Here is a 144179-nt window from a genome sequence, read left to right on the forward strand (position 1 = left end):
GTAAACATTTAGCAGTATTTCTTTTCTCATCCTGTTCAGTACTAATTCATATATTAATTTAAAATTACTTAATAACTGCCTCAGATATTTTGAACTTATTCAGACACATATTGTGCAGATTTATGTAATCAACTATTTTGCTTGCAGAGTCACTGTAACTTGTCCTAAAAGGATTCTCCTGACAACTTGCAGCTGGAAGAGGAAATTGTAGAAGCCCACATAATTGCTTAGGTGCATGCCTGGGGATCCTTGGATCTTGGCTGTTTTTGAACACTAATGCCACATAGAATTCTATCAGTTACTATTTTATCTGCACAATCCAAATGAATTTTAGGAACCAAAATGCTTTTTCTGAGCAGGATCAGTGAATAACATTATAGTTAAATGTTGTAGCTTGTCTTCGCTTACCCCACCCAACTGTGCTGCTCAGTTGTAAATACTCTTACATTCTGTGTCACCATTAAGAAAAAACAGGTAGGAATGGACCAATATATATGTGAACTGTCCCTGGATCAAGTGATTTTTCTTCTTTAAGGTCTCAAAGTTCATAACGCAGCTCAAGGTTGTCATCTGAACTAGCCAGATGTTTAACTGATAATCCATCACAGCCACTCCATGAAAAAGAAGACTTTAAAGCTGTCTTGCCCCAAAATGGCAACTAAGCATTCCGTTTTGGCAACTAATGCTGCCTGGAGGTCATTTATGACAAAGGGCAGTTTGGAAATTTATTATAGGGGTGGTGAATAGATCACAGTTGTCTTGTCTTCTTTATAACAGCCTGTTGTATGAAACACTTTTTTGGAAGATGCTACAAGGGCAAACCCCAAAGTCACACTTTAAAAAAACACACAAAAAACAGAGGCATATTGGGAAGTTAATCCTTATAATGGACCCACAAAGGGGAGGAGGGGAGGTTAGGAGATTTTTTGGAATTCTCTTTTTATGTTGGTTGTTGGATAATTGATTGTAAATTTGATCCAATAATAGATCTTATTCTAATTGCCCCTGCTGACTATATATATATATTCCTTTCTTGACAAAGTAATTATCACAAATAAGCAAGAATATAAAGGTGCACCCCACCACAGACCATTCCATTGTAACTATTCAACCTCCCAAAATTTCAACACCTCTTGCGATGGTTTGACCCCGTGGTTCCCAACGTGGGGCACACGCCCCACAAGGGGGCCGTTTGAAAAAAAAAATTTTTGGGGGGGGGGGACAACTTGAGAACGAGTTAGACCAAGTTAATGACCTTTCAAGGCTTCCTCCACGTGAATAGGAGTTCACTTTTTGAACAATAGGAATTATTATGTCACGGGGAAGGGGTGGCATCAGGATTTTTAGAGATGCTTAGGTGGGGCATGGCCAAAAAAAAGTTTGGGAACCACTGGTGTTTGACCCCTTTCTGTTTTAAGAGTACAAATTCTACAAAGACCTTCCATGATATCTCCTCGAAATCATTTCTCCTGCGTATTCCCCATCTTTATAAAGAGAGTGCTTTGTTATCGTGATCAATTGGGGCGGGAGGGGACAAAATGAACGTGGCGCGTGAAGGCGAGAGAAAGCGGGTCTTTCCCTCCTCTGACTCCCTCCCCAAACCCTCCTCGAGGCCAACTGAGGAAGCGGCAGCGAGGGCGAGGCTACCTCTTCCCTCTCGGACCCACCCATCCCATTCGCCTCGGCCCGTCAGGCGGGCGGGCGGGCGGAAGTATGTCCCGCTATTCTCCCGCTGGGTCCCTCCGTCCCAGCCACCCCGTTCCCCGCTTAGCCGCCGCCGCCGCCGCTCTCCCACCTCTCGAAGAGCTTCCTCAGCGCGAAGAGGCCCACCGCCACGGGGAAAGCGGCCCAAAGGTGGCGGGGTTGCGGGTACACCGCCCCGACGCCGGGGTCCTCGCGCTCCAGGTCGGCCCAGCTCACGTTGGCGGGGAACCAGAAGCGCTCGTTCCACAGACCGCTCCACAGCCACGCTGCCGCCGCCGCCGCTGCCGCCGCCATCTTCCTGCCTCCGCCGCCCTCGCCGCCGGACAGCGCTAACACTTCTTTCCCCCAGCAGCAGCCGCCAAGAAGAGAAGGGAGGGGGGGCGGTGCCGCCTGGAGTCCCCGCCCATCTTGCGGGAAGGGAACGCCCGTCCGTCAAGCCGCGCCACGCCCTACTTCGCCGCTGTAAGGGAGCATTAGGGGACGAGGCGCATGCGCCCTTCCGTAGGTTCCCCGACTTTCTCTTTTCATTCCGTCTCCTCCCCGCCCGAAGGGAAATGTTGTGGTGACGCCCGCATAAAGGGAAAAGGAAATTTGCGCCAGGTATCTTGGGAAGAGGAATTCAGCAGGGGCAGCAGTTGGCTGTTTAAAGCTGGGTATTTAGCTCCCTCCCCCCCTTTTTCTTCTTTTTTTAATTAAAGATTTTCTTGGTTTACAAAGTGTGTGTAATGTCTCTCGTATTTTTCCATAAAACATTTATACAGATCAATTTTAGTTGTTGAGACATTAGGGAGAGAGGGGGGAAGGAAGTGGGAGGGGTGGTGGGGAGATGATGTTTCTATTTTCCTTAATATATGTAGGATTTGGTATCAGCGTCGCTTGTGTTGGTTCTCTGTTGTTTGCTTGTGTTTCTGAAATATACTCGGAGTCCAGTGTGAATTTCATGCTCTTTATTCAGCTCATAGTAGTGAAGAATGCAGTTCCCCCAAAACATTTGCTTTATATACACTATTTACACAATGGGCCCCACGTGATTGGCTAATTCCGGGATACTCCTGTATGCCAATCAGAGTGCAGATTCACTTCCACCTGGAGCTGGATTGGGTGGCTCCTGCGGACCAATCAGACTGCTGCAATCTCAATCCTATTGTTCTGGGACCAATCAGACTGCTGCAATCTCAATCCTATTGTTCTGGGACCAGTCAGACTGCTGCAATCTCAATCCTATTGTTCTTGGACCAATCAGACAGCTGCAGTTTGGATCCTATTCAACTCAGTACATAACAGTTTCTTTGGCAGTGAGAGGTCGCAATCGGCGTAGGGTTTGATTGTTCATTTGTGGTTGGCTGTGGTGATATTTGGTTTCCTGTGTGAGTGGGGTGGGTGGGTGTTTTGGATCAGGTTAGCCATATTGCTTTGTATGCTGTCGGTAGATTTTTGTCATTGTCTTGTTGGGCTGCGTGTGCGATGAAGGGGGACCATACGGGGGTGAAGGTATCTTCCTCTGTTTGTCCCTGTGCTAGTTTTAGGTTGCTGGTTAATTTTTCTAGTAGGGCTGTTTCCCATACTGTTGTTGTTCAGTCGTATCCGACTCTTCGTGACCCCATGGACCAGAGCATGCCAGGCACGCCTATCCTTCACTGCCTCTCGCAGTTTCCCATACTACTTGGTACCATTGGTCCATGTTGACTCCTGACAGGTCTTTCCAGCTCCCTCCCCTTTTTTACAAATAAAATAATAATAACAATGCATTTTATAAATAAAATAATAAAATAATTCAATTGTGTGCTTAGTAAAAAAAAAAGGCACAAGGTTTTTCATCGCTCTAAAAGGAGGTGCAGCTTTATAAGAGTGGCTGGGGAAACCCAGCCAGATGGGTGGGGTATAATGATGATAATAATAATATTATAATATTATAATTACTATTATTATTATTATTATGCAACCAATGGCAATGCAGTACTATATATATATATATAGATATATAGATACAGATATAGATATAGATAGATAGATGGCCAGGAAGGAATCGCTGAAGGACAAAGCGCGGTCCTGTTAAAAATGTCAGTCGCTGCTATGCACTCGCGAATTTTATTTTGGAATAGGGCTGTCGTTATCTTTGCTGTATTTTGCAGAGGAGGAAATAATAATAAGGTGGGCTCCCCCCCCCTTCCATTGCTGCGACAATCACGGTTAAGAAGCTTGTGCAGAAACATTGTTTATAACAGGGGTCAGAAACCTTTTTCAACCGTGGGCCAGTCCACCGTCCCTCAGACCATGTGGTGGGCCGGTCTATATTTTTTTTTGGGGGGGGGGGAAATGAACAAATTCCTATGCCCCACAAATAACCCAGAGATGCATTTTAAATAAAAGGACACATTCTACTCATGTAAAAACACTCAGATTCCCGGATGCTCCGCAGGCCGGATTGAGAAGGGGATTGGGCCGCATCCTTAGGTTACTTACCCCTGGTTTATAACATCCCAGGACTGCTGGGCTAAAGGCATTTCCCATCTCAAGTCCTGTCTGCTGAATGATCGCAGACTCAGAGTTGGAAGGGACCACGTGGGTCATCTAGTCCAACCCCCAGCAATGCAGGAATATTTAGCCCAAGGTGGGGCTCAAACCCACATCCCCGAGTTTATATGATAATCTATTGAGAGACACAGGAAGGAGGCAGGAAGAGAAAATAACTTCTTTTTAAAGCGTAAAGGGAAATCAGGCCATTGCAACAAAGGAGGTCTTATTCCAATTTTGACATCAAGTTGGATTCCTCAACTGCTCTTGCCCCGCGTGTAGTGTGTGGGGGATTTTAACAGTGCAAAGTACAGCCGGAAAGAAAGCGCTGCTTGGAGCTCAGGTTGTTGTCGCTTTTACATCCATTCTCGAGAGAACCATGCAAGGGCATGGCAGAGCTCTTCCAACATGTTACACAGCCACAAGAAGGTCCCCAAAAAAACTGACTCAGTAGTTTAAATAGAATGACAGCTCCTCTGGCTTTCCTAAATTCCAGACTCCACGTAAACCCCAAGTGCTGAGATCATCATTTAAGTAGACTAGGCCTTTAAAACAGGCCCCAATAGTGATCCTTGGGGGGAAATTAACTAAATTAGCAGAAGAGAACAACATGGACCAGAAGCCATGAAGTATAATAAAAATTTGTGTTGGGGTAAACTTGATGCCAGGGACGCAGGTGGCGCTGTGGGTTAAACCACAGAGCCTAGGGCTTGCCAATCAGAAGGTCGGCGGTTCGAATCCCCGCAACGGGGTGAGCTCCCGTTGCTCGGTCCCTGCTCCTGCCAACCTAGCAGTTTGAAAGCACGTCAAAGTGCAAGTAGATAAATAGATACCACTCAAGGCGGGAAGGTAAACGGCGTTTCCATGCGCTGCTCTGGTTTGCCAGAAGTGACTTTGTCATGCTGGCCACATGACCCAGAAGCTGTACGCCGGCTCCCTCGGGCAATAAAGCGAGATGAGCGCTGCAACCCCAGAGTCGTCCGCGACTGGACCTAATGGTCAGGGGTCCCTTTACCTTTACCTTTAAACTTGATGCCAGAAGCCTGCTCAAAGAAGCTGGAGATATAGAGTAAGTAGAACAGGACATGCCCTGAGGGATTTCCCACAAGTTAACACACAAGCAGTAACAAAGAAAGAAAGAAAGCGATTCTCCGCCCCTCTTTTTCTCACACACAGTGTGACCAAGAGTATCAAATGCAAAGAATGCTTTGGAGGGGAAGAAACGGGCAATGTTGTTCTTTACAAATCAAAAGAAAATCAGCAATAGTAAAGCAAAATAGTCAAAGAAAGAAAAAGAATCCCAAAGTGAGCAGAAAAGCAGAAAAAACACAGCAGATTAAGACTGCAAACCCACTTATCATAAGAGTACCATTGAACTTAATGCTATCTATGTCTGAGTAGACATGTATAGGATTGCACTGTTAAGACTGAGAGAAATATCAAACTTAGAAAGAGAGAAAAAACAGGTAAAGGAGTAAGATCAAGAACACAAAAATCATCCATAAAAAGCATGAAAAAGGTAAGATTTCCTAAGGAACAGGAAAACGTTGATCAGGAGACAGCTGAGATTGCAGGGGTCAGCAACCTTTTTCATGTGGTGGGCCGGACTATATTTTTTTTGGGGGGGAATGAATGAATTTATATGCCCCACAAATAACCCAGAGATGCATTTTAAATAAAAGGACACATAAGATTGCCGGAAGAAATATCAACAACCTCAAATATGCTGATGACACAACCTTGATGGCAGAAAGTGAGGAGGAATTAAAGAACCTTTTAATGAGGGTGAAAGAGGAGAGTGCAAAATATGGCCTAAAGCTCAACATCAAAAAAACTAAGATCATGGCCACCTGTCCGCCCACCCCCACCCCCCGTCATCATCCCCCGTTCATTGAAGACATACAGGAGAAGAATGTGGAGTTAAAAATCGAAGACAGCTAAGAGTAAAGGTTAGGGTTTAACTGAGTACAAAACAAGTAAAATAAATAAAGGGGAAACAAATTGTTTTAAAGGGAGTCGACGGCTTCCAGGTACACAACAGTTCAAGGTTTGGGAAAGCAAGCATTTTGCAATCTGACCCACCCACTTTCCACAGGGAAAACTATGTCCAAAGCAAGTACAACAAGCCCTATTTTTCGACATACACTTGGGCTCCACCTTGCACTGCAGATAATTAGCAGGCTTCTTTACTAACTGCAGCACAATTAATGGTCGCTCAACATGGAAGAACCTAACTGAGACTTCCGGCGGCAACGCCATCGCGGGCGGTCGTGGGTTGCCTCGGCAGCGAGGCGACCCAGGCTGGCCCGGCGGTTGGAGCCCCGCTACCGCTAAGCGGGGCTCCGGTGGGGCCCTGGGCTCCCCGGCGGGCCCGCAAAAGCTCCGAACCCTTCCCTCGTTCCCCCTGTAAAGGGGGAGTGGGGGTGAAGGGACAACGGAGCTGGGCCATTAGGGGATATGCCCCAACCGGGTCAGCGAAGCGGCGGCCGCCGCTCGTGATGAGCGACATCGTTCTCCCTGCTAGGATTAGAAATAAGGAAGCCCGGTGGCTGTGAGTACTTGATTGGATTTACATTTTGCTGTTAACGATCCGGGAGGTTTCATGGAAAGGAAGCCTGCCTCCCTCCCTTCGGTGGATAGAAAATAACTGTTCTAAGAGACTGCTGTTACAGCGATGGTTACAAAGTACTTTTATTTTGACAAGTGAGACTATTTTGATCTCCCTTTGGGGGAGCAAGACGGTGGAGAATATCTCTTTTTAAAATTGTGGTCTTTGCGCCCTGGCTACAGGGAAAATGGCTGCGAAAGATTGTGACTCAGTGGAAATTTACTGGTACTAAGATGGAAAAGTTCTGAAATTGAAACTGAAATCTGATACCTATGCCCGCTTCTGCCATGCTGGGTTTCGTTTTTGAGTTGGTTATGAACCATGGATTGACTGATGAACAAAGGATTACTTTCTTGAGATTGGAACTGCTTAATCAAAAACTGGTGATATTGAACCGGGATATGGCAGAAAAGATATTTCCCACAGAGGAGACTTTTCAGGAAATGGCTGCACTGGAAGAGAGCCTTGGCAAAGAGCTGAAGGGGATGATTGAAGAACAGAGTAAAATGGCTTGGCGACTCCGGAAAAAAGAAACGTCCTTTGGGGGTGGCAGACCCTGGACGGGGATAAAAGAAGAATGGAATTTTGAATCGGAGAAGCTGGAAGAAGATGATGTGCGTACCCTGATGCTCTATGCAAGGACTGTTGAGGACTTTGTCTGGATCTGTGGACTTACAAGAAAAGAGGTCAACTTGAGGAGCGGCTCCGGAGTAAGACGGACAAAGAAAATGGACAGAAGGGGGATAGGGTGAATTGTACTAAGGGTAAAGTAAAAATGATTTATTACGGTACCCTGAAGCCGGTGTGTCAAGACTTTAAGTTTTTGAATTAGAAAAGGGATATTTCGAATTTTTTTATTTTTTTTAGCAGCAGTTTAAGGGAAAGAAGATGTTTGTTATGATTTGATTTAAGAATAATATGTTAAGATATGGAGTTCTGTGATTAATTAATACGAAGTTATAATATGATTTGATTTTAGTTAAGTTAAGAAGTGGAATAATATTGTAAATTAAGAAATAAGATTTTTTAAGAAGAATTGTTTAGTTTTGAACTTTTAAATGAATTTAATTTTTAGAATGTGAAGTTATTAAAGTAAAATTTGGAATTGGAACCGAAGGAGAGAAGGCAGGGGAAGTCTAAGGTAAAGATTTGAACAAGAAATTTTTTTTTCTGTATAAGAAGAATTGTTGGTATGTTTGTATTTGTTTAGTTTTAGTTAGGGTGGGTAAGTGTTGGGTTAATGTTGGTGATGGTGTTGGATTGTCTGTTTGTTATGGAAAAACTAATAAATTCTTATAAAAAAAAAGGAAGAACCTAACTGAAAGACACCGGAAGGCATGGGAGAATATTATCTGGGATGCAGCAGACACAAGAGGACAATTGAAGGTAGAACAAAAAGATACGTGGACCACTTTAACTAGGGCGGAGTGATATCCAGTTTTCAACATTGTGAGATTGTTGTTGTTGTTCAGTCGTTCAGTCATGGCCGACTCTTCGTGACCCCATGGACCAGAGCACGCCAGGCACCCCTACCCTCCACTGCCTCCCGCAGTTTGGCCAAACTCATGCCAGTCGCTTCGAGAACACTGTCCAACCATCTCATCCTCTGTCGTCCCCTTCTCCTTGTGCCCTCCATCTTTCCCAACACCAGGGTCTTTTCCAGGGAGGCTTCTCTTCTCATGAGGTGGCCAAAGTACTGGAGCCTCAACTTCAGGATCTGTGAACTTCAGGATCATTGTGAGATGTTGTTGTTGTTGTTCAGTCGTTCAGTCGTGTCCGACTCTTCGTGACCCCATGGACCAGAGCACGCCAGGCACGCCTATCCTTCACTGCCTCTCGTAGTTTGGCCAAACTCATGTTAGTAGCTTCGAGAACACTGTCCAACCATCTCATCCTCTGTCACCCCTTCTCCTTGTGCCCTCCATCTTTCCCAACATCAGGGTCTTTTCTAGGGAGTCTTCTCTTCTCATGAGGTGGCCAAAGTACTGGAGCCTCAACTTCAGGATCTGTCCTTCTAGTGAGCACTCAGGGCTGATTTCTTTGAGAATGGATAGGTTTGATCTTCTTGCAGTCCATGGGACTCTCAAGAGTCTCCTCCAGCACCATAATTCAAAAGCATCAATTCTCCAGCGATCAGCCTTCTTGATGGTCCAGCTCTCTTGATGATCCAGCTCTCATTGTGAGATACCAGCAGCTAAATATCGTGATGTACTGATAGATCACAATGTCTGAAATTGTCCGGCCCTACTCCATACTGCTCTTCCGTGTATGAGCCAGAGTGGTATGTGGTATGACAGTCATACCAGTTTCAGACAATTAATTGCAATGTTGCCCTACCTCTAACTTTGTTAATGGCCAAAATCAAGACCTTGTTATACCAACCACTCCATCTTTTTAGTGGAGAGGTTATGTTAAGTAATAGGTTTGAACACTGAATGTGTAAGCTTATGCCTAAAGTCAACAGATAGAACAAACACCGCTGAATGTACTACTGGGTAAATATTTAATAGTTCTTGTATCTCTATTTGTTTAAAATTCAAGAACTACTTGTTTAAAAAGAAGGAAGGGAGTAGGAAAGTATTAACGTTAAAGTGAAAAAGACCAGCAGGGCCTTATTTGAACTTGCAGCTTTCAACCTTTTTAGACCCAGGACCCAGCATTAACCTTGCATATGCATTTGGGGTCTCAGATCTTATTTTTTAAAAAACATATATTTGTATGGCGGTAGCGCTTCAGTTGTGACCCATTTTAGATCAAGCAGTGACCTACCAGCTGAAAGCAAATGATTTTAACCACAATTGCTAAGCAGCTCTCAAATCCCTGGAAAACAAGACTTTCTGGTTACGACTCTATGTGGAGTTGTCTGTGTGCTAGCTGTATAAGTACAACTCTTCAGCTGAACATATGGTTTCCAACCAGTGTGCCGTGGCACCCTGGGGTGCCTTGAATGATGGTCGGGGTGCCGTGGGCAACACAGGCCTCCATCCCTCTTCCCTTCCCTCCCTCCTCTGATGCTCTCTTGCGTCTCTGCCTCCCCAAGGCATGCACAGCTGTTTGTTGCAGCAGCCCTGGCTACGAGCTCCCCAGGCGAATGGTGCCTCTGGGGCTGGTCAGGGGGTGCTGGTTGCCAGGAACCTTGGAGTAAGCAAGCAAATGGGCGAGGGAGCCTAGCCAGCCAGTCTGCCAGCCCTTGCTGTTGGGAATGGATGGACAACTGGGAAGCCAGGCAGGCACCACACTGGCCTTTCTTGTGCTTGCTGTGTGCAAGGCCTGCCTGGGAGCTGAGTGCCCAGCGATGAATGCCCAGGTGAGCTTTTCCGCTGTGCAGGCCCGGCAGCGCCGGCTGCCGCCACCCAAGATAAGGTGCTGGCCTTAATTTCACCTTTGGCCAGGCTCTGTTGGGCCACTTAGCCTGGGGGCATCCTCTCTTCCCAGGCCCCTATGGGACAGTATGAGGAGGCACTTCTCTTTGGGGCAGGGAGGGGCATCTCAGAGACCGGGGGAGGGGGGGCAGGACACGGACTCCCAAGGAGATGGGAAAGGAGAGAAGGCAGAGGGAATACAGGTACTCCACAAGGGAAGTTGTTTGAGAAAGAGCGAGAGGCTTCCAGCTCTGCAGGCAAGGGGTGACATAACAGGGCTCCTGATCCACACAGGGGTGCCTTGGAAAGAATGTAGTTGGTCAAAAAAGTTGAAAACCTCTGGTATAGTGAATGGGAGCAAGGATACCACATGCTATTTTGTTTTCTCTTCATAGGAAGACGTCCACACTTAAAAGTGTCAAAAGAGTCAGAATGGAAATTTAAAGTGATCCATTGCACCAGTAAAAAGTACCAGGCAAAGCAGCCGAGGGACAGGCCCAGTGGAGTAGGAAGGTGGGGGTGATGGGGGCGGGGCACCCCGGGTTCCAGGGGAGGGGGGGTGACACTTGGCGGCCCCTCCCTCCACTCCCCAAGCCGAGCCCCGCCGCCCGCCACAGCACCCCGTCCGTGTCGCACATGCACACTCCGACCGGGCCGGCACTGCTGCTCCCGCAGCAACCTTGTGAACCGCCGAATGATCAGCGGCTTGTGGGGCCGTGCATGTGTGTCGAAGCGTCAGGACACCCCGCCCCCAGGGGGTGCCTCCGTTTGCCACCCCAGGCAGCCAAGCGGCTTACTCCGCCAATGGACAGGCCAGTTTTCAAAATTGGAAAGTGACCAGGTGTGCGGTGGGGAGGGAGACAGGTATCAGTAAGAGAAATATCATATAAATGCTACATTCCAAATCAGGAAGAGGAACCAGAACAGAAACAGAAAATGCCATCAAGGTGACAATAGGCCCACCCTTTCCCCACGCATCGAAGATGACTGCTTTTAACCTGGTAGAATTTTTACTCTCCGCTAACTCAGTCATGCAGCATAGCCACCATTGGATAACTTCATTTTGCAATGGCCACAGGTATGCTGCTATCATACAGCAACGAGTAAACAAACAAACAAACAAACAAACCCCTGTGTTGCAAAATGTGGCAGCAATATTGTGTTGCTTTTGATATTGCTGGCTATCATACAGCGGCAGATTCTTGTGGTTGTTTGCTTCAACTACATAAACCATCCTCCTACATCTGGGAGTAGCAATCGGGGATTAATAAAATCAGGTGTGGCTTTTTTTTCTTTTTACATACGCCTTCGTGGAGAAGCCTCCCAGGTTGGCTCAAGACCAATCTCTGTTTTTCCAACAGCAACATTTGAAGTCTCGATGAATTTACGGCTCAGCCCTAGCGTAGTTACAAAGGCTGAGCAGCAAACTAGGGAGCCCCCAGTTCAAATGTAAACTCAGCCATGAACTCAGAAACTAGCCTTTGGCAAACTATTCTATTGGCTTCCAACCCCACAGTCTGCTACATAGTACTGCCTACCTTATAGGGCTCATGGAAGGATTATGGAGTTACAGTGTGGGAATATGTTTTGAAAGGTGCTTTTGCACCTGTTTGTTTGGGTTTATTTTCGGTATCCTTCCGCTTTTGGGAGAAAGGGTAAAAGATCCTGCAGGGACTTTCACTGCATGGATCCCTCCGCATTTGGTTAAAGCGCGGTAATTAGCCAGTGTTAACGGTCAGCAGTTAGTTTTCCCGCCCAAAAGCTAGCACAGTAACAAGGTTGTGATTGGTTATTGTACTTGTTAGGACGTTGTTTGAGTATTCAATAAATAGCCTCCGCTCCCTGTTGCGTGTGTGGAGAACGCGCGAGACAAGCTAGAGAGAACATCGGTGCGTGGCAAGCCAAGAGAGAAACCAAAACCAAAACCAGCCGCACAGAGCAGTTGAGAGCTTCTTCACCAGACTGCAGCCTTCTTGTGTTTATTTCATTTTATTTTAAAACGTTCGTTTGGCCGTCTAAGTTTTGGCCGCTATTTAGTTTAGTTTAACTTCTTCTCCGAAGACCTCCGGAATCTTTGGAACCTACAGACCTCTGCAGAAAAACCTTCAGAACTCGAGGCAACCTTTAGAACTCACAGCAAACCTTCAGATCATAGCCAGCGGACCTTCTCACGACGTAGTGGGAGCAGGTTTCTCCAGGATTACTCGTCGACCCATCTGCTGGCTATCTCCACATTACAGTGTGCAGAAATCATGCTAAACCATGGTTTAACATTATGAGGATGTACCTAGCCAAACTCTGGGCTCATCCATTCTGCCATTTTTCAGCACAGCTGCAAGATTGGAAGGTTCTGTTCAAGTTTAGCAGCAGTTTAGCATGTCATCCAAAACCTAAATTTTGTTAATTATGGCTGGTGAAAATATGCCAGCTTCATAACCCTTGAGAGGTCCAGAGGGTGGCAACACGAGAATGGGCCTTCTCTGCAGTGGCTCCCTCCCCTCATTGTACACCTTTAGGCACCAGGCAAAAACCAGGCTATTGGGTTGTTGTTTTTATTTTTATTAGGTATTTTGTGGTTTTATATATTGATTTTATTCTGTGAGACCCCCGGGTATAGGGTGGTATATAAATTCAATTAATTACAATAATAACCCCAAATATTTATTATCGTATTTTGCTGAAGGCCATGTAATCTACAAAAAAAAAATTCTCAAAAGCATGATAAAAATAAGCACATCCAACCTTCCACATTTCAACAGTATGGATGAACATTGCAAAAGAAGTGAAATGCAACTACCATTTAAAATTCACCTCCATCTTTTAATCCAAGTGTAGCAACCACAGATATTGTTCTGAATTGTGCTGGCAATTGTCAACCATATTGGACTGAGTAAATTCCTTTTTTATGGACAAAACTACAGCTAGGAAGCTAACTAGGTCAAATATCCTATGGGTCTGGCTTTTCAGCACAGAGAGCACAGAGACCAATAAATCTCTCAAACTATGGTTTGAAGTGGGCTCGTTCCCACTAACTGTACAGTAGTCATAATGTAAGAGTTTTGCCTGAGCTTGGATGACACCGAAAGCTGTAGCTATTCCAGAATGGAAGCCAACGTTTCCCAACTCCCCATAGTGGCGCAGGAAGAAAACAGGCAAGACAAAATGTGAGTCCAGGAACAGCAAAGTTCATTCTCGTAATGCTAAACCAACGTGGCATTTGCATGTAGCCGCAAAGGCTTACCTTGGTGCCCACAGAATCCCAATTCCACTCCTGAAATTTAGAAGAGGCCTTTTTAAAAAGCCAGTATGTTGTCCTGAAGGGTTCATCTAGTTCGCACGTACAACAGGCCCATAAATAAACTAACTACAACTTAATGTTACATCTACCATAGTGCCAGGTGTTTAAAAGTAGAATTTCCATGATTCAAGAGGCAATTCAGCAAGCGGAATCTTTTAAGAGGAAATAGAATCATAGAGTTGGAAGGGTCCTCTAGTCCAACCCTCAGCAATGCAGGAATCTCAACTAAAGCATCCATGACAGATGGCCATCCAACCTCTGCTTGAAAACCTCCAAGGAAGGAGAGTTCACAACCTCCCGAGAGAGACTGTTCCATTGTCAAACAGCTCTTGTTGTCAGGTTTTTCCTGATGTTTAGTCAGAATCTCCTTTCTTGTGTCTTGGTTTCAATCATAACCTCCAGAGCAGGAGAGCACAAGCTGCTCCATCTTTCAGGTGACAGCCCTTAGATATTTGAAGATGGCTATCATAGCTCCTATCAGTCTCCTCTTTTCCATGCTAAATGAGCTCCTTCAACTGTTCCTCTTATACAGGCATAGGCAAACTCGGCCCTCCAGATGTTTTGGGACTACAAATCCCATCATCCCTAGCTAACAGGACCAGTGCTAACTAAATTAAACGTTTAGTGCTAACTAAATTAAACTCCCCCCCCCCAATCAAATGGAAGAACTTTTGAGGTGCTTGCATTTTGCACACGACAGAATTATTTCATGTGTGATTTTGTTTTGCTAAGGGAACCACTGTGTGTGCGTGCACACACATAAAGTCACTGTTTTTGCGCTTATGTGGGTGTTAAAGGTATTACCGTAGCTTTGGTCATAGCACAGAAGAGGTCAAGAATGGGTATCCATGTGAGAAGCAGTACAATATGTGTTGAGTTGACCTGTTACTAGCACTGTAATTCCAGGATTTAATTCCAACCCGTTCTTAGGGTTTTATAGAAGACTTTAGTAACTTGGGTTGGATTTAGAATAAAGAGAGAAGTCAGAAGAACTCCCATCGTGCCTCAAAAGGCTAAATCTGTTTAATGCTGGAGCAGCATGTCCGTCCCCCCCCCCAATAACCATCTGACCAAGCATACATTTAACAGAGTGCTTCGTTTTACCAGCGCTTTATTCCCATTGTTTTGCCGTTTTCTACTGCCTACCATACACAGAGACAAAACTTTTTAAAAACGCAAATGAATTTAATCACTGGGTAACCCCAATGACCTCCTTATATACCGTATTAGCTCGAGAGCTGTTCAGATGGAGAGTTCAGAGGAAACAACATGGGTGTGCCTACAAGCCTTGACATTTCTCTAGCAATTGGCATTTAAGTCACATTCCAGAATTAATTCCTTCTGTCGCCATCTGACACAAGTGGCCATTATCCCTGCTGTTAAACAAACCACATCTCCCCAATTCATTATCAAATCAATTCTGACATTGCAAATTTAGCACCCAGGTGATGTGCTCAGGTTCGGTGTGGTAGAAATATCGCTCCCTAACTCACTTGAAGCTGTTGTGATTAGAATTTTACACCCCCAATGCACATACTCCGCCCCAAATGTTATTAACATACGGTTGCTATTAGATAAGGGATAATGTTCGTTTGTGAATATTTTGCTGTAATGGGGAAAATACCTGTTAATTTTGAAACCCCATCTAGCAAAATAACTGGAACCAAACACGCTAAACGAAAATGGTCGTGGATGTCTGTTGTCTTCCGTTACACCTTTCGAACAGGTGCATCTCATGTTCTACAAAACTCAGAAGCACACTGTACATCATGCCTCTCTTTACCATATTACAAGCACGACAGTGCCACCTACTGGTTTTAAGCTAGATACTAAAATCTCAGTTACAGGTAGGTAGCCGTGTTGGTCTGGCATAGTCAAAATAAAATAAAAAATTAAAAAATCCTTCCAGTAGCACCTTAGAGACCAATGAAAGCTCACACCAAGAACAAACCTAGTCTCTAAGGTGCTACTGGAAGGACTCAGGTGGCGCTGTGGGTTAAACCACAGAGTCTAGGGCTTGCTGATCAGAAGGTCGGCGGTTCGAATCCCTGCCACGAGGTGAGCTCCCATTGCTTGGTCCCAGCTCCTGCCCACCTAGCAGTTCGAAAGCACGTCAAAGTGCAAGTAGATTAATAGGGACCGCTCCAGCGGGAAGGTAAACGGCGTTTCCGTGCGCTGCTCTGGTTCGCCAGAAAGTGGCTTTGTCATGCTGGCCACATGACCCGGAAGCTGTCTGCGGACAAACGGCGGCTCCCTCGGCCTATAGAGCGAGATGAGCGCCGCAACCCCAGAGTCGGACACGACTGGACCTGATGGTCAGGGGTCCCTTTACCTTTTCCTTTACTATTTTATTTTGACTAAAATCTCAGCCGTCTCTCTTGCCTTCCTGACCGTCCCATGGCAAAGAAAAGTCTGGATTAGAAACTTTCAACAATAAAAATGACCAGAGCCTTTATTGAATAAAAATGTTTCATACTTAGCAAGACTGGTAAGAAAGCAGAATATTTTACAACTCTAAAATATAGTTAGAGCTAATCTCAGTGAATACATTACAAAAAGATTAAAAACTATTTAGGTAAAACCCTTTTAACCCCCATCTCAAAATACTATGATTTATAAAATACCATGCAGTCAAGTCGAAAAGCACTAAAAGCACAATGCTAGGAATCAGTCCCAAGAAATTCCCACTGTTTCATCTATTTTGTCATCGCGGAGATTTCTGCGTGCAGCATCTTTCGGGTGGACTCTTCCATCTGGCAGTTTGGGTACACGTAGAATTGCTTAAAGCGTACACAGTTTTCGGGGAAAAAAGGAGAAGCAAAGTTTCAAGTAGAAAACATTATTCGGAAAGACAAACATGGAATGAAAGTAGCAATGCCCTGCAGACAGTAGCTTTGCCCTCTACACAATCCTTCCCTTAGCATTGCTCCAGTAGATTAAAATGCTGTGCTTCTAAGCCCAGGTATGAGACAGATCCTCTTTTTCACTGGCCAGCCAGCTGATTCGAGATTCACCTGGACCCTAATGCACAACAAGTCATATACAAAAAGAGCATAATGCAAAGACGGTTCTCTCCTGATGGCTGCCAAGTAAACACAGCCTCCCCCTAAAACCATGCTGCTGACTTTTATTTCAGATACTGTCATTATTGGACACCTATCTAGAAGAGACAGTGTTTTCACTATTTAAAAATGTATCTATTGTGCCTTTACACATACATTATTAAAGTGCAGTCATTGCCATTTAAACGGTTCCCCAAGTGCCCTTCAAAACTGGTCCCTAAGCACTGCAGTAACATTGTTAAGTGGTAATAGTCCTGTATTCTCAGAAAGCCCCATTCTCCTTCAAGCTCACCTTTGGGGAATATAGTGACATCCTGCAAAAAAAATGGCCGAAAACTACCAGAAGCAGAAGAGAATAAAGATGGCATTTAAGCTGACCAGGTTACAGAGCAGAATTCCGAAATGTACAGGGTTTTTGTTTATGTTTTTTGCTCAATTGAGGCAGCAGCTTTCCCCACATAACGATTTTATGCATACTATCCATTTTCACAAATTTGGTTAAAATTCTCACAGGTTCCCAACAAGCTTTCCTATAAGCAAGTCTTTATGGTTCCCTTTTGCATCAGCCTGCAGCACAGTATCTCTTTCACCATGGGAAGCCGCTCTAGGAAGAAACCAAAAACCCCAAACACTAAACACACCAATTTTAAGGCCCAGCACCCTGCAGTTAAGTTCTTTAGTGAAAGAGAGTCCAATTTATTCCTCGTCTTCTTCCTCTTCGCCGTAGTATCTGTTCCGCTTGATCTGCTCTTCCACAGTCAATTCTTCAAGGTCTTCACCTTCAAAAAACCCAACGTCTTGGGATTTGCGATTTGGGCTAGCGGATAATTCTTTCACAGCGGTTGAATTCAAGACAGAATGCTTAGGGGACATATGGAATGGTGCTTCCTTCTCCAGCGAGGCTAGCTCTCCTGCAGCATTTTCTTCTTCTTCTTCTTCCTCATCCGTGTCGCCACTCCTCTGGCCATTTTCAACCAAGATCTCTTCGCCACTTGCTTCTTCTCCTTTCCCCTCATCCAGCTCTTTATCCCCCTCACCCAGGTGTGGATCAGCTGCGTTGCTCTTTCTCTCTGGCTTGCTTTCCACTGCCAATTCCGGCGCCGGTTCCTCAGTTTGCCTGACCGTGCTCCTTTCAGCCTTGGGAGGAGGCGCGTTTTCAGTCCTATTGCTCTTTACGGATATGGTTCTAAATGAGGCAGCGACTGTAAACGGCCGGCTCCTTTCTTTTAGCGATGACGACCGTCGCAGCTTTTTAAGGTCTTGGTCCACATCTTCCTGATGATCCGGCCTAGCGATTATTTCATCTTCCGGGGGCCACTTTGGCTTCAGCACCTTGATGCCTTCTTCCAAAACGCTTCCTTGGCTGCCTTGTTCAGGAGGCGGCGGCCAGGCAATCTTCAGCTTCTTGGTTTCCGCTGGCCTCTCTTCCTTCTCAAGCAAACCAGCGGCTTTGGCTTCCATGGTAGCTGCCAGAATCCCAACTTTCGCAATCGGGGCATCTTCCACGCCGGGACTTTGGGGGCCTTCCTCAGCGTTTCCAACGCAGGCAGGTTTCTCCGGGGATTCTTCGCACTCCGTTTTGCTTGCCCACAGTTCCTTGTGTGGCTTATGCCCAAAGCCTTCGTCGTAGTTGCCTTTGGCCTTGAAGAGCTGGTTAAAATGAGGCTTGCAGTAAACGTTCCCATGCAGAGATGCATATGTTCCAATGCTGTATTGGGGAGGGGGGGAATGCACAGTTGTTAGCACCTTCAGTAACTTGCAAGAGAAGAAATAATAACCATCTCAGAATGTACTAATTCAGCAGCTCTGCAGGTACAAGTTGCTGGGAGCCACAGGTGCGAAGAGTGCTCTCGCACTCGGATCCTGCTTTCAGATCTCCCATAGTTGAAGTATGTAAAAACATCATGCCAGACTAAGGGGGGGGGGGTTGGCTTGATCTGGCAGGCTCTCCTTATGTTGTAAATGTACAAGATAGGGCCACTATACGGACTGGACTGGGGGGGTTGGGGTGAGGGCGACCCATTCCAGAAGAAATTACAATAATAACTCATATATGAGAGTTACAGGTAGGTAGCCGTGTTGGTCTGCCATAGTCAAAACAAAATAAAAAATAAAAAAAGCTTCCTTCCAGTAGCACCTTAAAGAACCAACTAAGTTTGTTCTTGGTATGAGCTTTCATGTGCATGCACACTTCTGCACACGAAAGCTCATACCAAGAACAAACTTAGTTGGTGCTACTTTTTTTTTTTTTTAATCATTGATTTTCATCCACCTTGGTTGATGCTAGAAACATGTGTGTGTGTATCTGGTACACTTTAGGAGCTGCTGTAAGTGTGCTTTTGTCTACCAGAAAAGAATGGCAGATCAAATTAATGGATTATGCTGAAATGGCTAAAATGACTGGAAGAATCAGAAATGAAGAAGACCAAAATTTTAATAAGGAACAGGGGGGAATTTATCTTAAAAACCATTCTAAACAGTTAAAATAGTTAGTAGGATTGGAATAACACTTGTAGTTTAATGGTGAATTTTGGACACAATGGAGATGTCAAAGATTTGGATTATCATAAAATATGCAGGAGGAAATGACTAACAATAGGACCCACAAAGGGGAGGAGGGAATTCCAAGAGATTCTTTGGAATCTTGTTTTTACGTTGGATGTTGGATATGTGATTGTAAAATTTTAATTTGAAAAACCAAATAAATATTTTTTTAAAAAAAGAAGTAAGTGCGCTTTTGTCAATAAAGAATTAACTATCGGCCCTTTCCCTTCCTCGGCTGGGTGTGCGCAGGACACTCTCCCTGCTTTATCGTGTGGTATGCAGAAGTACATCCTTGGGTTGTAGATTCATTTGGAACTCCTGAAAACCATTCCCACCTTGCTTTTCTCAGCACCCAAACATTGCCCTTCCCTAACCCACACTAGAGAATTAATCGTACAGTAGCCTTTTTTACATATAAAATAGAAGTGGACTCTCCCTGAAGGACTTACGTGAGTTTGCTGTTGCAGTAAGAACAACGGAAACAGCTGATATGGTATACTTGCTGGTTGGCAAAGAGACGCTCCATTGGGTAGACAGTCTTCTTACACGCAACACAACTTTCCTTAGCCGGCAACTGGAACTTCTGGCGGAAGAAAAGTTGGCAAGTAGTACAGTATTCAATGCAAGACTCCCAACAACGCTGACAGTCAAACCTAGCAGAGCCTCCTTCTGAAGCAGCGTTTCCCAAACTTGGGTCTCTAGCTGTTTTTGGACTACAACTCCCATCATCCCTAGCTAGCAAGGTCAGTGGTCAGGGGTGATGGGAATTGTAGTCCAAAAGCAGCTTGAGAGCCAAGCTTGAGAAGCACCGTTCTCAAGAAAATAAGGGGGACATGTGGCCTTCCAGATGTTGTTGCGTTCCAACACTTCCATCAGCCCCAATAGGATGGCTCGTGATTAGGAATGATGGGAGTTGTAGTGAAACGTTGTAGTGCAACATCTTGAGAGCCACGCATTTGACCGTCCCTATTCCGAAGCCAATACACCAGAGGTTGCCAGCACACCACCCAGGCTAAACCCAGATCTTGTGCTGATACTTCTGGAGCCAGCCCAAAATTAAAACACAAAAAATAGGTTTAGGAAACATGGACCTGGCTGTCTAAACAACCCCTCCAACCTAAAGCACCCATAATTTGGACCCATCTTCATTCGGTCTCTCTATAGGAGTTGGTGGGGGTTAGGAGATGCAGGAGGGAAGGCAAAGTCAAAGTTGGCAGCAGCACTCAAATCTGAAAGGAGAAAGACAGATCTAGCAAGTTCACGCTGTATTCATCAGCTGATGTGGAAGGTCAGATTCAAAACTGAAAAGACAAGGCATACCGGGGCATACCAGTGTCAAGTCCTGCACCCCTCCATGTGTCTCACAAGTTGGCTGTTCCCCTTTCTAAATGGCCGCAAAACTCTTTTACGGGCCTCGCCCACATCCTACATTCAAAACACTCATGCCACTTTCAACAGTGCTGGCTTCACCCAAAGAATCCTGGGAACTGTAGTTTGTTAAAGGGGCCCGAGAGTTGTCGGAAGATCCCTCCAAGAACTCCAACTTCTCAGTTCTTTGGGGGATGCCGTGGTAGAAGAGTGCATTAAATGTACAGCATACGGGTGGGACCACGTTTCCGTTCATTTCTCAGATTTAAAAGGGGAGCCGCTTTGCTTTGCTTTTCTTAAATGAAAAGCTGCTGAATGGCAATCGCAGGGAAGCTGATCCATTTGCATCTTTCAAAGCTGGCTTCTGCTTCGAGGAACTGTCCCCCCCCAGCCTGCCTTCTCCAGAGCTCACCCCCCCCCCCCCCGTGGAGGAAAAGTACGTTTGGATTGAATACAGGGCGGGTGCTAGATCTGCCTCCGCCCATAAAAACACAAAATGCATACAATCTGAGAGACTGAAAGAGCAGAAGTAGCAGAGAAGATGGCTCTTAGTTCAGGTGGGCAGGCTGAAACAGCCTTGATTACATGTTTTACCTTCCAACCAGGAGCTAATATAGTTAAATGCCTGGCATTAATTTTTTTTTAAAAAAAATACTTATGTTGAAAAATCTTTGAAGCCTGGAACTTCAAGTGTATTTTAAAAAGGTCGCAGGTGATGCAGATAATCCCATATGAAACGTTTAAGCATGCATTGTGCCTGGCAACTTTAATGTATTACCCAGGCAAATATATTGGGCAGCAGCTACAAACCTCACAGATTTATTGTGCTGCCATACAGACAGTACCTCCTAGGCTACGCTGCTGGTTTGATCAGCCCATGGCTGATTTTCCAAGCTTGCAAAGGCATACCTGTGTTTTTTCCCCTTTTAAAACAAAACAACCACCTTCTGTTGCATTGATAATCAAGTTAAATCTCAACGTAACAGGATAATTTAAGGCGCATGGAATATAGATCCCTCTAATGAAAGAAAGAATTCAGGCAATGTTGCTCGGCTGTCAAAAACTAGTTTTCCCCCAATCGCATCTGGGAACCAGACATTTGCAATGCGCGGCATTAGCATTTGCTGCAGCAGCATAAATTCCCCGTCCAACTTACATGCAAAAACCACGGAGGAAGGTTTTGGGGTGTGTAGAGACAAGTTTCTTTCCAAGCACGCTACGATTAGCAACTACTGTGGAAGGGTGTGGAGTCCGGTTAATAAAAAGAGGAGGAGAACAGGCAAGAAAGCCGAAAGTCGAGCTCACATTAAAAAGGGAGGCAGGAGTAGAGATTAGGAACCAGGAGCAGGAAACAGAAGCTGGAAAAGACAAATGGCTATTTATAAACACATCTCTGGGCTGGAATGAAAGCTCACTAAGAAGTTCCCTGGGACAAAAACACTCTCATATCTACACTACGAGAAACAAACTCAGCCAACAACTAAGTTGCCAAAGATCAAGGGGGAAAGGTCTATTTTAAGCAATAAAAAGTATAAAGATGATAAACATTCAGTTCTGAATAATCATGAACCAACCACTGGAGTTTTGCACACTTCATCTTCATTATGAAAAGGGAGGCAGAAGGCCTTAAGGACTGCTCACAAGTTGTACAGTGAATTAACAGTTCCTACTCAAAAAGCAAACACACTTTTTTGTCCTCCCACCGCCCGGCACAAAATTCAATCAAGTACTGTATATCAAGTATACTGTAATTAAAATCTGTGGGAAATATAGATCTGCACAAGATCAAGGTATTCTATCTATAGCATCATTTTACAGCTGCAAGGATGAGTAGCAATTTTGCAAAATGTGCGCACGGAAAAGTATATAGACAATCCAAATTTATTATCTCTTGATGGTATTAGGGCTAAACTGCTGGAATATTGACTACAACCCTCTTAATTGCCCAAACATTAAAAATAAAAAACCTACTGTAGTTACTAAAATGCATGTATTTGAGTTTGATGAATTATTAATGTACGGAAATTTAACAAGAACTGAAATTTTATTAACCATCAATATTCAAAGGAAAGATTTACTACCGGTACCAAAGATATAATGCAATGTTGGTTAATTTTGATCCACCCTGTTAGGAGCTGTGGCAGAGTTGGGAAAGTGAGCAAAACATACTATTAATTTTAAAAAAACTGGCAAGATTTTTGTAAGTATGTAACACACAAATCTATAAAATTACAATTAAAGAAAAAATGTAAAGCAGCATATTGGTGGTGATTTAAACCAGCAAGGATTAAGAAAATATCTGATTTCTGTAGTATGGACTTACAGAGATGAACAGCAAAATCAGTTACTTTCATGCATATCTGAATAAGTTATTTTTCAGAATATGTTATTTTTTTAGGGAAAGCTATTATTTATTGGATTTACACGCCACCTATTTGCCAAGGTACCCAAAGTAGTTTAAAATTTTAAATATGAACATATTGCTCAATAAATGCTTGGAAAGAACTACCGTAAGTCCTCTTCTCAAAGGTGGCTCTGTTAACTGGTATAAGAAATGTATCTGATAAATATGATTTTGGCAGCCAGAAAGACACCTTTGTAAAATGTGAGTAATGCTTATGGGAGGGAAAAAATTGTTCATAGTGCAATAGGAAATCTGAATACTACTGGCACCCTTTTATTACAAAATACAGACACGTAACAATGGTACTGAATGTCATAATAAGAGTTATTTTGTCCTCAAAATTATTTCAATTAATTGCACAACTGGGTTATTGGAATGATTATGGTTTTTCAAGACATTTGGTGGGGGATCTTTTATTTCTATTCTTACAAGTTTCTTTTTTTCCAAGTATATGTATATAACATTTATTTTTGTATCTACATATTTGTCTAAAATATATATATATTAAAGACCGCATAAACTTGAAATACCGTGCTTTTCCGTGTGTAAGACTAGGTATTTTTTTAAAAAAAATGTTTAAAAAGGGGGATAATCTTATACACAGGGCAATCTCCCCCCATTTTCTTAATTTAGAGTCCCCCAAAATAGGGGGCGTCTTATACCGGGGGGGTGTTATACAAGGAAAAATAAAAAAATCCTTCCAGTAGCACCTTAGAGACCAACTAAGTTTGTTCTTGGTATGAGCTTTCATGTGCATGCACACTTCTTCAGATACCATGCACACGAAAGCTCACACCAAGAACAAACTTAGTTGGTCTCTAAGGTGCTACTGGAAGGATTTTTTATTATTATTATTATTTTTTGACTATGGCAGACCAACACGGCTACCTACCTGTAACGGAAAAAATATGTTATGTCATTTTTTTAATGGCTCCTATCAGGAGATCTTCAGCTTGTAAGTTTTGAAGGGCTCACAAAACCATTGCACAGAATGCTTTGTTTTCCTTCTCTGAAGTTCCTTGCATATTCCAAACTGAGGGTAGTATCCAGGGCTCCCCCCCCCCAGCCGGAACTCAATACCAGCACTTCTCAGGTGGGCACCATTGCCATTCTAAGAGAACAAGGGAGGTGTCCCTGGTGAGTTCCAGCTCCTCTTTTTCTAGAAAAATAGCACTGGTAATATCAAATGCTGCGCATGCAGAGACCCACTCGCTTTTCTTCTGCGTTGACCACTGCTACCGAAAAAAGCTATCCACTGTTGTACCTACCTTCACAGCTTTTGGGGGAGAGGTGTCCGTCTGGCTAGATCCTCTAGAATCGGGACTTTGTTGTTTGGCATAGACAGACCTCGGGGCTTCAGTTTCTTTCTGGAACTTGAACCCAGCTAGAAGAGAGGAAGATAATCTTATTAGTATCCGCCACTTAAAACTCAAAGGATTTTGTTTACATCCTGAATCGAGGACAACACAACTAAAGGCAGTGCAGGATGGGCAACTGTTCTCACTTGGAACAAACGGAAAACCAAGCAATTCAAAGACAGTCTTCAGCTACTTCAGATGCTGCGTTTTCTTCACAAATGGAAACCTCTTTGAGATAAATGCTGGAGCATAATGGGCTTGAAACATTTTGGCCCAAAGGGAATTATTTTCTTAACACGTAAAAGGATGATGATACTTAGGTGAGGTGGGGCAGAGTTAAATGGCTGCAAAGTTAAATAAGGGGGTCAGAGGAATAATCTAGGTCTGAAAACCTGCCCACTGTCTGGAATTTGTCATCCAAAAGTTGTGTGAGAGATCCATCAGCATCCACACTTGGAACGAGTGTGGCTGGCTTGCATGTTTCTGTCATACAATGTGGCCAAAACTGATTTTCAGGAAAATAGGAAACTTTGTATGGAAGAGGGTGCAGAGAGAGAGGGGGGGAGGGAGGGGGGAGGGAGGGAGGGAGAGAGGCCTGAGGTGGGCATATGCAGAAGTACAGGCAGTGGAGGAAAAATATTAACACGATTTTTAAAAAAGAAATTGTCACTTCAACCAATTCTACAAAATTCTATAAAAGAATTTGATTTCCTCTCTTAGCAGCAGAAATGGGAAACCACTGCATACCAGAAGAATACCTTGTCTTCAGGGTGGCGAACTTGAATGAAATATTTGGGGAGGGGGAAGCAAGCCCTGCCCTGCATAATTGATCACATGATGTGATGCACAGACACTATTTGAATGCCAATGTTCATCAACCGGGGGGACAGCCCCCTCAAATATTTTAGGAGGGGGGCAAAGACCCTGCAGCCCCTAGGAAATCTATGGTTTCAGAAGACAAAGCAGCTATTTATCTACACCCAGATATCAAAAGCCAAGTGAAATATGAGTCGATTTCTTATTGCAGGGGAGGGATTAAAAAACTTACGAGTGCCATCTTCGCAGAGACTGGAATTCAGACCATCTACTATGGAAATCTGTAGGGGGAAAACATATAAATGATCAGTTCGTCAGTACATGAATATCTTCACTTGTCTGCTCTCAACACACCATTATTGTTTAATATATTTAAAAAAAGAGAAGAAACATTTAGACAAGGCACAACTGAAACAGGCCAATAAGTTGTGTACAGCTCAAGAAAGACAGTGGTCAGATTCGAAGAACACAGAAACTTTGCCACATCCAACTCAGAGATCTGTGTCGCCCAAAAGCCCTTAGATTCTACATTTCAGTTGCCTTAATGTAGGGTGGAAAGGGAAATGATTCATCCACTGAAGCTCCTAATTTGCAGAGACCATAGTTTCACCTGTCCTAAGTGCCTTCTCATTGCCATTTCATCTTGATACTATCACTGGTTGGACAGTGTTCTCGAAGCTACCAACACGAGTCTGACCAAATTGCGGGAAGCAGTGGAAGACAGGAGTGCCTGGCGTGCTCTGGTCCATGGGGTCATGAAGAGTCGGACACAACTAAACAACAACTATCACTGCTGGGGCAGAGCCAAATCCAGGTGGCTCAACAACCAATTCAGGACCATACCTGTCCCTCAGTGCTGACCTCAACAGCGTTTACAGGTGCTTAAAGATAACAGCACTGATTTAAATGTCTGTGTTGCCTACTTAGGTATAAAGTCACTGTTTCAGCTGAAAGAAACCCCTGAGGCTGCTGTACAACACTGTTTCCCAAACTTGGGTCTCCAGATGTTTTTGGACTACAACTCCCACAATCCCTAGCAACCAGGACCAGTGATCAGGGATGATGGAAATTGTAGTCCAAAAACAGCTGGAGGCTAAAGTTTAGGAAACACTGCTGTAAATAAAGGTGTATAGGATGCATTTCTTTACTATAGCATCTCGGAGAAAGCTTAACTGCTTAAATGAACAAGGAACTCAAGGCCATGTACCAAATTTTTTTTTTTTAAGCAAACTCTTGGCCCTTTGAAAATTAAAGATGCCCGTTTTTGTTTCTCACCGCTGTGGCGACGTGTTTTTAAAAGCCAGCTTTGTCCTATTTTCACCACCGAGACATCTTTGAAGACCTAAAAAGTGGTTTGCCTCAAAACAGTCTAACAGCAGTTGTAGCCATTTCTGCCTTGGAAGACTACTGAGAGGGCAGGAGACATGTGAAATACACAGATTTATGAACTGCAAAGAGATCTTCCTTGGATAAGGTTGACGACTCTGTTGAGATTATCCAATCTACAGACCCAGAGATGAAAAAAATTGCCTCAACTATACTAAGCGTTTGAGGTCAAGATAGATAATTGGAAATGCCCTCAATCCATCAGAAGGCCCAATAGCATGCCTCCCCCAGTGGGATATCCACTGCAGACACAGAGGCTGCTGCTGAGAGATGATTCTCAATGTACAAGGGCCTTCCCTACACCCCTAAACCTGGACTTTGGGATGCGGGTGGTGCTGTGGTCTAAACCACCAAGCCTCTTGGGCTTGCCGATCAGAAGGTCAGCGGTTCAAATCCCCATGACGGGGCGAGCTCCCGTTGCTCTGTCCCAGCTCCTGTCAACCTAGCAGTTCGAAAGCACGCCAGTGCAAGCAGAGAAACAGGTACCACTGCAGGTAAATGGCAGTTTCCGTGCGCTCTGGTTTCCGTCACAGTGTTCCATTGCACCAGAAGCGTTTTAGCCATGATGGCCACATGACCTGGAAAGCTGTCTGTGGACAAACGCCGGCTCCCTCGGCCTGAAAGCTAGATGAGCACTGCAATCACAAGTTGCCTTTGACTGGACTTAACTGTTCAGGGGTCCTTTACCTTCCTGAATCTGGAATCTTAGGCATATAGCCACTGGTTTGAATACTGGGCTAACTCAAAGCATCCCATGATGCTCTAATGAGAGAGAAAGAGAGAGAGAGCACAAACTAATCACTTTTAACCTCTAGCCAAGGTTACCATGCTACTGCAGCGCTCCAAAACCCAGAGGTATTGCTGTATCTTTACTACACAACTACAGGCTACTGCCTCTCCAAGCAGTTAACACAGAGAGTCATTGTAGAGTCTGAAGGGACCTTGACGGTCATCTAGACCAACCCCCCACACAATGCAGGAATCTTTTACCCAATGTGGGGCTTGAAGCCGCAACCCCCGAGATTCAGAGTTTCACGCTCTACCAATACAGCTATCTCCCAGGTAGGTGTAGGGTCAGTTGCATGAATAAAACCCTACATCGCGGCCCCCCCAACACTGCTAGAATCTCGATTCATATATACTATTGTTTTAGTTGTTACTGCTACTTGTATCCTGCCCATATGTGAACATTTTCCAAGCCACCACCCCCTCAGCAGGAGCTTCTGCTGCAGACGTTTGCTTTTCTAGCGAGGGTTCGAATTCACGGCAATTATAAGGGAGAAGGGGCTAGAGTCGTAACACAAGAGTGCCATTTCCCTCCTCTAGGATGTCTGCTCTATTAAATAAAATGCAGCTTATGGCTGCTCACACTAAGGAACTAAATACGCCATAATAAGCTTAGCGGTGTAAATTAGCTAGATGCTACTAACAACTGGAAGCCCCATTCCGAGCAACAGAAACTGTAAGAATTAGTTAGGAAGCACATAAGCTGGGATAAACACACTGTGCTCATTTGACTCGTTTTGGGAACAGATCACTAAGCATTCGGCAGTGTCAGGGAGCTCCCGGCAAAAGGGTGCTCGTGCCCCCCCCCCGCCCCCAACCCTCACTGTGATACCAGGCGAACCCAAACAACGCTTCTTTCTGCATGCAAACTAAAAGGTGTGTGCGCGCAAATAAGCACATGGGTTAGGATTATGAAATGTTTCCACTCATTTCCCATATCCAGATAGGACAGAAGGTCAACACGTTTTACATGGGTGTTTAAAAAGACAAGTGCCAACACATTCTCACACACACACCCCACCTCGCCCCAGTCTATTCAGCGTTCTTGCATGTGCTCATAATGCCCATCAAGCAAGTGATTAGTCACCATACGGTAGGGCTGCCATATGCCTGGATTTTCCCAGACGTTACCAGGATTTCAAAGGGGGAATTGACGTTCGAGGGGAATTTCTGAAAGGCAGCGCTTTGCCCTGGATCTTGGGCAAGTCAATCGAAAAATTGTGGGGGGGGGGGTTTTGGCATTCGTTTTTTTTTTTTTTTTAAGAAAATCTCAACCATTTTGGGGGTCTTCCTTTGGGGTGTCCTGGTTTCTGCTTTTCGAAATATGGCAACCCTACCACAGGGAGGAAATTTTGCCTATAAACGTAAGAGTTATTCACTCTTTCAAACCCGCAGGAAGAGGCCTTTCATTCAGACCATCCATTTAGCTGCAGAAAAGGGAACAAAGAAAGGAATTACTATGGAGTTCAATATGTGTGTTTTAAGTGAGCTCACCTTTTACTGCGGAAGAGGTTACCCAGCGGAGGATTTAAAAAGAGTTGCCTGAGAGGATCTGCCCAGTGAGGATCAGGAAGCTGCCAATAGCTCTCCAAAAGTCAAGCTAATACACACACCACCCCCAAATTGCTAGCATTTGAAACCGACTTGTACATACTCCCCAAACCTAATCATCGAAGATGCGCAAGAACTGGGCTTCAAGGCAATGTTTATTTTTGAAATGGTAGAAGCAAGCAGGGGCAGAATTGCGGGATGGGGAGAGATTTAATGCAGGGCTAGGGAGCTTCTCCCATTTTCTGCGGGAAGTTCTGCTGTGAAAAAGTGAAAATGGAGTTTGAATACCACAACTGACTGAACGGAAGAGGCACTGGTTCTGGGAATCCAAAGAACGTAAGGTGAGGGTGAAAACTGTACATGGTCGAGGGTTCGAACCTCAAACTGCGATCCTGTGCACAGTTACAGCACAATCCTAACCACGACTACTCAGAAGTAAACCCTACTGAATTCAATGGCGCTTACTCCCAGGTGCGTGGGGTTAGGATGACATTCGTTTCAATGGGTTTTAGGCAGCCTAAATGTACACAGGATTTCAATCATTGTGTTTTGCACACGTTGAATGACATAAGTAAATGGTGCTTCACACCATTTCCAGTAACTGACTGCTCTAAAATCTCTAGTGTTTTGCATCTGTGCTTAGAATTTTCCAACTGAGGATATCCACTTCTGATGAAACATCCACTTACAAAAGAGAGAGAGAGAGTTTCCACTCCCAATTTAACAAAAGGTGGGTGGGAATAGGAAGGAAAGACAGAGGTGTTGGTCTCAGTGACTTGCCCAAAGTTAGCAAAAGGAAACAGTCAGCCAGAAACATATCCTGCACAGAAAGCCCCCTTGCAAAAAGTGAATACTGTGCAAGATTTAGGTACCCAGCCACCCTGAAAAGTACCCAAGGCAAAACACACAGATAGGAATAAGGTTTTAATATTCCGATATGGAAGAACGCTGTAGCTCACATTTTGTTTCTATGGAGCAGTAAATTTTTCGGTGACAAAGACAGGATGCTACTCAGTATTAACCTAGCAACCTTTGGGTTATATCCAATACTATCTGTGTGCAAGCAGAACTGACTCCCATTCATGCAACAGGACTTTGCTTTCCTATCCTCCCTCCCACCCCTCAAAATTTGCTCCAGATGATTAAGGACCTATAAATGGATCAGGACCGCAATACCTTAAATACTGCCTCTTTCCATATGAACCTTCCCGAACCCTGAGATCATCTTCTGAGGCCCTCCTTCTTGTGCCTCCTCTATGAGAGGTCTGAAGGGTGGCAACGCAAGAACGGGGACTTCTCTGCAGTGGCTCTCCGTCTGTGGAATACTCTCCCCAGGGAAGTTCGCTGGGTGCCTTCATTATACACCTTTAGGCACCAGGCAAAAACGTTCCTTTTAAACCAGGCCTTTGGTCGATTCGATTTACATCCTATGCCCTTTTAAAATGTGTTTTTTTGAGGCGGTATTTGGTTGCTGTTTTTATTTTTATTAGGTATTTTGTGGTTTTATATCTTGATTTTATTCTGTGAACCGCCCTGAGACCCCCAGGTATAGGTACCCCTGACCGTTAGGTCCAGTCGCAGACAACTCTGGGGTTGCGGCGCTCATCTCGCTTTATTGGCAGAGGGAGTCGGCCTACAGCTTCTGGGTCATGCGGCCAGCATGACTAAGCCGCTTCTGGTGAACCAGAGCAGTGCAGGGGAACGCCGTCTACCTTCCCGCCGGAGCGGTACCTATTTATCTACTTGCACTTTGACGTGCTTTCGAACTGCTAGGTTGGCAGGAGCAGGGACCGAGCAACGGGAGCTCACCCTGTCGCGGGGATTTGAACTGCCGACCTTTTGATCAGCAAGCCCTAGGCTCTGTGGTTTAACCCACAGCGCTACCCGCGTCCCAGGTATAGGGCATTATATAAATTCAATAAATAATAATTATAATAATAAGGAACTCTTCCCAAGCAGATTGAAGGAGTACAGGGGTGGGAGGCAGAGAGGAAAGTTAAGTCCTGTTGCACTTGTACAACGCTGGAATGAAGTTTTAGGTAGCCAGTGCTAAGGGAAGAAGAAAAGGATATGAACCCTAGCAAGCTTTACAGATAGATTTTAGGCTTAGATTCAATGCTGTTTTCCATGATGTTATAGTCAGAACCTCAGCACAGCCTGCAATCAATTTACATCAGCAGATACAACTCGAGTTTCCAGATGCTGCGGTTTCACAGTGTTCCGGGTGTGCCTCTCCAAAGCAGTTCCACTCCCAAGCGAAGTTGTTCTGATCTTCATCCAACATGATCCATCTCTTACCTTCTCCCCATCCAGCTGGGGAAACGCATCTTCTGAGGACGGTGGCAAGTTCTCCTTCTGTTCACAACTGTAGCTCTTATCGTCGCTTTCGATGGCTTGAGTCTCACTCTACAGAATGACAAAGCACTTGAGCATTTGTACATTTTAGTCCTTAAGGGGTGGGTGGGTGGGTGGGGGAGCTCGCTCAAACCTTTTGAGAAAGTCGGATATGTTATAGGACAATGGAAACGGTTCCATCGTATCCCTAAAGTGGCTTTAAAACAACGACACTTGAAGCCCTGAATGTCAAGATACAGCAGTTTCTATCAACACATTAGAGTGTTTTTTACCAGAGAGGCCTTATTCCTTACCAAATGAAGCTCTTAGGTGGCCAGAGCTGTTATTTATCCTGCACAGCAACTGCTACTAATAGTCTTCACAAAATAAGACACTGAACTCTGACCCAAGCCAGCTGTCAGGCTTTACCACAAATTAGCAGAGAAGTCGCTAAATAAGCGTGCATCCCTTCAGATTCAAACAAAAGGATCCAAAAACCTTGGATCAAGCAAGGGGAAATGTTTAAGAAATATTGCCTTCCAGTCTCCTGAATGCTGTTAATACAGGTTCCATACAAAGCATGCTTTTATTTCATTTTATAGCGTTGTTTAAAAAAAAAAATAGTTTACCATCCAATTTAACTAGCTATTACATGTACAGTCGACTTACATCTTACATGGGTGTTACGTTCCGGGAATTATTTTTCTAGAAACTCGCCATGCCAGAGCTCACCGTGAACACCTCCCTTGTTCTCTTATAATGGCAATGGCACCAATCTGAGAGGTGCCGGAACTGAGTTCTTGTGAGTTCTGGCTGGAAAAAAGCCCCGATTCTGCAAACGGGCAAAATCACACAGCCAAAACAACTGCAGAAATGCTCCTGCAAAAGCAGCTCTGCCTTTCTAAAGCTGGTGTGCCAAACATTCGTTGCCTTCCACGCATGGTTGAGAGCTTTTAAGTAACAACCATTGGATACCAGCTGCAAATGCATTATTAGACAAGCTTGGCAGTTTCAAAATCTTTAGTTCTGTTTAGCATTTTTATTTTACTTTCATTTACTAAATTGGATCAGGTCATCAGCAGATTTTTCCAATTCAAATTGAGCGCCCCCCCCCCCCCCGGTACTAATTAGCCTAGGCAACTTGGCCTGATTTTTCTTCTTTCTTTTTCCTGGAAAGCCCACCACATTGATGCTCAGAAGCAAATCTCAGCTCCATCGCAAAGGCAAATGGACCTGGAGTCCCATGGAGTGGAAGATACAGCAGAAAAGCTGCTGGCAGGTAAAGGGTTAAGCACCCCACCACCACCACCACCATTCCAGTGGAGAAATAACACACACAACCCCCCCAAAAAAAAACCACACAAGCACAGTTTTCCTTTACAAGGGGCCCCTGTGATCCTGCTGTGCACATTTCTGGGTAATGAGTTCAGCCCCGAGATTGATTCTGATCTGGGATTCTCAGCCTCTTCTGCCATTGTTATTAAAAATCTGGACATACTCATGTGCTTAAGAGGCTCTGTCCACTGACCAATTCACCCCCTAGAAGCCAACAGACTGCTGACACCTGTTATTTGAGAAAGCAAGGCAAGAAACTGAAGGCAAAGCAGAGGGAAGCTGTTAGTAGTTAAGCAGATTTGTTAATCAAGGTGCAATTACCCATGCCATTAATTTTCTTTCAATTACTGAACTAGAGCATCAGAAATACGGCGCTGCATATGGCAGGAAGAAAACCCCTGTGTCAGAGAGGTGAACCTGTCCATTGCAAGGTGCAGCAAACTCGAGAAGATTAAAAAATTTCCAGAGAATTTCCTGCTGTTAGCGCAGGAGAGGCAGAAGGAAAGACCAGCTTCCCTAGTGCTTATGAAATCTAGATTGTGCTGTGTTTACATGCTTACGATGCTCAAATTGTGTGCAGGGTCACAACAGCGTACAACAAACAATGGATTTCATTATTAGAGGCTCTTGCATACACAGTGCACACCCAAAGGAGTCTGCCTGCTGTATCTCTGTATGATTTATTGTTCCAGCTTTGCCTCCTTTCCCATTAGCCTCTGCTGGGGGGGATAGACAGGAAGAGGCAGGGGGCGGGGACAATGACAGACTACTGACACTACATAACTCCTGTGTTTAAAATCAGGTTCAAGGCCATTGTTTTAATTTAGAAGGATCTTAACAACTTGGGTCCGGTATACTATCAGGACCATCCGATCCCTTATATCCCTGCATGATCGCAGAGGTTCTTTGGGGGAGTCACTGTTAGTGGCCCGCCACATGGCTTAGACACATCCACCAAGAGCCATGTGCTCAGTATTATCGGCCCAATTCTACGAAACAACCTCACCGCCAAGATCAAACAGGCCCCTCTCTTTGTGCTGAACTTCAGCCACCTAGTGAAGACCTTTTTTAAAAAAAAAAAAATCAGCAAAGCAAGCCTTTTTCTGATCTTGAAACTATGATGTTAAGCAGCATAGCAATTGCTTCAAACAAAGAAACATATGCTCTGTGCTGGAAGGCAACTGGACCCTTCCACCATCCCTGAAGCAGCAGGGTTCTTCGCAACCAGCAAGAGGAGGTTGCCAGCTACGGCTGGAATCGAACACAGAGCTTAATGGAACGTTTCCGCTTGCGCAACAAAACATTCTCCCCCGTTCCGCATCCCCCTCCCTAAATCTGTACTAGGGATTACCCCAACTCTCTGGAGCAGAACTGGGGAAGGTGCAGGGTACAACACAGTGGGAGGGAGGAAATCTTGTTGCGCAGGTGAAAATCCATGCCCTGGCAGGACACAGTAGCTGAATACGGCCCCACATCTCTGCTCAAGTTGCATCAGCAATCTGTGGAGGAGATGCAGAGGGTGCGGGCTCTTCTAAGCATGTCACTTTTCCTTTTATACACTTGCATACACTTTAAAAAAAAAAAGCCAAACCACCCAAGTTTTTTCAGCTCAAAGTGTGAAATGTGCTTCCCTTTTTAATCCAGAGAAAGAATAGCAGTGGCTAAGCTATCATGAGTCTGGGGAGATACTGGGTTGTGGACACAAAGCTACCACAAGTCACCAATTTTTTTGGGGGGGGGGGAAACAGTACCCCCACCCCCAAAACGGGAAACCTGGGACTCCTGCTAATTTTTCCCTTGCAGGGCAATTTGCTCTACAGCCGCTATTCCATCTCCTGTTCAAATATTTGTCTAGCCAAGTACAGATCAGCCACAGAAGCACAGCATGAACAAATAACATTGTTATGGAAGAATTGGAGCTTGGAGCCAGGGGTGGGTGTCGTGCAGGGAGAAGATGAATGCATTGATTACGTAAAACACCATACAATGACCCAGGAAAAAAGGAGAGAGAGAGAGAGAGAAGACAGCAAGGCTTTGGGCAAGTCACATCACCGTTTTGCACCTGGCTTCCCCCCATACACATGCTCCCAGCAAGATGGCAAGGCTGGTTTCCGATTGCATGCAGAGATCCTCAGAGGCAGAGCACTAGGCACATGCAAACCAAGAGACAGTAGCATTTCCAAAAGCGAGAGGAAGAGGGATGTCTGAAAACCCTTTCAGCAGCTTTAAAACAACCTATATGCACTGTATAAAATGCAGTGTACAAGTCACCAACGCCACTCCTCAAGGACCCAAGTATTGCACCTTCTTCCAAACAAGACCAGCCTTTCCTGGAGTCAACCCTCATGCAGTGGGCTCTGGTGAAGCAACAGCCGGCCAGTTATAGGAAAGGGAGGACCTACCACAAGACCACCAGAGCTGCCCTGCTTGGAGACAGCTGCCTGGTACTTAGCAAGCCTATCCTTGATGGATGTTTCCGACAAGCGAGGCATCTCCTGATTCTTCCTGCTCTCTGCTTTCTCCAGGCTCGATGTCGGAGAGGTGCACAGCGGATGACCTAGAACACGAGAGCAGACAGTTGTCATTGCCAGTAGGTAAGGTAAAAACGTGAAGGACCCCTGGACAGTTAAGTCCAGTCAAAGGTGACTATGGGGTTGCAGCGCTCATCTCACTTTCAGGCCGAGGGAGCAGGTGTTTGTCCACAGACAGCTTTTCCGGGTCATGTGGCTAGCATGACTAAACTGCTTCTGGCACAATGGAACACCGCGATGGAAACCAGAGTGCACAGAAACGCCATTTACCCTCCCGTTGCAGCAGTACCTATTTATCTACTTGCACTGGTGTGCTTTCAAATTGCTAGGTTGGCAGGAGCTGGGACAGAGCAATGGGCGCTCACCCCGTCACGGAGATTCGTACCACCAACAAAAACATGAGAATAATTATTATTATTATAATTATTATAATTATTATTGCTACTCTGCATAAAATGAGAGGCACATCAATTAGTTTATTGTTTGTATGCCCTTCACCAAGTGGTCCAAATACAGGTTACAAAATAAAGTAGAATCGGCAGAATACAATTTACATTAAAATAGCAAAACAGCCAACAACAGAATGACAAAACAGTAGTGTGCAGCAGCAGAGGAGGGAGGGAAAACATCCACTCAATCAATGGCGTGGGTAGATGCATCTTCGACAACTGTCCAAAAGCATGCAGTGATGGCACATATGCACCTCAGAAGGGAGGTAATTCCACAAACTGGGGGCCACCACAAAAAAAGTCCTGGCATGCTTTGCCACCCCTCAAACCATGGAGTACTGCAGCACTGCTGATCTGCAGTGTTGTCCTGAGACATCCCGTGTTTTGGAGATGGGTCCCTCTTCCACTTTGCCAAAATGATGGCTTAACCTGTGTACCATACCATTAGGGGGGGGAAGCCACCATAACACAAAGATCCATGCAACATTGAACGCTGCCCACCTGAGACATTGTGGCTTCTTTCTCCGGAACTGAAGTCAAGGTCTTCCGAGGAAAAGCTGTTCTCCGAGATTCTCCTACCACCAGCAGCCCTGCCTTGGTCACGAAAAACCTGCTTTAAAAACAAAAGAAAAAGAAAAGGCACAAACCCATCTGTTTACTGGCTCGTTCCGAAAGGGATTGTCTGAGCATCGTGCTTTTGAGTGCACAGGTTTCATCACCAATAAAATTATATTCATTAATATAAATAATATATATCCTTTACGTAACAACAAAAATCAGTTCTACATCTCCTCCGTTTCCCTGGCTGAAATGCTTGGCTGCCTCCTCTTCTGCAAGCCTTCTGTGTTTTCTTTTGCCACAACCTCAGTCCTTCCACAACTCTATCCAAAACTCTGCGGCAGAGTATTTGTTTATCCCTGTTGTTGCTTGTATCATGGATCTCCTCAAACGTCTACAGTAGCTTCCCTTCCAGCACAAATACCTTGTCCTTACTTCTCAGCTCTCTCCTCTCCTCTGTCCCATTAACTCACGTTTCTACTCCTCATGCTTATTTTAGCTCCTGTGCCCAAGACCTTCCATCTCCCTGATCTGTAGCCTTAAATCACCTGGAGATTTCCAGCTCGCTTAAAACTACTCTGCTCTTTCCTCCTTGCTACTCTCTGTGTCAGGATCTCCGAGCAGCTATGAAATGCTTCCCTTCTCTCTCCTCCTTCAGATGCGCTTCTCAGAATCTACTTCGTCCATGAAGACTTCCGTATAACTCTCCATCCCAGCTGGAACAAAGCATGCATGCTTAGCTAGCTGTCTTTCAGCCTCATCGTTCTCGCATCTCCCTCCCCCATCCTCCCTCTGTTGTCTTCCACCCATCAAACATTAAACTATAGGTAAAGGTAAAGGACCCCTGGTGGGTGGTTACGTCCAGTCAAAGGCGACTATGGAGTTGCAGCGCTCATCTAGCTTTCAGGCCGAGGGAGCCGGCGTTTGTCCACACAGCTTTTCTGGGTCATGTGGCCAGCATGACTAAACCGCTTCTCGAGCAACGGGACACCGTGACGGAAACCAGAGCGCACGGATATGCTGTTTACCTTCCCGCCACAGTGGTACCTATTTATCTACTTGCACTAGTATGCAAGTAGATAAATGGTATGCTTTTGAACTGCTAGGTTGGCAGGAGCTGGAACAAAGCAATGGGGGCTCACCACCGTTGCACAGATTCAAACTGCCAACCTTCTGATCAGCAAGCCCAAGAGGTTCAGTGGTTTAAATCACAGTGCCACCCACTTCTCTGGCCCAAAGGGGCAGAGATTTCTTTTTTAATGGTTACCCATCATTCCATGCAGTGGCTTTCTTGAGCAGGTTTTAGGGGAAACTGGCTTCCCCTTTTTAAAATTAAATATTTATTTTTTGTCTGTGGGAGCTAGAACAGATATACGTCCAATGCCTGAGCCAAAAATCCACCTATATCTGTAATCAATAAAGTTGTGGCCACTTATAATCCAGATCATTGTCTGCTTGAGTTTATTAACCACATCTTGCATTTAGCCACTTGCCTTGGGCAGAGGCTGGGGGTAGCACTGTGACTGGGCTCACAATAAACAAACAAACAAACTTTGTGGTGAGTTCCCCCACTGCCCCCCCCAGAAAAAAGCACTGATCCCATGCACACCGATACCACTGTACAAATCACAACCACTTCCTTTATAACCTAGGTTACCTAGCTGGAGGTGCGGTGGGAATCTTAAACTAAGTTAATATTAGTCTACAAAGCTGAATGTACAAGATAGACAAGCCCCACTGCCAAATGAGGCCCCAGGGCTTGCTCAAACCATTAATTTTGTTTTGTTTTGTTTAAAAAAAGAAGTTTATTGCTTTTAACTCCACCTTTCTACAGATTCCCAGGGAAGCTAACGAAAAGTTACAATGCCAATAAAAATGAAATCTCGTAAGACTGACAAATACTGGCCTGCATATAATTACTCAAAACTGACAATTACATGGGTCTTAAGACAGAAAGAACCTAAGAAGAACTTGCTGGATGGAGCAAATGGTACATTTGACTGGCATTCTGTTCTCACAGAGACCAGCCAGTGTTATGACTCATTTACGTACAATATAAGCTAAACGGCCGCTTCCCAGGTATGACTCAAGTTCTATTGTGTGTACTGCATAATCCCTCCTTCTACTTGGCCAATCCCCCTGGCAACACCTCCCCAGCCGGGATTGGGCGGCTGCTAGAGTAGGTGGAGTCCACAGGTATCCCAGCCTGGGAAGGTGAAGCCAGACCAACTGCCAGGAGCTGCCACCGTGATTCAACGGGCCTCCTCGCAACCTCGCAACATGCGCACCCCGTTTGATGTAGGGAACGCTCATTATCACTCATTTACGTACATTATAAGCTAAACAAGCTATAGCTTAGGGCTTCACTCTCTTGGGGTCCCCCAAAAAATTTAAAGGGGAAAAAACTGGATGTACATTTCCAAAATACAAGATAAAAAAACAAATAAAATAAAACCTACATAAAGCAACAGTGTTTTGTGTTGTGTAGGCTCCTATGATGTAAGTAATGGGCCCTGCCTGCTAGCTTGCTCCCTAAAATATCACTGGTTTGCTCATTTCTCTATATAGGGTGCCTACATTCTGCATGGACTTTTCAACAATTACTTTGATAAAATACATATTTTGTTATGTGCAAATGGCTTTAGGTACCTATTAGGTCCATAAATTACCATATCGCATGTATTCAACACAAAAAACAGCGACAATTTGTTGTTGACAAAGGGCACCTGGACCTTCAGTAACTTAGGGCCTCATCAAACCCAAATCCGGCCCTTGTTATGAGGGAGAAAAACTTTCCTCTACCAACCTTCTCCAGTGCCAGGTATAATTTAACCAACTTCTATCATGTCATCGTTATGATTATCAGGAGTTTTACTTTTTTGTAATTTTTTATTAATTGATTAATTTTGTTTAACAAAAAGAAAAGAAAAAAAAACATCATAATACAACTGTTATTGTGTGGTATTACAAAATAAAATTTAACATCCCACATTGTCGTATCTGTGTCTTATTTTTTTATCTAAAACAAAAACAAAAACAAAACCACCACAGCCAAATATATAAGTTTATCAGCAGTTTTACAATCCTTTCCTAATGATCCCTGGCATGGAATTTGGCTTCTTCACCCGTGCCGCACACTAGGTCGGCATATTCCTTGAGCTACCCACCACGACTCCCAACCTCTCATTCCTGGTCCATCACCGCCAGTTCGGACCAAAGCTCTCAAGATTTTCTGTTGATGGACAACTAGTGAAGCGATCTTCAGCAGGCTGCTTATTCACATAGAACATACCGTAGGTCTTCTTAAAAAGTCCACTCAAAAGTTATTTACAGTCTTCTATTTTGCATCAAGGCGGGGTGCTGCATTTTAGCACCAGAACCTACAATGGGCTGCAACTCACAGTGCAAAGGAGCGTCTCCACCCCTATTGTTCAGACACTGAGGTCCGGCTCCGAGGACCTTCTGGCGGTTCCCTCACTGCAAGAAGTGAGGTTACAGGGAACCAGGCAGAGGGCCTTCTCGGTGGTGGCGCCCATCCTGTGGAACGCCCTCCTGTCAGCTGTCAAGGAAGTAAACAACTATCTGACTTTTAGAAGACATCTGAAAGCAGCCCTGTTCAGGGAAGTTTTTAATGTTTGATGTTTTATCGTGTTTTTAATATTCTGTTGGGAGCTGCCCAGAGTGGCTGGGGAGACCCAGCCAGATCGGTGGGGTATAAATAATAAATTGTTATAAATTATTGTTGTTGTTGTTGTTGTTATTATTATTATTATTATTATTATTATTATTATTATTATTTATTATTAAGGGGCATAAATCAGGCATTCAAAAGAGTGGAAATAGAACTGTTCCCTCGTTGATTTCTATGTGCGTGAACATACTCTTTTCCTCAACTGTATCGCAATGCATGCACACAATGAGTATACAGTGGTACCTTGGTTCTTGAATGGCTTAGTTGTCAAACAAAACGGCTCCCGAACACTGCAAACCTGGAAGTAAGTGTTCCAGTTTGTGAACGTATTTTGGAAGCCGAACGTCCGACGCGGCTTCTGCTTGAGTGCAGGAAGCTCCTGCAGCCAATCAGAAGCCGTGCCTTGGTTTTAGAACTGTTTCGGGAGTCGGACTCCTGGAATGGATTAAGTTCGAGAACCAAGGTACCACTGTGTATATGGACATAAGCTCCCCACTGCTGTTTTCGCCACATCTAATGAAAGAGACTCCTATTTATGGAATACCGTGTCACAGGAAGTCTTTAAGAAGCGCCCGATCACTCTGTCAAACTGCATATCCAGAAGAAGTAATTGCTTAGGTACCTTGGGCTAGGGCTGAGCAATATGTCGATATATCGTCAAAAACCAGTTTGAAGTCCATATAGTGATGTTGGTTTCATAGTTTTTAACCTGGCAATGTATTTCAAACCATGATGTGTGTTAGGGCTAGCCGATATATTGTCCAAAACCGGTTTCAAGTCCATTTTCATGATATTGGTTTCATAGTTTTTGACCTATGCAAAAATCACAATGTGGGGGAAACTGTGAAGCCACCCAATGTCTCTGCATAGCTCCATCGCTATTTCAGACATCGTGATATATTGGTATATTGTGATATTTAGCTGGGTGATATCTTGCAATATTCAAAACCAGATTTATCACCCAGCCCTAACTTGGGCTGCTTTAAAAACCAGCAAAAGCTTCAAGCTGAATAATCAAGTGGAGGCTGCAAGTCAAAGGCACAAAAATTTTGGAAGCAATTTTGGGTTTTGGATGATTACTTTTATAGGAATATTGGGCCGCGGGGGATTAAATATGGTATTTCCTTTTACCAGTGGGTGGTAGCTCAAGGCTTGAGAAAATGCATTTTACAATTTAGCAGCACGCATAAACATTAAACAATTTGCAGCTGGCTAGAAAGCAGATCAGCTCAAACGCTTGTTAAAAGTAGAGGCTTTCAAATGAAAGCGAGAGGTTGCTCAAGTTTATTTGGAGCAACTTAACCCGCGTCTTCTTCCCCCAGCCCCCAGCTTGCCGTAAACAGACAGGAATTCATTTTGGTGAGGATTTTCCCAAACACTTAACATGAATAGTTTGTGTCAACAGAACTTTAGGTCAGCGTTCAAATTCCAGGAAGTCCCAAGCATCAGGAAGAAGCTGGAGTCATGATTTCAATGGAGGTGTCGTAATTAAAATACAAAAAAAAATCAAAACGTAATTGCTTTGGGGCATAAGCAGCCTGCACAAGCTGGCAAAGGAAATAAAACATGCCTGCTTGTAACGGCCACATATAATAAAGTTCACGGCAACCTAGCAATTTCTACTTTCCATGGAATGGAAACTTCTTAACAGGAAGTTTAGAACAGAAAGGGGGGGGAACACTTCATTCAGTCCAGTGCGTGTCGGACTGAATTGTCAGAGCAGCAAAATGTCGATTTGCAAAGCAATTCTAACCTCCGTCTACTCAGAATTAAGTCTCGTTGGAGTAAGTGAGGCTTGCTCCCAGATAAACCGGGTTGGGATCGAATATTTAGTCACCAAAGCTAGAATAAGGTAAAAGACCCCTGGGTGGTTAAATCCACTCAAAGGCGACTATGGGGTTGCGGCGCTCATCTCACTTTCAGGCCGAGGGAGCCGGCATTTGTCCACAGACAGCTTTCTGGGTCATGTGGCCAGCATGACTAAACAGCTTCTGGTGCTATGGAACACCATGACGGAAACCAGAGCGCACGGAAACGCTCTTTACTTTCCCGCCGCAGCAGTACCTATTTATCTACTTGCATTGGTGTGCTTTTGAACTGCTAGGTTGGCAGGAGCTGGGACAGAGCAACGGGAGCTCACTCCGTCGCGGGGATTCGAACTGCCAACCTTCTGATCAGCAAGCCCAAGAGACTCCGTGGTTTAGACCACAGCACCACCTGCTCCCTTCAAAAAGGAGACAAGGGAAGACAGCAAGACCTGGGGCTCTGACTACAAAGTTTAATCCAACTGAATGTTTGAGGGCCAAACTAGATACCTAACTGGGTTTCATCGACTGTATGCAACACCGCACAGGTAGAGTTCCCCTCACACAACAGGGCTCCCCCTTTCTATCCTTTGGCTGCACATCCCCATAATCTGCTCTTGGGACTCTTCCAACGTTCTGGAGCAGATTTTGAGAGCCTACCGGGGGTGCAGGGGAGGGGAGGAGATGTTCCATCATGCAAGCAGAAACTAGCAGACAGGAGTTTCTGATTTCTTTTGTTAGAAGAAGGCAAACTTAAGAAACCTGTCATGGGGAACGCAAGAACAACTGGGGTGGGTGCTTAACTAGGGGTGCAGGAGGAACCAGTTTTAAGTGGATTTATGCACATAATTTGGCAGTTCTGCTCCCATCAAACTTTGCTCGAATCAGACGACCTCTTGAAACGAGTGCCCATTCATGTCTGAGCCACTCAGGGTTGTGCTTTTTTAAAGCCCAACAAATTATATGCACAATTGTCCACAAACCTAGATGCAAAAATGCACATATGCATGTGCAGAATTTTAAAAGTTGCCAGTGCTATTGAAAGATCACCTGGTCTAAAGCCCCGTTGATAAAAAGTTACGTATGTGGGTTTCTGTCCTTCATTCAGCTACCAAAGTTACAGAAGCCTGGCCAGAAAGGGGGCATCCCTCCCTGAACCAGCCTACCATCCATCTCTACGTAGAGTCCGAGTTGTCACAGTTGCACCTCTCCCCTTTATAAGACCTCCCAGGTTCAATAGACTTAAGAGTTTATTACACTAAAAGTAATTAAGAATGTAAGAGCTGGATCAGACCAAAGGCCCGTCTAAGTCCAACACCCTGCTCTCACAGCAGCCAGTCAGATAGTTTTGGAAAGCCCATAAGCAAGACTCAAGTAGTGCCTTGGTAGAACATGATGGCAGAGCATGAGACTCTTTTAAATCTCAGGGTTGTGGGTTCGAGCCCTGTGTTAGGCAAAATATTCCTGCATTGATGGGGGTTGGAGTAGATGACCCTCATGGTCCCTTCCATCTCTACAATTCTGTGATTCAGCAGCCCTCTTTTTAGATGAAGTGCAAAAACCAAGGTCAATCAACCTCAAGGCACAAGCAGTTTTAACCTCAGAAAAAAAAAGAGAGAGAGAGAGAGAGAGAGAGAGAGAGAGAGAGAGAGAGAGAGAGATCAAGACCATTTCTCTGTTCCAAACAGAAGAATCCCTTGAAGCACTTAAAATTGTTTTCTTTGGTACTCTGCATCATAAGGAAGAACCAGATCAGTTTTTTAAAGGTACTGGTGAGTGTTTCATTCTACAAATCCTGATGGAAGGCAGGAATAATTAATCAAAGGGTGTGGCGCTTTCAGAGAGTAATGGGGTCTCAATTTTTTCAGGGCTTGATTTCTAATTAAGAAGCCTCAAAGACAGAATCATTGGCCGCAGTCTTCAGAGACTTGTGTCCTTTTGGGCATAACGTTAGATTGGCGACTCAAGTTTCCCATCATCAAGGGGGGAAAGTCTCTTGCGATGCACTTGCACCAGCTCCAGGAAGTCTACTTGAGAACATCAGGAGTTGGAATTACAGTATGTCCTCTTCCGGAGCTCCCAGCATCTTGACAAAAATAAAGTCTACTTCTAATGAGGAGTCACCTCTTTGCCTAACTCACACATGGTACATGCTCAGAGAATCCCCATGAATTGGCATGTTAGTAGCATTTCTTTTGCAGAAAACCAGGGCTTTCTGCAAGTGACTGGAACCTAGGCATGGGCATAGCCAGGATTTATGTTGGGGCACTATTTATGTTTTTTGGGGGGGCAGAACAGAGCTATCTGCAACGCAATTGGTCAATTAGTTATTTTAATTTATTTACTTGATATGGGGCAGCCTCCCCTCTGCCCCCCCCCCCCCGGCTACACCCATGAACCCAGGTGGATTCAAAGGAAAAAAGTTTGGTAATAATATTTTATTCTCCCCCCCCCCCATATATAAAGTTACATTTGTTACTCAACAATTATATTCCAACTCAACAAAACTAGTGACTACCCGCCCACCCAACAGCGATGCTTATGACTCAGATTACACACATTGCGTTTTAAGGTTCTGCCTGATCTTATTTCATCCTCTCTAATGTGTTTCTTAATATTCAAACAATTAAGATTGCATTCCTGCCTGTGGCTAATTTAACCAGCTGGAAATGTTGTAATGTGGGGCTTTGTTTTAGAGAAAATTGATTTCATCTGAAAATGGGCAGGCTCCTTCCTACAAACTAGGATTTTTTTAAAAAAAATTTTAAAAAAGAAGTTTAATAAGCCATTTCCCCTAAATTTCAGCTCTCAAGTGCTCCAAGTTACACAGAGTCCTTCAGCGGTCTTCTAATCACTGTTCAAGATCTCCTGCACCTCATTCTGTACTCTTTGACAGCTATCCAACCTCAGCTAACTGTCTGAAATCCCTGCAGTCACTCAGTCCCTGGAAAGATAAATCATAGCTGGCAGCCCCTCCTGTACCTCTTGCTTCATCATCCCCGAGGATACGTCCACTCCATGACTCAAGCAAGCCAAAATGGATTTTGGCCAACTCCCAAAGCCCAAGGAATGAGGCACTCATTGCCTGGACTTGAACGCCCTTCCATTACCTTCTTCCCCCAGTGATGCTCTTTTATGGCACGCGGGTGCAAACATCACATGCACACAAGTCTTGGCGCTCGGAAACCTTTCCCAAGCAAGCCTTGCTCAGAGCTGAAGGCCCCATCGCCTTCTTAAATATCGGGCTTTTCTGCAATTTCGGTAGCCACCCTTGGAAGATCTTAAGGACGAAGAGGGAGGGAAGAAAGAGGCTTCAAATATTCGGGCTGCAACTCCTGAACGCCATGGGTGCAAGTATGCCTGGATGAAGTGCCGATTATTATGCTATCAGTTTACAAAAGAAAAAAAGTCTGTGTACCTCACAATCTAGTGTTTACAGCTGCTCCAAAGACATTTCCCACCCTAGTAGGATCACATAGTGTTGCGTGACTATCCGAGCACAACATCTCAAATGCAAATAATTTATAACAGTGTTGGTTAGCTGAACAAAAAAAGCCCTTCCTTTTCTTTCCATTCGACAAACTGTGACGGTAATAAATGTGCACTCATCCTGGAGGATACAGCTCGCAACGTATGCAACTCTGTCTCTCTGGAATTGCTGTGGCAGCCCAAATTATCCGGCTTGCTTCAAGAATATTCCTAGACAGCTAAGCTGCCATGTTACGGGGGGAACTTGATCGCTCACTAGGAGCAGTAAAATGACCTCTCATTCAGTCAGTTTCTGTTTAGAGTTTTAGGAAACACAACATTAAAATATTTCGTACAATGCGAAGGTTCGTACATGCACCAGAATGGTACAAGCTGGTCTGGTTCACGTATTAAGCTAAACCATAGTTCAAGATAAACTATAGCTGAAAGTACACACTGCTCAGACAATCTTGTTGTGTTCCTTCCACTGCTCCAATGCTGACTAAACAAGTTTCGCTTGTCATGTTGCCCAAACCCAGGCTAAAGGTTTGCTTCCTACAAAGGAACCACAAGAGCAAACCATGGTAGAAGAAGAGAAGAGAAGAGTTTGGATTTGATATCCCACTTTTCACTACCCGAAGGAGTCTCAAAGCGGCTCACATTCTCCTTTCCCTTCCTCCCCCACAACAAACACTCTGTGAGGTGAGTGGGGCTGAGAGACTTCAGAGAAGTGTGACTAGCCCAAGGTCACCCAGCAGCTGCATGTGGAGGAGAGGAGACGCGAACCCAGTTCACCAGATTACGAGTCCACCGCTCTTAACCACTACACCACCCTGGCTACTGCTTGTGCTTTATTCACAGGAAACAAACCACAAGCTAGGGTTCAGGCAGCCTGCAAAGCCAAAAACTGGCTTCTTTCATTTGTGGAGAAGCAGGAACTGAGGAAAGAGCATTCACATTAAACCATAATTTAAAACAAACCATGGTTTAACTTGAACAGGCCTTAATCTACTTACAATTTCCTGAGATCGACAGTAACAACACTTAGACTAAGTGGTCCAATCTCTTAGAAACAGTTCCTTTTGTTATGCTCAGGGCAACACAGTTATTATTCTCCAGAGAGCTGGTGTCAGTTTCTTGGAAGAGATCTGCAGAGTCACACCCTGCTATTTCTCCAGTGAACATCATTTTCAGAACTCATTGAACAGCTCAGTCGGCAAATTAAAACTGGTTACAACTGAGATAAAGCAAACCATTCCTTCCCGAAACAATTTTAAATACTAATTTTATTAAATTTACATCAACTGAAAACTATTTGGGCTTTCCTAAGCCTCCAACTATTTAAAGGCCTAAGCCATACCTGTTTATAGTCTAGCAAAAACTCAGCACACGTGCAAAGGGACGAAAGTGAAGGAAACTATGAGAAAACTGGAAAAAGTCGACCAGACTGTGTTTGAAGCCATTGGCATATGAAACTCATTTTCTAGTTACGCAATTTTCCCGGGGGTGGGGGGTGGGTGGGGGGGACACAGTCTGCAGTCCACATGCAGGATCAGGTTTCATGAGCAGTTGTAAGAAAATGCAAGGCCTGTGAAATTTGCAAGTCAAAACTAGCAAAAGCAGGCACTCTCAGCCTATGTTCACACATTTTTCCTGTGATAATTTCCCCTCCCCCCCCCCTTTTTAGCAGACAAGAAACATTTGCTGAGATGCACACATAGCAGAAGTTTATCTCCCACTTGAAAAAAAAGACTCTCTTCAGTTTGTGTCTGTCACAGCTGCAGAATGTGATGGCTTGCAATTGCAATCACACACAAACTTCTTTTTAAAAATATATATATATATAAGACGTGCCCGTCACAGTTATCTTTGGGGCTTGGCTGGAGCCAGCACGCTTGTTAATTCGATTTCCTGTTCCAGCAGTGTGTGTGTGTGTGGCATGTGGGAAAATTGCATTCTGCAGTGTGCATTCATCTCCTTTGGGCACCGAGTTATATTAGCGCTTCGCCCAGCTAGCCATGAAACGCATTTTACCACAGGAAGAATAAGGCCACCACTTGCACAGCTGGCAAGTCTTTTGAGAGCCACCCCCTTGTTTCCCCCCCCCCCCCCCGCCAAAAAAACCCCAGCCAATTCAATTCCTTACCTTTGTCTGGCTCGCATCCCCCCTCTCAAACATCATCTTTAGCCTGCTCAGAGGAACGCTACATTTCTCTATTTTCCCTGAAGAATCTGGGTTTTCATTGGCCTCAGGCTTTCCTACTTCTTGCCTGGATTCTCTAAGGCAATTTTCCATTTTCCCACTCTCGGGCGAATGGGCTTTCGCCTCCTCGCTGTCAACACTGGGATATCTGAACCGGCCAATCACTCCGGAAGAGGAACGGAGCCGCAAGCCGGGACCAATCCCCGGGCCTTTGTCAGTTTCGGCTAGGGAAGCGGCGCTGCCTTCAATTCCACCACCGGGGCTGAGAGACTTCTGCCTAACCTCAGCAAAGCTGCTTCGGAGAGCCTCCTTCCGAGCCTCCGTCCCCAGCGGCGGCGGGTTCTCCCACTTTTTCTTCAGGACGCTGAGGGTCCCCCTTTTGAAATGAGGGGGTAGGTTTTCCGTGTTCTGAGGAGAAGAAACAAGAAGAAGAAGCAAGCAAGCAAGAAGTTAATATGCCGGTTACTTAAAGGTCCCAGGATTATTATTTTTTTAAAGGAACAAAACAAAACAAAAAGCCAAGAAGCGCTTTGCTGCTCTCCCTCCTCTCCCCAAAGAAAGGAAGTCGAAAGCGCCGACCTTGAAGCCCTCTCTCTGCTGTTTCAGACAGCTGTGAACAGTTGCAACTTGTGCCACATGGAGAAAGCTTTGGATCCAGGGTGAGGAAGGGAGAGTTGGGAGGAGGGGGAGGGAAAGAAAAAGGGAGCTGAAGCAGGAAATGATAAAACAGGATGGCCTTATATGGAAGAAAGGGAGCTGCCTGACTAATGGCAGTGTTAGGACCTAGCCCTTTTGTCTCAGGAAATTCTGCTCAAAGCAAACAGTGGGAACAGAAATCCACCTACGGCTACCAGCAGGCAGAATCAAGGAAGGGCTTCAGGAAGGATGCCATGACATGAGAAGGCTATTGCCAAATGCTGCAGAATTTCTCCATCTGTTCCAGGGGACCAATTAGCAGGCACTTTAAGAAACAGGAGGATTATGTCTCCAGCCTGGCCACCTTTACAAGCCTTTGCCTGTAGTGGCACTCCAGCAAGTGTCTTCCTCACTTCCTCATGGGATTTAAATTTTATATATATATATTATCAGATTCGGCCACACGCTTTCAGGGATTCTTGTCCGAACTTGCGTTCGCCGTACACTATGCATTTAAACTGAAAAGTGCCAAGCCAAGCCTTTTACTTATTTAGCGGCAGACAGCAAGCTAGCCCCCCCCCCCGCTTTTCCAAACAAGGAACTCGGATGCGATATACCTGGCAACGCTGCATCTCCGCGGCGTGTTCCTTCCGTATCCTACCAAGTACGGTCTGAGACTAACCGCAAAGTGGAGCAGGTCTGCAGAGCTTTAGCGTATTAAGCAGGATTAGCAGCTATATTGGGATTTAAGTCCCTCACCCTATTACTCTTCTGGTCACATTTCGAACACCCCTCTGCACATTAACAAGAATCCCCAACTAAGCCGCAAAAAATATATTAGGCCCTTTGCTCGGTTTCAAGCTGGGCTCAAATTTGCAGAAGGCCAAATAGGTCAGGAAGGTGGGGGTGGGGAGGGGAGGGGAGGGGGGGAGAAAGAGCTGCACAATAGCAAGGTGTTCTTGAAGCTTTTGTCCCCAAAGCAGCCTCCTGCACCAGGTGTCCTGCTGCACAGGGAGGTCTGGCATGCAACTGGCTCCTCCTCTCGGCTGCCAGGGCTTCCTGGTTGCTCTCATGCCTCAGCTCAGGGAATTCAAAGTGCTGGTTTTAACCTTTAAAGCCCTTAATGGCTTGAGGCCAGGTTACCTGGAGGAACAAGTCTCTTGCCCCACATACACCTGTCTGAACTCTTGAGGTTATCTTCCAAGGCTCTCCTCCAGGTGTCCCGCCAACCTGTCACCAAATGGGATGAGACAGCCAGCGACTAAAGGGGGAGATTTTTCAGTGGTGTTGCTTTAATGTTTTATTTATATTAATTATTATTATTATTAATATTAAGGTTTAGATACTACCCTTCATCGCTGTGATCTAAATCACTGAGCCTCTTGGGCTTGCCGATTGGAAGGTTGGTGGTTCGAATCCCCGCAATGGGTTGAGCTCCCATTGCTCTGTCCCAGCTCTTGTCAACCTAGCAGTTCGAAAGCATACCACTGCAAGTAGATAAAAAGGTACCACTGCAGCGGGAAGGTAAACTGCGTTTCCATGCGCTCTGGCTTCCGTCACAGTGTCTTGTTGCACCAGAAGTGATTTAGTCATGCTGGCCAGATGACCTGGAAAGCTGTCTGTGGACAAACGGCGGCTCCCTCGGCCTGAAAAGCGAGATGAGCGCCACAACACCATAGTCACCTTTGATTACACTTAACCGTCCAGGGGTCCTTTACGGGTTTTTACCTTTTTTTTAACCACCCTTCATCATAAGATCTCAGGGCAGTTAACAGAATATAATTGTGGATTGCCTTCCATAAAAAGGCTTGTCCAGCATTGAAAAAGTGGTCTTTTTGGCACCAAGAAATGATGATGATGATGATTATCTGTACCCCACCCTTCTGACTGGGTTGCCCCAGCCACTCTGAGTGGCTTCCATCACATATAAAAACATAATAAAACATTAAAAACTCCCCTACACAGTGGTACCTCAGGTTACAGACACTTCAGGTTACAGACTCCGCTAACCCAGAAATAGTACCTCGGGTTAAGAACTTTGCTTCAGGATGAGAACAGAAATTGCACGGTGGCAGCACAGAGGCAGCAGGAGGCCCCATTAGCTAAAGTGGTACCTCAGGTTAAGAACAGACCTCCAGAACAAATTAAGTTCTTAACCCGAGGTACCACTGTATAGCTCTGCCTTCAGATGTCTTCTAAAGGTTCTTTAGTTACTTGTCTCCTTGGCATCTGATGGGAGGGTGTTCCCACAGGATATGGGAGCCATTCCAAGAAGACCCTCTCGCCTGCCCCTTTTATTCTCCTATACTCTTCAGAAATTGTTTTAGCGTTTCTTGTAAACTACCATTATTCTCCATTGCCGGTTTTATTCTTCTCTTGTATTGTGCTGTTCTCGTTCCATTTTAGATTTTATGTACTGCTCTCCTTTACGGCTTTAGCCTTGATGACTGTAAACTGTCCCAAAAAAAAAAAAAATCAAGATTGATCAGTGTAGAAGTGTAGTAAACCATTTGTCCAGAGTTTTGATTGACTGCTGCTATTGATATCCCTTTTCTGTTGCCTGAAAGATTTACCGGGATGCATGCTACAGTTTTTGCTGCCGCCTTAAATGCCCAGCTCCTAGCCGACTGTCTGCTCTTAAATCCAATGACTCAGACACAAGACAAGGAATGCTTCCTAAAGAAGCCAAATTTGATAACGATCAAAAGCGGGGACAGAATTTCCCAAGCCTGCCCAAACAAAACATTGTGTCCCCCAGAGGACAATTCAGTTCCAGTTCTCAAATATCCTTGATTAAACTGGAAGGTTATCTTGAGCAAGCAGGACACTAGCAGAAGCAAGAGGAAGAAAAAGGTTACAAGAAGCTGTGCCTTAGCAACTACCGGTACCTGAAATAACTCTTAAGGGAGGAGAACAAGCATTGTGATTGAAGGGACTGTATCAGATCACTGTCAGAATCGTTATCCAGGACTAGGTTTCGCTTCAGGCTGCTTGCTATGTTCAGAAAGAGTCCCCTCTTCACAAGTCACTTAGATGACCCAAACACCAAAGGTGTTAAAGGCAGATCTAATTTAAAAATAACAAAAAGAGGAATGCTCCTAGAACAACATCTTCCCCCAGAACTGGTTGCACTTCTTCCAAGTTTCCACCTGTTTCTATTGAATGCCTCAGCATAGTGTTGGGTCCAAAAGCTTTGTTGTATTTTCTTTGTACGCCAATGCAGTTTGGGGAGAACAGTACAGCATGGGCTGTGACAATGGAAGAACATTCCAAAAAGGCAGAACATCTTCTATGCATACAGATTGTGATCCCTGGCATCACCAGGGATCAGAGAGACCCCTGGGGAGAAACTGCCCATCAGTGTGGGCACCTCTGAGCTAGATGTACTAATTGTCTGAAGAGATACAAGGCTGCTTCGTGTTTCTTTAGGAACGGAACACTTTTCAAACACTCTTCTCATTCCTTGACGGGCATCAGCGGAGCATGTTTTCATGGCACCCGGGGGAACATGCGCCAGGCGAGGCGCAGGGAGCAAGCAGAGCCTGTCGCACACCAGTCCTTGGATCTGAACAGTCTCACATAGCGCCTTGTGGGCTTGTTAAAGGTATGTCTGATGATGGGAGTTTCTACAACAATAGGAGGGGTTTTGTGGTTGATGTGCGCTTCACACAGAACAAAAACACAACCACCACCTGTTGGGCTCCCTGAACCGGTATTCCGTTCAACAAAGATGACAAAGGAAAAAAGCATAAATAATAGACTCCAGTTGGTGAACTAGAGATTCAGGAGGGGGAAGAAGAGAAGGGGTCAAAAATATCCTAGTACAAAAGACAAGCAGAAGCAGCTCTGAGCCAGAAAAAAGGCAGCAGTAACTTAGAAACAGAAAGCCTCTTGGTGGCATGGATTTGGGGTGGTACAAAAATGTTATTTTGGAAAGCAGAGGCATACCAACTTCAGTCCCTTATTCCTGCAGGGTATGCTTTAGGTAGCTCAACATCCAGCAGCACAGGTAGAAATTCAGAAGACCTCTCCTCATTCCAGAGGGGAGGAGTTGCAGGCGGGGGCCGTTTCGCAAGCAGGCAGGGGGGCGTGTTCGGCCCCCTGCCTTGTCCCCTCCTTCCTCCTGCGCCAAGCCCCATAGCCTGCCAATAGGGCTGGTTGGGGGGGCGGGGTCTGGATTCAAACAGCCAGGGAAGTGCCATTTCTACCCATTCTTCCCCCTGCACGCATCGGATCTCCCTCCCTCCCTCCCTTTAGGTCTTGCTATACTTCTGACCTTGCTATGGACTTCGGTTGGTCGCCTTGGTTGCCCAGGGCGCCTGGTAGGAATTTTTATCCATTTGGCAAATTGGCACCGGCCTCTTGGTTTTTCGCCTACCTAGTAGCAACCCGTCACAACTTTATGGTATTGGCCGTTAGGCATTGGAATATTCAATAGGTGATGTAATGTGTGTTGTGTGTTGGAGGTCAGGTTGTGCCCATCACCTACCTCCTAGGGGTATCCCTTTAAAGGGATCCGGCGGTCGTGGATCCTGTCCGATGCCCTGCTAGTGGCTAGGGCCATGGCACGACCCCCAGTGACGTCAGGGGCGATGCTTCCAGTTGAATTTGCATCAACAAGCTCCTCCCACTGGTTGTTAACCCTCTTGTCCAATGCCTAAGCCAATACCACTCACACGCCGTAACCAATAAAGTTGTGGCCTTATTTTGCCCATTAACCTAAAATATTGTGTCCGTGTGTTTTATTTACCCCACACGGGTGGCGGGCCATCGACCCGCAACTAAATGAGAGCACCAAGCCTCAAAGCTAAGCAATGAACAAAAAGGTACATAAACTAACAGCTGCTTTTGCTTCAGAGCACAGAGGAGGCTATTCATGGAAGTTTTGAGGTTAGGACAAAGGACTTGGGAGCTAAGAGTGTCCTGCTTTTGAGAAGCTGATATAGAGGGAGTCAGTGCATGACCCCAGGGAAAGTCACTTGACTTCCTTGTGCTTCGGTCAACCCCTGAAAGTGGGTCAGAGGCTGAGCAAGGCCTGAAGCTCAGGAGCCAAAAAAAGCACCCAAAAAACAAGTTTCCAACTTTCCTAGTCAACACCAGATGAAGAGACAAGACAACTCTCGAGGACACTCAAGAATAGCTACTACAGGAAATGGAGAAAGTCCGATGCTGACGTGGTTTTCACGTGGCAATTCCATAAATATCTTTTCAATACTTACACTTCTTTTTTTCTCCGCAGTTGCTTCCTCGGCTGCTTTCTGGTACCTTTGTGGGGAAAGAGGTAGAGAGAAGGGTTCATGAGAGAAATAACTTTATTCTCAGTCCTAAACTTGCAAAGTGAAGCACGCACAAAGTTTGTACGTGTAGGTCATTCAAGAATCCGCTGAATGTTGGATGGCTGACAAGGCTTGCTTTGACAAAAAGAAGGAAGTTTGGGGAAGGAGAAAGAAGCCTCTACAAACCATATGATGTCATAAGCCCGTAACAAAATATTCAGCAGTAGCAATAAAAGTCTTAAGTGCCTCCATTAATTGTGGCATGAGCTTTCATGTATGACAAGCACCACCGTCTTGGTTGGTGGGTACAGATACAGATAAAGGTAAAGGTAAAGGTAAAGGGGCCCCTGACCATCAGGTCCAGTCGTGTCCGACTCTGGGGTTGCAGCGCTCATCTCGCTCTATAGGCCAAGGGAGCCGGCGTTTGTCCACAGACAGCTTCTGGGTCATGTGGCCAGCATGACAAAGCCGCTTCTGGCGAACCAGAGCAGCGCACGGAAACGCCGTTTACCTTCCCGCCAGAGCGGTCCCTATTTATCTACTTGCACTTTGACGTGCTTTCGAACTGCTAGGTGGGCAGGAGCAGGAACCGAGCAACGGGAGCTCACCCCGTCACAGGGATTCGAACCGCCGACCTTCTGATCGGCAAGCCCTAGACTCTGTGGTTTAACCCACAGCCCCACCTGGGTCCCAGATACAGATACATGCATGCAAATGGGTAGAGAGGGAGAAAAATGGTAAACTGACTGGAAACAAAACTTCACGCATCTCAGTAGCCCACAAAAAACCATCAATTCAGTCTTTAGGATTCCCACAAGACACACTGTCATTTACACTGCAGCAGCAAATTGTTTTAAACTGTGCTTTAAAAGTTCTTTAAAAGCCAATTATATGCCAGACTAGCAATTTGGGGGAGATTAAGCCCCCTGTGGCCTCCGACTGAGAATGGTTAAAAGCCCTTAACTCACAATGCAGTTTGAAGATGGGTTGCTCTGCATTTAAATGCTCAACTGTCCCCAAATCAAAACCAGTTGGAGGAGACACCAAAGTCAGCAGCTCTTGATAAGGCCTGGTTACCACACCCATGACTAATGTTCACCGGCTAGCCTTTCCCCTGAATTTCATAAGTACTCTTTCAGTAGCCTGCAGATATGCACTCAGTCCTTCTTGCAAGCCATTCTTGAACTGCATACTCCACACAATGGACCCACCAGACAAGCATCTCTCAGATGAATTATTGTTCTTCTTAACTTGGACCACCACCAATGTAGAACCCACCCACTTCCAAGGTCAGGGATCCCCAGCATGTGGGTCAGGCACACACACTGTGCTCCTGTGCATGAGGATACGGGGGGGGGGGGTACTGATCCTGCGGCATTAGGAAAGGAAGATCACAGGACATCTCTGGCCCCCTCCTAAAGTCCTACAAGGGAAGGTCAAAGGAATAAAACAGTATCTCTGAATCCATTTTTACCAAACCAGGTTAGGAATTTGAGGCAAAAGGAGCAGCGCCCTCCTGGTTCACAAAAATTCAGTGTACCTCAGCAAGGTTCTTGGATGCAGTGGGCAGGAAGCATTTCTTTATTTTATTCATAGTATATTTATACCCTTCATTAGCAGTATGTTCTAGGGGTGGTGCATGTTTAAACATGCCTGATTGTCGTCTCCCAAAGCAACTACTCTATTCCGAACTTAAAAATGGAAAGCGTAATGCTGGTGGTCAACAAAAGAGGTTTAAAGACTCTCTCAAGGCAAATCTTTAAAAAAAAAAATGCTGTATAAACACAGACACCTGGGAAACACTGGCCTGCGAGCGCTCCAATTTTGAGAGCAGCCTTGACCAAAGGTGTCATGGACCTTGAAGACGCTCAAACTCAGGACAAAAGGGAGAAACGTGCTAAGAGGAAGACATGCTTGGCACACTCTCACCATGATCAACTCCCGCCTAGAAACCTATGTTCCCACTGTGGAAGGATGTGTGGATTCAGAATTGGCCTCCACAGTCACTTACGGACTCACTGTTAAAACTGTGTTCATGGAAGGCAATCTTACTCGGCTATGATTGACCGCCAGAGAAGAAGAAATTTAAACAAACCTACAATATTAACATTCCACCTACCCAGGGCTTTCTTCAAGCCAGAACTCAGTTCTAGCACCTCTCAGGTGGGCGCCATTGCCATTCTCAGAGAACGAGGGATGCGTTCATGGTGAGTTCCGGCACCTCTTTTTCTAGAAAAATAGCAAAGCGGCCTACCCCTTTTCTGACTGGCGCAGAATATAAGGCGCCACCTGCCTCAGGATCCTACCCATCCCGCTTCAGCACCACAGCCACACAAACACATTTTCCCAGACACCCCAGGTGTGTGGAAGTGATGGAATTCCAAAGATGCAATTTTGGCCATTTGCCAGGAGGGCTTTGGAAGGGGAATAGGCAAATTCATGGAGAACAGGTCTACCAATGGCAGTTAGCCATCATGGAGGCTATAGGGAATTTCCTTGTTAAGCAGCAGCACGCCATGACTGGGAAGAAAGAGATGGGGAGTAATACTGTCATCATGTGGGCTTCTCAGAGGTATCTGGTTGACCACTGTAGGAAACAGAATGCTAGACTAGATCCATTGATATTTTCCTCCCCCAGTTTATATATTTTCCTTTCCTGTAAGGGGAATACATGGTAAGCAACGTTAGATATATAAGCTAGGTGCCAAATGGCTCCTTAAACCAGGGTCACTAAAATGGAATGCCTAGTTTCCATTTGGGGGGGGGGGCAGACAGCTCAAAAGTCATATTTTTAATTATGACTTTTTGGCTCCTGAAATCCACTCTGATTGTGCAGATAAAATACAATGGATGGAATTCTACAGTATGCCTTGCTAGTGTGTGAAAACAGTCAAGATCCAAGGATCCCCTGGCATGCACCTCCAGATGGTGAAGATGTCAGGCGCCATCCTGGCACCCAGGCATCTTCACTTGGTTGCCAGTGGCCAATAGCCAGGTGCAAAATGCGCCTGGGGAATTTCAAATGCTGATGGTAACAGCCCTTGCAATTTATAACTCTGTGCAGTAGATTAGGATGGGAGATAGTGACTGGCTCAAGGTCAACCACAAGGAGCTTCAGGGTTGAGCGTCAATGGTTGGGAGCAAGGTTTCTCGGGTGCTGGTCTAACACTCTTAAGCACCTCACTTCGCTGGCTCCCTTATGTGGCAGGGGGTTCATTCCCTGCCACTTTATCATTTTGCTAGGCTGGAGAAACAGTACGAATCAAAGCAGAAAGCTCCTACTTCTGCATCTCTCCCTGCACCCTGCACTCTAAAATGTTGAATTTTACACGGGACAAGAGGGTAAATGAAAGCATCTTCATCACGCTGGCCCAGCTCAACTCTTCTTGCCACTGGGTGGCATCTGACCACAGTAAATGTGCCAATGTGTTGAAGCATAATTGGAAGCAAATAAATGCAGGGCGTTTGTAGTTCTGAAATGCTAGAAGCAAAAAAAAATATGGATCTGCTGCACAGGGATTATGTGGCACTAGTATTCAGAGAAGCAGTGCTGGATCTGGGTATCAGGAACAATACTTCCAAAGAGGGAGATATAGATAGATAGACAGACAGACATTCCTTGTTTTAAACGTTCATTTTCGTAAGGGGCTTTGAGTTTCACTTTTTGGGAGAAGGAAACTAATAAATATAACTATATATATGGACAATCCATATATAGACATCCTTGCTGCTAGTTTTCCTGAGGACTCTGGATTGTTTGGGATTCTACTGCACTTTCTAAAAAGAGGCCAATAAAGTACTCACTGGAAGTGTTGCACAAGTACAGGATCAGGACATTATTAGTACAAAAATCAGGTGTCTGTAAACCTGCTGCTGCTGCATGCTGAACTGTTGGGGGTCTATTTTTCAGTGGGTAAGAAAATTACGCACTGGCAGGCCTCTTAATAAGCCACATTAGGCCTCTTAATAAGCCACATTTCGTAAGCAACAAGGTGTTTTAAAATATTCAGAGTGGCTAGCCTCCCGTGCCCCACATTGAATGCTCCCACATGCAGCCAGTTCCAATTTCTGTCAGCGGAGAAGGCGTTGTCATGTTCATACCAGCTAGGATTGCTGAAAGCATGGATTACAAAAGCCAACTCCTTTTGATTCTATTATTTCCTCCTTCAGAAACCTCAAACTGAGCTGCTATCTCTATCAGGAACCCAGTGGAAGCATTTCCTGAAAACACTTAAGGTAGATGATTTGGCAAGCTACACACCTTAGCTACCATGATGTTTGTTTTCCTAGTTCAACAAAAACATGGTGACATTCTGCAGTCCTCTGTTCAGTAATCTCTGCAAAGGAGAACAGCCCTAATACACAGGGGCTCAGTCCAGACATCACAGCAAACGCTGGTTTAGTGTGACATCTGAATGGAAAACCCATAATCACAAATGCACATCCAGAGGCCATTAAAATAAGAAATGCAGAGAAGACAGAGAACCAAAAGCAAACAAGTTGTTAAAGCATAACTCGTCTGTACATCTGGGAAAGTCAAGCCTAGTATGCCTGAAGGAGTGTCTCCACCCCCATCGTTCAGCCTGGACACTGTGGTCCAGCACCTTCTGGCAATTCCCTCACTGTGGGAAGTGAGGTTATAGGGAACCAGACAGAGGGCCTTCTTGGTAGTGGTGCCTGCCCTGTGGAACGCCCTCCCATCAGATGTCAAGGAAATAAACAACTAACTGACTTTTGGAAGACATCTGAAGGCAGCCCTGTTTAGGGAAGTTTTTAATGTTTGAAGTTTTATTCTGTTTTTAGTGTTTTGTTGGGAGCCGCCCAGAGTGGCTGGGGAAACCCAGCCAGGTGGGTGGGGCATAAATAATAAAATTTTGGATTTGATAGAAGAGTTTGGATTTGATAACCCGCTTTTCACTACCCGAAGGAGTCTCAAAGCGGCTAACATTCTCCTTTCCCTTCCTCCCCCACAACAAACACTCTGTGAGGTGAGTGGGGCTGAGAGATTACAAAGAGTGTGACTAGCCCAAGGTCACCCAGCAGCTGCATGTGGAGGAGCGGAGACACGAACCCGGTTCCCCAGATTACGAGTCTACCGCTCTTAACCACTACACCACACTGGCTCTCCACATTGTTGTTGTTGTTGTTGTTGTTGTTGTTGTGTTCTAATTTACAGGAATACGAAACCATGGTTTGGAGGGATGGGAATGTCCAGATTAAGTCAGAGGGAAGACCTATGTCAAGAATAATGTTCAGTTTCTCTAGCACAGGAGTAGAATTCTATGATTCCACTCCTGTGCTTGAGAAACTGAACATTATTCTTGACATAGAGTTAGAAGGGACCACGAGGGTCATCTAAGGACAACCCCCTGCAGGGCAGGAATATTCTGCCCAATATGGGGCTCAAACCCCAGATTAGGAGTCTCGTGCTCTTCAAAATACATACAAAAAGACAAATATGGTCAGCTGCCAGTTGTTACCACTGTTCTCATAGAAAGAACAGTCAGTACTCTTGGACAGGACAGTCGCAGAACTTACTTGGAGAACCTCTCCATGAGAGCCGATGACTTGTTCTTGTTGACAAAAGACAACTCCTTGGCAGTGATCCTCAGAGAATGCGAAGTCCATTGCCTTCTGTTAAAGGGAGATGGCTCCATCTTGAAATGCAGCAGTAACTAGAGAGCGAAGGGGGAAAAGATTTTACATTGAATACTTCTCTTGCTCCACGGCAGACTTCTACATTTCTCTTCAATCCACTGCCTGCTCTCAAGTTGTTGTTTTTTTTTTTTTTAAAAAAAAGGCTTAATTGGTTTCATGCTAGATTCCCTGAATTATGCCTGAAAAAATCTTAAGTTGAATTACTAAAAAATAAAAACATATCCACAGCAACAAAGACCCCCCACCATCTTATAGTTGCGTAATCTGCATTACAAGAAGAGGAGGTTACAGTTGAGGAGCCTCAGCAAGTGCAGTTCCCATGCAAACACATCTCAATGAGTTATGGATAAGTTCAACTGTAGTGGAAGCTTTAAATATTGCAATACTAGCTGATTATCTTGAAGGGGGGGGGAAGCAAAGCGCAGCAGAAATAATGGGTGGTAGCCAACTAAATTATTCTACCTCTTCCTCCCCTCTCCTCCCCCAAGACTGTTCGCAGGGCTCCCCAAACAATTTGGAAGATGTAGAGAAGAGGGGGTTGTTCTATTGCACAAGCATAAATCCTTGCGCTCACAAAATGAGTTGGTTGGTTGCCACCCCACGCATCCATGCTCAAACTATTTTAAACTACAATTTGATGTACCGTATTTTTCCGTCTATAAGACGCCCCCTATTTTGGGCGAGCCCAAATTAAGAAAACACCCCTCCCCCAGCACTACATGTGCATAAGACAAGCCCCAGTTTTAAACCTAATTTTTTGGTAAAAAAAACAACAACAACCTAGACTTATACATGGAAAAATACGGTAAATCAAAGGCAATGCAATAAGCTCAGCTCAACTCATTTATGGATTTAGTTACTGGACGCTGTACTACTGAAGCCTAGGGGTGGCATTTTGTTCATTGCAAAGGCTGCTTGAAATGAATGCTTTGAGGACTGGGGAAACCCAGCCAAATTATTATTATTATTATTATTATTATTAATGACACTAGAAGAAGAAATCTTGCCAATGTCCAAGCCCTACACTATGGCACAACACTGTCTAAGAACTAATCAATGCTACTGCAGGGAGCAGGAATGAATAACCTCCGAGGCATCTGAAAGGTAGACAAAAAAAATTAACCAATATCATCCTTTCCCAAGAAGGTGAGTGAGCACTTCCCCCAAGTTACCATGAACAGCACGAAAGTTAGCAACATTATTGTCATTTCTTTCCTCTGGATTCCATCATAGTGTTATGAGTCTGGGGGTTCTAGGCTCCCCTAAAATGCTGGATCCAGTAAAGAGCTAGAATTTAATCAAGCTCCCTGAACCTCTGGATCCAGCAATCGTTAAAATGTAAGTCAGGCCAGCTTCCTCAGGAGACAGCCTGAGAGATTATGCTTTCATTATTTATTAAATTTGTATACCGCCGTTCCTCCGAAGATCCCTGTTCACAAAATGAAAACACCCAAATACGTAAGAGATGGGCCATTAAAGGAGAACAAAAGGAGGGTCATTAAAGCGAGGATTATTACTATTACTACTACTGCCACTAAGGACGCAGGTGGCGCTGTGGGTTAAAGCATAAAGCCTAGGGCTTGCTGATCAGAAGGTTGGTGGTTCAAATCCCCGCGACGAGGTGAGCTCTGCTCCTGTCAACCTAGCAGTTCGAAAGCATGTCAAAGTGCAAGTGGATTACCGGTAAATAGGTACCGCTCTGGCGGGAAGGTAAACGGCGTTTCCATGCGCTGCTCAGGTTCGCCAGAAGCGGCTTAGTCATGCTGGCCACATGACCTGGAAGCTGTACGCCGGCTCCCTCGGCCAATAAAGCAAGATGAGCGCCACTGCCCCAGAGTCGTCCGCAACTGCACCTAATGGTCAGGGATCCCTTTACCTTTACCTTACTACCACCACAACTACACATGCATAAAGTGTTTTCCCCCGAGTATAACATTGGGCAGAGCTGAACAGGGGGAGAGGGATAGTGTAAACAGCAACATCAGAAGGAAATGCAAAAAAATAAAATAAACAGACAGCGGTAATTACATAGTTAAAAGTTATCTGGTAACACAAATTTCCCTGACCTTGGTATGCCAATCAACAGAGATAATGTGTTAAAAACCCTTTGTCTCTGTTCAATCCACAAGCAATAACATTGAAGTTCCTGGTGAACTGTAAGCCACACTGCAGTCTCCCTTTGAAGAATAATTCGCTCCGGGGATGCTCCCCTACTAGCTTTTGAATGTCATTTCTGATGTCAGATTTGTGGTCATTTAATTCTTCTGCATAGGGACTGGCCTGTGTTGTCCTATGAGGAATATAGAAGGGGCATTGCTGGCAGATGATGGCATATATCACACTGGATGAGTAAGGGATGAATGAACCCTTGATTTGTGGGTGACATTATTACGTCCTGCAACAGTGCTGCCAAAGGGGAGACAGGGACAGAGCAGGCATTGGAGTCTGCCAAAACAAACAACACGAAGCAGTCATTCAGCCAAGTTGACGGGCGAGGGAGGGCTGATTTTCCCCGTCTCTGCTCACTCTGAGATTTTAAGAAGGGGAAGAGGTCTACTGAGGGAGGTGAGGCCACACTACACCAAACATCTTAAATCCCATTTTCCAGGCAGCCCTCGGGTGAAGGAAAGCTAACCAGGAGACACTGCTCACTTAAATCCAGTTCCCAATGCAGAGGCCCAACAGCAGCAAGACCCTGTTCAAATTAAGCACGAGAACTGGTCTTTCTACTTTGCTAGCTTGGGAAAGTGACCTGACCACAGAAACCAATCTAGAGGAAGTTACATTCCCCTGGGTGGAGGCTGACCCGAGGGACAGAGTCTTTCTATTCTCTGGAATAATAAGAGGAGTAGCAGCAGCAGCAGAAAATGACAGGAAAAGGCCACAAGAGCAGGCCTTGATTAATTCAGTTAAAAGCACAGGTTCTCACGCACATATGCATTCATAAGTGGATGAGAAAGCATAGCAGTAACATGCAGCACCAAGCAGGGTAAATTGGGGAGGGTGGAGCACAGAGGAGGGACACAGACAATTTTTAAGCATTTGGCAGGTTCCCCAACTTGCTCCTGTGTAGCATCAGATCCAAAGCTGAAAATTTAAGCACGCAAGGGATGCGATCTGCTCAAAGACCGTATATGGACTCCCTGGGGTGTTTCCTAATATCACAACTGCACTGCATATTTGTCAGTTTGCCTGCATCAGTGGCTTCAGGTTAACGCACCTTCCAACATGTCGAAGCAGGTGATGAGCCATCACCATTCAACTATGGGACAAGAGGTTCCCCGTCCCTCATTTGCGCAATCCAGGAAAACACGTTTGGCCCTTAGACAAGCCAGTACAGACCAGGCTAGAACCCTTCCCTTGTTTGTAGCTACAGTACTTTCCCGTGTGCCAATTCCAGCACGCTAAGCTCCCAACCCCCCAAACCGGTCACAATGTCGTGTCTCTGCAGTTTGGGTGAACCTTGCCCCTAAGCTGCCAAGACAGAGACAGCCGTCGTGCGAACCAGTGCAGGGACGTAAGTTCATGTCACTTGTCCCTGGAATGGGCGCAAAAGTTCGGCGTTAAGTATAATGCCACACAGACGTTGCTCAAGTAAGTTGTCTGAAAGAAGGATGGAGCCATTGGCTGGCTTCATATTTTTTCCAACATTGTGGTTTTTTGCCAACCCCTGCCCTTGTGATTCGCTGCGCCCTGTAGGAGGCAGGGGAGAGCTGAGCCAACAGAGGTCACAGGGGGCTGCAGGAATCAAGAGAAGCATTGGCTGGCTTCACGGTTTCCCCCACACTGTGATTTTTGCATAGCGTGCGCACAAACGCACCATAATTCACAATATATTGCCAGGTCAAAAATAATGAAACTGATATCACGATATGGGCTTCAAACCGGTTTTGGACAATATATCGCGCCACCCTAGTGCCAACTGGCGGTAGGTAAGGGGAGGAGGAGGGGGAAACGCTGCACACTAAACATAGAATTGTAGAGCTGGACAGGGCCCCAAGGATCATCTAGTCCAACCCCCTGCAATACAGGAATATGCAGCCATCCCACACAGGGATCGAACCTGCAACCTTGGCATTATCAGCACCACCCTTGAACCAACTGAGCTCTACAGGCTGCTCTATACATTTTGGTCCTTATGGTATTTCATGTGCTTAAGAGGTCAGTAACAAACTTTGTGTTCTTAGAGGTCGGTAGCAAGAACACAACACAACAGTCTGCATCAAGACAAATGCACCAAGTTCTTCCTTAGGAGCCTCCAAGCAAACAAAAAGCCCGTCTTTTGCCTGGTAAAGCAACCAATTCAGGGGGTACATGGCACTGCCAGAGGGATCACAGAAAGCAATGCGGTAAGAATGATTTAGCCCCACTTGGAAAATAAGACTGAGAAGCACAGAACATCAACCACTGCCAGTGGCACTAAACACCACAGGTGTTGCATGAGCTCACGCATACAAAGGCTGCCAACCATTTAAACATGGATTAAGTTTAAATAAGTTTGCATTCCACCAAAACTTCGCTATGGACCCCTTTCTGAGATACTGCAGCATAAGGATTTAATATTAAAAGATGAGCTTTCTTACCAGCACTACTCGGTGTGTTGCAGAGACACACCAGCAACAAAAGAGCCTCAAACAATGAATAAGTGTGCCACTCAATCTCAGCCCCGAAGATTAATCCTGCAGATTAAACTGACTGCATATATTTCTCTTCTCATTACTCTCCTCCCTCCTGCTCTTTCTGGCATTACACTAATGTTTTGTGCCACTGTATCTCACTCCAATGGAGACTTTAGATAGGCACAGCCCCACAATTTCATATTACACATTCACTCGGTAATAATAGGATTGTGTTTGCTTACAAACCGATTGCGACCTTAATTTATATGCTCTTCTTTACCGCTTTAAAAAAAGGGTGTGTGTGTGTGAAGCTTCTGCGACTGCAAAATGCTATCTCGGGTGGTTGCGAAAGCGCCGTTTTAAGTGCCAATATGAGAGCCAATGTGGTCTAGTGGTTAAGAGCGGTAGACTCGTAATCTGGGGAACCGGGTTCGTGTCTCCACTCCTCTACATGCAGCTGCTGGGTGACCTTGGGCTAGTCACACTTCTTTGAAGTCTCTCAACCCCACTCACCTCACAGAGTGTTTGTTGTGGGGGAGGAAGGGAAAGGAGAATGTTAGCCGCTTTGAGACTCCTTCGGGTAGTGAAAAGCGGGATATCAAATCCAAACTCTTCTTTTTCTTCTTCTTTCAGGTCTACAGGTTTTAGCACTATTGATTTCGGCAGAACGCATCAGTTCTATTTAACTGTTCCAGACTCTGCCGAGTCAAATGCCAATAAAGGGTTTCCACATGGACTGAACTGCGCATTGTGGAAGACCCCCTACAGGGCATTGGCCTTACTCTTAGGCCTCCCCGTTGCCCGACCAACTGAGCATGCTCTGGAACATTTGTCTCCCTCCACCTGCAGTTTCAGGGCAGGACCGGCTCTCGCACCCAGCGCTTACTTGCCAGTATTGAGCATCTCACAGAGGGAGGGCTGATAAGCTTCCGAGGAAGTCCAGGGTTCCCTGTGAACAAAATTAGCGGAGGCCATCCAGGTCGATGGCCTTCACTCCACAGCTTTTTCTCATCCCGGCATGCGCAGCGCTGGTTCAGGACAGCTAAGTGGCTTTTGGTGTGTTTTTTTTTTTCCTGGTTAATGTTTACACATGAACACTCATCTGCAGAGCAAATATTGCCTAGGTAGGTGCTCTGGCCACTCCCCATGAAACAGACAAATGTGGACTTCGGGATCCCAAAGCAGCCCTGCATGGTTTATGGAGTACAGAAGCTGATCCATAGCTGGGAAACCAGTCAGCTTTGCTTAAGTCAAGAGTTCTGAAATTCAATACAAGCAGCGGGGAAGTGGGGGGGAGGTACAGAAAGCTTTAACACAGAGACTGCTAGGTGCCCCAGCCTCCTCAGCAACTACATACAGTACAAGTCAGAAGCAGAGAACAGCACGTTCTGAAGCAACAACAGAAAACCTGCAGGCTTTTGCTAAAGCTTTCAACAAGCTTCAGCTGTGACGTTCACTCTGCCCTACAAATTATTGCTAAGAAAAAACAGGGTAAGAAAGGTGAAACTCTGAAAGCGATTTGGAGAGCTCAGTGGCTTTATGGCTTTTTTCTCCTCGGCCTAGAGTCCACTTGCCCTCTAAACAAGTGCTTAGAGCGAAAGGTATTTGCTACTCACCTTAACGACGAAAACTGCCCTCCACAACAACCGAGTAAGAAGCTTACGGAGCTGCAAAAGCACCAGGGAATGTTTTGCCTTTTTGTGCATCTGTAGAAACATGCAAGGGCCCTGGCACACGCTTGTACTTTTGCCAAGAGTAGAAATATTTTCAGCTACATCTGGGAGCTAGGCATTTCACAAGAGTTTTGTTTTTTTTCAATTATTAGTGGGAATTAAGGGGAAAGTTTACGATAAACAGCTTATTTTGCGAACATTATGCTTTGGGAAGCTCAAGGATCGAGACAATACATCAGGCTGGTCTTAATAAAAGTATCTCTCAATTTTCAGGGACTGGTTAAAGCCCAATATTGTGATGCTACCAATACAAGGAAAGCATTGCCCCTTTCCAAAGCAGTTATGAAAGCTGAGGCTTCAGAGAAGCGATGATTCAGTAGACACAATTTCTGCATTAATCCCAGAGAATGCAATATCAAATGTCCTGGACCCTGCAGCCGGGGAGGCATGCATACATTTTATCATCATACCAGCAGCGTGGTTCACTGTGTAGCGACATGAGACAGGGCCTTCTCGGCTATGGCACGCCACATGTGGAAGAGGCAAGATGGCACCTAGGGTGGCAGAACCCCACCGCCAAGTCAAAACTCACTTTTTCTCCAGGGCCTTTGGAGGGACTTAACTGGCTGCCCATTCATTCATTCTGCGCCGCCGCGTTTTACCGAAGAGAGTTTTGATTTGTTGTATAACATAGAGATCCTGAAGTTGAGGCTCCAGTACTTTGGCCACCTCATGAGAAGAGAAGACTCCCTAGAAAATACCCTGATGTTGGGAAAGATGGAGGGGACAAGGAGAAGGGGACGACAGAGGATGAGATGGTTGGACAGTGTTCTCGAAGCTACTAACATGAGTTTGGCCAAACTGCGAGAGGCAGTGAAGGATAGGCGTGCCTGGCGTGCTCTGGTCCATGGGGTCACGAAGAGTCGGACACGACTGAACGACTGAACAACAACAACAACAACATAATTGTTTTATAATAACATGAAGCGCCTGCAGTCTCTTTATAGGATACGTTGGTCTAGAAATCTCATAAATAATATAATAAATATTTGCGCTATGCCTGTAAACCACGTCTGAAGCCATGATTGTCGTTAACATTGGCAGGTTTTATAATCGAGACAGCCAAGGGTGTTGTCTGTTTCAGAAGCGATAACATTACCAGCCTGTTCGTTTTCCCTATGAATTTCAGTCTGCATTCTCTTTACTCACATGGACGTCACTGAGTAAACACACGACGGGCATATCTAAGGTTTCTCATCCCTAGAAACCTTTGGGTGATTACCAAGCGCATTGTTAATCTTTAAAAGAGATAAAAAGTTTCTTAGCAAACACGAGATGGTCACGTCACCCCCCACTTCAAAGTTATTCATTCCGGGATAACGGGAGGAATTTTCACTGAGTGCACCAAGGCTACTCCAGAATGAGTGGACATTAAATGGCTGTCCACATCCTTCAGTTGTCCCCTCACCTGCTCTTCCGAGTTTCTTGAAGCGCTGCAATATTGATGTTAAAACATTGCAGTTCTCTTGCAATGATGGCGGTTCTACTTGGGACGCTCAACAAAGTCTGTATATTCCATGGTCCAAAGTTCAGTTGTCTTTTACGACCGCTGGGTGGTGACCCCACTTGGTGTGGTAATCCACTCAGGGAAAAGGGGAGGCAGACTATGTTTACAGCACCTTTTCTAGCCCCTCCCCTTTTGGGGGTGAGCAGAGTGGATCCTAAATAGGGCTGCTCAGTCATGGATACAGCTGCCGAGTTGCTCAACTGCCTCATTCCTTGAGTCAGAGCAACTGAATCTGTATCCACCGCCCATGTGCCAGTTCATGACTAGGGCCTACAATTTGCCGATCACCATGGGACTTTTAGGGTTTGGGTTTGGGATGGGTTTTTGGAAGACGCTTGTGTGTGAATTTATGTGTGTAGATCAGTGCACGCTGACCAACGCACTCTTCACAGTAAGGCTCTATTCCGATGGCATGAGTATCACGATGACCAGTAAGATTATTATCTGCTGCAGCCTTCATCCGCCTTCACAGATGTTGTAATTATACCGCTTCTTATCATCCACCTGTTCCGCCGTTGAGGACTTCTTGGGTCATGCTTGGGTCCAGCTCTTCCCCTTTGACCTTAATACCTTGGGTGACCCTGCTGGGAGTACAAGATTCCCAGCGGCTTTGCTCACAAGGGTCATAGGAACATGCAAGCTCACTCACCACGACAAGTTGAGTCACTTACAGACTCACTGTTAAAACAGTCAAAACAAAATAAAAAATAAAAAAATTCCTTCCAGTAGCACCTTAAGAGACCAACTAAGTTTGTTCTTGGTATGAGCTTTCGTGTGCATGCACACTTCTTCAGATACATACCAAGAACAAACTTAGTTGGTCTCCAAGGTGCTACTGGAAGGATTTTTTTAATTTTTTATTTTCTTTTGTCTATGGCAGACCAACACGGCTACCTACCTGTAACTGTTAAAACCGTGTTCATGGAAGACAATCTTACTTGGCTACGAGTGACCGCCCAAGGAAGAAGCAAAAGTCATCCACTTCCAGCCACGACTGAAGCATCACACCCAAATTCAGTAAGTATAGCAGCCTGATCAAGGCACAAGGCTAATAATAATTAATAATTACTCTAGGCTAGGAAGGAGGAGGACAACACATTTTCCAACTGCACTTCTTTATCGGAGCCTTTTCTGCCAATTGTATCTGCACATCAATCCACTACGGTTTATTGGCGGTTTATTTCGGTGGAACACTGTACGTACAATGTGTTACGGCAGGGATCAGCAAACTTTTTCAGCAGGGGGCCAGTCCACTGTCCCTCAGACCTTGTGGGGGGCCAGACTATATTTTGAGGGGGGAAATGAACGAATTCCTATGCCCCACAAATAACCCAGAGATGCATTTTAAATAAAAGCACACATTCTACTCATGTAAAAACACCAGGCAGGCCCCACAAATAACCCAGAGATGCATTTTAAATGAAAGGGCACATTCTACTCATATAAAAACATACCGATTTCCAGACCGTCCGCAGGCCGGATTTAGAAGGCGATTGGGCCAGATCCGGCCCCTGGACCTTAGTTTGCCTACCCATGTGTTACAGTGTACAGAACATCTCAGGGCTTTTCTCCCTTCCAGCCACGCTACAACTAATCTGAGTTGTTTGTGCAGGTTGGCAAACACGAAAACTCAGAACCGTTTTAAAAAGAAGTTGTTCTTTAAACAAATTTCACACAAAGTTCTAGTTTAGATTACTTTCAGAAAACCCAGGGAACTGGAACAAGACTACTGCTCACTCTTGGAGTTAAGGAAATGGGCAGCAAACTTTATGCAGTGATAAATGTAGCTTTAACACTGTTCTTTAACCTTTGATCCGTCATAATTATGCAATGTGGCAGATAAGAACTCCCTAACTTCAGATGCCACTCCTTAACCAACAGCTACATATATGGGGAAACTAATTAAAACTTCTAATGAGATAAGTCATGGTAGCAGTTGTTGCTCTTCTGGGCTTTATTTAAACCAGGGTTTTAGTTTTAGCAGCAACAAAATGGAACACACACACCAAGACCATAATGGCTTGATAACTACTGCAGACCCCCAAAGTGTCCCTATTTTCCAGGGACGTCCCTGATTTAGAGAAGCCACCCCGGTTTCTGATTCGACCCCGGAATGTCCTGCTTTTCCTTAGGATGTCTCGATTTTCATTGGAGAAATGTTGGAGGGTATGGAGTTATCTGACCCCTGAGCCGTCTGAAGGCAATCCTGTAGAGGGAAGCTTTTTTAAAAAAATGTTTAATGTTTTATTATGTTTTTATATACAGTGGTACCTTGGTAGTCGAACGCCTTAGTTATCAAACCAATCAGCTCCCGGACGTCGCAAACCTGGAAGTGAATGTTCTGGTTTGTGAACGTTTTTTGGAAGCCGAAAATCCAACGTGGCTTCCACAGCTTCTGATTGAGTGCAGGAAGCTCCTGCAGCCAATCAGAAGCTGCGCTTTTGTTTTCGAACCGTTCCAGGAATCGAACGGACTCCTGGAATGGATTAAATTTGAGAATCAAGGTACCGCTGTATGTGGGAAGCTGCCCAGAGAGGCTGGGGCAACCCAGTCTTGGTGGGTGGGGTATAAATAGTAAAATTATCATTGTGGAATGGGAGTCCCTATTTTCATCAGAGAAACATTGGAAGAGATGTGATTCATCCTCAGTCTCTTGAGTACTTTCCCCCCATCATTTCTAATTTTCTTGCCTCCTGCAGAACTATTTCCAGCAATAATTTACTACTCTTTTCCAATACATCGATTCGTTTAAACTTGCCTGTGCAGCAGAAAATACAGAACTGATTAGAATTTACTAATAAGAAACCATTTTTCCCAAATATGCTAGCGCCTGGAATCTACTCTAGAAGATGTCTTGAATCAAACAATTCTGTTAAATTGATAGCTGTAGAACTTGTAAACCGGCAGATAAGCATCAAATGCTGCTCCCCATATTACACCCAGCTCTTGCTCCCATAAAAGTAAACTCCCTTTCTAAACCTCTATCACATCCTCAACTTTATTACAGACGTGTTGCTGCCCTGGGCTCCTTCAGGAGGAAGAGCAGAAATACATACATACATTAAATTACTAGTTATTGAAAAGACGGAAGGAAAACCAACACCCGGATTGGCGCTTGTGAAACTAATTTTAACCTAATAAAGTTGTCATGGATTTTTAATCTTTAATTAAAAAAAACAACAAAAAACGACAACAACCCCTGGCATAGCAGACTTTGACCATGTCACTCCCTTTTCTATGGAGACCCGACAGTCTCCTCCTTCACAGCCAGTTCCTAATGGTTGTGCAGCAGTTTAAACTCCTATTTTAAAACTTTCTGCAGCAACCGCTAACCCAGGCAGAATGTTTGAAAGAAAAACTGAAGTTAACCCAGAGACAGTTGTAGCCATTTGCTAATAAGATCCGGCTGATAAGAGATCGCTACTGAATCGGGAAGCTCATATTCAAACACAAGGGGTCATTTAACGCCCCGTAGAAAGGGTCTCTTGTTTCCAGGGGTAACGTTTATGGCAGAAGAGATGGACATCTGCAATAGTACAATTACCTGCTTTTGCCATCAAAATGCTCAGACTCTTTGCTGGCTCTGTGCCACGGTACACATGAGCTCCCTCATTAAGCTTCTCCGCCATAATAGTTCAGCTTAACACTTCCTTTGGAAGCTCCCTTTGCCGGCACAATTTCAAGAATGATGACTTAAAGTCAACGTAGCTTTGGAAAGAAGTCTGCCATTCTAAAACGACAAGGGGCAAAGCATTGCAGAGGGCTTTGGGTTTGTTTGTGGCAGACCCAGATTTGGATCTCTGCTCCACAAGGGAACTTGGGGGGGGGGGGGTCCCAACTCAATGCACAAGGTGCAAACCAAGCGCACACACCTTAGCAGGCAGACCCACACCATGCTAGCTCTGCAACAAATGTTCCTTTGGAGTGCCTTGAGTGGTCATGCATTTGTTGTATACATTTGTGTGGCATGCACACAGAAAAATTCACCATTTCTAAAGACACCACTCTGTGACCTTGAGTAAGCAACAAGTTCTCAGTGTAGCCTAAACTATCGCAGAAGCCTTTTCTAGCAAAAAAATATTATGATATACGACATTTCCCGCATCCTTGTCCCTATTCCTTCTCCCAGCCTTGCCAGAGTTTCAGCTTTCATAATATCGACATCTTCAAAAGTTCAAGGCAGATAGTCTAATTAATACTAATTAATACTTCTACCTAATAGGCTATCATCACACTACAATATTAGAGGGCAGGAGAGAAGGGAAAAGAAATAGGGTGGTAGTTAGCAGCAGCATTACATTAAGGCAGGCTTCCTCAGCCTCGGCCCCCCAGATGTTTTTGGCCTACAACTCCCATGTTCCCTAGCTAGCAGGACCAGTGGTCAGGGATGATGGGAATTGTAGTCTCAAACATCTGGAGGGCCGAGGTTGAAGAAGCCTGCATTAAGGGCTTATCCACGCGGGAGCTTATTCTGAGTTTATTCTGCACTGGCAACTGTATGCGTTCTCATTTAATCTGCATAGTTGCCTTCAAACAATCCCAATCCCAATGTTTTTCCTCTGTAAACTTGGGTTTACCCGATAGGTGAATAATCTCCACTCAGGGTAGAGGACAATTTTTTCCGATGTTTTAGGTGGGTGGATCAATTGGCACTTTCTGCTATTCTCCTTTTCATGTGCTCCTAACTATTCTGGTGTCCTCGTGAATAGAGGATTCCCCGCCCCCCCCCCTTTGGGTTCCTCAGATTTGCACACAACCAGAACACTGCACAAGCAAATTTAATTTTACCTGCCTGGGCTCTTGCACACTTATTGAGTGGGGAACTAAAACAACAAGGTACGACATCAGTTCTTAATTGGCATAACAGAAGCAGTGAATTAAAAGGTAGGGACAGACACAAAAGGGAATGCCTACTGGTATGAACAGGAAAGACCAAAATTGCTTCTCTTAAAAAAAAATCAAATACATGACAGTATGAATAGGGGAAAAGCAGGTTAACAGCTAAATAATGCTCAAATGTGGACAGGTCCCAAGTCTGTTTGCCACCCATCCCTAGAAAAATGTGATTATGCTTTTTTGGGTTAACAGCTAAATAATGCTCAAATGTGGACAAGTCCCAAGTCTAGGTTTGCCACCCATCCCTAGAAAAATGTGATTGTGCTTTTTTGGGGGGAGAGAAAAGTGTCCCTGGTCCTGTTTGGACTTCAAACGGCCTTTTTCACGTATTCAAGCTCATCTTCCTTCTCATCCTGAAAACTGCATGACCAGAGGGTGAGTCCAGTGGCAGGAGGAGAGTGAGAGCCTGAGCGGGAATTTGTGTAGGCAGAGTATGGGTCCATGAGGAGGAGAGCCATTATCATGGGATGTGGGGTGGGCAGATCTGGGCGGGGAAGCTAAAGAGCGAGAAGGGGGAGATTGCACTTTGCATGGGCCTAATTCTATCCAGTCTGGTGGAGAGTTTGCACAGGCAACAAAGAGGAAGGGTGGCTGATCGAAAAGCAAGATCAGAAGAAAAAGAAATCACTAAGCACAGAGTAGCAACTAAAACATGAGGGCACTTGTTCCAAAATCTCCTTCCTTACAGAAGTGGTGGTGACTCAGCTCAAATTATTGCTCTCTGATTGTATTTATGGTATCTATTTCTGCACCAGGTAAAGTAATTTTTTTGGTTCCCCCACCCCATCCCCTGGACCTGTCTCGTATTTTGCCTGACCAAAGGTGGCAACCTTACCTAAGTCTAAGATGGTAACCATATCAGTAGCTATGAAGACGTCACCCACAGTGAAACCCATAATTAATCCGTATCCAATACTCCAGGCCAGGTTCAATATTGAAATGCTATTGCAGGGCATGTACACAATGCCTGATAACAGAGGAAAGCCATTCATTCTGCTGAAAATTGGGAAGGAGATGACTGATGCCCCAATTCTGCAGCTGTGCTCCAAATATTTATCACTGCACAGAAAGGAAGAAAAACACTACAGGTTTCACATTCCTTTCCCTCTCCACCCCACTCAAGAGCAAAGGTTTGTTAATACTGTATAATGAGTTGCAAAGCTTCCTTTCTTTGCCCACTACACTTCAAACATGTACAAGGGAAGAAATGAAAGTGTTGTACCTTGCCCCCGAGTGATTCGTGCGAGGTCTGTTTAATACGAAAACCAAACTGTTGCAAGTATATGTTGTCCCTGCACAGTCTGACCCTCCACTGAAGGAATCCATTAACTGATCTAAACAAAATCTAATAAACGCCATACACTTTTAACAGAATAAAAGTGGAAAGTGAGAGATACCCACTCTTTATGCAATAGAGCAACTGTTTAACTTCCAATACAGGTTCCTAAACACTTGTCTATCTACCGAAGAGACCCACTCTAGATATTCTCTCTCTCTTGCAGGTTAGAGTCAAGAATATCCAGCTTGGATTATAAAGAAGATTTTCACTCTGGGCATTAGTAACCACTTCCTCATTTGCACTATGAACCCAGGAGAGATTTCCAATGCTCAGGTAGAAAGGCAAGTCAAGGCCCTGAGCTGGCAGGAGGAGAATTTTTGGACAAACTTTGACAAATCTTTCCAGGCACACCCAGAGCTTTAACAAACCACCACGTTGGGCATATTTACAAGCATGTTATTAGGTTGTCTTACTTCCATCCTTTGTCCCAGGGCCCCTTGGTTAAAAGAGCCCAATTTAAGCTGGGAATACACAGTGATCTGCAATCACTTCCACAGTCTTCATTAGGAAGGTGTGGTGTGATCCTTCTGCAGGGAAGCAGACATCATGAGGACAAATCCCAGGTAATAGCTAGTTACCAAAGAAACCACAGTACTTTGCCAACTTCCCTTTTTGTAACTTCTACACAGACGAGTACTACACCGATCCAGCAAATTCATAGCCATTACCTGATTATGCTCACCCAAAAAAAAAGCAAACACTGCACCATTGAATGTGCAGAGTGAGAACACCATGTCAACAAGCACACAGCCCTGAGCTAGACCTAGAGAGAAAAATACCTGTGAAGTATTCACGGTCAGGCTTATTTTATTCTGCTCTACAGAAGCCCTTAGCTGCTTTCTATAATCAACCAAGCAGCCTGCAAAAGCCAATATGATCACCTCCCCCACCTCAACAAGCTAAAAGGTCCAAAAAGCTCAAGAACACCCCAACACAGCGGCCACAACATAAATAGTCCTAAGCCAGGGAAAGGCACCTGTGGCATCCAGGTGTTATTAGACTACAACTCCCATCATCCTTCATCATTGGCCATACTAGATGAGGCTAATGGGAGATGGCAGCACACCTGGAAGGCCACAGCCCCCACTCCTAGCCTTAGCAAAGGCAGCAGGTACAGTGAAAAAAATATTTTCAATAAATACAAGGAACAGTAGATCTCCAGGACCAGGTCTAGTCTCCGGAGAATAGCAGCGATCACAGATGCAAGAGAAAACTATGAAGGGAGGCTTTAATCTTGCAAAATATTTGGTGAATATACAGGTCGACCATTTCCTCCTCCTCACATCCCGAGAAGATCCAGCAAGGATCCCATATAGCTGGCCCAGTAGGATAAACCACATTGCACTTCCAGACCAGTTTACCGAACCACCAAGCACCGGGGACTGTGCAATCGATAAGACACTGGATAGTTTCACCCTCAAGTGACCCGTTGAGGAAAACGCAGCGCAAGAACTTTAGAGATCAGGAATCATAGCACCTTCGGGCCCAGCAGAAGTGCACAGTTCCTACTGGTGGAACAGGAAATTATGTCCAACACCCCAGATACACACACAAAAATTAAAATGCACCTGCCTGCAAATTAGGGTTGCCAGCCCTTGCAGTTTAGTCAAATTACAATCCACCCAAACGCTGTTTGTTCACAGCATCTGAGAAGCCACAGTCAGTAGCCTATCCTATACTTGGGTTAGCCATGAGTCACATATACCAGAGTACAGTGGTACCTCGGGTTAAGAACTTAATTTGTTCTGGAGGTCCGTTCTTAACCTGAAACTGTTCTTAACCTGAAGCACCACTTTAGCTAATGGGACCTCCCGCTGCTGCTGTGCCGCCAGTGCACAATTTCTGTTCTTATCCTAAAGCAAAGTTCTTAACCTGAAGTGTTATTTCTGGGTTAGCAGAGTATGTAACCTGAAGCGTATGTAACCCGAGGTACCACTGTATTTTAACCCTTTTTTACCGTTTTAAGCTTTATAACCAAAGTACCCAAATCCTCATTTTATTGTGGTGTTGTCATCCACTCCCCGCATAGGAGCCAACTCTTAGGGGCTGAGATCCCTTCGAGATCCCACTCAATAAAATATTTGAGGAAGCCACCCCCCAAAAAAAGTTGGTGGGGATTGACATTCAAATAGTGTACATCATGTGATCCATGATGCTGGGCGGGGCTTACCTGCCTCCAACCATTTTATTGAAGTGACCACCCCTGAAAAGCCCCCCTCGAAACACGACACATTTCAAAGAGGGCAGAGGGCCTTCTCTGCCATGGCGCAACGCCCTCCCATCAGGTTTCAAGGAGATAAAAGAACGACACCATTTTCAGATGACATCTGAAGGCAGCCCTGTATGGAGAAGTTTTTAACTCCTGGTGTTCTATTGTGTGCTTTATATACATATATATTCTGCTGGAAGCTGCCCAGAGTGTAAAGGAAACCCAGCCAGACAGGCAGGGTATAAATAGAATTATTATCATCATTATTATTAAGGGTTATCCCCCTGGGGAAAGGTGGGGAGAGAATAGAATTATTATTATTATTATTATTCTTTGTCGTCCCCCTGGGGAAAGGCGGGGGGGAGGGTTGCGCTGGGTATAAATAGGATAATAATAAAAACAAAATAAAAAATAAAAGAATTCCTTCCAGTAGCACCGTAGATATCTTAAGAAGTGTGCATGCACACGAAAGCTCATACCAAGAACAAACTTAGTTCTCTAAGGTGTTACTGGAAGGAATTTTTATTTTTTTATTTTGTTTTGACTATGGCAGACCAACACGGCTACCTACCTGTAACTAGAATAATAATAATAATGGGTCATTCCCCTGGGGAAAGGCTGGGAGGGGGCCGTGCTGGGTATAAATAATAAATAATCATCATCATCATCATTATTAAGGGTCCTCCCCCCGGGAAAGGGGCAATGGTGAAGGTTTTTCCGTTGCACCTGCCGACTCCGCCGCCTCGGGAATCGGGAAACGCCTCCTCGGGAATCGTAGAGACACCCGCCGCAGAAAAGCGAGCCCACCACCCCCACGGGGAGAAATCGTAAGCGCCGCTTCCCATGGCACCGCTGGACCGGTGCATCCCAGCGCCTAAGCCAGGGAGATCGGCGGGATGCCCTCGGCTCCCCTTCGCTACCTACCTCGTTCGACCTTCCGACGGCCGCTCCCCGCCAGCCGGACCTTCCTTCCTTCCTTCCTCTGCCGCGACTCGCACCTGTTGCTTTCGCTATAGCAGCAGCAGCAGCGCACCTTGGACGCCGGACGGGGGGAAAGAGCACGACGGTGGCCACGCCCCCTTCTGGAATCCGAGCCGCCTGCGCCCGCCCCCTCAGCCACGCCCCCTCGCCTCCCAACCCAGGCCGCTTTTGCGCATGCTCCATCCCGATGCGGCGCCCTCTCTGTCTCGCTCGCTCTGTCCCGTTTTTTTGTTTTTTTTTTCTCCTGGTTGCCACGCGCGCAAAAGGAAAGTTCGAGGAGCGCGCATGGGCGTTTCGTTCCGCAAGCGAAAGTAGCGAATCAAATGCTCTTTTTACACCCTTAAGAGATGTCAATGGTTTCCCTTCTTCTTTTTCCATGGTTCATTTTGCATATCATAAATCCCTGCATATTTTACAAAAACCATACCGATCGGTTTTCCATTATTACATCCTTCCGTCAAAACTTATTTACACTGTTGAATTTATCGCTGCCAGCGTTTTCAGCTGTCCCACAGTTTGGTCAAACTCACGTTAGTAGCTTCTTTCGAACACTGTCCAAGCATCTCGTCCTCTGTCGTCCCCTTCTCCTTATACCCTCAATCTTTCCCAACATCAGGGTCTTTTTCCAGAGGTCTTTTCCTCTCTTTATGAGGTGGCCAAAGTATTGGAGCCTAAGCTTCAATCTGTCCTTCCAGTCAGCACTCAGGGCTGATTTCCTTCAGAATGAATAGGTTTGATCTTTCCATGGTTCATCTTATATCCCTGCATATTTTACAAAAACCATACCAATCAGTTTTCCATTATTGCATCCATCAAGACATTTTTACACTGTTAAATTTATCTTAACGCTGCCAGCGTTTTCAGCTGTACACAATTATTTCCTGTACGTATATTCAGTAAACGTTTTCCAATCTTCTTTAAACGTATGTTCTTCTTGCTCTCTTATTCTATATGTTGTGTCTGCAGTTTGTACATATTCTGTCAACTTAAGTTGCCATTCTTCTTTAGTTGGGACCTCACTCGTTTTCCATTTGGGGGGGCTAACAAAACATGGGATGCCGTTGTTGCATACATAAATAACCTTTTTTGACATCTGAGGATTTCAGTCTGAATTATCCACAACAGAAAGGACTCTGTTTTTTGTGGGAAAGTACTTTTAAAACTATTTTTATTCTTAGGCTGGGGGTGGAGGAGTAGCTAGCTGAGCCAATATGCAAACGTACTTCCAAAAAAGTAGGCTTAGTGCAATAAGTCTTCTTACCAAGCAAGGTATTTAGAATAAATAAACATTGCTCAACCTGGCTCCTGAAACCTGATCACTTTCTTAAAACAACACTTAAGACTGCTATCTTTTATCCTTTTTTAAAAAAACAACAATAATAATTTATTGATACTTATTCGTAAATGCACAAAAATACATACCCATTACAAAGTATCTCTTGATAATATGCTAAGGCAGCTACTTAGTCTAAATAAAAAAAAAGTCAGGAAGAAGAAGAAGAAAAAACAAGGAATGGAGAGACCTAAAAAAAAGAGAGTGTTGAGGGAAAAGGGAAAGAAAGGAAAAACTACAGAAAGAGAGAAAAGACAAAAAGGACTTCTGGCTCTCTGTCCTGCAGCTGCATATAATATTCATTCCTTAAAAGCCAACCATTCTATCTTCTAGAAGCCAGATTTTTTTCAGTCTTCAAATCCTGATATTACAAGATCATTTTCTCTTTCATGCAAAAAGTCTGTAAGAAATGTCCAGTTCTTAACAAAGGTCAGTAATGATTTTTCTCTAAGCATGTTGACCTTGCCGTCTTGTCCAGATCCAATAATTTTATCAACCATTCCTCTATAGTAGGTAGGACTGTATCTTTCCATCTTTATGCATATAGCAGTCTCACCGTGGTAGTAATGTATTGGAGTAATCCTTCATGTTGTTGTTGTTTAGTCGTGTCTGACTCTTTGTGACCCCATGGACCAGAGCACGCCAGGCACTCCTGTCTTCCACTGCCTCCCGCAGATTGGTCAGATTCATGTTGGTAGCTTCAAGAACACTGTCCAGCCATCTTGTCCTCTGTCGTCCCCTTCTCCTTGTGCCCTCCATCTTTCCCAACATCAGGGTCTTTTCTTTCACAGGTAAAGGTAAAGGGACCCCTGACCATTAGGTCCAGTCGTGGCTGACTCTGGGGTTGTGACGCTCATCTTGCATTACTGGCCGAGGGAGCCGGCATACAGCTTCTGGGTCATGTGGCCAGCATGACTAAGCCGCTTCTGGTGAACCAGAGCAGCACACAGAAACGCCGTTTACCTTCCCACTGGAGTGGTACCTATTTATCTACTTGCACTTTGACGTGCTTTCAAAATGCTAGGTGGGCAGGAGCTGGGACCGAGCAACGGGAGCTCACCCTGTCATGGGGATTCGAACTGCCGACCTTCTGATCAGCAAGCCCTAGGCTCTGTGGTTTAACCCACAGCTCCACCCGCTGTACATGTACATACCCGCTGTAGTGCTGTACATATGGATGCACATGGAAGAAGCAGTGTTTGAAATTAGCCAGGCGCCAGGTGCATTTTGCTACTGGCGAGGGTCCAATTGCGACCATCTAGAGATCACTGGGTGCCAGGTTGGAGACTGACATCTCCATCTTTCTTAAGCAACTGAGCAGAAGAGCTTATTTACTGCATTTATATGCCAGTTTTTTCTCCAAGGAGTACATAGTTCACGTCTCTCCTCAGCTGGGACCGAGCAACGGGAGCTCACCCCATCGCGGGGATTTGAACCGCCGACCTTCTGATTAGCAAGCCCTAGTCTCTGTGTGGTTTAACCCACAGCGCCACCCACGTCCTTCATAGTCCTTTTCTAATTGTGTGTCCATTAGCCCTAAAAGAAAAAATTCTGGCTTCAATTGAATATTAAACTGTAATAGCTGCTGGATCCGTGTATGTATTTGTATCCAAAAAATTTCAGCCTTTTTACATGTGCACTATGCCTGACGGCTATACTTTATCCTTAGCCCCACTTAACTCAGTGGGGTTTGCTTCTCAATGGACATCTATAGGATTGCGTTGTGAATATACAATACTGCATGCACTTACCTAGGAATATCCCCTTGAACTCAATAGGACTTCCTTCTGAGTAGATCTCCATTGAATTATGCTGTAAAACACTAGGAATAACACCTCAGCAGTACAATATGCCTGTCTCTTACTCATTTGTAAGTCTTCTTGAATTAAACTTCCTGGTAAGGTGTTTCTGGAATGCAAAGAGCTGTTTTTTCCCCCTGCAGCTTAAAGAAAATCACAACATTTTAGAGGAAAACATATTTGAGGTGTCTTTTCCATTTGTTTTGAGCTTTACGGTGCATGGCTGTGTCATTCATGAGGTTTGCAAAAGCTGAAATCTCGAGAAGGAAATGTCATTTGCCCTTTAAATGCAGTAACAATCACAGTGCAATCTTGAAAAATGCAGTAACAATCACAGTGCAATCTTGAGATTTTACAAATTCCCTAAAGGCTGGCAATATGTTTTAAATCAGAGGTGGAGAATCAAACATGTATAGGATTGCTAGATTGGTTATCCAGAATTGCCAACTCTCATGCTTGACTGTAATTATTTCAGTCAAGTGCAAAGAACGAGAAACTGATACGGAAAGATTCAGAACTCCAGATTTGAATCCATGGCTGAGGTAAATGCTACTGTTTATGCAACAATACTTGATTTTAACATCCAAGACACTATTGTAAACTAATTGCTCTTATGGAGCAAGACTTCCTATTACCACTGCCTTTTATTTATTGGGTGAAATGTGGAAAGTATCTCTGCAACTGTATCTGAGAGGGAAGCCACATTTTTAGATATATAAAAGAGAAACTTAAAGAAAACATAGCAATATGGGTATCTGGGAAAAGACAACTTTCTAGCAGTAGAACCAGAAGTTCTACATTCCTCATAGCTTGCTAACAATACACAGTATCTGAGCTGTTGACCACTTTCATTGGTGTTATGGCAAGAAACATATTCTGCTTCATCCATCTGGAATTAGCTGCATCCTTGATTACTCTGCACCTGTTTTCCCTTACAGTAACATGTCTGTTCCCTCATTTTTCCTGGCACTTTCATACACTAGTAAAGAAGGGTCATAGCTCAGTGGCAGAGCACATTATTTGCATGCAAAACATCCCAAATTCAGTCCTTGGCATCCCTCCAGGTAAAGTTGGAAAGGACTTATTTCTGAAAGTCACTGCTTATAAGTGTAGACCAGGGGTGGGAGACATCTGGCCTTCTAGATGTTGCTGAACTACGACTCCCATCAGCCTCAGTAATAATAATAATAATAATAATAATAATAATAATAATAATAATAATAATAATTTATACCAGCCCATCTGGCTGGTTTTCCCCAGCCACTCTGGGCGGCTTCCAACAAAAATCAAAATACATTAAAATATCACACATTAAAAGCTTCCCTAAACAGGGCTGCCTTCAGATGTCCTCTAAATGTCTGGTAGTTGTCTATCTCCTTGACACCTGAAGGGAGAGAGTTCCACAGGGCGGGCGCCACTACCGAGAAGGCCTTCTGCCTGGTTCCCTGTAGTTTTGCTTCTTGCAGTGAGGGAACCGCCAGAAGGCCCTCGGCACTGGACCTCAGTGTCCGGGCAGAACGATGGGGGTGGGGACGCTCCTTCAGGTATACTGGACCGCGGCCATTTAGGGCTTTAAAGGTCAACACCAACACTTTGAATTGTGCTCGGAAACGTACTGGGAGCCAATGGAGATCTTTCGGGACCAGTGTTATATGGTCTCGGCGGCTGCCCCCAGTTACCAGTCTCACTGCCGCATTCTGGATTAGTTGTAGTTTCCGGGTCACCTTCAAAGGTAGCCCCACACAGAGCGCATTGCAGTAGTCCAAGCAGGAGATAACCAGAGCAAGCATGGCCAATGGCCAGGGATGATGGAAATTGTAGTTCAGTAACATCTGGAGGGCCAAAAGCTTACAACCCCTGGGGTAGACGCTTCTAAGCTAGATGAGTCAATGGTCCAACTCAGTATAAAGCAGATTGCTCTATTCATCGTGCCACAAAAATATCAAATCCGTATAAGGAATTAACTCCCAGTATAGTGAAGTGTTTCTAGAAATTAACTTTCTCAAGTCAGATAAAGTTTCTCAAGCCAAAGTCCCATGTGAAGTCCAGAAGAAGTGACCACAGATAATGGAAGGACTCGAGAGACCAAACTCACCCATAGAAATGATTCCTTATGAGGCGGCATAGGATCAATGCATTTTGATCAAACAAACCACAATTTGCTCACCTAAAGTCTAGTGAATTTAATGCAGCGATGCTATTGATTTTAATGGTACATCAGTGAGATTATTTGCAGCAACTGGGAAACAAATCAATATAAAACTGACCTCATCGGCAATATAGGCATTCTGACATTGAGCCACCTTACTAGGCAAGGACTGTTGTAGTAATGTATGTGCAGTGCTTTCAACATTAGAAGTGCTACTGTAAGTGCAAAAGGAAATAACACATATAACGGAATGAGAATTAGTTTGAATTATAAACAGTGCTCCCCCCCTCCCGGAGGTACTAAATGGTACGCAGTACAGGCACATTTTCCCCCCAAATGTTAAAAGTGTGCCACTTACTGCAACAACTTCATGGTGAGTACTGGCACCTTTTTTCTATATACACAGAAAAGGGTTAGAAAGAAGGATGGCATGGAAAGAAATGTTTTGTTCTTTTTATCTTAGGAAAATATAACTTTGATGTAGAGCTGTCATTCTCAGCTCTTTTATCCTCACACAAGTTCTGAGGGATATGTTATGAGGCCTTCCCTCAGAAACTTAGAGAACGTTATAGTTGAGTCATTCTTTGAACCTGAGTCTCCCGCTTGCAAATTATGGGTGAAATTCAGAATCGGTGCATGGTCCCTCCTCTCCTTTCCCTGTGTGCTGATCTGGGGCAGGGCTGTCTTAAGCATATGCGGCGCTGGGGTGCAAAGATCCACCTTGCCCAGTCCCAGGTGCACTGGAAGGCGGAGCTAGCTGGCCGCCTCAGCATATCGCTGACTTGGTCGCCCCCGAACTTGCAGCGCAGAGCCATCCGCAGCAGAAGAGCCCGCCACGGCACTCCGACCAATGGGCTGGCTCTTCCCTGGACTCAACTCTCAGGCCCCAGACTCTTGGCCTGGCGCCCCTGAGAGCCAGGCGCCCCGGTGCCCCACACCCCTTGCACCTATGGATAAGACGGCCCTGATCTGGGGGTCCTCCTGACCCAATTTCAGGGGGTGAAGCCCCGTTGTGCAAGTGGAAGTTCTCCGAGTTTCTGAGACTGAGGCGCCTTTGGTGAATTTCACCCAACACTTCAGTTGTCGTTCGTAATGAATGGATAGTTATTTGTGGGGGTTCAGAGGTTACCCTTATTTTGCCAGGGCTGCCGGATGCAAGAATGGGGCCACGAGAGAGATGCCAAAAGGCCGGACGGAAAGGTTGTGAAAGCCACCCTGATCCTTCCATGCAGGCAGTGGGCAGCCAGTTCCATCAACTGTTCTGGGTGGGATAATATTTTTTAAAATCTGGAGCAAGGCTTCTCATGAGCTGAGCCATGTTCGCTGCACCACAGTGGCGTTCTAGTGATTGAGACAAAGGAACTGGGAAACAGGTGTGGCTGAAACCTATGATTTCTGATCATCGTAGCTGGAGTTATGAAGGGGAAAGAACTGAGTGGCACAGTTACACCTTTCCTTCTGGCTGTGCTGAGCTCAAAAGTGCATTTCACCACAAAATAGGAAGTTTGTAAATACACCTTGCTGAGGCCATTTTTATGCTGTTTATTCAGTGTGTATATTCAGTGCAAGCAGGATGGCTTATGTTGCAGCCCAGAAATCCTGTCTGTATCTTTGTACCACAGAATCAGAAGACAAGGCAGCCATGGTTTCTCTTGCCCTTCTCCACCTTACTGTACAACATCTAAGGCCCCCTCCAGACTGTTTACTTGTTTTTTTTGGTGGGTGTATTCTGCAACATAAAATAATGCATTTATACTGGACAAGTCACACATCATTCCACCATTTGTGATCCCCAATTGATATCACATTGATGCTGTCCAGAGGGGCAGCAGCACGACAAAAGTGGGAAAAGTCCCAGAACATTTGTGGTATGAAAAGTTTCAGGATTACAGCCAGAACCTATAGTTAGTATATGCACGGATTGGAAATGACACAGTATGACTGTGCCCCGAACTTTCCCAGGTGCAAAATGTATGGAACGTGGGATATAGCCTAGGACTGCGCTCATAGTATCTAGAACAGGGCTCAGCAACCTTTTTCAGCCATGGGCCAGTCCACCACCATTCAGACTATGTGGTGGGCCAGACTATATTTTTTTTTGGGGGGGGGAATGAATGAATTCCTATGCCCCACAAATAACCCAGAGATGCATTTTAAATAAAAGCACACATTCTACTCATGTAAAAACACGCTGATTCCCAGACCGTCCGCAGGCCAGATGAGAAGGTGATTGGGCCGCATCTGGCCCACGGGCCTTAGGTTGCCTGCCCCTGAGCTAGAACAACAAACAATAAATAATACACAATAAAAAGGATATCTGGAGGGGCCCTGTTTTCATTTCCAAAAACAGCTATTTGAAATTTCATAGCCATCAGTCAAAGAACTAGAAAGTCTCTTCCTGTCTGGGAAACAATGTCTATAACATATGCACCAAGCGATTTCTTTTTTGTTCTTGTGTTCTTTTCCTACTTGTGTATGGGTTATATTTGGGGGACAAAAAACTTTTTTAAAAAAAACAAAACTCAGTAACAATATATCAGCTCCACCCAGCAGAGAGAGGCCTGCTTTGATCAGTGATCACACTGGAATTTACCTAACTTCCAAGAACCTGACTTCTGCTTTATGGGAAGAAACAGCAAAAAAACAAAAACAAATACAGGTGTGGCGAGGTCTGGACTTGGATTTATCACACAGTCTCTGTATCAAACTGGCGCTTTTAAATTCAGGGACCAAGTCGTGAAATATCAGGTGAAATAGGAAACGCTTTCCTCCAAAATTCATGCAATGGGAGCAAAACACATATCCAGCAGATGCTAGGTAGCCCTTGGCACTGTCCCAGGAGGGAACCTATTAAACTAGAAAGTGAGGTTATATTATCTGTAATGGTTTAATTCAACTGGCTTGTCTGTCATGCAACAATGCGACATCAAAGTACAAAAATAATAGGGCTTGGCATACAAGGGCCAGGTTAGCATTATGTACAATAATATTCTATCATTATCCATCTTTCCTGCTTCAAAACACACCAGTCTGCATTACAGTGAGGTTATTAGGGCAGCTTAATTGCAAACATTCCCTGTTACCTCATTCATAGACTGCAGCCAAAGGCAATATTATAATTACAAACCAGAATGTTTAGGTATATGTATGTGCTAGGTGCTGTCAGGAGTCCCCTGTGTTCTTAATCACTATAGTGATGATAATTTGTTCACTTAACTTGCTTCAGCACTGATTTGTTCCAGTGCCCAAGTTTTCTTTATATTAATTTTCTGTCTTACAGTTTCAAATATTCATTTTACATCCTTAGGATATCAGTGACTTCCCTTCTTCTCTTCCATGGTTCATTTTGCATATCATAAATCCCTGCATATTTTACAGAAACAATACCAATCAGTATTCCATTATTGCAGCCATCAGAACTTGTTTACACTGAACTTGTTTACACTGTTGAATTTATCTTATTGCTGCCAGCATATTCAGCTGCACACAATTATTTCCCATATATTCAATAAACGTTTTCCTGTCTTCTTTAAACATATGTCCTTCTTGTTCTCTTATTCTATATGTTAAGTCTGCAAGTTGTGCATATTCTGTCAATTTAAGTTGCCATTCCTGTTTGGTTGGGACCTTGCTCGTTTTCCATTTTTGGGCCACAGTTGTAGCATACATAAATAACCTTTTCTAACACCTGGGGATTTCAGTCTTAATTATCCCCAACAGAAAGGACTCTAGTTTTTTGGGGAAACTACTTTAAAACATTTTTTTCAATTCATTATAGATCATTTCCCAATACTCTTTTACCCTTTTACATGTCCACCACATATGAAAGAACGTTCCCTGTGCCCAATACACATGTATGTTTTCATACACGTTTTTATTAAATTGATTTCAGTTCATCTGTCTCCACAACACAGGGCCGAACTATGCTGGCAGACGTTGCAGGGCGAAAATGAAGAGCTTGTGGATTGAGACCCAGTTCCCTACTCCCTGAGCTACCAGGTGTGCTGAACAGCAAGCAATTCCAGCTTAGACACTTGCACAGCAGCCCTGAACTCTCTCTGATCCGGGGAGTTGGGTGGCACCTGAGGGCCAATCCTGACATCTGATATAAGCTTCCAGGTCTACAGGTTTCCTGCACACTAAGTAACTTAAGGAAAGTGTTTGTTCTTTCATGCCAAGTCACTGTTCTATAACCTGGCATGCATCCTCATTTTGTAAATAGTTAACAAAGTTTATATTTTATGGACATCCTGGATGTCCATAGTTGTTCACCTAAGAATAAGGTAGTGTTATTTTGTTGGGAATCACAAGTAGGGAGAGTGATGCTCTACTCAGGTCCTGCTTGCAGGCTTCCCACAGGTATTCCCTCCACCTTACCAAAGCCTGCATAATTGTGGATATGTGTAGTTATTCACTCTGAGCCTTAGGCAGAGGGTAGGATAAATATATATATATATAATAAATACACTAAAAGAGCAAAAGAAGCTTCAGGGAGAGGAGCACAACTTATTTTTTTGTACATTTAGTTTTCTGCCCTTCCTCTGAAGTCCTTGGAGGTGTGCCTTGAGGTGTGGAACCACCCTGTAAGGTAAGCTTAGGCTGAAAAGAAGTAGGTTGCACAACGCCACTCGGGGCCAAAGCAGACACTGCATGCAGACGCCTGCAGCATTGTCCCAGTGGCCTTTGGTGAACAGGAAAAGCTGCTTCCGAAGAGGCAATTGGAATCGGCAGAGGGAAATGTGCTACTACACACTGTTTCCCTGCCCACTTCCCAATCCGCATGTGCTCCCTTGCATATCTCTCAGGCCCCCAGTGGCGTTCCAGATGTGTGTTTGCCTATACTTGGAACTCCATGGAGTGGGGAAGGAATGCTAAGGAGCAAACCCTTAGTGGGGTCCCTGAGATGGTTGCATGGCCCCTTGTACGCTGCTTCCTGGCAACTCCTGCAGCCGGGTTTGGCTGGTGCCAAACGTATTGCTCTGCTCTCCTTTGGACCACATCAGTGTTAGGATTGTCCTACTCGTATGTAGGACCCTGGCAGAGACACATGCTCGACTGGCATGTTCTCTCCCACCTGGTCGGTCGTTTGGGAGCTTCAAAAGCTTTTTCCAGCCCCAACATCACAGCGACTGATACCAAAAGGCATTAGCATGCTTAGGGATCCTGCAGAGTATTTGCAGTTCACATAACAACCTCAGTAGCACAGCATTTTGGCTAATCTACGTTTATTTACACATAATACACTTGGAGCATTCTGACTTAGCTCCTTCCTCTTTCTCATCAGACAGCAAAGAGAAAGAACAAAGGACAATAGTCCCACATCACGGAAACAGAGTAATACCAAACATCCTCTCTCCGTCACTTCCCACTATGTGGAATGAAAACATACACCGTCATGTGATAGACAATAATCCCATGACTGCAAGCACGGGGCAAGAATCCTAACAGTCAGTGAAGCCAAGAGGTCTTGTCATTGTCATGGAATTCTACTCAATATTGATCCAGAGCAGAACTCCAACGTATAGTTAGCAGAGTAAAAACTTAAACACATTGCAGGATTCCCCAAAAATAGACCAGAGGCAATTGTATTTCATCCAACAGAGCTTTATTGCTACTGAAGGCAAATGAGCATAATGGTCACAAATCCAATACATTCAGGACTGGCACTGCCCATAAGAAATCCAGTTGCAGCAGACTTAACTTAAACATACAATAACTTACAGTAAGTCTAAACCTTAACACTATATACAGAACACCACACCAGAAAAAGAAAGATAGAAAGAGAAAGTGAAACCCAGGCTCCTTCTGGCTTATTATTTATAATTAGCATGACCTTGACAGAAAAAGATAACAGAACTAGTTTAAGCCAGGTGTACTCACAGCTGTGGCGAAGGGCTCTGTGGCACTGTGGTCTAAACCACTGAGTCTAGGGCTTGCTGATCGGAAGGTCGGCGGTTCGAATCCCCGCGACGGGGTGAGCTCCCGTTGCTCGGTCCCTGCTCCTGCCCACCTAGCAGTTCGAAAGCACGTCAAAGTGCAAGTAGATAAATAGGTACCGCTCCAGCAGGAAGGTAAACGGCATTTCCGTGCGTTGCTCTGGTTCGCCAGAAGCGGCTTTGTCATGCTGGCCACATGACCCAGAAGCTGTACACTGGCTCCCTCGGCCAGTAGAGCGAGATGAGCACCGCAACCCCACAGTCGTCCCTGACTGGACCTAACGGTCAGGGTTCCCTTTACCTTTACCTTTTACTCAGCTTCTCTGAAGGAATAACCCAAACATAATGAACCTGCTGCTTGTTTCTTTCACACAGAGAAGCTTCCAGAACCCTCTTGAATTAAATAGAATAGGGAAGATCTCTACACATCAGATCAATAATTTCTGTAATAAGAAATGCAAACTGACAGTCACCAGGGCACCCCAGGAGCTCCATTCGCACTGGCTAGGCTTGCGCCCCAGAGACATCACTTTGCTGCTGCTAATGCAGCAAAAACAACACAGGAGACTGCGGTTACGAGTTACCAGTCTCTGCAGCCTCTGTGGGTACTGTGATTATTTGGCAGTTCAGCTTCATCCCAGGAGGTGCAACAACACACACACAGAGACCATCGTGCCTGTTACACCTCTTAAGAGAACTGCAGTTATATACCGGTAGCTGGTGGAGGTGAAGTAGAAAATATTGCTGTGCTGAGGGGAATTAAACTTTGTGTCGGGCCTACACCACTAAAGATCCATCAAACTGAATATAGCCCACCAGTCAGATATGGCAGTCCACCCAACAAAGAGTTTGCTTCTGCCTCCTGCCAAATACAGCAAAGCAAGAGAGCTGCTAACCAGGCTACCTTTCACAATAATTTGCTCTTTATTTTTTTCTTGATATCTGTACCAGCAAAGGTAACTACTGCTTTCTTCCACTTGGCAAAAGCATTTGATTTATGAAGAGAGCTCCTCGAGTCCCATCTGTTTATTGCTCAAGGCCCAAGAGAGTGACAGCATCTGGCTTCAATCTGAACTTGCCAGATGTAAGCATTTGAACTGGATTGTCATTGTTTCTCAGCCATTAAACCTGCCTTCCCCAACATGGTGCCCCCCAGTTGTTGTGGGGCTACAACACCCATCAACCATGACCATTAGAGATGCTGCCTGGGGGTGATGTGAGTTGCAGTCCAAAACATCTGAAAGGTATTGGGTGGAGAAGACTGCATTAAATTCTACAGGTCAGAGACTTGTGTTAAGATTTGAGCTTTTCCCAGCTAACCCTCTATATACCATTAAAGTACATTTCCCTCCTCAGAGTCTGAGCACTGTAGTTTACCCCTCACAGAGCTACAATTCCTAGTACCCCTCAACCAACTACACTGCCCAGAATTCTTTGAGGGTGGAAATAGTCTTCAAATGTGCTTTAAAAGTATAGTGTGAATGAAGCCTAAACCTGCTAAAATACTTGTGTCCAGAAAATGGTCTAAAAGCATTATAGCCTCTGAATCAAAGCAGGTATCAATCTAAGCCATGCTAATAGCTAAAAGGGATATCTCATAGAAACCCCGTAACTACGGATAGATGATCCTCAGGGTCCCTTCTAACTCTATGATTCTATGAATTTGCTTCTCAGGCCTCCTGAGAGGATGGATAGAATTGCAAATATGACTGAGGATTATATACATGTGGTTATTTGAGCACCGAGTGGCTTTTTATTTCTGCAAAGGAAAGCATATGTTTGAAATATATGCACTGTTATGGGGACATCTCTGCATATCACCTGACAGGTAATATTTTGCAGCTGGATTAATAAGTCTCTGCCATGAGTGTCTCCTTTGTATTGTTTAAAAAATTATCTGCTATAATTTACTCTGTTTTAATTGTTTAAACAATTGGTTACTTGTTTTTAGCTGAGAGAGAGAGAGAGAGAGAGAGAGAGAGAGAGAGAGAGAGAGAGAGAGAGAGAGTGTTCCCACACTGACTGGACAAAATAGACCATCCATGTGATATGGCACAGGAATGAGCCTGAGAATTGTGGATTCTCTTTCCACGGCAAAGCTATTCACAATCTCAAAATATAGAGTAACATCTATGTCAGCCCAAAACTGGGACATAGGTTAGATTCAATGCTAGACAAACTCAGGGTAGACTAATTGAAAGTAATCGCCGGGACTGACATAGGTCCAAAATTTTTGATGGTTCTACTCTGGGCAGAATATAGTTACCTACATGCCTATATGTCAATCATTTTAGGTATAGGTGCCTATAATATATGTTGCACCATGTCCGATTCTGTCCTGCTTATTGTGCATTTTTATTTTTCAGACTCTCAAAACCTAAAAGTTCCTGCAATCCAGTTCAGCGTTGACTCGAGTCAGCATCTCATAAGAATCTGCCGCCAGAAATATAGAAAGCAGAGCAAACGGGAGTTGCGGCACTTTCTCGTTTTATTAAATCGGTATGTGTGAAGTGACCTTCTCAGTCTTGTAGAGCTTCCAGATCTTGAGGGTGGGGTGCAGCCATAGATGAGATAAGCAACCCTGTATAATCCACTTGTCATCGTTTGCACTCTCCAAGCAGCCTTGCCAAGGAGCAGGGCGTGTCTTGACATGAATGCAGGGGAAATGTCTCAATAATGCTGCCTGCTGAATATTTGGGGCTTTATGTGAGTTGGCTCACAGGCCAAAGGGTTGGCTCTTTTCCCCCAATTTAAGATTGCCTTTCTTTCGCCTGAGGGATTAATCATTCATTCCAGCAGAAGGTGGGAAAAGTACCGGTTGCCCTCTGAGAACACAGACATAAAATCAGGCCAATTGCTTGTGGTTTAATAAATCTGGAAGACCATATACTCTTTCAGTAAGCGGGTACATGACCACCGATTGACACAGACTGAAATAATTCTACACACCAAAACATGCAGTGAAAATTTGAATGAACACACACTTAAAAGGGGGGGGGGAGTTATCACCATCTCCATCGTGTGTGCAAAAGGATTTAAAAAGCGTAACTAATCCATGTTAAACAATCTTAAATATATACTCAGTGCTGCGGCTTCATTTATTCTCGACAAAAAGTAATCGCCAACGTGGTGTTGCCATGCTTTATCATTCATACATTTCAAAGATGTCACCACACCTCAGATGTCACATAAAACCCTCCCTCTTCTCATAGGAATTAGAAAACAAAGCAAAGCAAAGCGGTCAGGTATCTAACATGTGCACACATTGCCGTTGACTCTGCTTTCATTGCACTCTCACTATTCTGTAATGGGGTGTGCATGTAACATTATTCACAGTCCATATCTATCCTCAGGGCCGGCTTACCCATAAGTGCTAGGGCTGCCAGGCCAAGATTCGGAGTCCGGGGATTGAAGAGCCAGCCGATAGCCACTGCCGAGCGGAGCAGAGACCATCAAAGCGCCGCAGGCTTTTCTGCTGTGGGTGGTGAGGCAGCCAGCTGGCTCCGCCCTCCTGCACACCTGTGATTGACAGGCTACACACACGAAGTGCTCTCCTCCCTCCACCCGCAGTGGCACAGGAGAGAGTTGCGTGCCCCTCACAAAAAGCTCTAAAAAAGCTCAACAGTTTTGGCCTGCCCCCCCCCCCAATTGGGAGCAGTATGCAGTTTTTTGCACCCTGGCGCCACATATGCTAAAGATGGTCCTGCAGCAGCGTAGGAAGCCATTTCGCCACCCAGGGCAGTGGCGTGGAGGCACCCCCTGGGGGCGGGGTGTCATGACATGTGCACCGTGATGCCATGACGCATCGGATGCACTGCACATGCCCGGAATTTCCGGGCGTGCGTAGTGTATCCAGCCGGCGAGCGAGCGGCGGGTTGTGGGGCTGCCCCGTCCGGACGGGGTGGCGGGTGAGGGCCGGGGAGTGTCACCCCCTCCCCTGGAACCCGGGGCACAGCGCCCCCTACGCCCTGCCCTTCCTATGCCACTGTGGCCCTGTCTATCCTATTATTAAAACCATAAGAAGAGCCTGCAGGGTCAGGCCAAGGGCCCATCTAGTTCAGTATTCTCATAGAATCATGGAATTGTATAGTTGTAAGGGACCACAAGGGTCATCTTTTTGCTCAGCTGATGGTTCTACCGATTGAACCATTCCAGCACCTGTCCTCGTAGTGGTCATCCAGATGTTTCTTAAGAAATGCTACATTTTGATGCATTTCTCCCCAAACCTATCAAATATCAAATTATTAGACGTCTACATTTGGTAATCTTCTGACCCCAGCCTGTTAGTTCTGCAGCTGAATATAATAATAATAATAATAATAATAATAATAATAATAATAATAATAATAATAATTATATAGTAATTATTATTATTTATACCCGCCCATCTGGCTGGGTTTCCCCAGCCACTCTGGGTGGCTCCCAGCAGAATATTAATAAAGTGACAACATCAACATCCAATATTAAAAACTTCCCTAAACAGGGCTGCCTTCAGATGTTTTCTAAAGGTCAGATAGTTGTTTATTTCCTTGACATCTGATGGGAGGGTGTTCCAAAGGGCGGGCACCACTACCGAGAAAGCACTCTGCCTGATTCCCTGTAACCTCATTTCTCGCAGTGAGGAAACTGCCAGAAGGCCCTCGGAGCTGGACTTCTGTGGCCAGGCCGAACGATGGGGGTGGAGACGCTCCTTCAGGTATACTGGGCTTTAAAGGTCAGCACCAACACTTTGAATTGTGCTCAGAAACATACTGGGAGCCAATGTAGGTCTTTCAGGACTAGTGTTATGTGGTCTCGGAGGCCACTCACAGTCACCAGTCTAGCTGCTGCATTCTAGATTAGTTGTAGTTTCCGGGCCACCTTCAAAGGTAGCCCCACATAGAGCGCAATGCAGTAGTCCAAGCAGGAGATAGCCAGAGCATGTTAAAGGACTTGCTTCTAGTCTCTGCTCTTAGAGAATAAGCAAGGCATCCTTTCCTCAGCATCGTCACCATGATCAAGGATGGGTGAGGCGTTGGTATCAGCTGGCAGATGCTAGGGCGCATGGAGTGGAGGTGTTCTATTACGGATGGAGCAGGGTGTGCCTGCTGCCCTCAGGTGCTGTGGTTGCTTCTTTCTCATTAAACATGTTGAAATAAAGTTCAACTGTCGGTCTGTTTGGCTTCTTTATATGTCATTGGGAGGCAGAGGGAGATTCACTGTCTTGTCCTTCACCGTGACCGAAGACAGCAAAATGTTTTGGTTGGTCCCTGTCCACAATTCTGCTTTGCACCTGAAAAATATAAATATTAACTCACAATACAAGGTTAATCCACGCACAGCCCCATAGGACACACATTTGAAAACCACACGTACACATCATCCCTATATCAGCGCAGCAGTATTTCAGACACAGCCCCAATGTTGTCATTACATCACTTTGATATCCCCAGTGTTGTCGCTATGACCATACTCTGGTGCCCTGAGAGACTTGGTTGCCTTCCTTCCACGGGAGGAGATGGATTGCTGATGCGTACACTGACCATAAAGAGAGAAGCGTTGCAGCTTAAACTTTGGCACTGAAAGTAGGCCAAATCTAACAGCAATGGCATTGTGATATTATGGCTCTGAATGCCAGTGGCTTGGAATCAAAGGTAGGCAGAGACCTGATGCACTCATGTCCAGCTTTCAGGCTTCTCCTTTTGGGGGGGCTATACACACACACACACACACACACACACACACACACACACACTAGCTGACCCGGCCACGTGTTGCTGTGGTTTTTTATGTTTTTTATGATTGTATTGATTTAGTGAAATTGAAGAAGTCCCCCTGTTCAACTTCCATCTGCCCCTTCTCTCCTCCCTGTTTTCAATTACCCTCTTTTCTGTCCCCACCTTCAATGATTTTGTGAAATTGAAGAAGTTCCTCTGTTCAACTTCTGTCTGCCCCTTCTCTCTCCCCCCCTCCGTTTTCAATTACCCTCTTTTCCGTCACCCCTTTCAATTACCCTCTTTTCGGGCCCCCTTTTCAATTATCCTCTTTTCCGTTCCCCTATCCCCATTTTGAATTAATTTCTTTTCGCCCCCGCCCCCTTTTCAATTACCCTCTTTTTGGCCCACCCTTTTCAATTACCCTGTTTGCGGCACCTCCCCCCATTTTCAATTACCCTATTTTGGGGCCCCCACCTTTTCAATTACCGGTTTGCGATATTGCAAATGGCCGACGGAGCTCTGCCAGGGGGAAGCTGTATTAGCTGCAATACCAGTTGTGACATATAATAGCGGTGCCCATGTTAGCTTTTGTGGCTGCAGTACCAGTATAGCCGTCACTAGAGGGCACTGTTTTGCTGGTGATGTCTAGTGTGTGTGCCACTTTTTGCGTTTATTCTTTATTTTAGGTATATCAGGTGTGGTTTTTTTAATTTTTATGATGCCAGATCCTTCCTTGATGGTCATGTTACGCTTTGTCCTAATTTGATGCTGTTTGGTGCAGTGGTTACGGAGCAAGGTGGTGTCACGCGCACATGCAATGGGAACATTTATATATTATATATATAATTTTTATTTATGCTTTTCAGGTTTATACATTTCACTGATTTTACAATAATTTTGACATTTCAAAACTTGACTTCCGTCTCCCACTTTCTGCAGTTTCTTTATTTTTAATATCTTCTGTATATCCAGATTAACTTAATCTGCTCATTTATTCATCTAATTTATAATTTCATTTGTTATACATAATTTCCCAGTAAGCTTTAACCTTACTACAAGACCACAACATATAGTCAAAAGAACCTTCTTTCTCTTTACGTTTCCAACACTTATTTGATTTAGATTTATACATTTTTGCCAGTTTACTTGGTGTTAGATCCCATCGATATATCATTTTCATATAATTTTATGTTAGACCATAACATGCTGTAAATTTTATATTCATATTCCACAATCGTTCTCATGCTACCATATATATTTTATGACCAATATCTATTGTTTGGCCAAACTGTGCGAGACAATGAAAGATAGGCGTGCCTGGTGTGACCATGGGGTCATGAAGAGTCAGACACGACTGAACGACTAAACAACAATAATCTATTGTCCAGACTTCTCCGAGGTTTCTGGTCAGCCACTGTGCTGGACCCAAGTGGCTTGATCCAGCAGGTCCACCTTATGTTCTGAGGTTCGGCCCTGGCTTGCTCAGTTCACCTCGAGATTGTTCCTCTTGTGCTTATATCACAAAGTTATATTGACTCTGCTGTGACCTCTTCCCTGTGATGGAGACAAGCTTTTCCTAATTACCATTTGCCAGCTGCTGAGCTTCCAGGGAGAGGAAGGCAACTGCATTTGTTTCCAAGTTACTTTCAGCCTTTCCATCGAGAGCTTAGCAAATCCAGATGTTTCTAAGTGACTCATCGTGGAGCTGCCTTTCTTGGCTAGACAATGCAACACTTTGGGACTACCACCCATTGTGCATCATTTCATCGCATGTGTGGTGTCCAGCTTCTTAGGCCTTTGCAAGGCCCTAACTACTACTCAGTGACAACCACGAACAACAGGAGGCGAACAGCACTTCTTGTAAGGTGTTAATCTCTCCCAAAGCCTAAGGCTGGATGACGCATAACCAATTTGTCAGATATGCAGTAGAAGCAGGTTTGCTCAAAGGTAAATCCCACCGTATTAAGTGGGATCTCCTCAGAGGTAAGTATGCACTGTATTGCACTTAATTTGCTCTTGTCTTGTTACTAGACATGTGGAAACTTCAAAAGGACACATATGACTCATCCATACTGTTGAATTATTGCAGTCCCGTACTGCTCTGCAGCATAGAAACCACGGTATTCTGTATTTATACTGTTCAGAAATCTGGCAGCCCCAATGTTAACATGTCATGCACCATAGGTCACATCCACACCAAACATTTAAAGTACAGTCGTACCTTGGAAATCAAATGGAATCCGTTCCGGAAGTATGTTCGACATCCAAAACGCTTGGAAACAAAGGTGCTGCTTCTGATTGGCTGCAGGAAGCTCTTCATTCAGGTTCCAAAGAATGTTTGCAAACTAGAACACTCACTTCTGGGTTTGCGGCGTTCGGGAGCCAAAACGTTCAATTTGCAAGGCATTCAACTTCCGAGGTACGACTTACATGGTTTCCCCTCAAATCATCCTGGGAACTGTGATATCCCAGCACCTTTAATACACAACAGTTCCCATGATTCTTTGCGGGAAGCCATATGCTTTAAATCACAGAATTGTAGAAGTGGAAGTTACCCATGCAGTCATCTAGTCCAATCCCCTGCAATGCAAGAATCTGCAGCTGCCCCATACGGGGATCGAACTTGCAACCTTGGTGTCATCAGCACCATGCTCTCACCAACTGAGCTATCCGGGTCCAAGGGTAATCCAAGAGGCAAGGTCTGGGTCCGGTCCAAAGTCTAAGGATTCAACGAGGGGTCAGTCCGATGAAGCAGGGTGCAGGGCAGGAAACTAGGCGAGGGCATGCACAGGAACACAGGCAGGATCTGGCAAGCAGCAATGTTGCTCCCACAACCTGGGGTGGGATCTGACTGCCCTTTTATCTCTGCTGAGGTAATGGCCGGTCCCGATCCCCTGATGACTCACCACCCTGCCTCGCTTGAAGGCGAGCACTCCTCCTGCGAGTACTCAGGTCCCTCCTTCTCTCAGCCCTTAGTCTCTGCAGCTCAGAAGACGCCAGAGGGTTACTAGACCCAGGGGCCGCCTCGGCCTCTGATGGCCCAGCTGACTGGCTCAGGACAGGCTCAGGCCCCTGACTCGGCCCAGCTGGTGCTTGTTGCAGGGGAACCTGAGCAGACTGAGGCCCTTCAGGATCAGGCCCCAGACTAGGTTCAGCTGATGTCTGCGGCAGAGGATCCGATGCAGACTGAGCCTCCTCCGGTTCTGAGTCCAAGCCTGAGTCCCAGGCCATCACAGAGAGTAAGGATATGAAATAAGGATGCATCTAGACAGTATTTATCAATGGCAGGGGTTTTTGTTTCATTTTGTTGGGGAGTGTTGACTGGTTATCCCAGGTTAGCCCTGAGCAACACAAAATGTTATTAGTGAAGATACTCCAGATATGAACCAAGACATTTTCCCTACCCCAAGAAGCTGGATTACTGGGTTTTTACACAACAAGATCCTTCTCCCAGCATTGTAAGAGAGCCAGTTTGGTGTAGTGGTTAGGAGCGGCAGACTCGTAATCTGGGGAACCGGGTTCGTGTCTGTACTCCTCCACATGCAGCTGCTGGGTGACCTTGGGCTAGTCACACTTCTTTGAAGTCTCTCAGCCCCACTCACCTCACAGAGTGTTTGTTGTGGGGGAGGAAGGGAAAGGAGAATGTTAGCCGCTTTGAGACTCCTTCGGGTAGTAAAAAGCGGGATATCAAATCCAAACTCTTCTTCTTCTTATGTTTAAATTAAAGTGGGAGAGGTAGAGTTATCCCAGCCTCTTTATCCAGGGCCATCTTTACCTGGGGGTGCAAGGGGTGTGGGGTACCCGGGTGCCAAATTCTGGTAGGTGCCAAATGTATACCTACTGTATACCGGTTTCTCTCGATCGGCAGCAGTGAAAAGCAATGGAGTGAAAGTTCCCTTCAGGAAACAAAAGCAGGTTTTCTCCACCGTGTCGCTGTTACAGGTGAGCAATTCCCCCCAAAAAAGCTCAACAACTTTTAGTTGCCCCCCCCAAAAAAGGTCAACAACATTGGCTTCCCCCCTCCCCCCCAAAAAAGCTCAATAAAAGTTAAATAGGGTGCAGCTAAACTAAATGTGGGGGCGCTTGGCGGATCTTTGCACCCCGGCGGCGCATATGCTAAAGACTGCCCTGCCTTCACCTCTTGTAGCGCCCCCGCAAAAGGAGTCATTTAAAAACAGAGAATATTAGGAGGCTAAGATTGTATGGAGCGAGTGGGTGAAACTAATGGGTTTCATTAAAAACATAAGAGTCTGCTGGATCAAGCCAATGGCCTGAGTCATGTTTTCACAGTGACCAACCAGATGACTGGGGGAAACCAGCAAGCAACTCCTTCCTCTTTCCCAATAATTCAAACATTGGGGTACACCTCTCAGATTGCATGTTGCTTTGTTGACCTAACAAATATTATTATTGCCCTGAACGATGGCGTTGTTTGGGGAGGGAGACCGGCTGAATCCGCTTTGCAGTGGGTAAGTTGTTGGAGCGATTTGGTGTCACCTGGTGCCTTGTTGCTATGTGTAGGGCTTATAAAACTTCCTCTGTGTTCGAGGGCAAAACCGTAGTGGCATGTAGCAAGTGTAAACTCATTGCGATAATAGTGAAGGCACAGGCTTTACAGGGGGCAGTATTTTTGGCTTTTACTGGATTAAAGTCCTTTATCACAAATACCTTTGCAGCAGATACCGCAGACCAAAAAAGGGGTCAGAACCAGCTGTAATTAGGTTTTGTGTAGCTAGGCGTTTCAGTACTCTGCAGCAAAGCTGACAATTAGAAACCCTACAGTTCAAGAATATTGCATTTTGAGAGCTGGGTTGGTATAGGGGAGACTTTTTGAAATATGGCAACGTCATAATATGTTGAAATGGAGGCACGTCAAAACCTGAAAGCAGCTTGTAGACCTCATAGAGAGGAGTGGTATTTTTAGCACTTAAGAAGACAGCAAACCAGACTGGATAAACATCTCTAAACTATGGTTGCTTGTTACGTTTGGAAACTCAAACCACCTTTGGGTTCTAGTCTATGGTAGTTTGCCACGTCCGAAGAGAACAGGTATGAGGCTCTTCAGTAATAATATAAGTGAAATAAATTGTCGTATTTGGAGCTTCGGACATACCTCAGTTGATCTATGAACAGAATTGTCTACTTTTTTAAAAAGGTGTTAATACCATCTGCTTGGGACCTGAGGTGCTCTAAAGAACAAGTGCAGCTTGTGGAGAAGAAATTCACACATTTTTTTTCAAGCGGTTGTTGCATTTGAGCATAAATAGGTGTATGTTTAGCATGAGGAATTCTGAGTGACAAACCTGCTCATACCATGGCTTCCAGCTTTTGGCAGGGATGCAGGTTTGTCAATTCAGAAACTGTTTCCAGAGTAGCTTACAGAACAAAATGCTGAGGTTAGAGAGAAATTGAGTATGGCCAATATCCAACTACTAAGGCATACTCAGAGAAGACTCGCGGATATAATCAGAATTAAGTCCATTGATCTCATTAGGTCTACTTTGAAAACGATTCAGTTGGATATCACACTATGTTGATTCCGTGAAATGCTAAAACATGGATTCTCACATCACCCCCAAGAACTCGAATTTGTCCGATTCATTCCAATTCACCCTTGGGCAGTGAAAACCTCATGATTCACGGCGGCCCACAAAATGAACCTTCGGCACCCGAACCTGCGGGGTCAAAGTTTCATAGAATACATTTCATTCAATTCACTCCCAGGTGGCGCCAAAACCTCGCAAAAGGCCCCCTGCACCCTTTAGTGGTGAAAACCTGACGTTTCACAGTGCGCCATAAATTGAGCCCCTAGAGCCCTAACGGTGCCAAAGCGGTGCCAAATGCTAGGAAAATGGGCCCTGCAACATTTGACGGTGCAAACCCCACGTTTCATGGTAAGCCATAAAATGAGCCATCAGCGCCCTAACCTGTGAGGTCACGGTTTCACCAAAAACCCGACGTCGTCAGATTCACTCAAAAGTGGTGTCAAACCCCTGCAAATTAAACCCTGCAACATTTGGCGGTGCAAACCCCACGTTTTATGGTAGGCCATAAAACAAGCTCTTGATGCCCAATGGTTTTGCCAAAAACCCGACGTCGTCCGATTCACTCAAAAGCGACACCAGACACCTGCAAACGGCCCCCTCCAACGTTTGGTGGTCCAAACGCCACCTTTCATGGTAGGCCATAATTTGCCTAGGGGAACGGAAAACCTTCAGCCAGCCCTGACTAAAAGCTGAGAAATTCAAGTGACAAAAATATTCCCGACTTTATGAGACATGGACCTGGGAAAGCTGGACATTTCCCTTTTGGTGCTGAAAGCAGCTTCAACCTGAATGCGACTGGGCCTGTGGCTCCTTCTTCCTGCTGAGCTGAGCTCTGACTGTCCTACTATGTCAGAGCTACAATAGGGCTTAGTCACTCCATTTGTCAGCCTGCCATGACAGACAGAGCCTTTAACTTTTGGCCTCTTTAAGAAGCAAATTCCTTGTGCGCTGCCTCAGAGGTGGAGTTTCCTGTAGGTCGGGAAACAAAGCTCTTGCGAAACGAACGAAGTATGGCTTGCTGGAGGCAACGGGTCCTGTGTGAATCGTAGGTGAAGTCACACGGTTGCTCAGCAGACTCACAGATGGGGAGATAACAGGTTGAGGGTCGCTGTGGAGAGGCTGTTTGTTTATTATACCTTTTTAAATTTCACATGGAGGGTTGCATCCAAGGCACGTCATCCTATTGGTGCGTGACAGTCCATCTATTCCTCTGCCTGCTACACATGCCCACAAACCGGAATCTGCTCTAAAGACACTTTCCCAGCTGCATTTTCACAGGTAGAGGTGGATAGGTGAGCAACCTTGTGTGTGGGCGAATGAAATATATTAAGAAAAGTTATCTGAAGTCTTAAATGTTATTTTACTACCAAAAAAAGTGGATCTGACTGCAAGATGGCAGTTCCCAGAAAGCCAGTGTGATGCACTCTGGGTAAAATATTGGACCAGTGAAAGCCACAATAAAGATCCATGGATCGTCCAGCCTCAGCTTGCTCCTGCTTGCTGGCAGGGGGGAAACCTGTGAAAAGAGTTTCTGGATGGCAAGTGAGCTGGGATTGGGCACAAACCTCTGACACAGTTTCTTAGGGCTCTTGCGATTGGAGCGGGGGCGTGGGGAGAGAATGTGTGTGTGTGTGTTTGCTCCATGGGGTGGATTCACACGCTTATCATTTTTTTAAAAAATTAAGAGATCCCTTCCCCTTGCTCTCTGCTTATTAATTGAAAAGAACCTCTCTAACTGCTTTCAATGACTACCAAGTTTAGAGGACTCCCCCATTGCTTGTGTGAACCTTTTCCATGTGAATCTTGCCTTATGAATTTGGGATTCATGTCTCATCTTGGAAGTTCAACAGGGGAAATAGCTAAGCAAATTGCCACTATGCTTAGCAGCAATGCTTTTGTTTAAACCCTGAAAAAGAGGACATGTCCTGGAAAAAGAGGACACATGGCAACCCCACGAGTCCACTTACTACTTTCCCCCGAAAAATGCCACCCCCTGAAACACATTTTCTGTAACAGAAGCAGCCGCTGGAGTTTTGCTATATATGTTTCAAACGTGATGTTTTGCATGTAAAGTTTAGCTAGGTGTCCTGGCTCAAAATAGTCCTCTCTCTCACCAACAGTCTCACTTCTACCCAGAGTAAAGAATCAAGCATGACTTGTAGGACTCCCAATTTCACCCCTTTAGTGCCTAACAATACCAGATCACACATTAATACCTCAGATCTAGAATAAATGTACTCCCAGTCAACATGTATTATATATATATATTACACATTGGATTAAATTACACACTGACACTCTGAATGAATTACTATCTAAATTACAAATGCATAAAATTATATCCAGATAACTTCCACCTAGGAATGTTCTGAATCCTACAAGAGAGAAAAAACAGTTAATGGATAATATAAAATATTAACTATTTCATAACTATTAGATGCAGCTAACTTTGCACTGAAAACCAAGGAAATTCCTCTGTTTCAGAGGCAGCCTTAAAAATGTAGCAATGCCTTTAAGAAAAGGAATGAAACAGGTATCAATTTGAGCTAAGTTGAAAAACATTGAAAACACTGTAGGCCTTATTTATTCACATATCATTTTAAACCATGCCTAAATAAACTATGTCTGTCTAGTTTAGTTGTTTAGATGTTCATGGGACCCTGATTGTTTGAGATTAATATTTGCTGATTGTTTGGGACTGCTAGTTGCTGAATTGTAACATACTTCTAAAATTGTGGGTATTTCATTCCTCTCTTGCTACTTTTGCTCATATTGTTTGGTTTAGCATTACATCCGAACCTGGGTTTGTGGTTGATTTTATTTCAAACAGTAACCGGCATTTGTTCTTGGCTTACCTCACATGGTTTGTTTGGGGGAAATATATGTGGGAAAGCAAGAGTGCAGAATGGAGCTGAACACAGAAACAGAGTCATAACAACTTTGTGCTACTCAACAGTGACCTCTGTAGACTATTCTATGAAGTACCATAACTAGCTCAGACAGACATTTTATATGTTATCAAATACTGTACTCCTTTATTTTCAGGGCATGGTTGTCAAAAAATGATGTTATATATACCAGATCACCTCAAAAAGTGCTGGTAACTGAGAAAAGAGGGCTAAACCCCTCCTTGTTGTTGTTTAGACGTTTAGTCGTGTCCGACTCTTCATGACCCCATGGACCAGAGCACGCCAGGCACTCCTGTCTTCCACTGCCTCCTGCAGTTTGGTCAGACTCATGATGGTAGCTTCGATAACACTGTCCAACCATCTCGTCCTCTGTTGTCCCCTTCTCCTTGTGCCCTCCATCTTTCCCAACATCAGGGTCTTTTCCAGAGAGTCTACAGAGGTAGAATTAGACCTCCCTACAGGCAGAGTGGGACAGCTTGCCCCAGATGGCAGATTATTAAAGGATTTTTTTTTTTTACTAAACCTATTAAAAAGCAGCATAATGTCAGTAATTTAGTTTATTATTATATTTTTACCCAATAATATTTTAAACTTCTGTCTCAGGCACTAAAATGTCTCTCGCCTCAGTTGTACCTCTGACAGAGTGACAGGAAATGTGCATAAGATGCCCCCATGTATAAGACGACCCCTATTTTTGGGGACCAAAAATTAAGAAAACAATATATTAGGGTTGCCAAAACCTTAAAGTAGAAGTGAAAATACGCACAATCGGTGGCAGCGGCAAGCTGTGGACCCTTTTGGGGGACAATTGCTGCAACCCCCAATGGCCCCACCAAACGTGCACTCCAGTTTGCCCAAGCCAAAATCCTGGACATTACCTTAAAATAAAATAAAAATCTCCCTGGGTGCCCATGTTTCGTGTATAAGACAACCCCCCAATTTTTGACTATTTTTTAAAAGAGAAAATAACCTCATCTTATACAGTACATGGAAAAATATGGTAGTATCCTCTTGTGCCTCTTCATCTCCTAATTGTGTTTCCTAAAGATGTATTTCTCCTAATATGTGAACACACAGATTTCCCACAGGCATCTGGGTGGCCACTCTGAGAACAGGATGTTGAATTAGAGGAGCCATTGGCCTGATCCAGTCAGCTCTTCTTATGTTCTTAGATGCATGAAACTAAAGAAGTGACACTGACTCCTTTTACACTGTATGAAAACGCTAGAAAATAACAATGAATTATGCAGCTGGTCTTCTTTTATCATTCTGCTAGGTGGCAGAATAGAAATTCAAATAACGGAGGGTTACTTACCGAGTCTTGATATTTTGTAAGGGTTGCTTCCTAATGGAGGAAATGTCTAATTCCAAAAGTCTAGGGATATCCGGAAAGCCGCATGCCTCAGACCACATCAGAGACATAGGTTCTTTGGGTCCAAGGGGGATACTAAATTCCGTGATATCTGTCTTCCACAGTGATTCAATCTGTTCACCGCTTTGCTCCCTGTTAAGAGGAGGAATGCCATTATACATCAAAGAAAGAAAACACTTTGAAGTAAGCCACTATCTTAAAGAAAAGTGCAAATCCAGTCCTTATATTTCTAACATGCAACTAACACCCTGAAGAGAAGAAAAAACCAATGGGAAGTAATTTGAAATATAGTGATGATCAAGGGAGAGGGCATCTTCTGCTGTTTTTCTATCCTGGTTGTCCAACTTTTCCTGTCCTAAAATAGCTGTTGGGCTACCATTTCATGTGTGTGTAATGAGTATTTGGAAACTCACTAAACCGATCAGAAGGTCGGCGGTTCGAATCCCCGTGACAGGGTGAGCTCCCGTTGCTCGGTCCCAGCTCCTGCCAACCTCGCAGTTCGAAAGCACGTCAAAGTGCAAGTAGATAAATAGGTACCACTCCAGCGGGAAGGTAAACAGCGTTTCCGTGTGCTGCTCTGGTTTGCCAGAAGCGGCTTAGTCATGCTGGCCACATGACCCGGAAGCTGTACGCCAGCTCCCTCGGCCAGTAACGCGAGATGAGCGCCGCAACCCCAGAGTCGGACATGACTGGACCTAATGGTCAGGGGTCCCTTTACCTTTACCTTTAAACCCAAACAGTCCAATGGGCTAGCTGTTTCATCTAGATCTGAAGAAGCAGCTGATTGATGCTGAGGTTAGAAGACTCTCCTCTGTGAAGCTCTCTATTGCCTTCCAAAAATTGGTTTTGTTTTGTTTTTTTAAAGTACTGGTAAAAGATGTCATTTTTTTTAAAAAAGAGAGAGACTTCAGAGAGGAATTCTGGTTCTCTTTCTTTTGTAGCCATAGAACATTAGTTTTACATGGATCTGAATGGTCATTATCTGTTGGATATTTTGCCATTGAGTAGAGTGTAATTTTAAAAATACTCCTTTTCCTAAGAAGTAGTAGTTAGGTTTCCTGACATAGGGAGGAATACCGTGGAGTGGTATATTAAAATCCCCTAGCAGTATAGTAGCTGCACTGGAGGAATGGCTTGGGCATGAGAAGGTTCAGGAAGAAACCATGCTTTCTGTGGCTGGTCGCGCAACACATTGCTGTAGCCCCGATACTTCATGTTGCACCACCAGTTTCCTGCTAGAGCAATAGTTGTTCGGATTCTCATATTCAGTTTTCGGTTTTCATCTTCAATCTTTGTTCTTGCCCTTACACTAGCGCAACATTGAATCAGGCCACAGAGACTGCAGCCTCATGGGAGCTCCCTCCAAGAACCTATTATACTGTACCTGATTGTAGCTGAAAATGTTAAATCTTGTTGTTTCTTTGCACAAACCAGGGGGCTTGGCATGGTTCTGGGCTTCAGGAAGACAGGTCCAATGTTGGGCACGTGTATGCTGTGCTTCTTTGTTCTATCTCCTGCTTTGATCAACAAGGGGCATGGGTTGGTAAGTTGGAGTTTGGCGCTCAAGCGGAGCTGGAAGAAGGGCAGAGAGAAAGAGCAGTCAGTTGCCTGATGCAGACAATGGTTCAGGGAAGGATCTACCACCATGGAGCCGGAGGAATGGGGCAAAGGGAGGATTGAGCGACAGAACCCATCTTACTAATGTTGCTCAAAATACGAGACCGCCAAACAAAGCTCTGCTATTTTCTTGCCCCTGGTTTTCAACATCGTGATATATCACCAGCTAAACATCATGATATATGACGGTGCCTGAAATAAGGATAGAGCTAATGCAGAGGCATTGACTGGCCTCATGGTTTTTCTTGCATCATGATTTTTGCCGGCACTGGCACTTGTGATTCACTGCCCACTGCAGGAGGCAGGGGAGAGTTAAGCTGGCAGACTTAACAGGGGCTGCAGGAATCGAGAGAAGCATTAGCTGGCTTCACGGTTTCCCCCACATTGTGATTTTTGCATAACACACCCACACCCACACACCCCATGATTTGTGATATATTACCAAGTTGAAAACTATGAAACCAATATCATGATATGAATATATGGACAATATATCAATATATCACTCAGCCCTACCCTTCTCCCTATATGTGGGATAGAGAATAAAATTTGTTTCAGACCAAAGACTGAACTGTGGGCTCAAGCATTCACCAAGGAGGTATACTTTCCCCTCTGTGACTTCATTGGAGAGTTGGTGTGCAAAGAAGAAGAAGAAGAAGAAGAAGAAGAGGAGGAGGAGGAGGAGGAGTTTGGATTTGATATCCCGCTTTATCACTACCCGAAGGAGTCTCAAAGCGGCTAACATTCTCCTTTCCCTTCCTCCCCCACAACAAACACCCTGTGAGGTGAGTGGGGCTGAGAGACTTCAGAGAAGTGTGACTAGCCCAAGGTCACCCAGCAGCTGCATGTGGAGGAGCGGAGACGCGAACCCGGTTCACCAGATGATGAGTCTATCGCTCTTAACCACTACACCACACTGGCAGTCCCCCATGCCAAAATTATACACTCTGATTTTCCGACATATACATAGTGAGTTTCCCAAGCCCACTGTGACTGCATCACAAAGCAGAAACTCCCCCCCCCCCATGTGAGTGGGAGCCATCATCACACAGTGCGTGTCCTTACCCCTACTGCCACCGTCCGCTACTGATGCAGATTGGGTGGCGAAACTCACTATTCTTGCAGTGAGTTGCTCACAAGGGATAGGAAATTTGCTACGGGGGTCATCATCCCCAGGGTGCCTAGGCAGAGGAGGAATGGTGGAGACCGCCCTCCCAACCTGACCCTTCCAGAGAAGAGGAAGACAGTATAGATTTACAACAAGGGTTTGAGGGAGGTTGCAGCTCAGAGGCAGATGAGGGGTAAAGCTGGAAAATCATGGGAGAGCCAGAACAATACCCAGCTGACACATTGTCATTAGGAGAGCAAAGAGGTCAAAGACAGAGGGTACATAGCAGCACCCATAGAGGAGGTGATGATGATGACAAATGACGAAGTGGGAGAGACGGAGTGTGTGTGTGGAGATTCACTTGGGACAATGCCATTATCCAAGAGGATGGGTTCTATAGCCTCTCTCTGTAAAGACTGAAATGAAAAAAAAGACAGTAAGAGAAACTTATCCTTGTCTTTATACTTTCCTGGGCAACCAGCTGGGAGCCGCTGACAGCATCCTGACATGGGGTGAAAGTAAAACACCAGCTCTGAGTTGTGAACCCTCCATTCTCCTAAGCTCACCTGAGCAAACAAGGCAATCATCCTTTGAAGACAGCGCCGACGCTGCTTTTCTGCAATCATCTGTTTAGCAATCCACTGCCCCGTAACTCTTTTCTGGTGAGCATCTAGCTTGTCTACCATCTTGTACAAAACCTGCATTCTAACACCGTCCTTGGCTTCTTTGGCAGCCTCCAACCGAATAAGTAAGGTTTCTCTGTAAATGCAGGGCAGGAGGAATATAAATGTGGATAAAACTTTCCTTTAGTACAAAGAATGCCCAGCAGCTTAGTCCTTAGTCCTCATGCCTGAGGGCCCATTCTGGTACTCCCAGCCTCTCTACCTAGCATTTGGAACTACTTATGGATGACCTGGCTATTGAACATTCATCCTGATTGGGCTGCAAGGAGATGAGATGATGCTGGCTGTTTAATACCGGTAAACATTCATTCTTATTAAAGGGAGCAGGTGGCGCTGTGGTCTAAACCACTGAGCCTCTTAGGCTTGCCAATTGGTAGGTCAGAGTTTCAAATTCCCGCAACAGAGTGAGCTCCTGTTGCTCTGACCTAGCTCCTGCCAACCTAGCAGTTCAAAAGCACACCAGTGCAAGTAGATAAATAGGTACCACTGTGGTGGGAAGGTAAATGCCGTTTCCGTGCATTCTGACTTTCATCACAGTGTACTGTTGCATCAGAAGCAGGTTAGTCATGCTGGCCACATGACCCAGAAAGCTGTCTGTGGACAAACGCCAGCTCCCTCAGCCTGAAAAGCGAGATGAGTGCCGCAACCCCACTGAGATCCAGCACCGAGGGCCTTCTGGCGGTTCCCTCACCGCGAGAAGCAAAGCTACAGGGAACCAGACAGAGGGCCTTTTCGGTAGTGGCGCCCGCCCTGTGGAACGCCCTCCCATCAGGAGTTAGAGAGATAAACAACTACCTGTCATTTAGAAAATACCTGAAGGCAGCCCTGTTTAGGGAAGTTTTTAATTTGTGACTCTGTATTGTATTTTGGTATTTGTTGGAGGCCGCCCAGAGTGGCTGGGGAGACCCGGCCAGATGGGCGGGGTATAAATAATAAATTATTATTATTATTATTTTATTATTATTATTTTATTATTATTATTATTATAGTCACCTTTGACTGGACTTAACCGTCCAGGGGTCCTTTACCTTTACCTCATTCTTATTGTTTCCCGGGAAGTTAGATGACATTGCATCAAAGCAAGTGTTATCCACCCCACCCCACCCCCGCAGTCTGCAGTATATTTTCCTGCACCTTTCCTTAGTCCAAACACCAGAACCTTTTGGAAGGCGGGTTTGCAAAACCTCCCGATCAACTGTAGTCGCACAAACTGAGTTTACTGTTTGTGGCTGAATCCCACCCAAAAACAGCGACAGTCCAGAAGTGTCCTAGGACTTCTCCTAGGCCACACCTCTTCTTCCCAGGCCATAGCCCACCTTGGTCTTGCTCCATGTTCTCCTTGAGTGTACGGTAACAGTTTGGTAAAACTATAATGATTTACACACAAAAATTGTTCTTAAAATTAGATACCTGTGACAACAGCACATCCTTCCAACTGTCCACCTGATAGACGGATGACTAGTTCAACTTGTTTTCTCTTGTGCTCTTTAAAGATAGTCTGGGGACAATGCGCTGTCATCACACTGTGCCCCATTCCTAAGGTTCCCAGTAGCTTCACATAAGATTTTTAGTCTTACCTGACCTGCTGGAGATGGCAGAAGGCGATGTATTTCCGAAAGAGCAAAGCCAGCCTTTCCACATTGCTGTGCAATGCTTGCTTGATTATCCCTTTGGTGAGGGTGTATAGTTCTGGGGAGATGCCAGCCTTCCGGACAGCTTCCCCCAACACCTCCAGGTTTCTCCTCTGAGCTTCCACGTTTATCCAGTAACGCTTCTCTGTGGTGCCTGGTGCAGCAAACTCATCCACTTTGGTGAACAGCCTCGGGAACCAAGTGCTCTCCAGCTCATAGGTATCCTCATCAAACTGTGAACTAGGTAGGGGGCTGAGCAGGGGGCTAGGAGAAGCACGCCTTTCTTTAGGGGAGTAAGCAATCTTATATTGCCTGGAAAATTGATCCAGAATTGCACCTTCCACCACTCTCACCTTGGGAAGCAAGGACTTTTCTTCCTTCTGCATCTGCTGCTGCTTCATCTTCACTTTCTGCACTTGCAGCCGCTGCATCTGCATCTGATGGCGCCAGCGGCGCAGCTGCTGTTCCCAGCGCATCTCCCAAACGCGCTCCATCTCCTGCTGCTTCTCCTTCTGCTCCTGCAGCCACTGCATGTTCTTCTCCTCCTGCTCCTGCAGCTCTTGCCGCAGGGCCTCCATCTGCTGCTCCTGCTGCTCCAGCTGCTCCTGCCACTGGCTCCTCTTCTTCTCCTGCTCCATGTCCTCCTCTTGCCAGAGGAGCTGCTGCTTCTCGTGCCGCTCCTTCAGCTGGCTCCATTGCCACTGCTCCTCTGCTTGCTTTCCTCGCAGCTGCAGCAGCTCCCTTTTCTCCAGCTGCAGCTGCTCAACCTGCTTCTGCAACAGGTCCTGCTGCTCCTTCTGCTGCTCCCGCTGCCTGGCCAAGAATTGCTCCTGCTCCTCGTTCTGCTGCTGCAGGAGCTGCCAGTGCTCGACCTGCAGCTGCCACATGCGCTCCTGCTCCTTCTGCTGCTCCTTCTCCTGCTCCCACTGCTGCCGCTGCCCCTCGCACATCTCCTGCCAGTGCAGCTGGTATTCTTGCTCCTCTTGCAGCCTGTGGCGTTCCTCCTGCAGCCGGGCCTGTTCTTCATGCAGCCGCTGCTTCTCCTCCTGCAGCTGCTCCTGGATTTGCAAGTACCAAAGCTGCTTTTCTTTGCTGAGCTCCCTTGAGCTATCACTTTCCAAATCCGACTTGCTCTCTTTCTGCCATGGCCCTTTTCCTTTCTGGACACGCTTAAGTTTTTCTGCGGAAGTTTGTTTTGCCAATTCCTTTTCCATTTCCTGCCATGAGACCTTGGCTTGCACATCTGCTTCATCAGGCTGATGTTCTAGAGGTTGTTCTCCTTCCATGGGATGTGAAAGCTTGGCCAAGTCTTCTTCCTCCACTTGCAACCAGGGCTCCTTCTGGTCTCTCTGCAGCTTCTCTTCTTTCTGCTCTTCTTTTTCTTTTTCTTTTTCTTCTTCTTCTTCCTCCTTCTTCTTTCTTTGATGTCGCTGTGACTTGAAGGGTGAGGGCTGTCCTGGTGTCATTTCTTTTTCCCATTCCGTCCCAGAGCTGAAAGAACTGCTTGAAGACTCCTGGGACACCACAGGACTGCTAAAGGAAAAAGATGGAAGTTTGATTCCCTTCCCATCTTCCTCTTCCAACTCACCCTCTGTGCCCTCTGTGCCCTCTGTGCCCTCTGTGCTCCTTGCAAACTTCTGTTTCTTCCGTCCAGCAGATACTTTCTGCTTCATCACGATACATTCATCCAGTTTTCTGTCTATTGCCTCAGAGATCTCTTGGGTTAGTGTGTGTGTGAGCTGGGATTTTGCTGACGGCTTCCAGCTGCCTGAGAGACTCCTCTTTAACTTCTCTATCTTCTCATCTAAACAAGCAAGGATGACCTCCTCAAATTCTTGCAGCTCAGGGCTTGTATCCTGTCCAGGGTGTTCTTCAACAATTGAGAATCTTTGCCTTTTCTGCACAAATGCGGAAGGCAACATGGGGATTTCTACAGTGAAGGGTGTGTCCTCCTGGTCTGCGGGGCTGCCTCTAGCCTCCTCTGCTGGACCACTGACACGGCTTTCAGGCACTTCTCCTGGAATATCACTATGACCTTCGGGCTTCTCTTCCTGCATTGTGTCTTGATAGGTTGCGTCCAATTCCTCAAAAATGCATTTGAGAGCCTCTGCATCTAACACACCACCTCTATCGCTGGCAAGCTCTTGCAGCTTTTTGCCTAAACCACGGATGACATCTCCTGTCTTCTCTGCCCACTTTGGCTGTGGCACACCTGCTGAACCTCTTCTGCTGGGGTGCTTCTTCCCTTTGGGCCTGCCTACTGTCTCATAGTCTGGTTCCTCGGCTTCTCCTGCTTGTGTTGATGAGCTTTCCCCTGGGACCTCTGCGTCCTCCTCCTTCTGGACACCTGGAGCTGTCCCAGGCTCTTGAGTCGGCTCGGTGTCATCAAACTTGACCACCTTTCTGTCTTTGACGGCCTTCACCAATTGCCCTGCAGCCTTTTTGATGGAGAACTTTCTCTTTGTTGGGGGGCTTGGGAGTCCTTCTGTTGGCTCTTGGGACGATTCTTCGGGTTCTGCTTCACCGACACTCTCCGTGGTGACCCGTTTGAGAATGGGCTTAGGGGGAGGGCTTTCAGCTGGCTGTTGGGGAGGTTGCTCCCCTTCAGGTTCTTGGGGGCTTTTGCCAGGCAATTTCTGTGGCGACGGCGTTTTCAAAAGGGATGTTTGTATTTTTTTCCATGTAGCCGTCTTTGACCCCCGTTTCTTTCCTGCAAATTTGCTAAGTGCTGTTGCTGCTGTTCCTTTTTCAACAGCTTCTACGTCTCCCGTTTCGTCGGACGATAACTGTGATAGCTCAGAGGATGCCTGTGACAGGTCTGAGGATGTTGGGCCTACAACCCTCAGTCGTGATGTATCCTTCGGGCCCAGTCCAGTTCTGCTGTCCCGAGCTTTTACTGAAAGAAACGTCAGAGGTGCTTCTGCATCGGAAGGTGTTGCTTGCAGCTGGTCAGGGTCAGTGGTTTCAGCCGTGGGTTTCTGCTGCCTGGGTGCATCAGATGTGCCCCCTTCAACTTCCACACTTCTCATTCCTGCAAGCTCAGTGTGGAGTTTGGTACTCGCCTCAGAAGTGCCCCCTTCTTCAACTTTCACACTTCTCGTTCCTGCATGCTCAGTGTGGAGTTTTGTACTCGCCTCATAAGTGCCCTTTTCTTCAGCTTTCACACTTCTCATTCCTGCAAGCTCAGCGTGAAGTTTCATATATCTCTCATCTTTGATTTCTTTCTCATCCTTGATTTCTTTCTCATCCTTGATTTCTTTCTCATCCTTGGTTTCCGTCATATCTTTCATACTTCCTGTGGGAAGTTTCTCAGGAATCCTCAGACTTAAAACAGGTCTGAGGGAGGCTTGGCGTGCCTCCATTGCCCTCTCATTTGCCTCCTGCAGCTCCTTGTGCATTGCTTCGTTAGTAATCATGAGTGTCTTGCACATCTCTTCAATGTTGTGGACTTGAATTTCCATTGCTGTTTTCCTCTCCAGGGCCATTCGCAGCTCCCTTTGCAGAGTTGCAACGTGTGGGTCTGGCTTCTTGCTTTCCAAGGCACTCTCGGTTTCACACTTGATTTTAAGGCTGCGATACTGCTTCCCTAGAAGGCTGTAGGCCTTACCTAGGTTAGCTACCATGGCTACAATGTACCTGACTGCAGGATGTTCTATTTTCAAAAAAGCCGGAGCATCTACCATTTCTTGCATCATGCTATTGAGCTCATTAGTGCGGCTGAATGTAAGAGGGTCATCGTCCAACATCCGCTCTGCTGTCATAGGCTCCCCTTCCTGGGGTGCATCGGCCACTTTGTCTCTCCATGCTTTAAACATGCCGATTCTGTTACCTGAAATAATTGAAGAGATAACAAGAAGGCATTAGAGTATAAACAAAGTAAAATTCCTGGAACAGGAATTGTTGCACAGTGACACTGTGAACTTCCTTATAAATCAAGGGCGGATCTACACTCATGGTTTTTAACGTTAAAAAGGAGTTAAGGAACGATTCCAATAACCATATAGTCACAAGACGTTCTTTTCTTTAACGTTCATAGTGCGTTATAAAGATGTGACACCAGAGGGCACTGCAGAGCAACCAGAAATCAGGGAAACAGTGGGGAAAGAAAGCAAAACAAAAACCAAAGGGGACGTTTCCTGTATTGACATTTTAGAATGATATGTCTAGTATCGTTCTAATAACAAAAAGGTGAGTGTAGATCCAGCCCAATAAAACTCGGTGTGCGGTCCTAAATGCAACAAACATGCTACAGCCACTTGCAATGATTCTTGTCCCTAAGTGAGTGCAATCAGATCATTCAAGGAGACCCATGGTTTAATAAGGCACTTGAGGCCTCCAGAATAAACCAGAAGCATGACTCGTGTCAACAAGACATGTTGCCTTCAGTGTTGCGGGCCCAGCTCTGCTAAACTCTCTCCCCCTAGAAGTCAGACAGGCACCATCTCTGCTGAGTTTCAGATGCCTAGTTTAAACCATTTTATTTCAGGAAGCCTTTGCATCATGGATATTTCTCTACCATGTTTTAATGTTTCTCATGTTCTTGTTTAAATTCTTGACATTTTAAATTCCAGAGATTTAAGTTCATGTTTCAAATTTTGTATATTCTAAATTTTTATACTTTTAAGTTGCTTCGAGACAGTGAAAAGCAGGATATGTAGATAGATAAATATCTATTTATCTAAAGTAGATGGACAGACATTTTGGGGAAGCAATATCTCCTCGGAAATAGGCTCCCAAACACTGTCGACCAATAAGAGGAGCGCACAGCTGGCACTGACCATCAAGAGAGCAGGGGATGAGAGACAATTAAACTGATTATGCCACTGACACACACAAAATGAACAAGGCTTGCAGCTCTTCCTTGCAACTGTCTTTATCTCTTCCTTCTAAAACCCCTAGCAACTGTCCCATCCTATGCAAACTCTGGTGCTGCTGGCTTAATTGTCCAAGATGACAGAGTTTACTGCTGGGTTCCGACACAGGTTCCTTGAGTTTTGGTGTGCTGTTTGGTTTATCAGTACTTTGATTTCCTTCAAGCCAAACGTATGTGGAAGTTTTTGCAGTCAAACCTAACAATGCATATCTATGCTAGTTGGTAAATGAAGGAGTTAAGGACCACAGAGTTGTAAATTTCTAGAGGAGACACAGCTAGGTCACACACCCCTCAACTCTGGGGAGGGAGGAAGTACTGTCAATTTCCTGTCCCTCTGCCTTCCCTTTCTCTTCATTTGAACCATGCAAGCTGAGATCATGCTTAATGCTGGAGCTCCCTAGCCCAAACTGTTGTTTTTATTTTATGTACCTTGTGTTTTTATATTATGATTTTATCCCGTGAACTGCCCTGAGACCTGCAGCTGTAGGGCAGTATAATAATAATAATAATAATAATAATAATAATAATAATAATAATAATTCAAGCTTGAAGGGTTTTTTTGTATTTTGCAACCAATAATACCTTGTCTGTGCTGTTTCTGCTGTAGCACTGAATGATGCATGAGTGAGACCTATGACTGATGTAAGTAAAGTATTTAAACTTACTCAAAGTTGTAGTCTATTCACTCCAAGATGAGTAGAAGCAGGGGAGCTCAATTCTAAGTGCTTAATATTGGGATATTTAAAATTCTAACAACTTCTATTTCCCATGCTTACAAATGCTACGTAGATCTGTGTTTTAAGTTCTGCTAGGCGCTGCTTTGGCTAAAGTCGAGCCCTGTGGGTTGGTTTAAATAAAAGAAAGCTGTTTCTCTTTGTAGTTCCCCACACATGTGGGACTTCAGGATTAACTGGTATTCCTCAGTTATCTCCCAACAATATAAACATTTGCTTCCTGGTGATGCAACCTCTTTCTCTAACAGATTCATCTCATTTAGGTACCTGACTTCCGTCTCTGCTTAGCTTTTCCTTCTAAAAGTGGGCGGAATAGTTTGATTAGATGCTGAATCTTTGAGTCAATTGCACTGATAAAATTCTGGACTTTCTCCTCCATCTCGTCAAACATGTCATTAGTGACAAGGACTTTTTCTTCTCGTTCAATCGTTTTCAGCATTTCATCTGGAAATAATGTTTAAACCCAAAATGAGGCAAGCTGGAAACACCTGTGATGTAAAATGATAAGCTGTCCTTTTAAAAACAGTCTCCAGTTTATCCATCGAATGAACAGAGATTTAACTGGTCAAACACTATCACCCAAGGCCTTGCTTTCTCAGGAAACCAGTCTGCTATAGCCATACATTTGCATGCAGAAAGGCACCAAGGAGGTTCAGTCCTGGCTTAAAGGATGAGGAAGTTGGTGCTGAGAAATACTTCTCTGCCTGAATCCTGGAGTGTCACAGCTGGCTTAAGTAGCCATTATTGGGCTAGTTTAGTGTTCTTTTCATGACTTTTAAAACTATACAAAGTGGGAAGTCTTTGGTCTTATCAGATTCCTTCCCCCACTTTTTAAACTAGAACCCCAAGATCTAACAACCAGAACTAAATGCAAAAGACACACAATTAGAACTAAATAACAGAGGTTTCTCCCCAGGTATACTCTGAACCACTCTGGGTACATTTGTTTTCAGTACAATTACCAGGACTGGAGTGGACTAAGCCCATAGCCCTTTCGCACAAAAGTCTACTCCTGGTTAGTTTTAATTTTCAACAGCCCAATTTAGGAGAGGGAAAGCCATTTTGTTGTTGCTATTATAAACCAAATGGGATCTAGAAAACCTTCCTGCAAGTCACCCACAGGTATATAAGCAGATCCCAATTTTTGTACACATTTACGATAGGAGAATTTCATCCCAAAATTCAGACAAGTGACGATTTGGAAAGACAGAAATGCTCCAGTACAGTGGTACCTCTGGTTATGAACTTAATTCGTTCTGGAGGTCCATTCTTAACCTGAAACTGCCCTTAACCCGAGGTACCACTTTAGCTAATGGGGCCTCCTGCTGCTGCCGGGCCACCAGCACACGATTTCTGTTCTCATCCTGAGGTAAAGTTCTTAACCCAAGGTTAAGTTCCAGGTTAGTGGAGTCTGTAACCCGGAGTGTTTGTAACCAAGGTGTTTGTAACCTGAGGTACCACTGTACATGTAATGTTTTCTGCAGGTTGGTTCACATCTTAATGTCAACTGAATGTATTCTTCCACTTTACTAGCTAAGGGTGTCTATCCTCTAACTCTTTTCAAAATTGTGACATCTTCGAAGGCTTCGAAGGCTGCAATTCTATAGCTTTGGGTAGCTTGTTCAGACATTACTATTCCATGGGACATTTGGCATTTAGAGCCAGTGTGGTGTAGTGGTTAAGAATGGTAGACTCATAATCTGGTGAACCAGGTTTGCGTCTCCGCTCCTCCACATGCAGCTGCTGGGTGACCTTGGGCTAGTCACACTTTTTTGAAGTCTCTCAGCCCCACTCACCTCACAGAGTGTTTGTTGTGGGGGAGGAAGGGAAAGGAGAATGTTAGCCGCTTTGAGACTCCTTCGGGTAGTGATAAAGTGGGATATCAAATCCAAATCCAAACTCTTCTGTAGGGCATTTGTTTTTTAGTAACCTTGTTTCTCCAGCGGCTTCCCCCCCCTTTAAATGTGTGTTTTGTTGCACTTTGTGATTGTGAGTGTTTAATTGTTAGCTCACTGACATACAAACACACGTGTTATCAACGTTTTTTCTATCCCACGTGTGTTGACAGCGACTTAAGATTCCTTGCTCCAATACCCTTTTCTAGCTTTCCAGAACATGAGTAGGCAAACTAAGACCCAGGGGCCAGACCCAGCCCAATCACCTTCTAAATCCGGCTCGTTGATGGTCCGGGAATCAGTGTGTTTTTACATGAGTAGAATGTGTCCTTTTATTTAAAATGCATCTCTGGGTTATTTGTGGGGCATAGGAATTCGTTCACCCCCCCCCAAAAAAATATAGTCCGGTCCTCCACGAGGTCTGAGGGACAGTGGGCTGGCCCCCTGCTGAAAAAGTTTGCTGACCCCTGTTCTAGAAGATGGCACTTGCCACAGTATACCCTCCCATTTCCAGCACCATGGAACTAACACCAGGATTTTAGCGCCTCCAGCACTGCCTTCAATTCCTGTATTTTGAAGACGCTCTCATCTAGCACGTCATCAATTCCATCCAAAAAATGAGCCCGGCGGCTCGTCTCTTCCCAGGTTTGTGAATGGTAGTAGTCCCTTTCAATCTCAGGATCGATCCCATCATCCTTTTTGTAGTGTTCATAGGTCCGATTCACATTGTCCAGAATGCGAAACAGCTTCTTAGAAACATCCTGAAAGCACAGAATTACAATGGATGTGAGGGCAGGACATATTCAGAAGCGTTTCAGGAGCCCGCTTCTTTGTTATGTATCTCCTTCCCTGCCCCAGATTTAGCCACCCTTGTTGCATTTGCTGGAAGCATTACAGTAAGACATCCTCATTTAGTCTGGCTACATAGTAATGGACCTTTAAGAATCTGTGGTGTTAGTAAATGTTTCATGCTGACCAGGGGTGCCAACTTGAATAAAATATGGAGGAAGCCCAGGTAAGCTCCGCCACACATACTCAATCACATGACATGGTGCACCCACACCATTTGAATGACAATGTCCATCAACGTTGGGGGTCCCCAGCCCCCTCAAATATTTTATGGGGCCGCGCGAAGACCTCTCTGCCCCTAGGAGTTGGCTCCTATGACTCGTGATTTTATAGTGGTATGTGTTATTTTTATTTTTAATAAGAATTTATTAAATTTTAACAATAAAAACACACAAAATACAACAAACACTACAAAAAACTACAAAACAATACAAAAAAGACTTACACACACTTATTTAACTATCCTTATCCTCTTTATAAGCATTATTTTGGGACTTCCTCACATCCTCTCTTCTGCGTTCATTTCTAATCTTCTTTAGTAACTTTGTAACATTGTAAAATCTTCCTTCTCACAACTAATCTTAATCTTAATCATAATCATCATGTACCTATAATCTTGTTCCTAATAAAATAAACATTACACAACTCTACCTTCTTATATCCTATTTTAACTTAACTTCAGATTACTGTAGCCTTACATATCCTCTGATTCCAATTTCAAATGTTTATCTATTCACATCATTTCAAATAATTTTACATTTCTTCCAGTTCTCTTACACCGTTTCCCCCCTCTGGTTTCGGAGTTTCGTGGTCAGCTATTTTTATTTCTCTTTAAATAATCTTCCTTCACCCCATACCTTTCCTGACCATTCTAACCCTTCCCTTTTTCCTTCCCATCCCCCACAGATCTCCCCCCAAAAGCCCTCTCTTTCCAGCTCCATCTTCTTTTGTTGTTTTCATCATGCCCAATTCTGGACTTAACATTCTTATTTGTACATTCTTCTTTTCCGGGTTGTATCTCTTTTCTTCTTGGTGGGCTACTACTCTGAAATAGCCATAAAGTATATCCTCTTTGTACTCTGTTACTTGTTGCATTTTTCCTTGTTGTTGTCCTTGAACTCTTGGTCTCTCACTCCAAGAGCTCTCTAATCTGTCCACTTTCTGGGCTCCAAGTCTCTCACACTTAAAGAGCCCTTCTTGTTTTGCTGGTTGTACATCCTTGTAGTCCACCTCTTCTTCAGTAATTTTACACAGTTTTGCAATCTTTTCATCCGGTAAATTCATAGTATTGTTCGCAAGAACAGTTCCAATCTGGGCAAACTTTTCTGTAACCCTCTTCTCAAGAGCTTCACATTTCTGTTGAAGAGCTTCACACTCTGCTAACACCATCTGCTGGAAAGCTGTCAATGTTGTGTCTCTCATCCTATCGGCTTCAAGGACACGGTGAGGTTTGAAAAACAGGAAATGGTGGGGTCTCAGTAACTTTCCTAATACGCATTACAGTCCAGCCCAATGGCTGCCATTCGCTATCTGACCCGAACTCCTTAACCCAGAGGGTTAGCGGTATCTTCTCCTTTTAAATTTATAATCCACAGGAAGAAATAAATCATAGTACTCAGTCTTACCCCCAAACAGGGTTTTCTACAGTTTGCGAAATCAGCGATCCACTTAAAAGCAAGTCTTTCGCGGCTGCAGCTCTTAGATGTTACTTTGATCTTGACGCTGTCAGAGAGAGACGGACTTCCTCTTTTAATCTCTCTCCGTAAGCCAAATTTCTGAAAATTTTAAAAGCGAATTGTGCTCAGTACTTACAGAGTCCTTCTTTTAAATCCAAATCGAGGAAAAGCAAAGCGCTTGTTTACCGCCAGCAGCCGCTGCTTCGTGTTGTCAGGAGAGTGGTAGATCCTCAGTACCGCACTGGAGCCCCGCTCGCTTGAACAGACCTTACTAGGTCTACTCAAGAGCCGGGATGGCACGTCTGGTACCCGCTGGATCCCAGGTCTTCGGGACGCTCCTCCTGAAGTTTTAACGGAGCCCGCAGCGCGGTTGCGGTAACTCCTAGCCCGAAAACACCAGAGCCCCCTCGGAGCTGAGAAAGCTCCCGACTGAATGGAATGGCGCTTCACCGGAAGTCCCGGTATGTGTTATTTTTAGCACACTACCCAGTGGGTATAGTAAGGAGATATTAATTAGTCTTAATAAATCAGTAAGTTAGTAATGGTAAAGGGACCCCTGACCATTAGCTCCAGTCGTGTCCGACTCTGGGGTTGCGGCGCTTATCTCGCGTTACTGGCCGAGGGAGCTGGCATACAGCTTCCGGGTCATGTGGCCAGCATGACTAAGCTGCTTTTGGTGAACCAGAGCAGCACACAGAAATGCCATTTACCTTCCCGCTGGAGCGGTACCTATTTATCTACTTGCACTTTGATGTGCTTTTGAACTGCTAGGTGGGCAGGAGCTGGGACCGAGCAACAGGAGCTCACCCCGTCACGGGGATTCGAACCACTGACCTTCTGATCGGCAAGCCCTAGGCTCTGTGGTTTAACCCACAGCGCCACCCGCGTCCCCAAAAATAAGTAAGTTAATGGATTATTTTTTTAAAAAAAATACTATAATCAAATGAAATCATGGGCAGGGTTCGAGTTAAAGGCAGAGGAAGAAAAATGAAAAAGACATAATTGTAACAGATAAACTTTGTGTAATAGATAAAGATAAAAAGAAAAGGTAGAAAAGGTTTGAGTAAAAACACTGCAGAAGTGGGGCTGGGATGTCAATTTTTGAAGCAAGATAACTATTTGATATGAAAATTATTGTGAAAATGTTTGAAAATTTTTCTAACACTATATAATGATAAAGCAATAATTAAGGACCCAAGAAATAACAATATTACTACCTTGGATAGCTTTAAAAGACATGGAAGACAAGCCTATCGGCACCTTTTAGACATACAGTGGTACCTCTGGCTACGTACTTAATTTGTTCCGGAGGTCCGTTCTTAACCTGAAACTGTTCTTAACCTGAAGCACCACTTTACCTAATGGGACCTCCCGCTGCCGCTGCGCCGCCAGAGCACGATTTCTGTTCTTATCCTGAAGCAAAGTTCTTAACCTGAAGCGTTATGTCTGGGTTAGCGGAGTCTGTAACCTGAAGCATATGTAACCTGAGGTACCACTGTAATGGCTAGGTGGGACCACAGTCTAAAGGCATCTTACTTATGAATACCTGCCACTTGGGAGCAACATCTGCCCCTTCATATGTTGTTGGACTGCAAATCCCATAATCCCCATTGGCGACTATGTGTGTCATGCTCTGAGAGCATTTGAAAGGCCCCAGATTTCCCATGACTGGTGTAGCCAATACTTAGCTAGATGGACCAAAGTCTTGGTTCAGTATAAGGCACTTTCCTATGTTCCTAAGAAGCTTATTGCCTTCCAAGTCTTGCTTACGGGTTTCCTGAGGATATCTGCTTATGCTATTCATATGTTCTTAATAGCTGATGGGAGCCTTTACTCTTCACATCTCACATTGCAAGGGTTAGAGAGGCATCCAATAAATACAGCATGTCTGGTAAACAAGCAAATGGAAGGACTTAATCTGGTGCATTTGAATCAGTTACCTGCAGAAGTCGGGATTGCTCCCATTTCTCCTGTTTTGCCACCCTGACTTTTCTCAAATATAGTTCTCTTTTGAGCAGAATTGCACTTAACATGCCAGCAGGAGTCCACGCTGAAAACCTGTTGTGAAAGGCTTCACATACTTGGCCCCCTCATTCATCAGCACTCCCTGCTCCAAGACAGAAACTCCAATTTTTCTCCAACACATACCTTCTTTGCTCTTTCCAGCTGTGCCAGCTCAATTTTATCCAACACGTTCTGCACAGCGGGAGGGACTTCATCGAAGGTAGAAACGGCGGGTTCATCTCTGTAGGGTGTAGCGTTGCGACTGGCCTGATCACGTTGGTAATCACGATCACCTTCATTTCCTGAGTTTTCTGAAGAGGATGAAGATTCGGCAGCAACGCGTGACTTTTCCCATGCAATTCCAACTAACTTTGAGAAATCCATGACTGCAGCACAGAGTAAGGCAAAGCAGCTTGTTTATGCAGGGTCAGGTTGTTCAATTGTGGGATAGGCTTATTTTTAAAATGGTTTAATTACACCCCCTTGGTGTTAGGCAGAAACTCATCCCTAAGGGATGAACAGGTTCTGTTTGTGTAGTTGATGTCATAGTTGCCATTCCATGGCTTCTAATCCATGACGTCATCGGGAGCTCAGCACTCATTCGCATAAAAAGAAGCCTAACGGAACAGAAACCTGTTGTTCTATGTGCTCATGCATGCTTTACATACAAGTCCCAGAATGCATTAGTGTCCTGGAGAGATGGTGGAATGCACTGCTCAGATAATTCAACAGTAGATTATTCCATTCCCCGGCTCTGCCAGATACAAGCTAGAAAGTGTTGTCAGGCTGTACATGAGCTTTAAAGAGCTGCCTCTCAGTTCTAGCATCATCATTTCTGAAACTCATTCACAAGTATTAGCTGTAAGTGAATATACTGTGTGGCATGCTTGGAGCTAGTAATAATGAGATTTTGGGGTGTGTGTTTTTTTTTTTTTGCTTATCCAAGATTAGAGCTTAGAGATCCTAGGGTGGGCAGGGATTTAGCAGCATGAAATATCTAAAATTGTCAAGCTGTTTCCAAGTTGCACTGCACAGAAGACGTAAGAACCTTTGCAAGTTCGTATGGGTGCAGACTGTCTTTGTAATAACCTGGTCACAAATTATTTAAGGTTTTTAGTGTTACCAGGCAGAGGCTACTCAGCTCCCAGTCCTATGGCAGAAGCCCGTGGTTCGCTGCGGAGTCAATGGAGACCAGCCAGGAGTTGGAGCAAAAGCAAAGGAGTTTATTGCGCAACAAGGTTCCGGAGGATCCGAACCCCGAACAAAGGGTGACATGAACTTTTAAAACTTCCCGCTATAACCCAGAATACATTTCGGAATACATCACAACTACGTCAAGGAAAGGAGGGTGGAAAGGAGGGTTCACACAAGATTAACATACGGGTAAACAAGTTTAGCATATCAGGGAGGGGTGGCAGGAACATGCAAATGGTTCTAGGGTAGGTACAATATACATGTAGATTCTCTACCGGGCCAAAACAATGGGGAACATCTTGGAGAATGTCTGTCACCTTGGTAACTGATTGAAGGGTGCTTGAGAGGATTACCTGGGTGGGGGCATTTCCTCTAGCACCTGGCATGTGCGTGCTGGCTCCTCTTGGGGATTATGGAAGACCTTGAGATGGAGATCATTTTGGAGGTTGCAAAGCAAAAAACAGTGGAAATAATTACTTCTGAGGGTTGGGGAATGGCAGGGACTGAGGGACTAGAAAGTCCATGTCTCAAGGAGAAAAAGGACACCTGAATGAAGAGAATCGGTTAAGGCAGTGCTGAGATATGAATTTCTGTAAGAATAAGGCTTCACTGTAGAGAAATAAAGTGAAAGGACCACCCCTGAGTCCAAATTGTCTTGTTGTTACAATGTATCCAGTCATAATTAATAACTTCCCCTTTTGAGTGGAGCAGTTTCGGTTCCATTGTTCTCACAGCAGGGTGCCTGTCAACAGTTACTTAGTGTGCAGTCAAGCGTGAAGGAGCTGAGCGAACGTTCCATTTCTGCAGACTGAGATGCATGCTTCTGATTGGTTGGCAGTCTTTCATTGAGAAAAATGGCCCTTATGGGGAACAGATAGACAAGAGCAATTGCGGAGGTTTAAAGGGGCGCAAAGCGGGGTTTTGGGGGGAACCCTTTATCGCAAGGGTTTATGTTGGTGCTTGTGCAACACATGTGTGGGGAAAGGAAGGGAAAGGGGCGAAAAGGGGGGCCCGCTCATCGTCGGGAGACAGGGGTTCAGCGGTCCCGCACTCGCCGGCATAGAAGCCTCGCGGTGGGGAAGGTGACCTCGGAACTTTTCCTTATCAGTAGCCAAACGCGGGTGGTGCTGTGGTCTATACCACTGAGCCTAGGGCTTGCCGATCGAAAGGTTGGCGGTTCGAATCCCTGCGATGGGGTGGGCTCCCGTTGTTCGGTCCTAGCTCCTGCCCACCTAGCACATCAAGTGCAAATAGATAAATAGGTACCGCTCCGGCGGGAAGGTAAATGCCGTTTCCGTGTGCTGCTCTGTTTCACCAGAAGTGGCTTAGTCATGCTGGCCACATGACCCAGAAGCTGTCTGCGGACAAACGCTGGCTCCCTCGGCCAGTAAAGCGAGATGAGCGCTGCAACCCCAGAGTCATCTGCGACCGGACTTAACGGTCAGGGGTCCCTTTACCTTTACCTAGCCAAAACTAGAACTTTAAATTGAGCCGAGAAACAGAAAACATATATGTTTACCACATCACTGTATATCAAACAACTCCATCTGTAAGGAGTAAGTTTTGCTAACAGAGCTATCTGATCTTTCCTTGTTTTGAGCTGGGCACATTCCATGGAACCGGACTCTGCATAGCTGTCAATTTCCCCCTTTTTAAGAGGGAAATTCCCTTATTCCGAATAGGATTCCTCACAAGAAAAGGGAAAAGTTGACAGCTATGGGACTGTGTTGCTGTATGGACACCAGTGGCACCAGTGGCATTATGTGGACTTATTTCTATCATTAACTAGTATTTGGGGAATGGATGTTTGGACTGTACCCTTTCGTGTCATTGTGTTCTAGATTCCGTGGTAAAGTATCAAAACATGAATTACATATAGCACCAAAAAGTTATTTAGAGTAGTCCCTAGACTCGTCTAAAGAAAACTTGGGTAACAAACGCTAGTTTAACAAATCACATGAATGAGAGAGAGAAAAGCTGTAAGGGACGTTCTCTAGATACTAGACATATAGTGCAATCTTATTCATCTCCGCTGAATAGTTCTACTGAGTTCAATGGGGATTACCCTCGGGTGTGCATAGGACTGTAGCCTTGGGAACATGCCTAGACATGCATGGGCTGCAAATTGGATCCCACAAAAATTTCTACTTGCAATATACAAGGTGGGATTTGTGATGAATTATGGGGGTGGGGAATTAACTACAGTATTGGGAAACTACTGAGAGTTGCAGCTAGGTGAGAATAAAACTGCTTCTCTAGCCCCAAGTCAGTCAGTCAGTCTCTCTCTCTCTCTCTCTCTCTCTCTCTCTGTGTGTGTGTTTTATCTTTCCCTCAACTGACAAGCAGACATCAACTGACAAGCAGACATTGCTGATTCTAGTTACACTATTTTCCAGCATGTTTAAAGTTGAAGTTGAGTCATAGAATCATAGCACCATAGGGTTGGGAGGGACCACAGTGGACACCCAACCTCTGTTTAAGAATATCCAGTGAAGGAGGGTCCACCATGTTCCAAGGTGGTTCATTCCACTGTCAAACAGTTCTTACTATCAGAAAGTTCTTCCTAATCTTCAATTGGAATCTGCTTTCTTGTCATTAGAATCCATTGGTTTAGGTCTTAGCCTCTGGAGCAGCAAAACGCAAGCTTGCTCCATCTTCCATGTGACAGCCCTTCAGATATTTGAAGGTATCGTATCACCTCTTAGTCTTCTCTTCCCCAGGCGAAATACCTCAACCATTCCTTGTAAGGCTTGGTTTCAAGTACCTTCATCTTTTGACTGCTTTATTCTGTACACATCGTTCCAGCTTGTGAGTATCCTAAATATTCTAAAACTGTGGTGCCCAGGATTGGACACAGTATTCCAGGTAGGTAATCTGACCATGGCAGAATAGAGAGGTAATAATAATAATAATAATAATAATAATAATAATAATAATAATAATTTATTTGTACCCCGCCCTTCTGGCTGGGTTGCCCCAGCCACTATGGGCAGCTTCCAACAGAGATTAAAATACATGAAAATATCACACATTAAAAACTTCCCTGAACAGGGCAGCCTTCAGGTGTCTTCTGAATGTAAGGTAGTTGTTTATCTCTTTGATATGAGATGGGAGGGCGTTCCACAGGGCGGGCGCCACTACCGAGAAGGCCCTCTGCCTGGCTCCCTGTAGCTTTGCTTCTCGCAGTGAGGGAACTGCCAGAAGGCCCTCGGCGCTGGACCTCAGTGTCCAGGCAGAACAATGGGAGTAGAGATGCTCCTTCAGGTATACTGGGCCAAGGCCATTTAGGGCTTTAAAGGTCAACACCAAAACTTTGAATTGTGCTCGGAAACGTACTGGGAGCCAATGCAGGTCTTTCAGGATCGGTGTTATATGGTCTCGGCGGCTGCCCCCAGTCACCAGTCTAGCTGTCGCATTCTGGATTAGTTGTAGTTTCCAGGTCACCTTCAAAGGTAGCCCCACGTAGAACGCATTGCAGTAGTCCAAGCGGGAGATAACTAGAGCATGCACCACTCTGGTGAGACAGTCCGCGGGCAGGTAGGGTCTTAGCCTGCGTACCAGATGGAGCTGGTAGACAGCTGCCCTGGATACAGAATTGACCTGCACCTCCATGGACAGCTGTGAGTCCAAAATGACTCCCAGGCTGCGCACCTGGTCCTTCCGGGGCACAGTTACCCCATTCAGGACCAGGGAGTCCTCCACACCAGCCTGCCCCCTGTCCCCCAAGAACAGTACTTCTGTCTTGTCAGGATTCAACCTGAATCCATTAACCACCATCCATCCTCCAACCGCCTCCAAGCACTCACACAGGACCTTCACTGGTTCCGATTTAAAAGAGAGGTAGAGCTGGGTATCGTCCACATATTGATGGACACCCAGCCCAAACCCCCTGATGATCTCTCCCAGCGGCTTCATATAGATGTTAAAAAGCATGGGGGAGAGGACAGAACCCTGAGGCACCCCACTTCTTTTGATCTGGATCTCCTCCTTTGAGAAACAACAAAATAGGTCTGTGGGAAGCACTTTTTCCACTAATCATAATTCATCTCCCCCACCCTTAGCTATGATGACTTAGTGTTCTTGGAATCACTTTATCTGTACATACTATATCTAGGTTTTTAATTCTGCTTCTGTGAGTGGCTTCTTATTAATGTAGAATTCATAAATCAGCACAACCTCCTGTCATGGGACAAAGATATAAGGGAAATAGTTAATGTCATTTTTTATTATATTAATACAGATATTATCTCCTAGGAATTAGTAACATTTAGGCTTGTTGCAGACTACTTGACAATTTCAGAATTAAAAAGAAAAACTTTTTCCAACCTAAGCTAAGTCTTATGTGTAAAAAAAAAAAGTTCATAGCAGTTGCAGAAAAAATAACCCACCACAAAGTTTATCCAAGGGACAAGCATAATAATATAACTTTATTTTTTTATACAAATAAAGCACCACTCTGCAAGACATCCCCCTCCCCATTCATGGTATACATACATTTGGAACATTACCTAAGATTGAACATGATAAGCATCTGTAAATGGAAAAGAAGTGAGGTCTCCTCATCCAATAATATCGCACATGGGTGATGTTATGATTTTACCTGAACTTCCTGTTAAACCTGTTAAGAACATGAATGATGACTCTGCTTCATTCCTATAGTTTGTAACTATTCACTTAATAAACTAAATTTCAAAAGATGCAAAATTAGATTTCCAGTTGAAATGTTTCCTCCACAATAGCAATTTGGGGGAAATGCCCAGTTTCTTAACCACCATGTGTTAAAGCATGTTGCACAAAAACAACACTTTGGACAGGGGAGATTGTTGGTGCATCTCAAAGGTATTGGAAATGTAAAATATAGGCTTATTTGGCCATAGCCCAAAGTTTATTTTGTTGAGCTGTAATAAAACTTGGGTTCAGGCAGCTCATGGAGCTGCCTATCAAGTAAAGAACTGGGAACAAGGAACAACTTCAGTCTTCTCCGCTTCCTGAACTTCTCAGTTGTTATGAAATGAACGAGACAAGAACGTACATCATTTGTTGGCTGCATGAAGATCAGAAAAATAAGTAGAGCAGTCCAATTAGAGCTTGGCTTATTACCTGGGTGCTTTAATACCCGAAGAACCCCACCTCCTGCTTTACCGATAATGCTCTGTAATGATGGTTCTATAATTAGGTGACAATTCTTTGTTGATGATCTTCAAAGCTGCAGTGCCTCTGAAATCCTGCAGTGATTAGTACATCAAATGTTCAAATGTCTGCCCAGTCAGGTAACTTCAACCACATCAAACTGAGCTCAGACCAAGGTGCTTCACAGGGATTAGCAGATCTGCACACGTGCAAAATATTTGCAGACATAGTCAGATTTCTATAGGTAGAGCTGCTTCATAGGTAGAAATTCCCTTTGCTCCACTGCAGACCCTCTGATGCATTAAAATGAAAGCCCCATTGCACCTTAAAGACAAATGCATTCATTATTGTATAAGCAGCCTACTTCTTCTGAAGTAACGACGATTATTTATTTAAATGATTCATATCCCACCCTTCCTCCCAGACAAACCCAGAGTGGCAATCCTATGTATGTCAACACAGAAGGAAGCCCCAGTGAGTTTAATTTGACTTAGTCCCAGCAACTAGTGCAATCCTGCACATAAACCACTCATAAAACAGTATTAAAAACATGAAAACCAGCAAGAACTTGAACCAGAATAATTTGGTAATGCCTGGGAGGAAAGAAAGGTTTTCAACATAGTAAAGTCGAGGTTTGCTTCTCTTCAAAGGGAATTCCAGAGAACTGGTGCTTCTATGCTACACAGGCATGTGCTTTAGTCACAGCATGCTTTACCAGGCACAGGGCCTTCTCGGTAGTGGCGCCCGCCCTGTGGAACACTCTGCATCAGATGTCAAGGAATTAAAAAACTATACAACTTTTAGAAGACATCTGAAGGCAGACCTGTTTTTAATGTTTGACATTTTATCATGCTTTTGTATTTGTTGGAAGCCACCCAGAGTGGCTGGGGCAACACAGTGAGATGGGTGGGGTACAAATAAAAAAAAATATTATTACTGTATTATTATTATTACTGCAGGGCAGTGCCTTTTTCAGGGGGTACTCAAGGGTACACAGTACAGGCACCTATTTTGTTATTGTTAAAAAGTGTGACATTTACCGGTACTGTAACAACTTCATGGCGAGTACCGCCACCTATTTTTCTAGAAAGCAACCCCACTGCTGCATGGGAATGTAGCACCACCAGTAAATCTCAGTGACTGGGATGGAATACTGTAAAGGGGGAGAGGCAGGTTCTCGGGTCCCCTGACTCCAAAACTATGTAAAGCTTTTCAACACAGCCAGCAAAACCCTGAATCTAGGTCTGTAGCAAATCTGCAGCCAATGCAACGCTTTCCACGGAGGCATCACGTTGCCTGCATGTTTTATACAACAAACTGACACACGGCACATGGAACGCATCAAAGGCTGAGATTACTTGGCAAACCAGCAGCTCAGTCCCATACATATTGGAAGGTCTTGTAGCGCTCAGCTTGCGGTGCAACAACCCAACAGAAAACGAGGTGGCTTTTATGGGCACATCATAAGAACTGTCAAACTTCTTGCAGATGCGAGCTTTCATGGCACAGGGCTGAAAAGTGACGCTGTAGCACATTCGATTGCTCCTTTAAGGTGCCGCCGCAACACTATTGTGCTTGTGTGACATACTTTAATTGGGCTGTTGCTCCAGAACTCATATACCTAAGAAAACCTGCAGAGGTTTAGGCTGCGGAGGGTGGGGGCAAGGGAAGCGCATCTAATGCTAATAAACCCCGCCAAAGCAAAAGAATGTACAAGTTTCCTTTTTAAAAATAATTTTTATTAAATTTTCTGTTTTACAATTTCAAATACTCCTTTTACATCCTTAAGTTATCAAGGACTTCCCTTCTTCTCTTTCCACGGTTCATTTTACATATCTTTAACCCCTGCATATTTTACAAACATACCAATCAGTTTTCCATTACAGTGGTATCTCGGGTTACAAACGTTTCAGGTTACAAACACTTCGGGTTACAAACTCTGCTAACCCGGAAGTGGTACCTCAGGTTGCGAATTTGGCCCCAGGATGAGAACGGAAATCGTGAGGCAGCAGCAGGAGGCCCCACAAGCGCACCTCAGGTACGAATAAAGTTCGTAACCCGAAGTACCACTGTACTGCACTCATCAAAACTTATTTACACTGTTGAATTTATCTTAATGCTGCCAGCGTTTTCAGCTGTACAGTTATTTTCCATATATTCAATAAACGTTTTCCAGTCTTCTTTAAATGTACGTCAGTGGTGTCCAAACTTTTTCCAAAGAGGGCCAGATTTGATGAAGTGAAGGGCCGTGAGGGCTGACCAAAGTTGTTATATTTTTTTTACGATTGAAATTGTTGAGCTTTTTTAAGGATTTTACCCCAGGAAATAAACTGCCACAGGGACCAGATTGAACAGACTGAAGGGCCGGATTAGGCCCTAAAACGGATTTTGGATATGCCTGACGTATGTTCTTCTTGTTGTCTTATTCTATGTGTTAAGACTGCAAGTTGTGCTTATTCTGTCAACTTAAGTTGCCACTCTTCTTTGGTTGGGACCTTGCTCATTTTCCATTTTGGGGCTAACAAAGCACGGGTCGCAGTTGTTGCATACATAAATAACCTTTTCTGACACCTGGGAATTTGGTTCTGAATTATCCCAAACAGAAAGGACTCTGGTTGGGGGGGGGGGTACTTTTAAATTTTGTTTTTCTTCGCAGGCTGGAGCGGGGGTGGAGAAAAGTACTTTTAAACATCCCCCCCAATTCATTATAAATAATTTCCCAATACTCTTTTTTACCCTTTTACATGTCCACTACATAGGAACGCGCAAGTTTCCGACACTTGGGAATAAGCGCCTGTTCTCGCAGCGGCAAACACTGCGTTACCCCCCCCCCAAGTCCGGGGAATGGTTCCTGCGAAGAGCAGCCTCAACGCCCGCCACCCCCGCTTCAAAGAATGGTATGCTCCGGCTGCAGCGCAGCCGCGCGTGCAGCTACCGGCACAGCGGCCGCCATTACTTCCGGCTGGGTCATCGCTATGGGGCTCCTCAGTGTCCTGCTCGTGGCCCGGAAGCGCTTCTAGCGGTGGCCCCGGAAGAGAAGGAGAAGTGGGAGGGCTCAGCCCTGGTGGAGAGGCCGGAGGAGGCGGCGGCGAGGGCGACGGCGGGAGGCGGAGCTTGTGCCCTTTCGCGCGGTTACTAGAGCGGAGTCTGGACTGTCGCCGTCGCCGGTGGAGAGAGCGACGGGCGGGGAGGGGCTTGAAGAATATTCGCGGCGACGGGGGGCGGGGGTGGGCCTCGGGGTCGGGAGGGTCACAGACTGGAGGGGGTTGGGAGGTTGAGAGGAAGAAGATGCTGCTCTTCGTGGAGGTGAGTGAGGGAATGAGGGAGGGAGCGGGCGCGCGCACGCGCGCGCGACGGTGGCGGGGGGAGGTTGGCCCGTTTTGAGGCACGTGACTCTGAGGCGGCTCGCGCCCTCGCTGCCCGCCAGGCTGCGCTTGTGGGGGGGGGAGGGTTGGGACTGACACAGCAAATATCACCGCCTGTCCCTCCCCCTCTCCCTTACATTGGGATAATCATCAACTGAGCTGAGGGAAGGTGGGGGCGAGGGGTGTGTGCGAGGAGGAGGGGAGTTGCCCAGTACGCGCGCGCTTCCTCCCTCATTCACCCCCCCCCGCACGTGCGCGCTCTCGCTCTCACGCAGAGACCCCGGGCGCTCCATGCGGGCGCAGGAAGCTCACGCTGCCGCCGGGCGGGTAATGTGGCGGCGGTGGGTGGGGTGGTCTCTTGCCTCGGTGGCTTGAGATGTGCATATGGGGCTGGAGGTGGGTGGCTGCCTCGGATAGACGTCCCGAGGGGCGGCTCTGCTGCTTGGGGAGCCGGGTGGTGTGGGTGTGCCCCCCCCCAAGGGCAGGCGTCGGAAGGAGCGGGAGGCCTTCGAGGCCGGCGACGGCGGCGGTCCGTGCGTGTGTTGGGTGGGTGGGTGACTTTAAGGCTCCCGAGAGCTGGAAGCGTGGCTCGGGAGGGTAAAGGCGAAGCAGGCCTCTGGGCCCAGCTGGCCTCTGTTGAGAAACGGAGCGGCCGCGTTTGTGCGTGTGTGAATGGGAGCTTTTTTTGTGCGTGGCTGGTTGCTTTGCGTGGAGGGGGGTGGGGAAAGCCCGGGTGAAGGGAGGCCTTGAAAGGCACTGCAATGACCTTTTGTAAAAGTTGCTCTGGTGGTGGTTGCGGCGTGGAACATGGCCGGGCACGTGTGAAGGTTACACATTGAGGCCCGCGCCGGGGAGGGAAGATACTACTAGAACTATTTCCCCACCAGCATATCATCCTATCTTTTTTTTTTAATAAAACCTGGAAGATTTCTTTTTACTCCCTCCGCCCAAATAGCTCCCCCCCCAACTGCAGGCACATGGCATGAGTGCAAAATAATCAGCTGACTGCCTGGCTTTCTCTTGCCTAGCTAATGCTTTGAGTAGATTCCAGATTGTATTGTTCTTATTGTAGAAATGTTGCAACTTAGCAACTTGGCGCTGGCTTAACTGTGCCCATAAACAACACGCTTTCAGTGGTGAAGGGGTGTAGTTTCTGGATCTGAAGGTGATTTAAACGAGATGGGTTTAATCGGTTTTCTTATTTAAAGGACTTAACACATTGTGATTATTGCAATAATATTGTTACTCGTAACTAAACTATATAGCTTTGCATCTTCTAGTACTGTGTAAATCTATTAGAAGGAAAAGTTTGTGAATGAAAGTTGTATGTAGCATATGGCTGTTTTCAAACAGTGCAAAGTCAAAATGGAGAATGCCATTTTCATATGCAATTCCAATCTTTCTTGTGATAAGATAAGCAGTTACTTAGATTAAGAAAGCATAAAATTGTTTCTCGTGTTAAATATTCATTTGGAGTATTACTTGTAGATCACTTTTATACATGCCTTGAATTCAGTGGGACTTTCTTCAGAGGGACTTACTAACAAGTAAATATGTATTAGAAGACAGCCTCAGGCACCCATTAAAACAATGCATGATGAAAGAGTGAATGCCTTTAATGCGTTTTCAGCAGAACCATTGACTTCTGACAAAGGTGTGTAATTAGAACCTATTTGTAAGTCATACATTATAATTTTTTTATTTCACCAACAGGCCTTTTATTATCATGAGTACTTAAAGGGTGGCCTAATGTGGCTGTTCAGTAGTATAAAGGTTATTCAATATAGATTGACTTTAGGTAAAAAGGGTTTGTGACTCTTAGTGTTCCAAGGTGTGCAAACTGTCAGAAAACTTATGAATTCACAGCACATTCCTATACATGTATAGTCATCTCATCACTCCACAGTAAGTACATAAGGAATCACAGGAGTGTGTGAATAATAGGAATAATCACATCTATTTAGATGCAAACATGATATGAAGGCTAGGGACTAATTACGAAAACTTACCATAGAAATAAATAAGCAGCTGCAGTAGTAGCCATTCACAGTAATTTATTACACCTGGAGTGCTAGAATACTTTACCTATCTTAGAAAACAAAACAAAAATGGATATAAGCAGACCAGGAGGAAGAGTCGGTTCCTGTTTTAATTTCTTCTATTGGGAAAATGGTATGACTGTTTGTAATGATTCATCATTTGTTAGTAATAAATTGATTTTCCTAACTGAAAATGCATGCTTTTAAGAATGCAATCCTATACACACTTATCTGAGTAAACATGCCTAGGAATGTGCTGTAATTCATACAAAGGTTAAACATATGCCTATGGTGAGCCTTTCATTTTTTTTTAAAAAAAAACCTTTGTTTATAATAATGAACCTAGCCCCCACAACAATGTTTGTGGCACATTCTTACTGTTTTAGTCTGTTTTGTGGAATGGTTAGTAGATTGAACTTCAGCACAATTGGACGGCTCCCTTTAGTGCAGTGAAGCGTTTTCTCTCAACAGGAGAGCAATTTCTAATCATCAGTTTGCAACAGAGCTGGTGCGACTGAGTTTGATTTCAAGTACAGTTGTACCTTGGAAGTTGAATGAAATCCGTTCCGGAAGTCGATTTGACTTGCAAAGTGTTCAGAAACCAAAGTGTGGCTTCTGATTGGCTGCAGGAAGCTCCTGCAGCCAATCAGAAGTCTCAGAAACCCCATCGGATGTTCGACTTCCAAAAATAGTTTGCGAACAGGAGCAGTCACTTCCGGGTTTGCGGCGTTTGGGAGCCAAAACGTTTGGGAACTAACGTATGCCCCCATGTATAAGACCCCCCCTATTTTTGGGGAGACAATTTTGGGTAAATGAGGGAAGATGGCCCAAAGTTGTTGAGCCTCTCCCCCCCCAAGCTACGGGCAGTAAACACTCCCTAGATCGTTTCCTGTGCACAGCGGCATCAGGGGAATTTGCGCTGCCGCTAGTCATCCAGTTGGTGGGAGCTCAACCTCCACCGATGCTGCCGTGCGTGGGAAACGACCCAAGGAGCTCCCGTAGCGCCATCGGGGGAGGTTGCGCTCCTGCCAATGAGCTGGCTGGCGGTGCGCTGCTTCTCCCCCCCCCCGCCAGGCACCACTATCCGTTTATTGGATGACCCCAGTTTTTTTATTTGATTTATGAGTCAAAAAACCTCGTCCAGTACACGGAAAAATATGGAAAGCTGTTCCAAAACCAAGGTCCGACTACATGTTACCAGCATGCTATATTTGTGATAGCTGTTTAACTTGTGTACCTTGTGCAAGATCTTCTAGCTCACGGGTGGAGAACCTTTTTGATTTGGTGGACCAGAACTTTATCTCCTCCCTCTCCACACGCCTACTTTTGCAGGTGGGTGGAGACACCCACTTGTCTATCATTAATGTTCTGAGGCTGTCAGACGATTTCATAGGTGTGCATTCTTGCTCACCTCTCAAGGTTGCCCTGTGGGATGTTAGGGGAGGAGTTCTGCTTCAACAGCATTTTTCCTGCAGGGAATGTGTTGGTGAAACAGCACCCAGCTGAATTGTAGTCTGCTCAGCAGCTGATGAGCAGAGTCTTCAGTCCTGCTCCATGCTGGGACCTGAGCAGGATTTAATCTCCCTTCTTCAATAGATGATTGTGGATTAAATCCTGCTGCTTTGGCTCTGTATGCCAATTCTCAGCAGGGGAATTGATACGTGCAGCCAATGCACAATTGAACCCTGACCATCAGCTGACATCACCCACCAATGGCTGACTGAGAGGTGGAGGTAGGCTTTGGGAAATGGCCTTCTGGGCCAAATTTGACCTGGTGGGCAAAGGTTGGTCTGTGAACTGGATGTTTCCAATTCCCGACTGGCTAATGACCATAGTGTTCATGGGTAAGTAAAAGAGTTCTAGGAGGACATGCAATTCTAAACATACTTGCTTGCAAATAATACTTAATTGCAGTGGATGATTCAAGAATGCAAGCTTTGAATTGGTTTTGATATTCCTGATTTTTCTTATTCAGCTAATCTTCATTTCTTTTTTCTTTATCAGTACCTTAGCCTCTATAATGACACCTCAAATCCAAATAATTGCCCATGTTGGTTTAAAGATGGTTGCAATTTTCTTTACTTATAGTAAAATTTTGGCATCTTGTTATAACATGGAGATTGAACTGGGAAGTCAATTTAGTGCTGAACACAGTGCTAAGAGGTCACTGTCTTTTTTTTCTTTTCTGTCTCTCTGGCAGCTGTGCAACTTTCAAACTAGGTAAGCTTCATTGGGGAAAGAGGCTGAGAGGGGATTCTGTGTGGTCGTTTGGCAACCATACAAGCATCTCTTAATGCTTCCTCTTAACCTGGAAGTGATGGGGGATGCTTCCATGGTTGCTTAGCAACTGCATGTATGTTTCCCCTTCTGCCTTGTCTGTATCATGCATACTAGCTCAGTTGGCATGGATGTGGCTGAAAAAAGTGCAGTTGTTACCACCACTCCTTGATTGAAAGTGTTAGCAAAGACTGGGAAGCAAAATCATTTCCCCCTTCAATATTTCCACTGGGGTAGTGATAGATTGGATTTGGCCCATGGACTGTCAGCAGTTTTTTATACTGAAGACCCTTCCATGTAGAGCTTGTCTGAGGCCACGGGCAGGAGTCTTGTTATAATAAACTTATAAACCCTAAACAACCCACCCCAGCCCCTTGAGGCCTGGGACAACTGTACCTGGCTGGGCCCCCACTGCTACCATATTTGTTGCTTTCTCATGTTTATACTGTATTTTGTATCTCCTAATCTGATTCATTATAAATTAGGAGTGTCGAATTACTAGTTCGCATTATATACATAATAATGCATCTCCTTATCTTGGATGAGTTTAGTAAAGTGTATATTGAAATACTTAAAAGTGGTGCTATGGCAAAGCTAACCAAGTACAGTAAAATGACTTGAGTAACTTACTTGTTGGAGAAATAATATACCTATGCTGAATAAAGGTAAAAAATCAAAGCAACAATACTAATTTGTTCCTGTTATCAATAGTTAAAAAGCCAAAAATATTGGGCACTGGTGAATGAGTGATACCAACATAGAAATGTGTGATGGTTTGAATTTTTAGTGGAAACTGCATGACACATCAGACACAGCTGCAGTGAAAGAAGTGCAAGTTATGCAGTCTTGGTATTGATTTTATTTGGCACCCTTTTGAATATTAACTGCATTGCAAAGTTAAGTCAGGCATGTGCTAGTGATGATGCAAACATTAATAATCAGCACAGAACACAAAGTAGGTGTGGATGGGTGGGGAATGGTAGGTAACACCTAGTGCAAGAGCTTCATTTTGCCAGTGTTACTTTAGTGCTGCCCATCTTGATCTTGTTTGGCAGAACTCTAATGGTGATCTGTTCAGGGATGGACTGTGGATTGTAGGTGTTTAGTATATTTGTTACTAAACCTTCTGGGTTAGATCCAGAGAAAAGCATGCAGAAAGGGGATTGCAGAAGCTGACCTCTACTTCCCCCAGAACTCCTCTGCTGAGTCCAGGGCTCTCTGTGTGTGGCTGAGGTGATCTTTGAAACCTTGGGCATGACTAGGCAGGGCACAAGCCTGCTAAGCCTTGTGGTCTGGTGCATGAATGCTAATGCTGTATTCAGTGTAACAAGGCTAGATCTGGTCACTTCACAAAACAATATTTCATGTCCAGCTGTTATGCTAATAATATGCCTAAAGGGCATGAAAAAAAGTTGCATTTGTATATGGTTTAGTCATAGAATTGTAGAGTTGGAAGGGACCATGAGGTTCATCTAGTCCAACCACCTGCAGTGATGCAAAGAAGGGGGAAATTATTGAAATTTGTTAGTTAAGCATTGTAAACCGAGAAGCTGCTGCAGAGCTGTTACTGAAAAGTTTTTACTGAATGACATCCTTGTGTAACAAGTTTTGTTACTTCAGCGCTGTTTGACACTGGCACACCTAGGATTTTGCTGCTTGCTTTTACTGTTTTTGCTCAATCATGCTTTGGCAACAAGCAGTAGAAATAAGTGGTAACATACTGGATTTCAGCCTGAGCTAAGTCCTCATGTATGAAATTTAGACATTTAACGGAAGCAGGAAGTTGGCGCAACAAGACTTCATTCCTCTAAACTGTAGTTTGAATTTGCTCTCTGAGGATTATCGTTGTTTAGAAACGACTTTAATTGGCCTGCAAACGGCTTTGATGCAAGCCCTCAAAAGGCACAATTATTAGATTGTGATTCCAGTTATAAGACGTTTGGGAGGATCTCTAGAATAACTTCACAGGTATGTGAAAAGGTTGCCAGTCATTAAAAAATTGTGTAGTCTTGCTTGTTTCACTGGGAAGCTTGTGCATTATGTGCAATGCAACCTCACCTTTTAAGATAAGATTTTTCTTTTTTAATAGCTATATTGCAGTGCTTGTTAAAGGAATTTATATTTCATGATAGTGAAAGAATAAGTATGTATGCAATTACCAACCAGCAATCACTACAGGACTTGAAGCTTTCAGCCTCTAGTGGCTTTGCGTTTTTTTTCTTCAGCACTGTTCTCAGAGAACACATTTCACATAATATGTGTAGAAACTGCTACAAAAAATATGCAAAACATCCAGAACTAAAACTTTTTTTTAGACCTTCATCCTTGCTGCGCTCTCTCTCTCTCTCTCCCCCCCCCCCCCCCCCGCTTTTGCTGATCAAACTTAGTTCTTGGGCGAAACCTGATTTGGAGCTAAGTACGCTAAAAAAGCTGATACAAGCCTGGAGTGCTCAGAACAGGTGAAAGAAAATGTAATAAGAAAATCACAAATCTTATCAGCTGCAGGAGGATGTGTTTTATGCGCTCTTTTGGACATTCCATTGTAAACTGAATATTTGTGTGTTATTCTTGCCCTCTCTCACACACACCTTTTGTGTGGAAGTTAATTCTGGCAATACTTCAGCCATCTATGATGGTGGAGAGGTGGAAACTTTAAAAAGACATATGAGGGAGTGGTTGAGGTTACTCATCTCCATCTCCAATAGTTAATAAACACAACCTAACTTCAAGGCTACTTTAGAAGCTATAAACCTTATTGGAACTTTTCACCTGCATGAGGAAAGCAATCCAGTTGCAATTCTTGGAAAGAGTAGTTTCTGTTGGGTCCCGTATTTTCTCAAAATGTATCTTCAGATTCACTCCAATCTCCACCAATTTCTCAGGGTAGAAGTGGATGAGTCCTGCTCAAAAGCAGACCCAGTTCAATGCCTCTTTCCTTAACCGTAATGTTTAGTAAGGGATGCATGTGATGTGATAATCACATTGTGCACATCCCTGTCCCTGCTATATATCACTGGCTGTTACGGGAACAGGAATAGGTTCAGCTCTGGCTGAGGTGTTATTTATTATATACTATAATGGTAATCAGCATACTCTTATGTCAGCTTTCCCCAGGGATAGTAAGGGAGGAAGGCAAGATTTTATCTTTTTAGGTGTATCTTGTAAAGTTGCTAAAAACCTTGTACTGTATATTGTTTTGGTTCCTTCTTAATATAACAGAACGACTACAGCAGTCTTTCTTAATCTTCTGTCTTCCATATCTTGTTGGATAACAACTTACATAGTCGCTGATTTGGTCATGCTGGCTGGGGCTAATGAGGTTTGAAGTCCCAGCATCTGGAGGGCAGTAGGTTAGGGAAGCCTGTTAATATGTTATGTATTTTTTTAATAAAGTGTTAGAATTTGTGCCTTTGGCATGCCTACCTTTATACATAGTTCTATTAAATAATTTATGACAATGGCATGCAGAATTTGAGATCTAATTGAAAATATAAGGAAGAAAAATAATATGCTGTGAATGGGAAGATGGGGGTACCAGTTTCTGGTTGATGCTTCTGCTTTATCCTTTGCATTTCTGTACTGTCACAAGTCTGACACTGGATAAATTGGGGGGAGGCAGAACTGATTGAGACTGGATTCAAACTGAATGTTATGACATGTGATTTAAAAACCAGCTATGTTGGAGTGTACCTTACTCTTGAGAAAGAATCCAATCAATCAATCAATCACTGTTTTACCCATGTCTCTGTTCCAAGCCTTTTGAACACAAACGGAGGTGAAGCCAGTTCATATTTTGGGGGACATAGGTGTTTAGTTCACAAAGCTATACTGATGTTTAGTTGATCTTGGTGGGGGCAAAAATTATATATGTGGCAATCCATACTGCTTCCTTATGCCCTATTTTTTCTGTTCTATGGACAGGGTATGGTACTAAGGCCACTCCTTGATGCTAGAGAGACTCCAGAAGGCTAGACTCTGGAATTCAACTTCCTTGTTCTCTGGCCTGTGCTTCTCTGTGGCAAGATGGTCAGTGCTTGTTCAGTATCATTATACTGTCTTAATAAAGAGCCGTATCTTCCTGTGTGTTGCTGCAGATTATATTTCTGTTGTTCAGGAGAGCCCATCTTCCAGAGAGCAGGTTCTTGAAGCTGGGGAAAAAGTTAAATTGCCAATGAGACAGGATGTGGTTATAAGCCAGCCCAATCCCTTGAAACATGCAGACAACTGAATACCTGGAAGCTTCTCATATGTTTTTGTTTCTGACTTGAGGGTCCTTGGCCTTCACAATAATTTAAACTTACCGATAGAGAGGGTGCATTATTGAAAAACTGTCTGCGGGTTATACTGATGTTAGGTATATTTTTTGAATGTTGGTGTTTGCAATGAAGTGCTGTTAAAGCAATGAAAACATACTTATCCATAGCAATTACTCCATTGGAGACTGCATAGTTCTTATCAAATTTGGCACTTACTAAGTAAATGAGAAGAGCCTGCTGGATCAGGCCAATGGCCCATCTAGTTCAGCATCCTTTTCTCTCAGTGGCTGAACGGCTGCCTGTGGGAAACCCAACGAGCAGGATTTGAGCTCAAGAGCGCTCTCCCCTCCTGTGGTTTCCAGCTCTCCAAATCAAGGGTGTGGCACCTCCTGACCAGGGGCCAAACCTGACCCACCAGGCCATTTTGGATAAGCCACACCCACCTACCTGATGTCAGGTATGGGGCGAGTAGGGGGGGGGGAGATTCAAATGAACAATTGGGAGCTTAAAGTGGATTTCTGATTCTTCCCTTGCTGGAGCATTATGATGTCTGATGATTGATGTAAAAAGTCCGTTGCACAGCACTTCTGAAGTTCTTGACAGCCAGCTGTTTATCAGGTGCTTGGGAACTGCAATGCAAGGGGCTTTGCCAGTCCTGCGCTTAGCAAAGGTCTGAGCATTGGGCTTGCAAAACTGCCTTCTGCAGGGATTGATTGTGCAACCAAGTTCCCCATGGGGATTTGGTCAGGCAGGGGTGATAATTTCAACCTTGCTTTCCGCAGAGATTAGCTGTGCAATCAAGTTCCCATGGGGAGTTGGTTTGTACAGCTGATGTAGCAGCATCTCTCTCGGTCCCACATCTTACATACATGAGGTATGTTTGTGGGACTTGTGGAAAATGGTATTGGGGGCCACATTGGGCTCTGTGCCAGGCCAAATCTGGCTGGAGGTTCCCCACCCCTGCTTTAAGAGCCTAACAGTGGTCTAGCATTATATGGAGGAGTTCCCAAAAGAAAAGTGTGTCCAAACTCCAGGAAGCATTTCATTCTTGCAGAATGGAACAGGGTTTTGTCCCTCACTAAGGAATGTATTTATCAAACCTAAAACCTCATATAGTGTTGTTGTTTTTTTGGGGGGGGGTGCAAACTGCAGTAAATACCATCATGCAGACAAGTTATTGCGGAGGTAGTAGGAGATAAAAATTGCTTACAAAGGGACTGTGGGGCAGGGTGAATAGGGGAAAAATTGTGCTTGCATATTTTCACAGTGGTTTACAATAATTGTAAGAAAGCCATACTGTTACACTGGGTTCCCTTAACCCATAGAATTCCTTAGAAATGGTTGGAAATTTATATCCCCCAATTATTCCATTATCTGCCCCACCGAGTTTTCACACTAGTCTTTAACTAGTTTGTAATACGGCCACCGCCCACTTCTTTTTAAATGGGAGATGCATCTCCAAAGCTTAACAGAAGAAATATTCCTGACCTTTTAAGTCTTGTTATTTGCTAATACACATCTTTTGTTTTCTCAGCAGGTAACATCGAAAGGTGCCAGCTTAAATCCTAATGCAAAAGTATGGCAGGAAAGCATGCAAGGAAACTCTGAAGCTGCACCGGCAACTAATGGCACTGAGCAATCATGGCAAGAGACAGCAGCTGTGCCGGGAAATAGTACAGAGGGTAAGATGTCAAGACCATACTTCTAAATATGAACAATGGCTTAATCCCTTGCTTAGCTAGGATTGTGGTTATTGTGTGACTCTAAATCCAGCAGTAAGAAGCAACCAGTTCTTTTGTCCTTGAAATCACAGTAGCAGCTTCTGGATGCTGGTTGTCTGTAACAGAAGGCATTACTTCAGCTTCAGAAGAGGCAGCTGGTTTGCTTGGATTAGCAGTGGGGAACATGTGGCTCTCCAGATGTTGTTTGACTTTAACTCCCATCGGCCCCAGCCAGCATGACTAGTGGTTAGGGATGATGGAAGTAGCATCTGGAGAGCTGTGGGTTCTCCAGCCCTGGCTTAGATAGAAATATATGTGAATTTGTGAGGAAGTGTATTGAAGATGTTCACATGGTTAGTATTCCTGAATGGGAATGATTCTATAAATTTACAAAGGCCCAATGATGACCCAAGTATCGCGCTAAGAGGGAAGCAAGTTGCTAAATGTACAGAAATGAATCTCTTTCTCACTTTGCCTTTTTCTGTTCCCTTTGTTTTCTTTTCTCACCTTTTCCTTGAGCTTTTTTCATCATTTCTGAACTTTAGTGAACATGTGACCCTGTGAACAAAAAGTTTGAAAGCTGAGGGCCATATACAACCCAAGTTGATTGAGTTGTTCCTTAGATCATGTGCGTGGTAAACACATTGGCAAAATAATGCCTACACAATTTAAGAATGGTGAAAACCTAGGCAGAATTGTGATATTTAGGATTATGCACAGCTTGAAAATTATTTGCTTTTAAGAAGTAAAGTTGGCTCACTAGTGATTTCCCACATATTTGTTGTGGAAATAGATTTTTTGAAATGTAAATAGACATTCCTAGGATTTTTAAGCATGTGCAGTCTACATGAAATGTCACAAGGCCTCTAGTTGTGTGGCCTCTAGTTCTTGGGGGTGGTGAGAAGTGTGAAATGTAGCCCATCATCCCTTGCATATTTGAAGTTTAGGGAAATGTAGAATTACTGGAATAAATGCTACCTGTGGGAGATTCTCTGCTGCAAGTAGTTGCTGTTTTCAAGGGAGAAGCAAGGTTGCTGTTAACCTTGTCTTGCTTGATTGTTCTGTTGCCTGTTCATCTCATATTTTAATGAACAATTGTTTTAGGTTTCAGTTTCCTGCTAATGCAGCGGGTTCTGGAGCAAACAAGATCTACTAAGGAATTCATTTTGTTAGGAAAGGTAGTTCAGATAGACCAGAGAAGGTGGTTAGGGAAAACTGGTGTTTTATGGAGTTTGCTTTAGCAGCTTCAAAATCTATATTTGCCAGACTTCCTATTTCAATTTTTTCCTTTCTTCGTGTGCTGCATGGAGGGGCACATACAGCTCCAACACACAAACCAGTCTTTCCCCTTAATATTCCTCACCCCATGTGCTTGTCTTTTCTCCCTCCCTTTCCTGAATTCCCACATTGCTGCTTAAACCTGTCAAGAACTTGGGCATTTAGAAAGAAAGCCATTTGAAGGGAAACTGCTGTTGGTATTTCCCCCTGGGTTGTCCTTATAAACGGCTCCCGTAGTAAAATAGTTTGATATTTATTTGCAGGTGTCATCCATTCATTGTTACCAGCAAACTTAGGAAATTTGAAAATGTCCCTTACAAAAATTTCTACATCACTGTAACACACATGAGTATGTTTCACACACAGTTTTCTGCTTTCCCAGAAACATGTTGAGTATTAAAACTGTATTAAAACTGTATTAACAGTATTAAAACTGTTATATAATCTTGGCTATTGGCAATGGTGATCACTTCTTAGAGGTCAGGGCTCTTACGAAGATGACAACTCGACCAGTTACTTAAGTACAGTATGTTTTGTAACCTCAGCAGCAGTTCAAAGCTGTTCTTATATAAAATAAACATGTAATACTTATTAAATAATTGAATCCACGATTAGTATTTGTCTGTGAGTGGGGGAAAGAAGGACTTCTAAATTCAGCCTTCTCCATTAATCCAAAGTTGACTGAAACTGGATGAAGGGAGCAAGTAATATATAAAAGGCCCTGCATACTCAGTGTATGTGTGTACAGGTGTATAAAACTACATTGTTTGTAATGGTAACATTGATGGTTGTCAGGAGTTGGGTTTTGATGACGTTTGTAAGCTCCTTTGGGGAGGAAATGTCTAAAAAAGTGGGATAAAACAAGAATGGAAGGAAATGCATTTTCATTGCTTGCAACCTGAGCTTCTTTTCCATTTATGGCTTTTGTACTTGTGCCAGGTAATGCTGAGGTTGCAGATGATGGTGCTAAGCAGTATGAAACAATGTATTCATCCTGTGAGCCGTCAAACAGCTCAGGTGTTGAGGAATCTGCGGCTAACGGAATGGTCTTGACACACGAAGAACTTGGATACCAACTCTATGATGTTTCTGGTAAGCGTCCAGTCTACTTTGCGAGAGCCCGTAAAAATAGGTACCTCCCCGTTTTTCTGGATATTCAGATTGTATGTTTTACCCTTTGCATCAGCAATATCCATTACATATATTCTGTGTCGTAGTCCATTCATGTGTACTGCATGGGGATTATCAGCAAAACTCAGATTTAGAATAGTGACATGGTTTATTTGTTTCCTTCCACACAATGCACACATACAAGCTTGTTGTTAAAGATGCAGGGTGGTCTGACAATCTCTTGAATTTCTAAAACCCTCAGGTTTTGTGTTACTTTTAAAACTTTCAGTAGGGTTGTGAAAGAGCAGCTTGGAAGACAATGTGTGGAGGTAGTACAGTGGGGTATATTCTGAGAGTGAGATCAAAGAACTACTGACAGTGGCACTTAGGAAAAAGCTTCAGGGAGCCTGGAAGGGAAGCAAGAGGTGATGTACTGTTTCAGGGAAGAATAAAACAATCTTTCTAAGAGTGTCATGCAATATTGTAGTCTTTGTCAGTGACCTTGTAGACTTGCCTGGTGTCTTCAGAAAGTATTGACCCCACTCCTTGGATTGAATTTGAAAGAGCATGTTTATAGACATATACAACTGACACTAGTATTTTTTGACATATTAAACCCTTACGAAGATGGTGCTTCCCCCCCCCCCCAAGTTGCTTACAGTCCTTAGGCAAGATAGTCACACTGCAGTAAAATTTGCTGCCATAAATGACACTGCATTTTGAATGAAGCACATATAAACCAGTTACTTCAGATGTGGTCATGAACTTTCCTTTGTGTACCTGGCAGTGTGTAATATTTCAAATGAGGGGTAAGTCTCAGGACATTAAGTTCTGACTGGAAAGGAACTGATGCTCCATGTATGCTTTTCCTTCCCATGAGATGTCTGTGCTGTGTGTAACTTGTAATAACAAGGAGCAGGCATCATGCATATAATCAGGGCATTGTTTCTTTTCAGACTGGGATGGGGGAAAAGATGGGAGTTCTGCATCTTTGAAACTACCCAAAAGAGAGAATTGACTTATCAAATCCCAAGATGGCAGTTTTCACCCTCATAGTAAATAGTTGGATGTTTTCTCAACTTCTTCAGGATAAAGATGTGCCACAAATTACTGTATGTTTTGCACCTTCCTTTGTGTCACAGTGCTCTTATACCTTTCTAGTCAGTCTCCTTTATATCATTTAAAAGCTGAATGAGCTGAGACCAGGATCAGTTCGAACTCACGGTTGGATTCAGATTAACCATAGCTTGTCATCCATAGCCCTCTAACATGTCTCTATTGTGAGGCTACTAATAGCTTACCTTTCCTCAGTTACAATATTCCTGTTAACTTGAAATGAAAAGAAACTCTTAATTTTATGCCAGCTTTTAAACCATGGTGCTTGGTCGATCAGGCAGTGAAATTTTTCTAAACCAGAAAGTGGTTGTTTTCACACTCATCATCCCTGTTTCTTTGGTTGTGTCACAAGTGACATAATTGGACATGTTTAGGGTAGGTGAAATAGTAAAATCTTTTGTGGGTTAGAAGACCTTACTTCATGTCCAGTATAAGCTTTGAAATGTTTCTGCTTGCTGAGGTGCGGAGGAGCTATAAACTGATTGTGCCATTAATAAAGCAATCCAGGAATATCTGTTTAGAGCAGAAATATCAGAATGGATTTTCCCACGTGCTAGATCATTGTAATAAAACCACTTAATAACAATAAGTTTATATTTTGTTGTTCTACTAAAAGTACCTGTTGCAGTGCTAGGGTACCTCCAGCCAAGCCATGCCCAGCTGCCATCATACGGCGTCAGGTGTGGGGCAGGTCATGACATTTGGTACTTTGTGGGCTGTACCTTGGTCCACACAGTTTTATTTCATATGGATTCCTAGTTATTCAGTGGGTGGCCTGCCACACAGGAAGTGGGGAAGATAATGATCTGCCAGTTTATCACTTCTGACCTAGAGTTATGTGCAACATAATGGTAAAAACATATAAACAATGAAAAGTATATACAAGAATACATT

At 44.7% G+C, this 144179-nt stretch overlaps 4 protein-coding genes across 10 annotated transcripts in view; 1 reads left to right on the forward strand and 3 right to left on the reverse strand.

Moving 5' to 3' along the window:
- Positions 1 to 2058, reverse strand: part of CERS5 (ceramide synthase 5) — a 35710-nt gene extending 33652 nt beyond the window's left edge. Inside the window, exon 1 of the mRNA XM_033138682.1 lies at positions 1796 to 2058. Within this exon, the coding sequence (XP_032994573.1) occupies positions 1796 to 1998 (203 nt within the window). The 5' untranslated portion in view covers positions 1999 to 2058. The remainder of the gene's footprint in view (positions 1 to 1795) is intronic.
- A 13856-nt stretch (positions 2059 to 15914) lies between these two features.
- On the reverse strand, positions 15915 to 76031 carry LIMA1 (LIM domain and actin binding 1). 6 transcript variants are annotated; one of them, XM_033138686.1, is made up of 11 exons: positions 75933 to 76031; positions 58586 to 58722; positions 52991 to 53036; positions 47079 to 47543; positions 35912 to 36023; positions 34833 to 34987; positions 31060 to 31167; positions 25271 to 25319; positions 24133 to 24248; positions 19542 to 19675; positions 15915 to 18256 (listed from the first exon to the last, which is right to left on the reverse strand). In XM_033138686.1, the coding sequence occupies exons 2-11, from the start codon at positions 58702 to 58704 to the stop codon at positions 17245 to 17247; spliced, it is 2316 nt and encodes a 771-aa protein (XP_032994577.1). In that variant the 5' UTR covers positions 58705 to 58722; positions 75933 to 76031; the 3' UTR covers positions 15915 to 17244. The 6 variants fall into 6 exon arrangements, with proteins under 6 accessions (XP_032994577.1, XP_032994579.1, XP_032994575.1 ...); XM_033138688.1 differs by lacking the exon at positions 75933 to 76031 and adding an exon at positions 64941 to 65045 and having other exon boundaries at positions 47418 to 47543; XM_033138684.1 differs by lacking the exon at positions 75933 to 76031 and adding an exon at positions 64941 to 65045 and having other exon boundaries at positions 35912 to 36020.
- A 24674-nt stretch (positions 76032 to 100705) lies between these two features.
- FAM186A (family with sequence similarity 186 member A) lies at positions 100706 to 129781 on the reverse strand. The gene is made up of 11 exons (XM_033135794.1): positions 129760 to 129781; positions 129059 to 129379; positions 119944 to 120185; positions 115800 to 116031; positions 113643 to 113819; positions 109357 to 111597; positions 107715 to 109140; positions 106021 to 106213; positions 104081 to 104301; positions 102673 to 102861; positions 100706 to 100823 (listed from the first exon to the last, which is right to left on the reverse strand). The coding sequence occupies exons 1-11, from the start codon at positions 129779 to 129781 to the stop codon at positions 100769 to 100771; spliced, it is 5319 nt and encodes a 1772-aa protein (XP_032991685.1). The 3' UTR covers positions 100706 to 100768.
- LARP4 (La ribonucleoprotein 4) overlaps positions 129721 to 144179 on the forward strand; it is a 36324-nt gene continuing 21865 nt past the window's right edge. The window contains exons 1-3 of one of the 2 annotated variants that reach the window (XM_033138691.1): positions 129721 to 129815; positions 139595 to 139742; positions 141999 to 142151. In XM_033138691.1, the coding sequence (XP_032994582.1) occupies positions 129780 to 129815; positions 139595 to 139742; positions 141999 to 142151 (337 nt within the window). In that variant the 5' untranslated portion in view covers positions 129721 to 129779. Of the gene's footprint in view, positions 129816 to 139594; positions 139743 to 141998; positions 142152 to 144179 lie in introns of those variants that run through there. The other variant, XM_033138690.1, reaches the window with a different exon arrangement.

The sequence above is a fragment of the Lacerta agilis genome, chromosome 2, assembly GCF_009819535.1.
Source record: "Lacerta agilis isolate rLacAgi1 chromosome 2, rLacAgi1.pri, whole genome shotgun sequence".
NCBI classification, from domain to species: Eukaryota; Metazoa; Chordata; class Lepidosauria; order Squamata; family Lacertidae; genus Lacerta; species Lacerta agilis.

Bases quoted from the DNA above. Each gene is read 5' to 3' on its own strand.
- LIMA1 (XM_033138683.1), bottom strand. From the start codon at position 65,042: ATGTTTCTACAGATGCACAAAAAGGCAAAACATTCCCTGGTGCTTTTG. The intron at 58,723-64,940 runs GTGAGTAGCAAA...TTCGCTCTCTAG, and splicing joins GGGCAGTTTTCGTCGTTAAG to TTACTGCTGCATTTCAAGAT. The intron at 36,024-47,078 runs GTAAGGAATTGA...TTGTTTTTAAAG, and splicing joins GGGATGCGAGCCAGACAAAG to CAGGTTTTTCGTGACCAAGG.
- FAM186A (XM_033135794.1), bottom strand. From the start codon at position 129,781: ATGGAGCGCCCGGGGTCTCTGC. The intron at 109,141-109,356 runs GTGAGTTGGAAG...AAGAAAAAGAAG, and splicing joins GGGCACAGAGGGCACAGAGG to AGCAGAAAGAAGAGAAGCTG. The intron at 104,302-106,020 runs GTGAGCTTAGGA...CCCTTCTTCCAG, and splicing joins TGATTGCCTTGTTTGCTCAG to CTCCGCTTGAGCGCCAAACT.